The sequence below is a fragment of the Mustela nigripes genome, chromosome 6 (assembly GCF_022355385.1).
Source record: "Mustela nigripes isolate SB6536 chromosome 6, MUSNIG.SB6536, whole genome shotgun sequence".
Lineage (NCBI taxonomy): Eukaryota > Metazoa > Chordata > Mammalia > Carnivora > Mustelidae > Mustela > Mustela nigripes.
In genome coordinates, this window is record NC_081562.1 from 60,622,082 (window position 1) to 60,766,260 (window position 144,179).

At 34.1% G+C, this 144,179-nt stretch overlaps 1 protein-coding gene and 1 long non-coding RNA gene across 2 annotated transcripts in view; one reads left to right on the forward strand and one right to left on the reverse strand.

Moving 5' to 3' along the window:
- Positions 1-22,470: 22,470 nt before the first annotated feature.
- Positions 22,471-87,122, reverse strand: LOC132020625 (uncharacterized). Its single transcript, XR_009405042.1, has 3 exons — positions 86,936-87,122; positions 85,884-86,036; positions 22,471-22,536 (listed from the first exon to the last, which is right to left on the reverse strand). It is a non-coding gene; the product is annotated as an uncharacterized LOC132020625 (long non-coding RNA).
- Positions 87,123-114,332: 27,210 nt separating this feature from the next.
- The window catches only part of PIK3C2G (phosphatidylinositol-4-phosphate 3-kinase catalytic subunit type 2 gamma), a 325,900-nt gene continuing 296,053 nt past the window's right edge, over positions 114,333-144,179 (forward strand). Inside the window, exons 1-4 of the mRNA XM_059404484.1 lie at positions 114,333-115,010; positions 119,775-119,857; positions 123,283-123,440; positions 128,399-128,513. Of these exons, the coding sequence (XP_059260467.1) occupies positions 114,333-115,010; positions 119,775-119,857; positions 123,283-123,440; positions 128,399-128,513 (1,034 nt within the window). The remainder of the gene's footprint in view (positions 115,011-119,774; positions 119,858-123,282; positions 123,441-128,398; positions 128,514-144,179) is intronic.

Consider the following 144,179-nt stretch of genomic DNA (forward strand, 5'->3'; position numbering starts at 1 on the left):
CCACGTAACACCCTCCCCCACTGCCACACTCCCAGGTGGGATGTGTGTGACATTCCTCAGGCACTCCTGGCTGTCCTAAAGCTAATGTGAGGAAAAACATCCATTATTAAACATACTCTGTTAGTTTAAAATATAACATACTCTATTAACTAATAGAGATCATAGCCCAAAGACAAAAGTCTTCAGCTTACAAAATGTCTTAGTGATTTACAAGAAAAAAGCATTCTTTGTTTAATAACCTGACTTCCAATCAGAGAGGGAGACAAAAATGACAGTCTTGACTCCAGGAAATAAACCGAAGATTGAGGAAAGGGAGGTGGGTGGGTATAGGCATTAAAGAGGGCGCGTGATATGATGAGCACTGGATGAAATACTCAACTAATGAATCATTGAACATGATATCAAAAACTAATGATGTACTATACTTTGGCTCACTGATTTTAAATTAAAAAAACCAAACCAGGGCGCCTGGGTGGCTCAGTGGGTTGGGCCGCTGCTTTCGGCTCAGGTCATGATCTCAGGGTCCTGGGATCGAGTCCCGCATCGGGCTCTCAGCAGGGAGCCTGCTTCCCTCTCTCTCTCTCTCTGCCTGCCTCTCTATCTACTTGTGATTTCTCTCTGTCAAATAAATAAATAAAATCTTAAAAAAAAAAAAAAAAAAAAAAGATTTAAAAAAACCAAACCAAACAAAACAAACAACAAGCAAACAAATAAAAAAGTGATACAAAAAACAAACAAAAAAACCCGATAACCTGACTTCCAGAAGGAAACTCCCAACCATCTTAATGTTAATGCCTTACTAGAGGGAAAAACAACCTTAACTTGACAATAGCAAGGCCCAATATCTTGTAGGTCCTCTTTAGCATACAAAATTTTTTTGGAAAACCTCCCTTTTTCTTTATCCCTAACTCTAAAGTATATCATCACTCACCCCTCACAACCCAGATGTAGCAGTTCTTTTTGCTCACAAGTCCTGTCCTGTGTTTAATAAAACCACCATTTTGCATCAAAGATGTCTCAAGAATTCTGTCTTGGCCCACAGCATTGGACCCCACCCAATTAAACTTCACCTACATTCAAAACTACATCAAATGTTTCATCACTGAACGTGAGGGTGGCCAAAACTTATCACATACATTTTACATTAAGGAACTCTCTGTTCCTATGTTACTAAAAAGTTTTTATCACTGATAGATATTGAATTTCCTCAAATGCTTTTTTCTGACTCTATTGAGATAATTAAATGATTTTTTCTTTATTCTATTAATGTAGTGAATTACATTATTTGGTCAAAGAATGTAAAAAAAAAACCTTGAATTTGCAACATAACTTTCTTATGACATGCTTTTTTATACATGGCTTGATTGGCTTTTTAATATTTTTCTAGGATACTGGCATTTATATTCTTAAGTAAAAATTGGCATGTAATGATCCTTTCTTGAAAAGTCCTTGTCGGGTTTTTTACTAGTTAGTTAAAAAAGTTTAAAAAGCTTTCTTCTTTTCCTATTCTCTGGGAGGTTTACCCCTCCCCTTACAAACTTTTAGTGAAATTCACTAGGAAACACTGGATTATTGTATTTGAAGATCTTAAATTACAGTTTCATTTTTTAAAAAAAAAGATTTTATTTATTATTTGACAGAGAGAGATCACAAATAGAGAGGCAGACAGAGAAAGAGAGGGAAGCAGGCTCCCTGCTGAGCAGAGAGCGGGGCTCAATCCCAGGACCCTGAGATCATGACCTGAGCCGAAGGCAGCGGCTTAAGCCAATGAGCCACCCAGGCACCCCAGTTTCATTTTCTTAATAGTTTTTAAACGATTGAGAATTTCTCATCTCTTATTTGTACTTTTTAAGTTATTTAACAAAATTTGACCATTTCATCTGAATTTTCAATTATTTTAAACTAAACTTGTTCATAAAGTTATCTTAATACCTCTTGATATATGAACTATATCTATGGTGATATTTCCTTTTATCTTTTTTATATTAAGTTTTTTCTCCTTTTTTTTGTTCAGTTTAACTAGAGATTTATTCCTTCAAAGTTTTTCTTTGAGCCAAACTTTGTCTTATTTGATACTTACTAGTATATGTTAATAATCTATTCATTAATTTAATACATTAATAATTTAATTTACTCCTTTAATTTTACTAATACATCCTTTCATCTTTATTACTTCCCTCCAGTTTTCTTTGATATGCTAATTTTCTTTTATATGTTGTTTATTGTTCAGTTTCTGGAGTTGGATTCTTAGATTACTGATCTTCATCATTTCTTTTCTTTTTTTTTCCCAAGTGTATCTATTTTAGCTTTATATTTCTGGAAGAAAGAAGTAGGAGAAAATAACAGCTATAAAAGATAAAGAGTGATGAACTATGCAATAATGTGAAGAGGTTTTTATCCCTATAAAAACTCTCTATTGGATTTGATATTTAAAGCCCAAATTGTTGTGGATTCAGATACAATTTTTTTCAAATTTTTATTTAAATTACAGTTAGCTAACATATAGTGCAATATTGATTTCAGGAGTAGAAGTCAGTGGTTCATCATTTACATACAACACCCAGGACTCATCATAAAAAGTGCCCTCCTTAATACCCTCAACCCATCGAGCCCATCCCCTACCAACTAAACTCCATCAACGTTCAGTTTGATCTCTATCATTAAGAGTCTCTTACGATCTGTTCCCCCCTCTCCTTTTTTTCCCTGCCCATATGTCCACCTGTTTTATTTCTTAAATTCCACATATGAATGAAATCATATGATATTTATCTTTCTCTAACTGACTTATTTCACCTAGCATAATATACTCTAGCTCCATCTGTGTCATTACAAATGGCAAGATTTCATTCTTTTCGATGGCTGAGTAAATACACACACACACACACACACACACACACACACACACACACCACATCTTCTTTATTCATTCATCAGTTATTGAACATTTGGGATCTTGTCATAGTTTGGCTATTGTTGATAATGCTGCTATAAACATTAGGGTGCCTATACCCCTTTGATCTATAGTTTTGTATTCTTTGTTTAAATACCTCATAGTACAAATGCTGGATCATAGGGTAGTTTTATTTTTAACTTCTTGAGGAAACTTCATATTGTTTTCCAGAGTGGCTTTACTAGTTTGCATTCCCACCAAAAGTATAAGGGGGTTCCGCTTTCTCTGCATCCTCACCTATACCTGTTGTTTCTTACGTTGTTAATTTTAGCCATTCTGACAGGTATGAGGTGGTATCTCATCATGTCAGATACACTTTAATGAGATAACTCCACGAATGCATCTTTCTTTATTCTTTTTTTAAGTATTTATATATTTATTTGAGAATGAGAAAGCTCGAGTGGATGGAGGGGCAGAGGGAGAGAAAGAAAGAAAATCCCAAGCAGACTCCCTGCTGAGCATGGAGCCTGACATGGGGCTCTATTCCACAACCCATGAATGAGATTGTGACCTGAGCTGAAATCATGAGTTAGACACTTAACCAAATGAGCCACCCAGGAGCCCCTACATCTTTCTTTATACTTAAAATGACTCCTTTGATAGCAACTTGGCTTCAGCTATTAAATGGAAAATTCTCTTAAGTTATCAGTGATAGTCCAGGAAAATCCTTCAGCTCGTTAATGTTTATCATGTTCTACTTTATTTGCACTAACTTGTTTGACATAAAATTTGTAATACAGAAGAGAAAATCAACACAATTTTTTTTAAAGATTTTATTTATTTATTTGACAAAGAGAGAGAGATCGCGAGAGAGGGAATTCAAGCAGGGGGAGTGAGAGAGAGAGAAGCAGGCGTCCCGCTGAGCAGGGAGGCCAATGCAGAACTAGATCCCAGGACCTTAGTATCATGACCTGAGCCAAAGGCAGATGTTTAATTACTGAGCCACCCAGGTGCCCCCAACACAGTTTTCTATGCAAGTTGAAAATATACCCAATAAAATATTTCTAAGTATGTTCAGACTCTTTGAGTCAAACTTTTCAATTCTATGAATAAATAAAATAATCAAATTATCTGTAATATTTTATGTGTAAAAATGTGCATTTGGACTCTATATTAATAAAACTTCCTAAACATGTTAGAGCTGAGAGTGCAATAACATTTATATTAACAGAGTAAATCTAGAAGAATATTTAGTGACATGTAAAAATTTCATGATAATCTATTAAAAGAAATAACAGGCTGAAGAATCAAGGTATTCAAAACCACAAGTGAGAATGATAGCCCAAAATATCAGCAGTTAGAAGCTGGATTTATTCCAGATGAAATATAAATAATTGAAGTTTTTGAAAAGATTTCTTTTAAATGTCTAGAGTCTTTAGAGAGCTAAATAAAGGAACTGCTTCCCCAAAGTTGAAAAGGCATAAATGATACCAAAAAAATTGGCATGAAAAAGTAAATAAATGGAAGGAAAATCTGACAAGTCAAAATGCTATCTCAAAAAGAAAACTGTCCAACAGAAGAGAGCTGAACATAGGCAGAAACTTGGAGAAATGCAGATAATGAGGAATTTCTATAGAATCCAGTACTGAGAGACAAGTAAATGTAAAAAGTACAAAAGAGAATGAGGAGACTTGAATAAACTGATAGGCACCACCTCTAATAGGAATCTAAAAAACATGGATGAATTGTGGAGAATCACTTCAGAAAATAAGAGCTGAGTGAAAGGCCTGAGTCCCGAGAGGATGTTTGCATTCTGAGTTCCAAGCAGCATAAATAAAATAACTTATAACTCTTACCTAGTTATATTATATATTGAAACTGCAAATTATCAGGAATTAAAGATAAATAATTATAAATGTAAATGGAGAGGAAATTCAGATCACCAAAAAAGATCATGTTAGAGCTGATTAATAAATGCCAAATGACATTGGCATAACATGCTGAAGGAAAATAACATTCAACTAAAATTTTTATTTCCAGTTGCATTACTATTAAGAATACCAGTGGGGTGTCTGTCAGTGGAACATGGAACTCTTGATCTCAGGATTGTGAGGTCAAGCTCCATATTGTGTATAGAGCATACTTAAAAAAACAAATTTAAAAAAAATTAAAAATATAAAAATATGAGTAAAATCAAGATAATTTCAGACATAAAAAGAATGAGAGTTCATAGTCAAACAGATACACACTAAAAGACTTATTCAAATATATACTTAAACAGGAAGAAAATTGAGCCCAGATGTGAGGAGCGGTTGTATGAAAAATGGTAGAATGATTTGTTAGACATATGGTATCCAATTGGTGAGCCAAAAAAAAAAAAAAAATGACAAAGATTCTAAAACAACAGCAGCAAGATAGGGATTAGTCGGAGAGTGGTTAAGACAATTAACTTTCTTGTCTTTTGAAGAGATAATGTTGCATAATTTTACACTGTGTTAGAAAAAAATTAGGGATGCATATTACATATTTAAAGCTAACTGTTGTAAGAAGAGTTATATGTTCTATTACTTCTAAGACAACAGAGGTATGAGGAAGAGACAGAGAGTATATTATCTGTCCACCCAGGTGCATAAAGCAAAAGGGAGTAAGGAATTAAAAATAAAAGATAAAAAATAAAACTGGTAAAAATATAAGACACAAAATAAATCCCACAGTATATGTAATCACAATAAATATAAACTAGTTACAGCCACTTATTTAAATAAGGAAACCCAAACATAACTATGTTTAATCTACTAACAAGATGAATGGTAAAGATATATCTCATCTCATAGAAAATTTGAAAAATAAAAAGACAAGAATATATTAAGCAAAAAAACTTTCAGAAAAATACTTTTTAAAATAGAGCCAATGAAATAACGTTAAAAACAGGTGAATTTGGAAAATGGATCTATTAAATATAAAAAGAAATAAACCTGAATTTAAGGTAAAAAGTAGAGAGGCAGATGGACATAGTACATAACGAAAAAAGGCATAATTCAAAAAAATTATGTTAAGCTTACTAGTGCTCACAGATATCTTATTATCCCGTCCTTCTAGAGTATAGAAACTTGGAACTTTCATTTCCTTTGCAGGGAGGTGGTCCTATGTGAGTAATTCTAGGTAATAAAATGAGAGGAGAAAAGATGTGCATCCCTTAGGAGCTGAAGCAATGTACAGTCTATGCATGATTTCTCCACTCTGGTTCTTCTCCTGCCACAAAGACTGATACTGTCTGTTCTTGATCAGAGGTTGCCAATAGAAATATACTGTGATTCACATAGATGATTATAAAATATTTTTTTTAGACTTTTTTTTAAAAAAGTAATATGAAACCAATAAAATTAATTTAAATAACATATCTTATTTGACCCAAATATATCCAAAATAATGCCATTTCAACATGTAATCAATATAAAAATTATTATTATTATTTTTAAAGCTTTTTTTTATTTATTTGACGGAGACCACAAGTAGACAGAGGCCAACAGAGAGAGAAGGAGAAGCAGGCTTTCTGCTGAGCAGGGAGTCTGATGCGGGTCTCGATCCCAGGACCCTGAGATCATGACCTGGACTGAAGGCAGAAGTGCCTCTCAATATAAAAATTATTAAGAAAATATTCGGCATTCTTTCACTGAAATTCAGGGTACTTTATGCCTATAGCATATTTCTGTTCAGACAGTCACATATCAAGTGCTCAGTAACTAATATGAGTCCTACTATATTGGACACCATAGTTTTACAGAGTAGACTTGCTATGTGGAGCTCACATCACTTGGGGTTGCCAAGTTGTCTTACAGATGACAATTTCCCTAAGGAATCGACTAGATTTACAATGGATTTTGTATGAAAAAGAAAGAAATCTTTGCTGTCACTGAAAATTTTATTCTTTAAACCGAATCATATTCCACATATCACAAAGATACAAAGATAACAACAATCATGATTTTCTAAGCACACAAAAATATAGCTTTGAAATATATGAAGCAAAAACTGACATAATTCCAAGAATAACTCATAAAAAATTCGATCATTCAAGGAGGCTTTTATGCATGTCTATGAAAAAGTTATAGACAGTAGTTCAAAATTTAATAAGATTACAGAGGTTTGAATTCACAAAGTTATTCTAATGAACATCTACAAATGGAACCTATATCTAAAAATAGATATTATTTTTTAAGCATACGTGAAGCATTTTCTTTATAATTTTCATGTGCTACTCTTCAAAGAACTATCAATAGGGCTAAAAAATTCACATTATACAGACTATTTACTCTTTCCATAATGTGAATATGTTGTGGCACAAAACTGAAAAGAGATAAAAGTCTTGGGAGTTTAAAAACTTAAATATAGGTATATTCCTCAATGACTCACAAAGAACAATAAGTTCTTTATGATAATAGGTTTCCAAAATCTTAAGAATTGTAGGCAACAGAAATAGTGCATGTCAATGAATATAGAATGCAGCTAAGTAGTTTTTAGTGAAAATTTTACAATCTTAAATTCATCAATTTAATATGTAACTGAAAGAAACTGTTCAGCAGTCAACTTAAGAAGCTTGGAAGAAAACAGAGACTTATCTTAAAAAAGTGGAAGAAAGAATATTAAAAACAAATCACATAAATTAATTTTGAAAAACAGAAGCAAATAGTACTTAAAAATTTAAAAAACCCAATTATTTGAAACCTCTAGTAAAACAGATAAAGAAAAAAAGCGATGGCACAAATAAATTATATTACAAATAGAGAGGGAAAATTAAGTATATAGAGGTTTTTTTCATAATAAGGAAAAAATTTAAGTTTTAATAGGAGAATTTTAAAGGCTCTGTACTACTTGCCTGGTAGAATTGCTTAGCACTAAATAGCAGAACCCAATGAGACATAAAGGAAAATAGTCAGTTATCGTGTATGAAGTATATCTTGGAGTATGCGGGGTAATTATTATTACAACAGACATATCCCTGCTTGTTTAATGTTTATAAGCATATTACCTCATACATAGGTGTGCAAAACTGCTCTGTGTTTCTTCTGTGTGACAATTTATCTATTAATTACAACTCTATATTTGAGGGTTTTAATTTTATAACATAAATCCAAGTGGTATTATACAGAAAATTTTTATTCAAAATATTTTTAAACCACTTCCTATAATATTTACAGCTGATCAGATGCAAAGTAAGTATGTTAAATAAGTGAAACTTTGTTTCTTTTAGTCCTAAAATGAATCATAATTATATGGAAGACTGAGAAGGAATGTAGAAAATCCCTCTTGTAAAAGAATTTTGATTTTCTTACTATTGATTTGTTTGTAAGGGATTGGGAGGAAAAGTCGAGTCTAAAATGGGAAACCCACACTTTTCAAAAGCTCAATTGGCCCTGAACTCAAAACAGTTTAATATATCAGAGATATTTTCCTACTGATGGAAAAATAAGCTAGTCTGTGAAAATGCTGGCACTATATAAAGTTTTTGTTCTATGATGTTCTACACGCAATCTAGTATGGAATAAACATAAGGAATTAGCATTTCTATGGTAAATGAGTATCACATAATCCCCAAGGCATGCCATGAAGTAAATTCACAACACAGAGTTTAAGTTATTTTGATGGATGGACTAGATATGGAAGCACAACGTGATGGAATTACAAGTTTCTTCCTTTAGTTATCAGTTCTTAACAAGACTGATAACAAGTTGATTTATTAATTTCAGCCAGGCAGAAAGATAGAGTGGGAGGATATTGGAAAAAAGAAATGTCAGGATTTCAAGCTATCAGATACAGATACTTATGAATAAACCAAGATATCCTCAAGTACATAATATACAGAAAAAAGGATAGCTATCTAAATGTGGAAAAGGACTTGCTGTTTACCACAAAGACAAAGATGCATAGTGTCTTTTAATCAATATGTAAAGTGTTACAGATATAAATGTCATGATTATTTTCAACTCAATTCAACAAACATTTATTAAGAAACTATTACCTGCCAGGCATTGTGAAAAATCCCGGGGACACAGAGATACAGAGTTAGACTAAGGGCTGCAAAAAGCTCCTGGCCAAGTAAGGAAGAGAGCCAAGTAAACTAATCATATCTGAGGATTTAAAGGGATAGCATAATTGAAATATGTACATAAAATCACTACAGAATTTTTAAAAAAAATCTTACTTAGGAGTCAGGAAGCCTTTCTGGATGAGATGACATCAGATCTGAGTTTCCTCTGACATCAGAGGAAAGAGCCTGTGTCTTTGCAGGGGATAAGGTGTTACTAGGTTAGTGATTTTGCCAAAGTGGTGTCCCACCTGGTGGGTCATGGCTCTTCAGGACTTGGTGCTGACATTTTGACCATAATCTTGGATAACAGAACAACTTATCTCGGTTTTGGTCAACTTATCTGTAAAGAAAGGATTTTGCAATACTAACTTTTAAAATAGTCATGAGGTTTAGAAATATGTATATAAAAGACAATAAAAAACTAATAGCAATAATAACAATAACTTATCATACTTCACTGAGTGCTTAATATAGTAAAAACTAAAATGAACATTTTTCATACATAATCGTGTTTAATTTTGAACACAATCCTGTGATCCATATTATTATCCTCATTATAGTGTATAAATTAAGGCCTAGAAAAATTAGGCAATGTCTAAAACATTGTATAATATTATACTTCAACATCACCAGCTGAAATTCCATTAGGAATGGAACACTAACAGGAGACTATGTCTGCAGAATTTAGCACAGTTCTTTGTTCATAGTAAGGGTTCAACAAATATTTGTTAAATTAATAAGTGTTTTGGAAAGAGCCAGGCATGTCTTATTCCAAAAGTCACACTCTTAAATTACAAAGTAAGTAAACATATAGGAAAAAGAGCTATTCATAAGAACTGTCCATTTTTAACTCAGGTGGTCATTTTTTGTTGTTGCTGTTATTGAGTTGTATCAGTTTTTAAAATATTTGGAATATCAACCCCTGGAGCACCTGGGTGGTTCAGTCGTTAAGCATCTGCCTTTGGCTCAGGTCTAAGCATCTGCCTTTGGCTCAGGTCATGATCCCAGGGTCCTGGGACAGAGTACTGCATCAGGCTCCCTGCTCAGTGGGGAGCCTGTTTCTCCCTCTCCCTTCCCCCTGTGTTCTCTCTCTTGCTGTCTCTCTCTCTGTCAAATAAATAAACGGAATTTTTAAAAAAGAAAAAGAAAAAAAGAATAACCCTTTCCATTTTGAATATCTACTTCTTATCAGATACGCCATTTGCAAGTACCTTCTCTCATTCAAATAGGTAGCCTTTTTGTTTCGTTGATGGTTTTGCTGTATAAAATCTTCGTCATTTGATGTAGTTTCATTTGTTTATTTTAGCTTTTGTTGTCCTTGTCTGAGGAAACATAGCCAAAAAAACATTGCTAAGACCAATTCAAAGAGCTTACTGTCTGTTTTTTTCTAGGAGTTTTATGGTTTCAGGACTTATATTCAAGTCTTTAATTCATTTTGAGTTTATTTTTGTATATCGTATAAGATAATGATTCAGTTTCATTCCTTTGCCGGTAGCCGTCCCGTTTTCTGAATGCATTTATGGAACAGTCTTGACCCCATTGTGTGTTCTTGCCTCCTTTGCTGTAGATTAATTGAGCCAATAAGCATGGGTTTATTTCTGGCTATTCTGCTCCATTGATCTAAGAAGACATACAGATGGCCAACACGCTCATGAAAAAATATTCAACATCACTCTTCATCAGGGAAATGTGAATCAAAACCACAATGAGAAACCACCTCATGAATGACCATTGTAAAAAAAAAACAAGAAATAAGTGTTGATAAGGATGGGTAAAAAAGGGAACCCTCACGTACTACTGTTGATGGGAATGCAAATAATGCTCCCACTATGGAAAACAGTAGGAGTCTTCCTAAAAAAAAAAAAAAAAAAAAAAAAAAATTCAAACTAGAACTACCCAATGGTCCAATAGTTCCACTACTAGGTATTTTTCTAATTTGAGAAGATATCTGTACCTCTATGTTCACTGCAACATTATTTATATTAGCCATGACATGGGAGCAACATTGATGAAAAAATGGATAAGGAGGATGTATACATATACATATAGTGTGATATTATTCAGTTATAAAAAAGAATGAAATTTACCATTTCCAGCAACAGAGGTGTGCTTGGAAGGTACTATGCCAAGTGAAATAAGTCAGAGAAAAAGACAAGTACTGTATGCTTTTACTTAAATGTGGAATCTAAAAAACAGAATAAATGGACAAGTAAAACAGAAATGGACTCATAGATACAGAGAACAAACTGGTACCAGAGGGGAAGAGAGTAGGGAGACAGGCAGAACAGGTAAAGGGGATTAGGAGGTCCATTTTCTAGTTATAAAATAAATAAGTCATAGGGATATAATAATGTGCAACATAGTCAAGAATATTATAATTACTTTGTATAGTTACAGATGGTAACTAGACCTGTGGTTATCATTTCATAGTGTATAAAAATATTGAATCACTATATTGTCACCTGAAACAAACACAATATTGTGAATCAGTTGTAAGTTAATAAAAAAAGGTAGTACCAATACTTGAAAGTCATTACTATAGTAATGAGAAAAGTGAAAAGAAATAAAGAAAAATCAGGAAGAGAAGTGGTGCCTTAAATCGGGTGGCAGCAGAAGGGGTAGCTTAAAACAATGTGGTTCAGCAACAGTCAGAGCTTTCAGAAACAGGGATAAGGGGGAAAAATAATCAATGTTCCATGATAAAGACAAACATGTTCCATGATAATGACAGAAGACTTCTGTAATTTTTGACATATGGCACGAGAAGAAGAAATCCAAAAAGGTGGTAGAAATGAGCTACTTTGCCTTTTGGGGGGGATATGAATGTTACTGGAAAAACAAACAAATATAAGGATCTTTTTCAATAACCTAAGCTACAGGGCCTCTTCTAGGCTATGTTATCTCTGTGTACCTGAAGTTATAAAAATGTTTATAATGATATGTCTGGGTCATCCAGAAAATGTATGTGGATGTGTGTGTTTTTGTATTTTTTGGTTTTGTAGTTGTTTTTTACTTTGAATCTGAATTTTTGAGGCAGATATTATACTACTTTATGTGAATAGGTTGAGAAGTCTGAGGCATATATTATATATCTTTTAAAAATTATATTAAAACTTAAAATTAAAATGCTCATGCTCAGGAATTTTAATTTAGCAGTTGAAAGAGCACTTGTATGTATAAAACTCAGTTTACTTGGCTACTGTTGGAGGACCCATACTGAATAACTGTGAATTTCCTGAATTCCATGGTCATGTAAAGAAGACAGAGCCATTCTGTCTTAAAGAAATCTAGGGAGGGGGTGCCCAGATGGCTCAGTCGATTAGGCATCCGACTTTTGATTTCAGCTCAGGTCAAAATCTCAAGGTCGTGATATGAAGCACTATGCTGGGCTGGAGACTACTTAAGTTACTCTCTCCCCTCTTCCTTGACCTTTCTCTCTCTCTCTCTACCTCCCTTAAAACAAACTAACAAAAAACCTCAAGATAAAAAAAATAATAATAAAATAATAAAATAAAAAGGAAATCTAAGGGTAGGCTACTGAATTTTCAGTGCTTACCAACACCAAGGAAGCACTGGATGACATAGTTAAATCCAGCCCAGTGAATAAACTTAGGTATAGAAAATAGAATAATGCAGGTTACACTCATCTGACTTCTGAAGTCCTCTCCCAGTTCAGTCTCCAGCTCGTTTTTCCGTTACAACCTACATACCATAATAAGTAGGAAAATTTCATTAAAGATTATACAAAAGGACTGTTTTGGCCTTCCCCTCACTGATTAAATAGAGACCCCATCCAGTGATCTTTTAGTAATTTTAAAAATTACTGAATAAATGATTTTTTAAAGGATTTTATTTATTTATTTGACAGAGGGAGAGAGATCACAAATAGGCAGAGAGGCAGGCAGAGAGGGGGAAGCAGGCTCCCACTGAACAGAGAGCCCGACACAAGACTCAATCCCAGGACCCCAGGATCATGACCTGAGCCGAAGGCAGAGCTTTAACCCCCTAAGCCACCCAGCTGCCCCTAAAAATGTCTGAATAAATGATTTTACTAAGCAATAAGCAAATGTCTGAGAACTATGAATGCACTCTCCTGCAAGACATGGGAATAGAGGCCAACCTGGCTACTCATAGACCTTGACTCTTCATTTCAGTAAAAAAATTCACCCAAAATCCAAATTTAAATCTAACAATTTTTAAGATAATTTAAATAATTTTGGATTTGACATACTAATATTTCATTTAAGATTTTTTACCTTTTGTTTGTGAGGAATAGTAACCTATAGTTTTCTTTTCTTGCAATGATTTTATCTGATTTGTACAGCAAGATAATGCTGTCCTCATTACACAAGTTAGAAAGAGTTCTATCCTCTTTTATTTAGATAAGTGTTTTAAAGAACCCATCAGTGAAGCCATCAATGTGATGAGTTTTCTTTGCATGAAGTTTAAACTATAAATTCAAAACATCTAAAGAGAATTTTCATAATAATATTTGAGAAGCATTTTAAGTTTCTTAATAGTTTGATAACTAATATTTTCCCTTGAAAATAATTACCATCACATTCCAAATAAAATCTAACCTACCCATAACAATTTAAACTCATGCTCCTTCAAGGATCCCTCATTAACTTTGTTTAATAAAATGAGGAGAACAATGTAGCAAAAGTGAAAATTATATAATTTTAATAAGATACTCAGTGATATGTTATCCATCTGGAAAGCTTTTATAAGTACCAAATTCATATAAATAAAAATCACCAACAGTCATCATTTAAATATTTTGGAACACAATTTTATAAAGGAGTTTCCAATTTCATGCAACAGATGTTTAAAACCTCCAGTCATGCTCACTGTTCTTCATACAGCCATTTTAGTATTATATCTAAAATAATATTTAACATTTAAACTACATTCCCAACATGTCATATTTACCTGCTTTAGTTTTCTTCTAGTGTATATTCAGTTAGTAATATTTTCTAAAACATTGTTTCTCTGTGATAAACAAACACATCAGTGTCTAAGTTGAAGAAATCATTATCAATATACCCCAAATTTCAAAATATGACTTTCACTATTAAAAAAAATCTCCTTTTGTAAATAATTTTTGTATGTTTGCTTTTAAAGTATCCATCTTCCTACTGTATTTTTTAATTTAAGAAAAAAAAGTTTTATATAATCAGGTTGCAAGAAAGGTAATATATATATCAGACTCCAATTCATAAAGGCAACACGCAGGGCAGTTACTTTTTAGCATCTGTTTGTTGTACAGCTCAGTATACCCTCAAGTCATACCTTTCCTAAACACTGAACACGAGAAACACTGTTCATATTAAATTGAGCTGCATGAATACAGAAGTCATGAATTTAAATCATTATTGGTATTCAGAGAAAATGGTAGTATTCCAGCCTTTAAATGCGAACTCCACTTTATTCCTAAAAACTGAAGTTATTAAGTTATAAATCAGAACCATGCCAGGGTTCCAACCTATTCCTGATTTTTAAACCACTTGAAGGTATTTCAGAAATACTGTTCTACATTCCCTCTCCCCTCAGGTTTACTTTAACAAGACACTGAAAGACTTTCAGATGATTTGTTTTTTATTTTCTTATTTTTATAAACACACAGAATAAAATACGTAGCAGGTGCTAGAATAAGCACCTGACCTAGTATATGTGAATTGATGGATTCACGAACCGCCATCAAACACCGTGGTGCAGCCACAGCTCCAGGGCAAAGGATGCCTTTTTAATGAAGATATCTAATTTAAACATTTTTTCCTCTACCTCCTATTCTTACCATGCTTTTTGCTGCAATGGAACTGGAATAGAACAGGATTCTATGAGCTGTCTTTATTTATTTTAAAAAATCATATGTGTCTGGAAAACATGAACATTAGAACCACCGCTTACATTGTTCACCCCAACTGTAATGTTCTCTTCTTTCCTCTTTCCTATCTGAATTGAGTTAAGTGCTCAATTCGGTGTAGGAATATTGAAAACACTGGGGTTTTTTAAGATCATAGAAACCTGAGTTTGGATTGCTTCTTCTCTCGATGCTTGCAATACGTGTGATGCAACCTTCCCCTTCCTTCCATTTCTGAAATATAGATGTGATTGTGGAACATTGTGCATCAGAGTGGTGAGGGTGAGATTGTAGAACAGTGCAACAAGACAGGTGTCAGTCCCCTTAAAACTTCTCCACGCACAATCAAGAAATGAACTTTTCTTGTGCTTTGTCCATGAATATGTGCGGTCTGTATGTCTGTACAGCAACTGAAATGAGATTCTAACTAGCATGCTTATATGTCACATATACATTATACAGATACATACAATCTAAAGAACTAGTCTTACACTTAATAGGTAAAGATTGCAGTATTCTCATTAAAGTCACAAATAAAACAAGAATGTACCCAATCACCACTTTTGTTTATTGTTGCAATAATAAACACCACTGTAATTGGGTGAAAGCAATATATTCAAGGCATAAAAAATTGAAGAGCGAAAATAAAGTTATATATACTTGCCATTATATGGTTGAAATGGGTAACATTCAAGACAATAAATTAGAAATATATTACAAGATAAAATATATCTTATTTTAAAAAGATAAACATCAACAAAAAAGGTATTTATTATAGGTTAAGTAGTATTTAATATTCTGTATATCTAGTGACAATCTGATATTTTTAATCATGAAATTTAACTTAAAATTACAATTGTTTATGGTGTGTTTCCTTAATAAACTGAATACTTAAACAGAGTTCTTGCAAATTTACATTATTAAAAGTTGACTTTAAGTCTTGAGCTATTTGAGTTTCATAAAGGAGACATCAGTTGTCCTCATTCTTGGTGACAGTTGATAAAGTGAAGCATTACACTCAATCAATGTCACTCTTATTCTTTACAAGTGGGAATTAGGAGAATTTAAAGAAATGTTTGGTTGAATTTTCTGGAAATCTAATAGATTGTTTCTACATAAATATTCTAGCTGGAATATTTTAAGGAAAGAAAAAATTTGGCTCATAGAATCTTTGGCTTAAGTTATAGTTTGTTATAAAGAAATGAAAGACTAAAGTTATTATTATTATTATTATTATTATTATTATTTTTTAAGATTTCATGTATTTATTTGACAGAGAGAAATCACAAGTAGATGGAGAGGCAGGCAGAGAGAGAGAGGGAAGCAGGCTCCCAGCTGAGCAGAGAGACCGATGCGGGACTCGATCCCAGGATCCTGAGATCATGACCTGAGCTGAAGGCAGCGGTTTAACCCACTGAGCCACCCAGGTGCCCTGAAAGTTATTATTTTTATATAAAAATTATACAGAACATAAAATGTAGTAATATATTTCTCATACTGAAATAACACACACCAAATTTTTGCTTACTCATCTCTTACAAAAAGTTTTATTGGGCTTATTTTGATGATAACGAGGTAATTATGAAAATCCAAGCTAGCTTTGAGAATATATGATTTAGCTTTTACAATCTCCTACTTGCTTTGGCTTCTGTCCATCTGTGGTATTTTATTGCAAATAAAATGATAATTGCTATCGATGTCATTGAAATAGCAATAATTAAGAAAAGTACATCCTATTTGGTTTTTGATAGAAAGTTATTTGGTTTTGTTTTATATAGCTAAAACTAATTCAGCTTCACACAGATTTCTGAAGATCAGTTGTTTACATTTTCAATAATGGGATAATTTACACGGGGAACAAGTATGCTTTGATAATAGAAATTCTAAAATTCTATCACAGGTGATTTAAGATTCATGCTCTCCTCTCCTGCTCAGTCCAACCCTTCAGCCAGTTCTCTATTAGTACTATCCATCAGTTAAATGTTCCTTTCTTTGTTACTCCCATATTTACTACACGTGTATACAATGGAGTATTAAAGTATCACTCTAACTTGTCTACTGCACTAACTATAAATCCGAGCTAATATCCATAAAACACTTTGCTCATTATATTACTTGCTCCAAAATTTTCAATGTCTTCTTATCATCCCTGTGATAAAGTCTACATTTTCATCTTGGTATTTAAAGCTCATTTCCTTCTGGCTCTAAAGTACTTTCTAGCATTATCTTTTATTACCTTCCAACATGAGCCCTCAGTTCTACTCAAAACAGCAAAAGGATTTAAGGCTCTATGATAACTTTTGCTAAGAAAGTTCGACACTATATGAGTAAAAGAAGAATCAGATAGTACCAAATGCTTTGTAGAAAATCAAGTAGGGTGACAAAATAAAGAATGAATCAGATAGTGTCAGTGGGAAATATTAGATAGGATGTTGCTGGTGCTTCGCTGATATTTGAGCTAAAAGCTGAATAATAAGTAATTAATCATGTGAAATTCTGAGAAAAAATAGGTTTCAAGTCTTAGGAACAACAAATAAAGACTCCTGGGTAGAAACCAAACCAGGCACATGTCCAAAGTAACATGTTCAAGAAACCAAAAGAAGGGGACGCCTGGGTGGCTCAGTTGGTTAAGCAGCTGCCTTCAGCTCAGGTCATGATCCCAGCGTCCTGGGATCGAGTCCCACATCGGGCTCCTTGCTCGACAGGGAGCCTGCTTCTCCCTCTGCTTCTGCCTGCCATTCTGCCTGCCTGTGCTTGCTCTCTCCCCCTCTCTCTCTCTGATAAATAAATAAAATCTTTAAAAAAAAAAAAAAAAGAAACCAAAAGAAGGACAGTGTGCCTGAAGCAGAATGAGCAAGAAGGAAAGATCCAGAAGGACGTGGATCATGACAACATTATAGGCTATGTTGAGGAATTTAGGTTGTATTCCAAGTCTGTTCACAATCTGCTAAAGATTTTATGCAATAGAGTGGTATGATCTGATTCATATATTTTTTAAAAGTATCTTCGTTATCAAGGATGGAACTGAGAGGAGAAAAAAAAGCAAAAATACTGAGAGTCCGAACACGAGGTTGTATTGGTCTGGCTTTAGAAGTGATTAGTGGAAATGTATAGGAGTGGAGGATTTGGAGTTAATTATTGAAATAGGGCCAAAATACTTGCTAATGTATTTGGTTGGAGAGTTAGAGAAGAATCAAGGATGGCTTTCGGATTTTTTTCTGAAGCAACTGGGTACAATTTACTTAGGTGAGGAGTCTGAGAAAAAATATCATTTATTCATTCAATAGATATTTTGAAAATTCCTATGAATTATTGCTTTATATACTGGAATTCTAATGACTAAACAAAATATATCCTAGAAGGGAGAAAGAAAACGAACAAAATGCAACATTAGTGATAACTCTGATACATAGACTCAAAATAGAGTACAACATGACTCTTTTCAGTTGGGAAGTCAGAAGAGGTTTTGTGTGAGGAAGTGACACCGAAGCTAAGCTGAATAGCAGAGAAGTCACTGGAAAGATCATTCTAGGCACACCAAACCGTGATACAACTTCTAAGGTGAAAATGACCTTGATGTGTTTGAGAAATGGAAAAGCAAGTGTACATAGAGCATGGCCTACAGAATGGTAGTTTTGTGACATGAAAGGTGAAGGCCAGATTCTGTACGGTCTTGCAACCGGGGTAATTTTGAAGGTAATGTATGGGACGACTTTAATCAAGGAGCATGCATAACCTGGTTTACGTTTTAAAGGATCACTCTGGTTGTGGTATGGAAAACAACTTACAGGAAAATAAAAGCAGAAGAAAGGAATTTGTTGAAAAAACTATTAGTTTCAAAGGAGGTAGGAGTTTGAGTAGGAGTGGTCATAGGGGAGGGAAGTTGGGAGAGGAAAACGGATTCTGAACAAGGGATTTTTTTGTTGTGTTTGTTTTTGTTTTTAATATTTTATTTATTTATTTGACAGACAGGGATCACAAGTAGGCAGAGAGGCAGACAGAGAGAAGGGGGGGAAGCAGGCTCCCTGCTGAACAGAGAGCCCAATGCGGGGCTCATTCCCAGGACTTTGATATCATGACCTAAGAAGGCAGAGGCTTAATCCACAGAGCCACCCAGGCGCCCAGTACTCTACTTTTTGAAGCGGGTTTGAGGCGCAGAGATGAATAAACAGTGTTTTGCACATGGTTAGTGCTCAAGAGTTGTTCCTTGAATTGAACTGGTGGTTGTTATAATACCTATTAACCAAATCACCCTGTTCACAGAGAAAGCTTTATTAGCACGGTTGCAGTGGGAAAACCCAGAGAAGTAATGGCGGGTCTCCTGATAGGATGTTACTTGTTTTGCAATTCAAAATTAGTACAAGTTTTGCAATTTTATGACATTTTAAAACTTGATTTATAATTTTCAGTTATAATGTATGTGATTAAATACTAATTACAGATCTATAGTTATAAGGTACGAAAATCCATTTTATACTAGTTTGGGCCAAAATATGAAGGGTAAACGTATTGGTTCAGAAACAAACTATGGGAAAGGCAAAGATGCAATTCACCAAATTGAATGCTTGTATGTATTCTCCTCTATTTCACCATCTCTTGTCTTCATTTCTCTTCTTTTTCTCCTTCTACGCCTGACTTTTCCCATATGGTAGGAAATAGCCATGGGTTAACACCAGAGTTTCACACTTGGGAAATTCTCTAAACCTAAATTCCCTAAACCTCAGTTGACTTTACTATAAACCAGAGTTAATAGGAATGATACTATTTAACGATAAGGGATAGAGGTATATAGAGTGCTTGGAACAGTTCTTGGTGCAAAGCCTGGAGGAGCTTTTGGTCCAGTAAGCCTGTCATGGTAAGATAAACTGGAACTTTACTTTTGACAAACCATGTTAAAATAAATTACAATTTTTTAGTTATTTTCTTCTTCTGTTTTTTTTTTTTTAAGATTTTATTTATTTATTTGATGGAGAGAGAGAGAGATCACAATCAGGGGCAGTGGCAGAGGGAGCTGGAGAAGCAGGCTCCCAGCTGAGCAGGGAGCCCAACATGGGGCTTAATCCCAGGACCCTAAAATTGTGACCTGAGCAGAAGGCAGATGCTTAACCAACTGAACCACCCAGCCAACCCTTTTCATTATTTTCTAAAATAAAATCTAACCATTCATTTGTCATTGAGATTTTTATAATATTATGTTAAAGTAAAAGGTAATATTTTAAGATAAATTACTTCCATAATTTTGTATTAATATTCAATTCAACTCTAAGAATGCTGTGTACTCGCATCTAAATAACTCAAGCCCTCACTACCGGGGAACAGAAAAGATATGGTTTACTGCTACAGAAATCATAGTGAGACACAAAAGGGCTTTAGTATCCTTGTGCATGAAGGCACAGACGACAACATATAGTAACTTAATCCTCAAATTACTTGATGCAATATTAAAGCATTTTCTTTGGTACTGTCCTTTCATAGAGAACCATAATATACTTATAAGGTTCACCTTCTTTAGAGAAAGATTGAATTATTCACTGGAATGCAATTTTAAAATTCCTTGCCCCCTGGGGCATCTGGGTGATACAGTCAGTTCAGTGTCTGACTCTTGATTTTTGGCTCAGGTCATGATCTCAAGGTCGTTAGATCAAGCCCCACATAGGGCTCTGTGCTCAGCGTAGTAACCGCTTAAGACTTTCCCTCTCCCTCTGCCTTTCTCCTCTGCACTTGTATTCTCTCTTTCACTCCAGAATAAATAAATAAATCTTTTTTAAGAAATGAAATAAAATTCTTTCCCACCCCCAAATGCTTAAATCCACTTCTGCTAGTGACAAACATCTATTGAGAAAGTGGAGTTCCAGAGCACAGCACTTGAAGAAATGATTTATTGAGTGTTTGTGAACATTCAAGTGATCCTCTTACATTATTTAGGTTGAGTAATAAAGGAAAATTAGGAGCTCTTTATGAGGAAATGTAAGTGTATCTTGAGGCAACCTTGAATACATTAATTTTTGTGGGTAGAAAATTAGGTTTGCAAGATATAGAGTATCTCTACAAACTGAGGAAGCTCAGACTGCAACCAGTTGATCTTATGCCAGATGATAGAAATTATGGGAAAGAAAGAGAAATGAGAAGCACTGCACTGTGTCATAGCAGAAAACATCTTGAATTTGAGTAAGAAGACTTAAAGATTTAGGTTTGGCACTGCCATCCTATAGCTATGTGACTTTGGTGTAAGGCCCTAATTAATGTCTCTTTATAGGAGTCTCTAAATTCAGTAACTCATCTGTAAAATGTGTGCATATATGTATGTATATGTGTGTGTGCGTGCGTGTGTGTGTGTGTGTACACGCATATACATATGATTGAACTTGGATTCCTGGTGTCAGTCAGCTCCTGCATATAAACAGGATGGAAGTTGTCACTGTCATCCTTACAAATAAAAACTCGACAAAGTGAAAATCAATCACTTCACTTGCATCCATCAGCGAACTACGATTGTAGGGCAAACTGCCACACTGAAATCTGGAGGAACAGATCAGATCAATCTAGAGAGTCAGTCATCACCTACAAATGTCTAACAGAAGCCACTGTAATTATAAACTTGCAGGAATACTTTCATGGTAAGTGTTACAAATTATTGGAGATTAAGTGAAGTCTAATTTAGGAGTGAGAAAATCCTGGGAGCTGGAATTGGAATACAAACCAGTTTATCAGGGCGCCTGGGTGACTCAGTCTGTTAAGTGGCTGCCTTTGGTTCAGGTCATGATTCCAGGGTTCTGGGATTGAGCCCCACATTGGGCTCTCTGCTCAGCAGGGAGTCTGCTTCTCCCCCTCCCTCTGCCTTTGCCTCTCCCTGGCTTACTCTCTTATCTTTCTTTCTCTATCTCTCAAATAAATTAATAAAATCTAAACAAACAAACAAACAACAACAAAACTTCCATTTATCACTATGAAGATCTAAGAAAGATGTCCTGATGGTTCAGGCAGGAAGAGCGGAATAACAACCACTGCAAAATATGTTCAGAACCTTCTATAATAAAAGCCTGCTTTGAAGGGAAAGTATCTGTACCAGAGCCTTTTTTCCAGAATGGGGAAGGGCATTCCTCTTAACTTGTCCCCATCTGACTTTGCCGTCTCACGTATAGGAGGAAAAAAATTCAACAGAATTCAAGCCTTCAAGAATGTAGATTGAAAAGACTACAGCCAGGAAATGAGGTAGGGACAGGAAAGGGGAAAAAAAAAAGTTATACAACTGGATAAATCCTGAGGTCAGAACTCACATACATGGACCCACTGAAACACAGATTAAACTGAAGGTTAAATATTGTAAGAAGGGATAAGAATAAACAAAACAGAACCAAACCTATAAGAAGTGTGGGATATTATCAAATGTTGTAACATACACGTAATTAGATTTACAGAAGAGAAGAAAGAGAACAGGGAGCTGAAGAAGGACTTGAAGTAATGGTGGTTGAGAATTTTCCAAAATGAATAGCCGATATCAAATCACAAATTGAGGAAACTCAGAAACCACAAACAAGATTGAGAAAAAAAATTTAACCACATCCTATTTATCCTGCAGAAATCAGAGAAAAAGTCTTGAAAGTAAGGAACATCTTACCTACAGAGGTACAAGGATAAGAATTTCAGTGGACTTCCATCTGAAGCGATGCCAAGGAAAGTGGAGAATCTTCTTAGCTGAAATACATATTGCCACAAATTTGCATAAGATATGAAAATGTGAAATAATGATATATGTCAAACAAATAAATTTATAACTGAATACAATGACAATTTAGACACAATATGTATTATTCAAGCAGCTGTAAGCTTGATTTTGGAAAATTTTAATGAAGTTTTAAGATGCCAGAAAGACTTAGTCTGAATGATTTTTTTATTTTATTTTATTTATTTATTTGACAGAGAGAGAAATCACAAGTAGGCAGAGAGGCAGGCAGAGAGAGGGGGAAGCAGACTCCGTGCTGAGCAGAAAGCCCAATGCAGGGCTCAATCCCAGGACCCTGAGATCATGACCTGAGCCGAAGGCAGAGGCTTAACCTACTGAGTCACGCAGGTGCCCCAGTCTGAATGATTTTTGATTCTCTGCTTGAAAAGTTGGACATGTAACAGGAACATTAATATATTAATATTAATGGTATATAGTGTATAGTAATACAGTTTATAGTAATATATTAATTCATATTAATATAGTCACATTGGATATTCATTTTGGATTAGAGTTTTTCATAGATGTTTCCCTAAAACTCATAAAATTCATGAAACTGTCAGAATGAATTTCTTATTTTTGTACTGTCTGAATAATGTACTCTCACAACATAGTTTATATGGACAAAATAAGTACATTTTGATAGACTATTACAGTCAAATAATCTATTTTGGCAATTTCCAGAGTATTTGAAGGTAAAATTGAAAAAAAAACATTGGTTTTAAAATACAAAGATCAATAAGTTTTATTTATGGTCCAGCAGTTAGAGAAATATATTAACTTAGATATTCTTTTCTGTCCTAACTGCCTTATTAAACTTTCTTCAGAACAGCAAATTCTGTTCTGTCCCTGTAAAATCTACCATTTCAAATTGTTCATTTGCCTCTCATTTTCTGGCACCACAGTGCATAATTTCTTTCTCCTTTCCCTTACAATTCTGACAGGCACACCAGGATTCTTGTTCAAGATCAAGAATAAAAGGCTAACAAACACCATTATATTGTCAGAGCCCATACAAAAGAATGCAAAAGGGATTGAGTTTGTGAATGATGGAAATGCCAGTGGGATTTTTGTTTATTACCCAGGATTCTCAAGAAGAAGTATCAAATATTGTTTGCCCTTCAAAACTGTTTTCCCTTTTGGGAGAAAAATAAACTATGTAAATAAAGAAGTAGAAGAGTTTGATCTTCATTAGTAATTACAATGGACAATTTTATTTTCAACTATACTGAAGAACTTTAAGAAGGCTATTGAATAGTTAGAATTCTGACTAGACACTAGGTAATTTTAGAAATGTGTATTTGTTGTTGTTTGTTTGTTTGTTTTTACAAGGAACAATGCTTTCTCTGCGTGATAGAGGAGTCTTGACACAGAGTTAAAATATACTTTACAACTGAAAGGATTTTTAGAATAGTAATTAGGCACACAAAACCATACATACTAATAAAAGTATAGCAATGATAAAACAGGTAGTAATTTCCCTAATCTGAGAGTTGAATACTTTGGTAAAAAATGTGCATTGTTCAAATGTATTGGATATTATCAAATTACACACCAAGTTGTGCTGGTTATATTGCTACTATCATGGTTTAGAAATGTTTGTTTCTCCACACCCCACCAAAGGCTGGTGTTAGCAAATATTTTCATTTTGTCATTTTATTATGTGTAAAATAGCATTTTTGTTTTATGTTGCATTTTCCCAAATATTATAAATAATAAGGTTGAGTATTAATTTATATGATTCTTGCTCATTAAGATCTTCTGTTACATATTTTGCTCATTTTTCTATTCTATTGATTCCTCCCTAATAATTTAGAAATATTAGTTACTAGTTCTTTGTCAAGTATTTGTTGTGATTATTTTCTCCCAGTCTGTGTTTTTTTAATTAATTTTTGTCATATCTTTTTGGATTAACATAGACAATTTTTACAAATTTTCACATTTTATGACATTGAGTCTTATTTAAGAACTACTTCACTACTACAAGGAAATATATTTTCTTCTAAAAATTTAAAGCTTAGTTCTTATCATTGACTCTTTTTCACATCAGGAATTTTTTCTATGTTTGCAATGATGTAGGATTTTAACTTTCTTTTTTCCACATAGAAAATCAGTACTCTCTGCACCATTGAAGAATCTATCCTTTTTGTTGATCTGAAACGCTTCCCAGTTCATGAAATTAAAGTTCCATTTGTCTGTGGATCTCTCAGGTTTCCTAGCAAAGCTTTCCCCAATACCAGCCCCCCTGAATCAATATAGCTTTATAGTATACCTTGATGTCTGGAAGTCAAAAGGTTCCCCAAATGCTAGATCTATTTCATTGGCCCATCACTGCCACTCTCCATCCTTCCCTAGCCTCTTCTATGGTTTCATGTAAGGGGGTATTATTTTGTTTTGTTTTGCTTTATTTTTTCACTTAAAGACTTATTGATTAAAACAGTTTTAAGCTTATAAAAGAATTTAGGAGGTTGTACACAAAGAGTTCCCATATATTCTCCTTCCCTGTGCATAATTCACCTATTATTAATGTTTTGCATTGGCTTGGTATCTTTTTTATAATTAATGAATCCAATCTTAATACATTATTATTAACTAAATTCCATAGTTTGCCTTAAGGTTCACTGTTGGTGTTGTAAAGTTCTTTGGGTTTTGACATGCATAATTTCATATGCCCACCATTACAGGATCTACAGAATAGTTTTGTTGTTCTAAAAAGTCCTTGAGATTCACCTGTTCATCCCTCTCCAGACCCTTGAGGCCCTGGCAACCACTGATTTTTACTGTCCCTACAGTTTTCCCTTTTTCAGAGCTGGAATCATGTAATAGCTATTACAGACTGGCTTCCATTCATTTAGTAATATGCAATTAAGTTTCATCTATTTTTTTGTGGCTTTCTAGCTCATTTTTTTGTTGTTGCTGTTGTTACTGAATGATACTGCATTGTACAGATGTAAGACGGTATGTTTATTTTGTCACCTATTGAAGGGTATTTTGGTTTAGGGCAATTCTAAATAAAACTACTCTAAAGATTTTCTTGATGAAGTCCCAAAAGTTCATTTTCATTTTTTTCCCTTGCCTTTGGAGACAAGTCTTGAAAGAAGTTGCTGTGGTGGATGTTGAAGAGGTTATTGCCTATGTTCTGCTCTAGGATTTTGATGGATTTCTGTCTTACATTGAGGTCTTTCATCCATTTAGAGTGTACGGTGTAAGAGAATAGTCCAGTTTCATTCTTCTCTATATAGCTGTCCAATTTAACAATTTATTAATGGTGTCCAGCACCATTTATAGATAAAAAGCTTCCACACAGCAAAGGAAACAATCAACAAAACAAAGAGGCAACCCACAGAATGGGAGAAGATATTTGCAAATGACACTACAGAGAAAGGGCTGATACCCACAATCTATAAAGAACTTCTCAAACTCAACACCCAAAAAACAGATAGTGAAAAAATGAAAAGAAGACATGAGTAGACACTTTTCTACAGAAGACATACAAATGACTAACAGACCCATGAAAAAGTGTTCATCATCATTAACCATCACGGAAATTCAAATCAAAACCAGATTGAGATAACTTACACCAGTTAGAATGGCAAAAATTGACAAGGCAAGAAACAACAAATGTTGGAGTTGTGGAGAAAGAGGAATCCTCTTACACTGTTGGTGGGAATGCAAATTGGTGCAGCCACTTTGGAAAACAGTGTGGAGGTTCCTCAAAAATTAAAGTATAACTACTTTATGACCCAGCCATTGCACTACTCAGTATTTACCCCAAAGATACAGATGTAGTAAAAAGAAGGGCCATCTGTACCCCAATGTTCATAGCAGCAATGGTGACAGTCGCCAAACTGTGGAAAGAGCCAAGATGTCCTTCAACAGATGAATGGATAAAGAATATATGGTCCATATATACAATGGAGTATTATGCCTCCATCAGAAAGGATGAATACCCAACTTTTGTATCAACATGGATGGGACTGGAGGAGATTGTGCTGATGAAATAAGTCAAGCAGAGAGAGTCCATTATCATATGGTTTCATTTACTTGTGGAACATAAGAAATAGCATGGAGGACATTAGGAGAAGGGAAAAATGAAGTGGAAGAATGAACCATGAGAGACTGTGGACTCCAGAAAATGAACCATCAGAGGGGGAAGATTAACCATGAGAGACTATAGACTCCAGGAAACAAATGGAGAGTTTTAGAAGGTAGGGGGTGGGGGAATGGGTGAGTCTGGTGATGGGTATTAGGGAGGTCAGAGAGTGCATGGAGCACTGGGTGATATATGCAAACAATGAATCATGGAACACTAAATCAAAAACTAGTGATGTACTAACATAACACAATAAAAATATTTAAAAATTAACAATTAAAAAATTACAAGACTGATAAAAAAAAGCTTGACAGAGAAGATATTCATGTGAGAAAACTGCTGTTTTTCCTTTATTAAAGAACATTGCTAACCAAATTAAATAAGTATTTTCCTTTAAAAAAAAAAGATTGTCATGCAGGTTTTTGTGTGGACATAGTTGTCGACTCAATTGAGTAAATACCTAGCAGAGTAATTACTGGATCATGCAGAAACATTATGTTTAGCTTTGTAAGAAATTGCCACAAAAGGGGCACCTGGTTGGCTCAGTGGGTTAAGCCTCTCTCTTCGGCTCAGGTCAGGATCTTGGGGTCCTGGGATTGAGCTCCCTGCTGAGCAGAGAGCCTGCTTCTCCCTTTCTCTCTGCCTGCTTCTCTGCCTACGTGTGATCTCTGTCAAATAAATAAATAAAATCTTAAGAAAGAAAGAAAAATTATAATTGTTAATCAAGATAAACTACTCATACCGCAAAGACACCAGAACTAGACCATTTTAAAGGAGAAATTTACTAGAACTTCAAAGAACTAATAATGTCCTCTCTATGCAAATTGTTTAAAAAAAAAAAAGAAAGAAAAGAAAGAAAGAAAGAAAGAAAGAAAGAAAGAAAGAAAGAAAGAAAGAAAGAAAGAAAGAAAGAAATTGCCACAAAAGGACAAGGAGAAAGAGGAGGAGAATGGGTAAGAGGAGGAGGGGAGAGTGAAACTGTTAAAATGTTTTTAAAAGCAAACTACCATTTTACACTCCTAATGTAATGCAATGTCTGTATTCCTTCAAATATTGAGTATTTTCAGGTTTTATGGGGAGTTTGCTGGTTTGCTGAATTTTTGCCATTCTACTGAATATGTAACATTATGGTATCTTGCTGGTTTTAACATACAATTCTTTAATGACATATAATTTTGAGCATTTTTCATATGCTTATAAATGATCTGTATATCTTTGAAGAAGTATCTTTTCAGATTCTTGACCATTTTTAATTGTTTTCTGATTGTAGAGTCTGAGAAGTTCTGTGTATATTTTGGATACCAATTCTCTAATGGCTCTGTGTTTTGCAAATATTTTCTCCCAGTCTGTAGCTTGTTTCTCATTCTCTCATCAATGTCCTTCAAAGAGCAAAACTTTTTCAGTTTTCTTAACTTACCAATTTTTTTGTGTGTGGCTAGTGGTTCTAGTGTTGTATTGAAGAAATCATCACCAAACCCAACGTCACCTAGTTTTTTTTTCTGTTATTTCTTACAAGTTTTATGGTTTTGCATTTTACTTTGGGTCCGTGATCTATTTTGAGTAATTTTTTTGTTAAGGACCTAAGATCGTTGTCTACCTCCTTTTTTTTTTTTTTTTCATTATACATTCCCACCTTTTCAATTCTCTTTTTTTTTTTTTTAAACAATTTGCATAGAGAGGACATTATTAGTTCTTTGAAGTTCTAGTAAATTTCTCCTTTAAAATGGTCTAGTTCTGGTGTCTTTGCGGTATGAGTAGTTTATCTTGATTAACAATTATAATTTTTAGTGCTTAGAGGATTTTAAAGATCTCTATTTTTTCTTAAAGATTTTTGATTAGTGGGCACCTGGGTGGCTCAGTCAGTTAAGCATCTGCTTTCAGCTCAGGTCATGATCCTGGAATCCTGGAATCGAGTCCTGCATCCAGCTCCCTGCTCAGCAGGGGTCTGCTTCTTCCTCTCTTCCCATGTGCTCTCTCTCTCAAGTAAATAAATAAAATCTTTTTTAAAAAAAGAATCTTGATTATTGGTGTTATTTTAGTTAATAATCCATTGCATAAAAATTTTCAAATTTATTAACATAAGCTTTTTCACTATATATAATGATACATATTTAATCTCTATTATATCTCCAGTTATTTCTGATTTTTGTTCCATATTTGAATGAAGTCTTTTGTTATTGTTTTATTTTCCTGATAAATGTCACTAAAGATTTTTTATTTTATTATCCTTTCTAAAAACCAGCTCTGGTTTTGATGATCCTCACATGTATATTATAGGATTCACTATTTTTATTTTTATTTTATTAATTTCTGGTCATCTTATCTTTATTGTGTTCATTCTCCCTTTCTTTTGGCTACATTCCTGTCCTTGTAAGTCTCCTGTGTTAGATTCTGAGCTAATAGAATTCCAATTTTTCTTGATTAAAAGCACAATATTCCAAAATCTTGTCATATCTTTTAAAATCAATGCATTCAGTTCTTTTTTGTAACATCCATTGACTCTTTTCCCTCTCAAAGACATGGATTTTCTTTTCAGGGCATTTGAAACTTTTGCAACCTATAGTAACTTTTTTTACTATATTAGTTATTATTGCATGTCTCACTTAACTGCATTATATCAATGAGGTCTCTATAATATTTATTGTTTTAAATTTCTATAGACATAATTGTGAATGGCTAATTTTTTATAAGTATATTTGCACATATAAATAAATGTATTTTTTCCATATTGGGCTTCAGAGATCACCATTTTTCTATTAGATAAGCCCATCTTAAATCTTCATTTTTATACCTTAATCTCCTTTATGCCTTTATTTTCTTTAAAATTGAGTCACTGTTTAAGAATTTCTCTATTAATTTTTTAGATTTGCTTTATAAATGTTAAAGCCATGTTATTGGATGTATGCAAGTTCAATTATTCTATATCTTTGTGGAGTCTCACTTGATTACTAAATTGTATTCCTATATCTCATCTTTTTTATCTGACATTATTATTGTAACATCAAATTGGGGGACACTAATATTTTTCTTTTCATTCTCCTCCCCACACCTTGGGTTCTTCATGTTCAGTAATGTTCTGTAACAGTTCTTTCTGTAAAAGCCTATCAGTTGAAACTTTGTTTAATGTTTTATGACTCACAAATGTCTTTATTGTTTCCACTCACAGATAATAGCTTGGCTACCATAAAATGCTAGACTGTCTAAGTTTCTCAGAATTTAGACAATATCCTGGGAGAGTATTCTGGTATTTATTGTTGTTAATGAGAAGGAACATTTTAATCTAGTTATTATACTTTTGTAGGTACATTATTTTCCTCTCACATATCTTAACATTTTCATTTCACCTTTAGTATTTTACAATTCTCTGAGTATGGTTTCATATTATGTTAGTTGGCTTAGTACACAGAGTAGACACTTGATTTGGGGATTCATAAGTTCCTTCAGTTCTGGAGGATTCTAAATTGTTGTCCATTCGTGTATTTCTTTTTCTCTTTTTCCTCCATTTTTTTTCTTCTGCAATTCTTTATGTTTAGTGTACTAGTGTACATTACTAGAATATTCACAATATTTTTGTGGAAGGATTATATGTCTCTACTACACTATAATTGGGCTAATCCATATGACTTGACCATTGAAATTCAAGTGGGAGTGGTCTGTGCCACCTATTACGCAGGTGCATTAAGATAGTAATGACATAGTTGCATCATATCCCTCCCATCGCCCATAACATGCTTTCTAAATAAGAACTACACATTTGTTATTTTTATTACTAATACATTCCAGTCCTTTTTACTTAGCGTTGTATTAATAGAATATGACATAAAAACCTATGAAACAAACATTAAAAATTCTCAGTCTATCCTCTTTTAAATCTTCTTCTATTTATATTTTTCTCTTTTTTCTCTGGTAGTGTTTCTCAATAATTACTGATCTAACGTATCAGTGAAAATTTCTATCAGAAAGTGATGGTTTATTCCAAAGGATTTAACTGAAGAGTGTTTAATGGATCAGCTATTTTCAGAAGTGAAGGTGTGCCTAAGAAACTAATAAAGGATGGTGAAGAACGCAGTGAGAAGTAATTGTGGACACTGTTACTATCCAAGCCCTGAAGAAAACTAGCTGGACTAGTACCTGCTGAGAGGCAGTGTCAGAAGGTACGGTCTCCTGGAACTATAAGCAAACTCACAAAGGAATGTAGATATTGTCAGACTGTGTTGGGGCTTAGCCAGAGTACAGAAAGTTTTCCCCACTGTGTCTATCCTAATTACTTCCAATCTACTGCAGGTGGCTCCCTGTGTCTCGTCTCAACTAGATGTCAAAATGGAGGAGCTCCAGATGATGCAGCCTATAGAAGACAGTCTCTAAGAGCCTAAAGTAAGGAGCAAAATGGCATAGAATAGATTTAGGTTTGGAAGAAGAGGAAAACAAAGAATAGTTGGAACACTTCTAAGACTTACTTATTTGAGAGTTAGAGGGAGAGCACACAGGGCAAAGAGGCCGAGGGAAAGAAAACATTAAGCAAACTCTGTGCTGAGTGTGGAGCTAGATCCACCACCCTGAAATCATGACCTTGACATCACGACCTAAGAGGAAACCAATATGACTGGGCCACCCAGGCACGCCAGTTAGGCCACTCAACCCACTGATTTCTCCGTTTGACCAAGTGCAGTAACGAAGTTGTGGATGAAACAGGAATAAACATGTATTCAACCCTCAGGTTATTATGTCATAGGTTAAGAATGGAATCGAAACCAAAACAAAACATTTTCTATTCTTCATTTGTGATTAACTTTTGGTACCAGCATTGAAGAAACAAAGACATTGACAATTCATGGATTTGAATTTTTAATTAGGTTTAGGGCAGGGGTGAAGATTTACTCAATAAAATACAAAAACATTTAAAAATAGTTGTCACATCTATTGACACTTTCATTTTTTTAAATTAGGTAACTTTTAGGTTATAGGAAAAGAAGCACAATTCAACTGCTATTAAGAGAAGAGTGATTAGGGGTGCCTGGATGGCTCCATTTGTTAGGCGACCAGCTCTTGATTTCAGCTCAGGTCATGATCACAGGGTCCTGGGATTGAGCCCCCATCAGGCTTTGCGCTCAGTGGAGATTCTCTCCCTTTCCCTCAGCCCCTCCCCCAGCTCTCTCTTCCTCCCTCTCTCTCTCTAAAATAAATAAATAAATCTTTTTTTAAATAAAAAGAAGAGTGAGTAGACTTCCAATTTGGCTATTAGAGAATAGTTTGTATAAAAATAACCTGTCTGGGACACCTGGGAGGCTCAGTTGGTTAAGAGCCTGCTTTTGGCTCAGGTCCTGATTCCAGGGTCCTTGAGTCAAGTCCCGCATTAGGCTCCTTGCTCAGTGGGGAGCCTGTTTCTCCCTCTTCCTGCTGCTCTCCCTGCTTGTGCACTTGCTCTCTCTCTCACTCTGATAAGTCAATCATCAATCAATCAATCAATCAATCAAATCTTTAAAATAAATAAATAAATATAACCTGTCTGCCAAAACAACTATCAAAGCAATGCAAGGGGCCCCTGGGCTGCTCAGTCAGTTAAGCCCCTACTTTGGACTCAGGTCATGATCCCAGAGTCCTGGAATTGAGTCTCTTATCTTGCTCCCTGCTCAGTGGGAAGTCTGCTTCTCCCTCCACCTCTGCCACTCCCCTGTTCATGCTCTCTCTCTCTCAAATAAATAAATAAAATCGTTTTTTTAAAAGTACTGTGAAATACATGAAACACCTATTTGAATGTTTTGTATATCAGCAATAGTCAGAGAGATCAGCAACAGAGTCAGAACTTGAGGCCTGTGATCCTTGAAAGAAGGGAAATGATGGACATGATTTCCATCGTCACCTTTGCTTCGCAGTGAAGGACAATAGAATATGAACAGAAAACTCCCCTCACACAAGTGGATATGAAATCTAGGATCTCTAAGGGGCTAGAAATGGAGGGGAAGGAAATGCTGAAATAGGAATACAAAATTTGCATGAAAAATTTTTTTGACAGTTTGGATGTCAAAACTGCTCAAAGGAAGAGTATGTCTCAAAACACACACACACACACACACACACCCCAGAAAGCAGAGCTGGGATGCTAAAGACCTGAGCAGAAGTTTTTAACAGATTTATAGTTCTGGGAAGACAGAACTCGGAGTTCAAGGGACCTGATAAAGACAAGTTATCAGGCTTTCAGCTGAGATTCCTGAAGGTTTATGGATGGGAGTAGGGAAAGTTGAAGTGCATCAGCCTTCACATAGCCAAAAACCTGTTCTTGACAATAATGAAGTCATCTTCATCTAATAATTGTATGGTCTTAAAATATTTTCCCAGAACAGCTTATTGTTTGCCAGAAATAAAAGCAGTAATTCTACAGTGGAAAAATCAGACCCGGATGAAATGAGCAAAATAAATATCACCAATGAGGAACAAATGGAAAATATGCGCCCCTGAGATGTAATATTCTGAGAAAAACACAGCCTCATATATGTAATTTTTCACCCAAGAATACATTACCTGAATCAAATCAGAAAAAAAAAATTTTTAAACCTTTCTTTAATAAAAGGTGAGGGAGCTGTATTCTTAAATGTCACAAAAGGCAAAATAGACTGCAAAAATGTTCCATATTTTAAAAGTCTGAAGTGGCAAGATGACTAAATGCAGTTTCTGAACTAGACTAGTACAGTACTGGAGGGGAACAAAGGCTTTAATGACATTATGGGTGAATAGAAAAAATTGGAGTAGGAATGGTAGCTTAAATGAAAGTACTTCAAATTATGTTAAATTTACATTGGTAACTCTACTTTGATTAGGTAATATCTATATTTTTTTAACGAATTTATTTATTTATTAGAGAGAGAGAGTATGGAAGAGCACAAGCAGGGGTAGAGTCAGGAAAAGGCAGAGGGAGAACCAGAATCCCCAATGAGCAGTGACCCAGATGCAGTGCAGGGCTCAATCCCAGGACCCTGGGATCATGACCTGAGCCAGACAGATGCTTAACCAACTGAGTCACCCAGGCACCCCAATAATATCTCTACTCTTAAGAAATAGATATTGGAACATTCGGGGGCAAAGGATTATGATGCACCCAATCTACTTTAAGCAGTTCAATAAAAAACTTTGTATATATATGAAGAGAGATCACATGCATCAAATAATTTAAAATGAAATAAAATAAAATATTAATAAAAAGTTATACTGAACAAAGGGTATATAGATGTTCCTTTAATTAGTTCTTATAACTTTAAGAATTTAAATTTTAATTAATTCTTATAACTTTTATATAAATTTGAAATCACTTCTAAGAAGTTTCTAAAAATCAAATACAGTAATCTCACCAAAACACTGAACAGAAAAATTATTATGTTCTTCTGTTAGAAAAGGCATTAGATAAAAGAGCACCCATTCCCTTAGGTCAGAACCAGGCAAAGATATTCATTATTATTATTTCTATCTAGGTTTGTACCAGAAGTCCTACTCAAGAAAATAAGGAGAGGAAAAGTATGCACAAGGATTGAAAAAATTTTTTTTTACAAATCTAGTACCCAGATCTTGCTTTGAAAAAACTATTCTACATTTAAAAGACTAATGTTCTCTGTAGAAATGACTAATTCTAGATCTCCAGAATGCAAAAGTAAGCTTGGTACATCTTTTTTTTGCCAAGAAGAAAATATTCAAAGACAAATGATGTCAGGATACATGGAAGTCAAAACCTGCCTTACAAAATATGGGGCCTAATTTTAGTATCAAAATGAATAATTAACTTAATGGTTGACAGATAAGACACTGAATTAAAACAAACATACATAAATCCACAGTAATATTAAAATGAAAAGGAGGAAGGCAAAAATGTTAAGAGGAATGTACTAAAAAATAACAGAATCAGAAAATTACGATTTTTTCTATCTGCTAATGTAGTTTTAATGATTCTAACAAGAATAATCAATACAACCTAAAACAATTTGTGACATGTTGGATAAAAGTATATTTATAAGCTCTCAGAGTATCACTCCACAGATGATTTATTAACTACAAAGGAGGAATGTGTTTTTACAATGGAAAGATGTGTGTGTTACTCTTGGCATTGCCAATAGCAGAAAGATCCAACATTATATACCTCCAGCTATAATGTAGTAAGAAGTGCCCCAAATCACCCATACCATGGTCTTGTCAAAAATATTGGACCTAAGTCAAGTCATAAACATACTTATTAATACAAAATGCGGGTTGTCCTGCAAGACAAAAGGGCTGGACTCTTCAAAGAATCAAATATGGGGAATGGCAGAAAATTCTAGGACTTCTACAGATTGCGAGAAGTTGAAGGGACATAACCAATGATAATTCATCAATATTGACTGAATCCTCAATGGGATAAAACAAATTCATAACAGACATTTATGCTATAACTAAAGAAATTTTACTTGTTGCATCATGATAAATTCATACTAATTTCTAAAATGTAATATATTGTGGCTGGATAGGAAAATGTCCTTGTAGTAGATGATTCATGCTGAAGTAGTTAAGAGCAAAATATCTTGATGTTTGCTGCATTCACTTAAAGAGAGAAGGGAAAATGGAGCAGGTAGATAGCATATTAGTAATTGGTCAATGTTAGAGATGGGTGCACAGGTGTTCACTTTACTGTTCACTCAACTTTCCTAAGCATTTGAAATTTTTCAAAATAAAAGACAAATTTTTCAAAAGTTAAAAGCAGACCTCTAAATTGAAGCATGTTTTTGTCTTTGAAAGCTGATTTCTCATTTAAACGAATTTGACACAGGTCCAAACTAATTATCAAAGCATGAGCCTTTTGAAGGATACCATTAATTGAAATTCAGAGCTCTGATACTAACTATTCAGAGTGAAGTGGCTATATTATAAACAATTTGCTTTTTTCACAGGGTCTGATCCATATTATTTCAAGTGTTTTTCTTTTTTTGATTGAAAACATCAAGGTTTTACTTAATTGTATAAATTATGCCCTTGGCTTTAAAAACTCAACAAAATAGATGCAAAAAATTAATTACAATATTGTCAGAATCAACCATTAAGCAGCAGGATACAAGCATCATAAAATTAGCATTTTCATCTAATCATGCTAGTGTCATCTGCTAATTTCAAATAGACCCCATACACAGACATTATTTTTCAAAGCATCCTTACACAAAACCTTAATTCATTTTGAGTCTTGCAACAACATTTGGAATCAGTCAAAGTTCTGAAGGAGATGATCCTTACTTCTCAAATAGAAATTAGGAGAATTATGGTTTATTAATTTTGAATTCAAAGAAGGTGAATGCTATGTAAAATGATGGGGTTTTTTTGCCTTAGTTCTTATGACTGGCAATGCTTCCAAAAACTAAGTTATCTCAATTGCTCAAAATAACACTGATTTAGTGAAATTTTGTCAGAAAATATTTTTCTTTCTTCTTATTTTATTCGCATAGGCATTAAATGTTTTTGTTATACTAAGAAATGTGTGCAGTTATCTAAATGTATTGTGAGGGTAAAGGCTGAATTTTCCTGACAATCTCTCAAATATTCCTTTCCCTAATATGCAGCCTACAAATAAGGTTCACCACTTTTGGGCATTTATAACTTCAATCACTTTATTGGATGTTTAATAAACATCTGTTATTAAAAATAAATTCTATACATGAAATGCTTTTTTTTTTTTTAATTTATCTATCTGACAGAGAGAGAGAGATCACAAGTAGGCAGAGGCAAACAGGGAAAGAGGGGGAAGCAGGCTCCATGCTGAGCAGAGAGCCTGATGAGGGACTGGATCCCATGACCTTGGGATCATGACCAGAGCCAAAGGCAGAGGCTTTAACCCAGAGCCACCCAGGTGCCCCATGAAATACTTTTCTCAATAGACTGCACCTCCTTCTCTTAACCTCCTTATGGACAAAATTGTTCTTGATTAGATTATTATTTCTTCAGTGTCTCCTTCAATAAAGATATATAGAAAGTCTACAAGAGTTCAGATTCTATGTTAGCTTCTGGATTTACAAAAATCATTAAGGCATGTTCTTTGCCCTTTAGGGGATCTTAAATCTAGGGATGACAAACATTTGAAAACTGATCATAAAAACAAAATCTTATGATAGCAATAAAGTAATTATCTGCAAAGAGCCATAAGACCAAAATAATTGCTGATGATATGTTGATCTTATCCCAAACAGTTGATTTCTCCACTTTTAAACAAGAGAAATGATAATTATCAAGGCAAGAGCAGATATGCCTCTTAAAATTTATAGCTCTTAATTATTAGAGATAAATCAATGTTTGTTGTTAAAGATAAATAGTTGGTACTGAGAACAGTTGATGAGAAAATAAGTATCTAGAAAAAAATTATAGCAATCTATTAGTTAATCATTTATACTTATCTCAATTAATCTTAGTTCCTGTTTTTGTCAAACATTTGTTAAAAATTCAATTATTTTTCTATTTCATTTAATCCTACCAGTATTACTATACTAGTAAAGTCAGGTGAAGAAGAGATTTACGATCATAAAACCTGCTTAGGACCTGTGAAAATGTCAAGTATTCTCCCCATCATAAGGACCTACTTCTGATAGAATGAAAACTGTGACTGTAAACTCTGATATGGACTAGATACTTGGAGGAGTATATGTCAAGTCTTAGGTTAAGAGAAAATTTGGGGGGGGCTCACATCCTGGGTTGTAGGAGAGAGTTCTGTTGTCATTACAAAATTTTATGCATTTGAGAAAAGAATATCAATCACGGTTATTAATAATTCTATGGGACTGCAAGTGCTCAATTTCTGCCATTGCTTCCAGTATTTTTTTTTCCTAATATTAGAGAGTGAGTTGTCCATATTCACCTGAGGACAATCTTCACCTTTGGAATTCCATCGCCACCCACCACCTCAGAGACCTTAATTCTAGCAGGTTAAAATTGCCAGCCAAATACTGATCATAGCCAAATCTCTAGCTCAGAACGTTTTCAAGAACCAAGACCCATGAGTTCATCCTTCCTATTTGACATTTCTTTTTTTTTTTTTTAAAGATTTTATTTATTTATTTGACAGAGAGAAATTACAAGTACACTGAGAGGCAGGCAGAGAGAGAGAGAAGGAAGCAGGCTCCCTGCTGAGCAGAGAGCCCGATGCGGGACTCGATCCCAGGACCCTGAGATCATGACCTGAGCTGAAGGCAGCGGCTTAACCCACTGAGCCACCCAGGCGCCCGACATTTCTAATTCTATATCCTAAAGTCACCCAAATTCAAATAATCAGTTTGAGCAAGAATTATTAATTCCAAGCAACAGAAGCTGACTCTAGGTCATTTAAATGTCCAATATAAGTTTTTGAAAGGACCAGAAAACTTGAATTGATACTAAAGAGCTAAGAATAGTTACCAAAACTGTGGTTGCTGAATGCTTCCTCTGCTTCCAACTGAGCACTAGACACCAAACAACATTTCTGCACTGAGCAATTGATCTTGCAGTTTCTACCCTCCTATAATGACTACTATTATTACTATCAATACTACAGCTGCAAACAATGTTGCTATTACCAGCAATAGTAGTACTACTACTGCTCAAGAGAGGGAAGAGAAACAGGGAGAGACATCAACCCCAGCACAGATGCTTGTGTCCAGCTTGTCACCACCAAAATTAAAGCCCACTGCAAGAAATCACTGAAGCAAAGGTCATATGCCGGCCTGTGTCTGCTCCATTTGAAACTGGGAAAGTTTCTGGTTCAATGCCTGCAGTTTAGTTCATTATCTTCCCTCTTTCTTTTCACCCTATTTTTTATTTCTTTAAATGATATCACCAACCAGTCAACTCATTTAAACTACAAACTTGAATTCCATATTTGACTCCTCACTTCCCTATTTTCAATCATTCCTGGTCCTATATATCAATTTTCTTAATATCTATTAGATCTAGCTTCTTTTTTTTTTAAGATTTTATTTATTTATTTATTTATTTGACACAGAGAGAGAGATCACAAGTAGGCATAGAGGCAGGTAGAGAGAGAGGAGGAAGCAGGCTCTCCACCAGGCAGAGAGCCCGATGTGGGGCTCGATCCCAGGACCCTGAGATCATGACCTGAGCCGAAGGCAGAGGCTTAACCCACTGACCCACCCAGGTGCCCCTAGATCTAGCTTCTTTTTACTGTCTTAATTCAGGTCCTCATAATTTCTCATTTGCATCATTGCAACAATTTATTAGCTTCTCTGCCTGCCTCCAGTCATTGCTCTGTGATCCATTTCCCAAATGATCAGAATGCTCTTTCCAAAATGAAAATCTTCCCAAGTATCTCACATGCTCTAATCTTCAGTTTCTCTACTAGCCTTCAAGACAGACTAACTCAAATGTCTATATTCAAAGCCATTGCTATCTGGTTCCTTTTCGTCTTCCATGTTATTAAATTAGTTCATCCAAATCACTACCACCAACATCATTATCATTATCATCATCATTACCATTACAACCATGTATTAGTTCAAAGGCTATGGAAGTGTATATAGCCCTATTATCATTATGGATGTAACTACTGCAAAACAGTGTGAAGCTAGATTCAGATTTGCTTTAATGGCAAAATTAAACATAATAACAAAAATGGATGCATAATTATTTGTTTGTTTTCACTTCCACATTTTAAATTTTATTTATTTTTTACTTATTTTTTTCAAATTGAGATATAATTGACACTTAACATTATATTAGTTTCAGGTGTACAACATAACCATTCAATACTTGTATGCACTGTGAAATGATCACCATATTAACTCCAGTTTCTCAAAGTTAGGTAGTGACTGAAGAAGCCTCAAGCAATGAATTGTAAAATCCAGAAAAAAAGAATTCCAATTTGCTTTAATGGGAGAAGTTGCTATATGCATGCCATTTTATTTGTTTTACTTTTAGTAAGAAATTACGAATAAAAAGCCAAATGATCTAGCATCTGACCTTAAGGAATACAAACTTGAAACAAACCTTTGTTATGAAATATGAGGACTCAGGATTGTGAATGGCTTTGTTGTATCAAGAACAAATTAAAAGCTTGGTGTCAAACATCTAAAATTTGTGGAGTTTCAGATTTACCACTTATCAGGAATCTTAGAACATTACCTCGCTCAGAGCCTCAACTATCAAAAAGTTACATAGCAATGCCTGTCTCAAAGAATAAGGTAAGATTATGAAAGCATGAAGTATAGTGGTAGATTAAGAGTTAGCTTCCCTGTTTTCTCTATATGTAGAGGCACTAAAATTTAATGTGAATATAATAACATAACAATAATAGTAATCAATATTATCGAGTATTTTCTAGGTTTCATTAATCTAAAAGGTTTTTTTAAATTTCCTTTTGTTCTTGTAAAGATTTTATTTATTTATTTGACAGGCAGAGATCAAAAGTAGGCAGAGAGGCAGGCAGAGAGAGAGGAGGAAGCAGGCTCCCTGCTGAGCAGAGAGCCCGATGCAGGACTCTATCCCAGGACTCTGGGATCATGACCTGAGCTGAAGGCAGATGCTTAATCTAAACATTAAATTAATGTTAATTAATTAAGCATTTAGCCACCTAAACTCCCTAATCTACTTTTATTATGCATATAATCTAATTTAATCCCCACAACAACATTTTGAAGGCTGACTCAAGGAAAGAGCTAACTGTAAAGGATATTTAAAAGTATGTCTACATTATTTTCTTATGTGTAACTATAAAATGATACACTAATTTTAGAAAGCTAATTATGTTCAGTAAAATTAATCTGCAGTTCATACATAAATACACTTCCTATTGTAATATGATGGAAATACCCATACACTTCTAAAGTGCTGTTCTCATAAAGTGAGATCATGTTGATGGCAAATGGTTTTCTCCCACCCAGAATCTAGGCCAAAAGGGAAAAATCTCTTTGTAGTCTTATTTTGCAGACAGATTTTGGTTTTCTTTCTTATAGTCCCTTTCACTGGATGAGATTTTCAAGATCTTAGCTTGATGTAGTGGTCCCAGTTCCAAATCCGCTCCTTGTTCAAAATTAGGAATCAAGGGCACCTGGGTGGCTCAGTGGGTTAAGCCGCTGCCTTCGGCTCAGGTCATGATCTCAGGGTCCTGGGATCGAGGCCCGCATCAGGCTCTCTGCTCAGCGGGGAGCCTGCTTCTCTCTCTCTCTCTGCCTGCCTCTCCATCTACTTGTGATTTCTCTCTGTCAAATAAATAAATAAATAAAATCTTTAAAAAAAAAAAAATTAGGAATCAAGACTCTTTGATACGAAAAGGGACCAACAACATAATTGACATAATTAACAGGCTAGGCTTATGATTCTGCTTTCCAAGTTTTTCCTTTCCTTTTCTCTACTGCCATGTTTTTTTTCTTTTTCCTCCTTCCTCCTTTCTTCCCTCCCTCCCTCTCCTTCATCTTTCTTTGTCAGTTGAGTTTACTTTGCTGTGAGAACAGCAATACAATGAAAAGATATGTATTTGGTTTTATCTACTATTTACAGTTAGAATATCACATCTGGGCTATTGTTGAAAACAGAATACAATATTATTTTTAAAAAAATACCTTTTACTGAGACCAGAACAGAAAAATAGGCATTAGCAAGAGATAAAACCAGAATTAGTATCATTTATTTATTTGCAATGTACTTGTTTTTTCTAATTTCTTTACTTGTTTATAGATTGTCAATATTTTTACAACTATTCCACTGAAAGCAAGTAGACACACAGACATACAGAAGAGTATATGTATTAAAAGTTTACAGTTATTAATAATAAAATAAACTCACCCACGAAAATGGCACCCAAGAAGTAAAAATTACCAACATCTTGAACATAAAACATTTAGAAACTCTATTTAATTCCCACTCCATGTATATGCATATATATATATATGCATTTATATATATGTATATATATAATTCCCATTCCGTGTGTGTGTGTAATTAAATTATTACTATTGTTTTATACTATCCCTACACACTAGACATTTAACCCTCTGCTGCTCTTCATTAAGTCCTATGTCTGACTTCCCATCCTCCTTAAAAAGCACCCTTTCATATTACCTTTTGTAAAATTATGATCTGTTGAATTCTCAGTTTTACTTTGTCTGAAAATATGTCTCATGTTTCTTTTTAAAGGATCATTTTCCTGGGTTTGAAATGCTAAGCTTGCAAGTTGTAATCTTTCAATGCTTGTAAAATGTCATTGTGTTGTCTTCCAGCTTCTGGGAGAAGTTAGTTTTTTGTCCTGTGGCTGCTCTTGTGACTGTCATTGGTTCTTTTCTTCTGGCTGTTTTTAAAAAACTTTCATACTTGATTTTTAGTAGGTGTACTATAATGTATATAGGTGAAGTTTTCTTTATGTATGTCCCGCTGGGGGTTCATAAGTTTTAGGACATCTCGGCTTCCTCAGACATTGCTTCTGCCCCCAATATATCCTTCTTTTTTGTGCCTAGATTTCAGTGACAGATATGTTAGATTTTTCATTTATCTTCATTACTTTTATCCTCTCTTCAATATTTTCCATTATTATGTCTGTCTGCGTCCTTTTGAATGTTTCCTGTCCTATATTCTAATCCACTAAATCATCTTACTCAGCTCTGTCTAATCTGGCCAACTAGTCTATTTTTTTGAGGAATTAGACTTTACAGATTTTCTTTTCTTACTGCTTCTAATTCACTGTCCAAATTTTCACTCTTGTCTTTTACTTCCTTGAATTTATTCATCACAATTGTTCTGCTGTCCATGTGTAATAGCTCCATGGTCTGTATCCCCTATCGTACTGCTTCTATTTTGTATTCTTTCTCCCTTTTTAAGAGTCTTGTCTTACCTCCTCACATTACTCTTGGTTTTTGAGTGCTGAACACTTATATAAATTCTGTAAAAATATGATTTTCTGCATGGTGCCATCTTCCTTTTTCATGAGCCCTGAATTCTAATTTTGGTCCTTACAGCCTTGTGAGCTTTTTGAAAGATTTTTAGTTTCTCAGCTGTCTGGGAGTAGTGTCCTCAAATGTCCATGCTATTTTTTTTTATTGTTTTACTCTTCTCCTTAAATGTTTACTTACATTTCTTCACCTTCAAACATTTTATTTTATTTTATTTATTATTTTTCAGTTTTTCTAACCAGCTTCTCTAGGGATGGTTCAATAATTACTTCTTTTGCCATTATCAGAAGTTAATCACTTCTAAGATAAATGATATAAGTGTATTTACTGAGAAGTCAGCATAGAAATGTTCAGGTCGGAGGTCAGATCATCTGTCCTGGTGAATATCATACTATGATCTCAATGTCTGCGCCCCCCCAAAATGCATATGTTGAAATCCTAGCCCCCAACATGATAGTGTTAAGAGGTGAAATCTTGAGGGGTGATTAGGTCTTGAGGGTGGAGATTTCATAAATGAGATTAGTGCCTTTCTAAAACAGACCTCAGTGAGATCCCTTGCCCCTTTGCCATATGGTACTGCTTCTGAGAGGTATTATCTATGGACCACAAAATGGACTTTCATTAGACATTGAATCTACTGGCAACTTGGCTTGGATTTCTCAGCCTCCGGGAGTGAATATTTCTATTGTTTACATGCTTCCCAGGCTATGACATTTTATTATAGCAGCTTCAGTGGACTAAGACAGATAGCAAGGAAGCTTTGAAAAGAAAAAAAAAAATGGCTTTGGACGGTTGTATGACATCCTCTGTAGATAATAAAAAAAAAGAAAGAAAGAAAGAAAAAAGAGAAAGCTAGTTAGAAATTGTCTGAAAAACTGTGTGGACTCAAACTGTGTTGTTTTAGAGAGGACCAGAATTTCATATATCAAATATCTCCCTAATAATTTTCTTGCCTTGAAATACATATGATATGCTAAATTTAATCAACCTTTATTCGTTGCTCTCCTATATAAATTACCATCAAAAACAAAAACAAAAATGAATAGGGTTTAGTCATACCCTTGCAGAAGCTCACAATCTAGTCTGTATTTTTGTGGATGTGCACATCTGCTACACACTTAAGTATGGGGTAGGAAAAACATACAAAGACTGTATTTAATTTTAATACAAGGCATATTGGGATAAATCTTAAAAGGGAACTATAAAGCACAAGTTCATAAAAAAAAAGAGAATTCAACTGGCACTGAAGGGATATTGTGGAGATTCTTGGGAGTACTACTTTAGTGGTCTGAGTAGGATAGACAACTATGACAAATATTGGGAGTAGGAAGCACATTCCAGACACATGAGAAGAACCTTAGCAGAAGTCTTCAAGAAATAATACATGGCAGCTATGTGACACTGGACTAAAGTGCATCACTAATGATACGGTCAGATTAAGAAGGTTTACCAGAGAGTTCTAGCTATTTGAGGATTAAGCCATAATGACAGAAAATTTCATTCATCAGAAATTCCTATAGACAATTTTCACAATATCATCATAAAAATGCAATGACTACATTACACAGAGGGGTCCTAGCTATTTCTCTTCATGGGGAAAAATGGAAGATCAGAAGTTGTCACCAGGTCCTTGGCTGGTTTTAGACTAACCAAGTGCATCTGGCAATTGGGAAGACATATTTTAAAAACAGATAGGATCCTGATGTCAAAAAGCTCACAATAAAAGTATAGACCTATGCCCTAACTTCCCCTGTTTATGAATTACTCTAAATACTTTCAGCAGTTTTTCCATTTATCCCCTCTGTATTTCTAAACTGAATATATAATTAACAATTTTAGATACTATCTTTTGACTCCTTCTCCTGTGGATGAAATTAACTTCATATAGACATACCTTTCTCTCTCATCAATGAATATAGTTTTAGGGACACCGGGGTGGCTCAATCAGTTAACTCTCTGCCTTTGGCTCAGATCATGATTTTGGGGTCCTGGAATTAAGCACCATATCAGGCTCCCTGCTAAGCAAGGAGCCTGCTTCTCCCTCTCCCTCTGCTGTTCCCCTTGCTTGGGCTCTTTCTCTCTGTCAAATAAATAAATAAAATCCTTTAAAAATGAATGTAGTTTTATCTAAATTTTAGTAAGTGCTCTACTACTAAGAGAATTATCAATTTTTTGTTACAGAATAAAGTAGAGTTCTGTGGTTTCCTTTCTTGTACAACTCAATTTTCTGAAGTTAATAGCCCCTCATTTTCCACTTGCCTGATTTTCTATAGGCTATCCCTAAATTTAACTACCTGGTAAGGCTGAGCACACACCAAGCAAACTTGTTTCCTCTGAATATTCATGCTCATCAAATAACTATTATTTTTTTCTTTCTTCCTGTTTCAAACTGGATAGATTACTCTCAAGATATGTTGCATATCTATAATCCTGAACTTTTTTAAATTGTTCTTTTATGTTGAACTGTTTGCTATTTCTTACTATTTTTCTCTTTTTTTACTTCTTCCCTTATATTAGTACCTTCATAACTATTTGCCTAAATAGAGGAAACATACATATCTGAGTCCCTGAATGTCTGCATCTTTATTCTAACTTAGAGTTCAGTAATCATTTGGCTGGGTCTATTATTCTAGGTTGATATTTAGAAGTTTAAAGACTTTATTCCATTCTTTCTTATGTCATGTAAGTTTTATCTTTTTATGTAATCCTTTTTCTTATTTTTATATAAATTGTTTTCCTTTCTTTAAGTTTTTATCATGTCCACATTAATCTCTAGTGTTATATTCAGGTTTTCTGCATTAGCAAAATATTTGTCTAATCCAGTTTGCTGGTCACTTGGAAAGCCTTTTAAAATGAAGGTCTCAGCAGTGCCTGGATGATGCTGTTGGTAAAGCAACCAGCTCTTGGTTCTAGCTCAGATCTTTATCTCATGCATTGTGGGATCAAGCCCCACATCTACATTCAGCATGCAGTGTCCTTAAGACTCACTCTCTGTCTCCCTTTGAGCCTCCCCTGGCACACAGTACACACCCTCTCTCTAAAATAAATCAATCCTTTTAAAAAATGAAATGAAATGAATGTCTCATGTTTCATATTCTTCATGTAAGGATTTTTTTCCTTGTTTTATTTTTCTGGAGAACTTTTTCATGTATTTTTGTTTCTATTATCTTTTTTGGGAAATTTCAAAAATGAGACAATATATTTTTCCTCTCTGTGTGTGTGTGTGTATCTGTGAACATGTGTATTTGCATGTATATCCCTGTTCTTTAATCTTTTATAATTTCCAGAAGTTATCTTTGACTTTATCTTTTCAGTCTTCTACTGGATGTTTTCTTTATGCTATCACAATTTATTTCTGAGGCCCTTTTTGGTCTTTTTCTCTGATTGTTTCTTGCCAATATTACCCTGATAGCAAAAAGTATATAAAAAAAAATGTTCAACACTATATCATCAAGGAAATGCAAGTTAAAACAACAATGAAATACCACTAAACATCTACTAGAATGGCTAGATTCCAGAACACCGATACCACCAAATGCTGGTGAGGATGTAGAACAACAGAACTCTCAATTACTGGCAGAAATGCAAAATGGAGGGTGCCTAGATGGCTCATTAGGTTAAGCATCTCTCTTCAGCTCAGGTCATGACCCCAGGGTCTGGGATCAAGCCCCATAACTGGCTCCTTGCTCAGCTGGGAGCCTTCTTCTCTCTCTTCCTCGGCCCCTCCCCCTGGTTGTGATCTCTCTCTCTCTCTCTCTGTCAAATAAATAAATAAATAAAATCTTTTTTTTTTTTTAAAAAAAAGGCACGCAAAATGGTACAGCAACTTTGGAAGCCAGTTGGGCAGTTTCTTAAAAAACTAAACATACTCTGACCACAAAATATAACAATTGCACTATTTGGTATTTATTGAATGCAGCTGCAAACTTAGGTCCACAAAAAAACCGGCACACAAATGTTTATAGCAGCTTTTTTCATAATTGCCAAAACTTGGAAGAAGCCCAAAAGCCCTTCAGTAGGTGAATGGACAAATAAATGGTGACATATACAGACAATGGAATATAATTCACTAAAAAGAAATGAGCTATCATTTCAAGGAAAGAGATGAAAGAAACTTAAATGTATATTACTAAGTGAAAGAAGCCTGCATGAAATGACTACATATAGTATGATTGCAATATATGGCACTCTGGAAAAGATGAGAAACTATATAGAGACAATAAAAAGATTAGTGTTTGGCATAAGGAAGGTGGGTAGGGGAGGGATGAATAAGTAGAGTACAAAGGATTTTTAGAACAATGAAAATACTTGGTATAATGTTGTAATGATGGATATACGTTATTATGTATTTATCCAAACTCATAGAATGTCCAACACCATGAGTGTTGGACTATAGACTTTGGGTGATTCTGGTGTTTCAATGTAGATTCACCCTTGGTAACAAATATACCACTCTGGTGGAGGATGTTAATGATGGTGAAAGTTATACATGTGTGGGGACAGGGGGTGTATGAGAAATCTGTAGATCATCCTTTCAATTTTGTTGTCAACCTAAAACTACATAAAAAAGTACGGGGTGCCTGGGTGGCTCAATGGGTTAAAGCCTCTGCCTTCAGCTCAGGTCATGATCCCAGGGTCCTGAGATCGAGTGCATCTCATCGGGCTCTCTGATCGATGGGGAGCCTGCTTCCTCCTCTTTCTCTGCCTGCCTCTCTGTCTACTTGTGATCTCTGTCTGTCCAATGAATAAATAAAATCTTAAAAAAAAAAAAGTAAAGTTTATGACAAAAAAGGGAGGAGGGACGAGGGAGGAACTAAAAAGTTGATTGGAGGAATTCATTAAGAAAGACGTGCCCCCTCAGATTTAATTTAGAATTAACAAATGGAAAGATCATTTCATGAGGCCCTTTCTCCAAGGTAGATTGTGTTGAGAGGAGGATTGTTTGATTTGTTGTCTAGGAGAGTGGGAATAGGAAGGCATGGACATGTATCCAGCTATCTTTCCTCTGGAAGCAGAGATGTGAATAAGGGGTAAAGGAATCGATCATTTCTTTGCCAACTTCCATCATATCTAAGTGCTTGATGTATATGAGTCCATGAGTATTTACCATTCAATTTCTCCATAGAAAGAATTTTGTCTTTCTATGAACTGGGGCAATAGGTAGGGTGGGGAAGAGAAAGGAAAAGAGTAAGAGGTAGAATAATTTCTGCATAAGACAAAGATCTCCTGGCTCATATCAGATAATCATTCACCAATTTTACCATATTCTTCCCTTTAGAGTTCTAATTCCTTGAAAACCCTCTACTATCTCTTAATAATATTCTTTGTTTTAATCCAGTTCCTGCTTATACCACATGCTTCTTCTCAAAATAATTTCAGAAAAAAATATTTTTAACTCTTCTCTCAAACATTTTTTTTTTTTTAACTTCACTGATGTCTCTTAGCTTTTCAATTGCCATCACATCTTCTTTCCTAAATCTGGTGACAAACAGATTTCATGACAAATGTCCCCTGCACTGGACTATAATGGCTGTCTGAAAGACTGGAGGGAGAGGGGATTTAAGGCCAACTCCAGCTTCATAGAAATGAGTACTGGGGCTGATTAGTGATGTTGGCAGGAGCTAAAAGAATGAGGAGCTGGTGCAAATGCTGTGTTTGCTGATACTGATCTAAACCTTTCACACAGACCACAAACTCTTTTCAGTTTAACCTCTTACTGTTTCTATTACCCATATGCGATGCTGACTCATTTACATAATTAACAACAACTTTAGCAAAAAGTGTGAAGACATGATACTAACTTTATCTACAAGACAATTTCATCATGCATGAAACATGGGACAAGACCTCACTTACCAAGTACACAGAAGATTTGTGAAAATCAAATGAGAGAATAGGCATAAAAACACCATGAAAATGTCCATTGTGATAAATTATTAAAATTTTTTTTTAAAGATTTTATTTATTTATTTGACAGAGAGAGATCACAAGTAGGCAGAGACACAGGCAGAGAGAGAGAGAGGAGGAAGCAGGCTCCCTGCTGAGCAGAGAGCCCGATGCGGGGCTCGATATCAGAACCCTGGGATCATGACCCGAGCCGAAGGCAGCGGCTTAACCCACTGAGCCACCCAGGCGCCCCCACTGAGCCACCCAGGCGACCAAATTATTAAAATTTTTTAAGGCAAAAGACATGTTATTAATCTTCCTTTTCACTAGGCAGTACCTAAAACAAAGCTTTGCACAAGATAGATGTAAAGTCAATTTTTTTTTTTTAATTGAGTTGTGTCACTCACTTGCTCTATGAAATGTTTCCCTGATTATTTTGACCTGGAGAAAGACAGAGAGAGAGAGTTTATGTGTATGAAGGAACAATGGAGTGCTATAACTATAGCAGGCCAAAATCAATAAATTACCATTTTGAAAAGTCACACATAATTGATAATGGAGTTCAGCATATCTCTTTTGCAATATACCATCCTTAGGGGAAAGGAATTGTTTCTCATCCAATCTAGCAAATTATGTAGTAAAATGTCCAGCACTATAGACATGAGATAAATAATAATTAATGCTGGTCAACCAGCCTGATGAAATGTTCCCTAAATAGCGTCCCATCAGACTATAAAATATGACTTGTTCTAAAGTCCAGAGTAAAGGCTGCTAGTTCGTTAATCCCCCCCACATTTCTTTTTCATCTTGGGATAAATGGTTTTCAGGACCATTAACCTATTTGGCAGAATTCCACTTTGTTATTTGCCAGCTTCCATATTTGGATTTTTGTAAAACCATATTCATTCTATCAAGTTTATAACATTTCTACCAGAACGCTTACCTTTGGACTTCTAATCTTAAGAATGATAAAAACAACTTTCTAACTCACTGTTTCATTGAAGAGCATAAAACTCATGCACACTTAAACGAAATATAACTATACTGCCTAATTCTTCCTTGCTCAAATCTGCTCCACTTTCTGACTCTTCAAATTGCTCAGAATGAATCACGATTTATTTATTCATTCAAACATGGCAGGTTCTAATAATTCTCATATTTTGCTTCTCCTTGACTACCATATTCAGTCAAGTACTGAGAGTACTCGATTTGACCTTCTGAATGCCCTTGACTCTATTCTCAGTGCCACTCTCATTGACTTTGTTCAGGTCATTATGATTTTAGGAGACAGTAACCATAACATCTTAACGGCCGTCTCTCCCTTTCCTCTCTTCAAATTACTGGCAATGCTGCACCAAACTTTGTTTTCAAAAATTAGTATCCCAATCTTATTTAAGAATCTCTGACAAATGATCACTGCTCACCATATAAACAATACGTATCTGCATAAGTCTGGGCCTAAACTTTTTTTACAAACAATACCAAACCTCACTTTTCTCCTTTCACAAAAGCCATTGTCCCTGCCATATGGAACATTTCAGCATCTATCTCTTTTACAATACTATTCCTTGACTCAGAGCTCTCTCCTTTCCTGCACTGTCTTTCCTTTCCCCTGTTCACTGTGGAATATCTTCATTAATCTCTCAGAAGTTTGAAACCAGCAGCTGTTAAGCAGACACAGTCTACAGACGTTATTCATCTGGATGGAACAAGTTCAAAAACAAAACTAAATGATATGCTTTTACCCTCACTCCCCACCATACCTGAATATCTTCCTCTATCCTGATCCAACATTACCTGGCAAGATTCTATAAGCCTCTGTTTCTGTATAATAAATAATAGCCTTTATAACATAGGATGGCTATATTAAATTACCATACAACAATGTTCTACACACAATAATGGGGAAGAGTATTAGACATAACAGAGAAATTAGAAATGATAATATGGTTATTATTATTATTATTATTATTAAACATTTGTCCATAAATATAGCTTATTAAAAATTTTCACAATTTAGGCTGACCAACACTCCTGGTTTTCCTGTACTGTTCTGATTCTAGCAGTGAAAGTCCTGCATCCAGGGAAATCTCTCAGTACTAGGCAAACCAGAACAGTTTTTAACCTACCAATATCCCCAAACAGAATCAATCATTTCCACCTCTGGGGTCCTTTTATACAGTATGCACACTTAATCTTATAGAACTTTATACATTTTTGCATTGCATAACATTTGTCTGTTGGTTTCCCCAATTTCAGATTGCTTATGTGCCCTTAATTCCCAAAGCAGCACCCTAATTTTAGGGAAAATATAACTAAATAAACTCCCCCCAAAAATTCAAATGCCAAATTATAAGCAATTGGCCTGGAAAAATACATATTTGTTGAATCAATATTTACTTTTTATGGGAGGACTTCAGCAAATAATTTGTAGATAGAATGGAGGAAGTGGAAAATTACTTGGGTAAGTGTTCCTGCTGTGATATGGATGAATAATCCTAAATGGACCTAAAACCAGCAGTTGTTGCCCAAAATTCAGATTCCAGGTCCTAATGCATTAAACTGATCCTCCCCACAGGAGCCATATGTAAATTCTTCTTTGTTTCCTCTGTATTATATGTTAATTTAATTTTCGTTTTTACTGTGAAAAAACTATCTTAGCTCTTTATAGGATCTATACAAATCGGCAGATGCTTTTTCATTACTGATGACATAAGTTCATTAGGTCTGTGGTCAGACAGATTACTTGGAGAAAAAAATTATATATTTATAACTCATATATGTCAGGAGTATTTTTTAGAAAATATTGTAAAAGATGAATCTATAAAATTCAGACTGCCAAAATTTGTAATATTAATATAATACAGCTATACTGAAGCTGGGAGGCACAGTCATCTTTTTCTACCAAACTTCGTCTGAGGGTAAAGCAATTTCCATACTTTGTTCTAAGAGCAAGAAAGTACAGGAGTCAGCACAGTAGGTTCTGGACACAACCCTCTCATGAATGTGAATTTGAAGACTAACAAGCTATGTAACCTTTGGAAATGTATCTATCATCTCCATGGTTCAGTTCACTCAGCTGTGAAAAAAGGAAAAACTTTAATTATCTGGATTTCTGTGAACTAAATATCACTGATTAAGCAGTTAGCACCATAAATAACATGATAAATTCCAGTAGTTACTGTTATCACGTTATTTGAATTTGTATTTCTAGTAGTTGAATAGGTGTTTATAACTAAAAAGTCACAAAATGTGTACTGCATTTGTTTTCCTGTATGTTTCAAATATCCATTTTTTAAAAAGATTTTATTTATTTACTTGACAGAAAGAGACAGTGAGAGAGGGGACATAAGCAGATGAAATGGGAGAGGGAGAAACAGTCTTCCTGCCGAGCAAGGAGCCCGATGTGGGGCCCGATCCCAGCACACGGGGATCATGACCTGAACTGAAGGCAGATGCTTAATGACTGAGCCACACAGTTGCTCCTGCTCCAAATACCTAAATCATTAATGGCATTATTTAAATATTGTCAGATCTAAAATAGGCAGTTCAAATTCTAACAGAACTGTTGTTTCAAATTTTATTCATTAGAATGAATTAAATACTTGGGAATGATGAGGACTGAGAATGCTAGAAAATAAAATGATGTCTAAGGGCATTTAAATTTAGTTTTGACCTTGGTTTTGAACTTATTCCATCCAAAAACAAGTTAGGTGTCTCAAATTTTTATTCATTAGAATGGATAAAAACAATAGTGATGACTGTCATAACACGTATCGTGTTACAAACTAAAGGATCCATGGTTGAGATAGAGGAAGATCAAGATATAACTTCCTTGATAAAGATTGAATTGGTGCACACAGCTTCTGTGTAGAGCCCCAACATTCTTCCTTATACTTCATTCTAGAATTCGCTTATTCTACCAAACCGCAGGCCTCATTCTCATAGGGACAAAGCCCATACCAATTTGGTTATCCTATGACAGGGAAAAGAAGATCACCTTGTCTTCTCAGTATCCACAGGGGATGGAGTTAATAACTCACCGTTACTCCCTTGGCAGGAGGGAGTGAGAAAGTGTAGAAAAGATGAAGGTGTCCCATCTGAGCTTTTCCCTCTTGGAAGTGGAATGGAAATTTTCTCCAATTATACAGATATAATTAATTAGTGAGGGAATAAGTGTTTGTCTCTAATAATGTCTATGATATTATTTTTATGATAGTTGACTCAAAAATGTTGTTCTATAATGTTGTTATATAATGACTCAAAAAGGATGTTATATAATTAAAAGCAGTCACTAAACCAACAAAATAGCAATATGATCACTTACTTACAAGTTATATAATCCTAGTTACGCCACAAATAGGAAAAGAGGAAACTGACATACATGATTTGAAGCTCCTATAATACAAAAACATTTGTCCTTACTACCACCTTAAGAAAGTCCATATATCTTTAACTTTGTCCAAAAAATAATAGCTGTTTGGATAGCCTATAGTCCTGTTTTGCCCCCAGCCAAAATACATCCATCCAAAACATGCTGTTTAGGGAATTCGAAAAAACAATCTGAAAAATTCTATCATCTTGTCAAAGAAGAGATAGTAGATGGTGGGGGCGGGGATGGAAGAGAGGAGAGATAGGTTGCTCTTAAGGAGGGATTAAAAAAGAGAAAACACCTGCCTTGTGTGCACTATGGGTTTCTTCTAAGTGCTGACATAGGCAAACACTCCAGGGATCAGGGGAAATTGGCGATCTAGTAAAATACGGTCTTTAGCTAAAGGTCAAATGAAATTGTACTGGAAACCTTGGGGATACTTTAAAGTGGGAGCTGAAGACAGGGGGCTGCTCATTAGAGCTTGTGCTTAAGTACCAGTTTCACTTTATCAGGGAAATTGTTCATTTGTGTGAAAATTTGACCTCTGTCAGTTTGCCAGGCAGGCTGGGCTCAGGGGGTAAGCTCGAGCTCACGTGTGCTTGCAGAAGTTAAAGCTACCTGGGGACTACTTTCAAAGGACACTGCCAAGGTTAGCAGACCCAACATTTGACCTTCCTCTTCTTTCTTTCCATTTATATCTGTTTGCAAAGTTCAAATTCTTCTTTTTTTTCCCCCCGAAAGAAGAAAGCGCTTCAAATGCAATAATGTGATAAAGGATTCCAAAGGGATGTAGCTATAAAAAGAGAAGGTGAAATAAAAATGTTTCGCTTAGGAAGGCTGGTTATTTAGGGAAATATAATGCAGACAGTTAATAACAATCACCCTATTTCTTAACCTAGATTAGATTTAACTTTAAAACTTTATGGTGCTACTACCTTTTAACCAGAGTCAAGTACTATTGCTATCACATAATGAAGGAAAAGAGGACAGAGGCTTTTTTACAGGATGTTTGTTATCCAGAGAAGCAATAATTCAGAATTCTTTAAATACTCCAATATGTGGAACTTCGTCACATATCTAAATAAATTAAGCTACCCAGGAAAGGGAATGATGGGCCATGATTTAATGGTACAGATATATAATGATGAGAGTATCACTGAATTTTAAAAATCGGTGTTAAACAGACAGCTAATAATACATTATATGTTAATAAAAAATTAAAAAACAAAAATTTGGTGTTAAGTACCTAATACATGCTATGATTTTTTTTCTTTTGTATCTCTATATGCAAATATTTTGCTTTTGAATATATCTACTTGCTTATTATCGGTCTCCTTGACCTACTGTCAGTGCTTTCAGAAGGAATGGATTTCGTCTTATTAACTACTGTATCACCAACATCTAGAACAGCACCTTGTTTGTATTGTTTGTATTTGTTTGTATTGTTTCTACATAGTACCTCTTTGAACTACTTTACTCTTTCTTTAATGCATAAATATACATGACAGACATGCCCATGTATATTTTCTCCTATAATCATTTTAACAACCCTATGAAGTTGTTATTTAAAAAATAGTAATGTTGCTGCTTACTTTCACAGCTAATGAGTGGTAATGTGGTAACTATGACTTGTAATTGCATGGACTTCTCCCTTGTCACAATAGATTTTATTTTTATTTGTAATACAGAAAGTATCTTGATTTATATTGTTGGCATAGAGCTCTGTACAATTTTCCTAGCATAATTAAAATTACTATAGCCAAGCACTATACTGGGAGCTTTGCACACATTACTTCATATATGCATGGGAAGGTAAGGCTATTATTAGCTCGAACCGTATGAAATTTTTGATACCCCATTATTTTTAACTTGCATAAATAGTAATTTCATGGGGTTTTTCTGATATTAATTCCACTTGCAGGGGGTACCTGTTTAGAGAAATTAAATAAATTGTATGAAGCCCTAGATCGGTAAACAATAAACTTAAGAGCTGAATCTGTATTTAATTACAAATGCTACCTTCCTTTTCTTGCTTCTAAAAAAGGCTTTAGAGTGGAACCTCAGCAGGATAAACATGACACAGTATTTCAGATATTCTCTTTTAAAACAAACATGGAATTAAGTCGAGTAAAATGCAAAACTACACAGAAGTCTTAAGAAAGCAAGAGGCTCTGGAGACATTTCACACAATGTGGGATCAGTTCACTGTTAGCAGTACTCTACTGGAAAATGGTAGGAAGCAGAACACACTCAATCCCAGAGCCCCCTTTCTTATCACTATCTTAGAGTAAATGCCTATGCTGAGACTAGCCATTGATCAATACAACTGTATAATCTGTTGAGGATGAGAAAAAGGTTATTTTCTTTGAAGGGAAAAAAATCAATCTCTTATAAATGTCATAAATATGCAATGATTTGCCTCAGAGATTCAGTGGTAAAGTAAATCTTAATATATTTGCTAATAATTCAAAATGAATATGGAGGATGTGGGATATACATAGGTAAAATGTACTTTTTTTGGAAAATTAAGAAAAATATTTTGTCCCTTTTAAAATTATGTTCTATATGCCATTACTCTTTTTTTTTTTTTAAGTTTTTATTCAAATTCCAGTTAGTGTAATTTTAGTTTCAGGTGTGTAATATAGTGATTTGACACTTCTACAGAATTCATCACAAGTGCACTCCTTAATGACAACCACCAGTGTAATCCATCCTCCACCCACCTCCCCTCTGGTAACCACTAGTTTGTTCTGTATAGTTCTAAGTCTGTTGTCTCATTCTTGGTTTCTTGGTCCCTTTGCTCCTTTGTTTTGTTTCTTAAATTCCACATACGAGGGAAATCATATAATATTTGTCTTTCTCTGACTTATTTAATTTAGCTAGCTCCATCCATCTTGCTGCAAATGGCAAGATTTCATTCTCTTTTTTAAAGATCTATTTATTTGAGAGAGAGAAAAAGAGAGAGGAGAGAAGGGAGGGGCAAAGGGAGAGGGAGGGAGATCCCATGCCGGACTTGGTCTCATAACTCTGAGATCACAAATGGCCAGAACCAAGAGTAAGATGCTCAACCCACTGCACAACACAGGTGCCCCAAGAATTCATTCTTTTATATGCCACTACATTCTTCTTTCCTTCTCAATACTAAAAATTATAGTTGCTACATTTTTATTATGTTATAAATCATTAAAATGAAAGATAGTATTTCTGAAAACTTTTATTATCTTGAAGGCAATATTTAATTTCTGGTTGTAATTTAGAAACTTATGAAATCTCCAAATACTTTTGAATTTCTATGTAAGCAGAAAATGAAAAAGATTCAAAGACACAAAGTATTCAAAGATTCAAAAAAGAGACTACTACAGGTAAATAGTGCAGTGACCCAGGTGTTATTTAGATAAGTAATTATCTCAATTGACTTTCAATGAAATACTTTCCTTTTCAATTAGAATTCTAAGTGGAATCACATAAATTATTTAAGAAACTGATTATTTCAGTTATAGTCATAACATACAGCTTTCTGAGCCATCTTACTTTCCTAAAATAACATGTATTCTCTACAAATGTAAAAACATAAAACTTTTTTTTTCTGACTTTTTTTTTTCTTTTGCCTTGAATTCTCATTCAGTGAGCAAAAAAGACTGTGTTGAAGAAAATGAAATGGGGATATAATTTTATGTTTAGTTCATTTTTCTTCTACTACTCAAACTCCTAGTTACCTATTAATAAAGCAATTGGAAACAAAATTACCATGTATAACTCTCATTTCACACTAGCACTTAGTTAGCTTTCCAGGGTATTTTATCAAGAAGTAATAAGGAGGGCAGAAATGGTGTTTGTTTTTAAATACTGTATAATGAGATTAGGGGTAACTTCTATAACCTCAAAAGGGAAAGACAGGAGGGTTAATTTTTTCCTTAAGGAGCTTGAGAAGTTAAAGTCGGAACATGGAGACTTGAAAGAGGTAAGCAGCACTAACAAAAGTGCAGGGTCTCTATCACAGCCAGCTGGAGCTAATTGTATTAGTTATGGTAATAGTGCCCTCCAGAGGAATTTTGCAGGAATTTGAAAGGCATAGGGAAAATTAAAGGCTGTGAAAATGATGAATTTAAATACACACTTATAAAGTGAATTACCGTATTAATCTTATGAGAGTCAATACCATATCCATCACTACAAATATCAACAAGCATAACTTATTTTAGGCCATTTGTGAATTCTTACTTATATATAATATATTCTTAGTATATTCTAGAATATGTCATGTTGTTTTAAAGTAAATTTACTTCAAGGAAAGAGTAAAGGACTGAAATTAATGCATTCAAATTTGTGACTTCATTATTATTTTTTCTTCATTGTATTTCTTTCTGTAAGTTTCTAGAAATTAGTGCAAATAGAGCTATAGTCTTGTATTAATATCACTGAAATGAGGTAAAATTATAAACAATCACCTTCAATTATTAGACATAAATAATATGGGAGAGCTCAAAATACCAGTCTATAAATAAAAAGTTCCAATTAACACCACAAAATGTTCAGTTAAAATAGGTTAAGACAACTAAAATAGGTAATATATACATGAAATGAAAGATAAGTATCCTCCTTATATTTGTCATTTAAATATTTGTACCTTCTTAATTTTAGAGAATGCATAGTGATTATTTCACATGATGATTTATTGTCATTATCATCAAAATTGCTTTTGTCATTTTATTATGCTAAGCACCGAGGCAAATGCTGGGAAAAGGGAATTCATATTTAATGACTTCACTGCTTTTTACCTCAGTCACCATTGCCAGCCAAGACCATAACGATTTTCTGCATTTGAAGTCCTGGAGAGTAAAACAAAATACCAGAAAGCAAGTTCCTCTCAGTACTTTACTAACATAATTGTAAAGAGAGTGAAATTTTTCTTTTAAAATTTAATACCAGAAACCAAAAAAGGAACATAACAATAAGACCAAAGAACGAAGACAACAAACACTAAAAACAGCAACAAATAGAGTAGACATTAATCCAACTATACCAATAATCACATTGAATATCAGTGGTCTAAATTCACCAGTTAAAGACAGAAATCATTAAAGCAGGTCAAAAAACAAGATCCAACTACCTATTGTCTAAAGAAACCCACTTTAAAGACTGACTGATTGATTTTAGAGAGAGTGTACTGGAGTATTAGGGCAGGGCAGAGGGTGAGGAAGGAAAGATGCAGACTCTTTGAGGAGCAGGAAGCCTGACACCGGGCTCAATTTGAGATTATGACCTGAGCCGAAACCAAGAGTCCATCGTTCAACTGACTGAGATATACAGTTACCCCAAGAAAGCCACTTTAAATATAAAGACACGGGGAGATGAGATGAGGGGGTGCCTGGGTGGCTCAGTTGGTTAAGTGTCCACCTTTGGCCTTCGGTCATGGTCTGAGGGTCCTGGAATCCAGTCCCACATTGGGCTCCTTGCTCACTGGGGAGCCTGCTTCTCCCTCTCCCTGTGCCTGCCACTCTCCCTGCTTGTGCTCTCTCTCTAAAATCTTTAAAAAAAAGGGGGGGGGGCGGGCACCTGGGTGGCTCAGTGGGTTAAGCCCCTGCCTTCAGTTCGGGTCTTGATTTCAGGGTCCTGGAATCAAGCCCCGCATCGGGCTCTCTGCTCAGCAGGGAGCCTGCTTCCCCCTCCCCCTCTGCCTGCCTCTCTGCCTACTTGTGATATCTCTCTCTCTGTTAGATAAATAAACAATCTTTAAAAAAAAAAGATGTAGAAAGATTAAAAGTAAATGGGTATGTAATGACACTACATTATATATGCATATATGTGTGTGTCATTGGCTTCTTTGTCAAACCCTGCTCAAACACTATATAAGTTACTATAAATTCCAATAATTCTAGAGACCTGGAGGGTTAAATTTTATTTAAATTCTTCTTACTCTCAAATTATCTTAGCCAGTCTTGTTCTTTGCCTTTCCAAATGAATTGTAGAAAAACTTAACAAGTTTCATGAAAAAACATGTTGAGATTTTAAGAATTACACTCACTTAGTAGTTTAATTGAATAACATTTCTATCTTTAAGATATTGAGTGTTTATATCCATGACAGTGATAACTCTCTCTAGTTACTTATGCTTTGTTTTATATTCTTGAAGAGTAATTGTTTTGTCTATAAAGATTCCATCTTTTGTTAATATTTGTTCAGAGGCATACTATTGTTTCCATGTTATCATACACCGTATCTGTCATTAAGTTAAATTTTTAATTGTGAATTACAAATATTGGAACACTGGATTTCTTTTTTTTTTTAACTATTTATTCCAAAGCCAGAAAATTTTCTGAATTCTATTATTATAGATTATTTTATATTAATTATTAAGTTATTATATTTAATTATCATATTATTATATAACCTATTATATATAATCATATTACATAAATATAAAAATATAACTATTTTATTATATAAATTATTTATTATATTATATAAATATAATTATATTATCTATAATATTATCTATTATATAATTATAATTATTATATAATATTATATAATTATTATACTTATAATTGTATGATATTATATTTAGTTATTATTTTATATTATTATATTTTATATATTTATTATTAAATTATTATTTATTATATATAATATGATATGATTATTATATAATATAAATATATTTATATTTTATATTATATTATATTATTATATATTATTCTAATATTCTGGAAACTATTATTCTAATAGTTTGTGAAACCTCTTGGGTTTTCTATACTGACTATCACATCATCAAAATATAGTAACGACTGTTCTTTCTAATCATCATTATTTTTAAATCCCATTATGCTAACTTGGACCTCTAATGCAATGTTGAATACAAGTGGTGTTTGTATTCTTATTTCTTATGAAAACAGAATTATTTTAAAACTTCATATTTAATTGCAAATGATATTTTGTATTTCTGTTAGACACTCTTAATTAAGATGAGGCTATTTCCATCGATTTCATGCTTACTAAGACTTTTTATCTTGAATTAGTATAAAAATTTAATTTAAAAAATATTCTACCTATAGGGTCTTTGTGGCTCAGTCATTAAGTATCTGCCTTCAGCTCAGGTCATGGAACCAGGTTCCTGGGATCGAGCCCCACATCCAGCGTCCTGCTCAGTGGGAGGCCTGCTTCTCCCTCTCCAACTCCCTGCTCATGTTCCTTCTCTTGCTCTGTCTCTGTCAAATAAACAAATAAAATCTTTTTAAAAATATGCTAATATTTATTCTAATTCTATTCTAATATTCTAATATTAATATTTAAAAATATTCTAATTAGATAATCATATGCTTTTCCTCTAATATGTAAAGAAATTTTAATAGATTTCCAGTGATAAGATAGTACTAGATTAAAATCAATTTAGTTATGAGGCATTATTTCATTTTGATAAATATCGGTTTGCTGGGTTTTTGTTTTGTTTTGTTTTGTTTTTTTAAGATCTTAGTTATTTATTTGAGAGAAAGAGAGACAGAAAGGGTAAGCGTGCATGCAAGCAGTGGGAAGAGTCAGAGAGCAATCTCAAGCAGACTGAGCATGGAGCCTGCTGTAGGGCTCGATCTCAAACCCTGAGATCATGACCTGAGCCAAAATCAAGAGTTGGTCACTTAACCCAGTGAGCTACCCAGGTGCCCCTCATAAATGTCTGTTTGCTTTTTAAATTACTGTTTTAGAATTACTGTTCTTATGTTCAAAAATAAACTTGGGTTATTATAATTTTTCCTTTCCTTATCTGTTTTCCTACTTTGATGGGATTTGGGGTTTGGGGGTATCTAGGTGATATTAAACTCATAAAAGAGTAAGTTTTCCATTCTTTCAAAAAGTTTGTGAACAATGAACTATGTTTCTTCAAGGTTTTGTATATCTTGTATTTATGCATTAAGATAAACAAAGTAAAAAATAACGTATACTTTATGTTGGAGGCATGTCCATTTGATCAAACTTCTTTTCATGACTATTGTTATAGCATTGTATATACTTCTACTGTTTGTCTGCTTTAGCAATTTTTCAAAATTTGAATTAAAACCTCAAGATATTATTGTAGCTTTTTAAATATTTCAATGTTTTAATTTTTGCTCTGTAAATCTTGAAGTTATATTGTTAAGTATTTTTAGGTTCAAGATTTTTATGTTTCTATTGAATTTCTGTATCTCATATATAGACTATCTTTATTCACTACTAATAGTTTGGCCTTTATAGTCTATTTTTCTTATACTAATACAGATATCACAGTTTTCTATTGCTAAGTGTTTGCCTGACATATATTTTTATATTATTTATCTTACATCCTCTTCTTTGTTTTCTTAATGTTTCCATATTTCAAATTTTTCACTTTTTATATAATGTACTTATTATTTATTTTCCCTCTTCCATTAGAAATTTAATTTCATGAGGGCAGGAATATTTCTATGTTTGATTCAATGATGTGCTGAAACATCTAGAACAATGCCTGGCACATAATAAGATCTCAAAAGATATTGAAACAAAGATATTAGTTGATATGAAAACAAAGATATTAGTTCAATGAGTATCATGATGTCTTTCATAAATTACACTTAATTGGATACCTTTATATTTTAGTGTAAACCAGAGTCTTGAAAGTTTCTTTCTTTTTATTGTAATTATGAACATATTTGGATTTATTTCTACATTGTACTTCTTGCCTTCCATGCTTCAAAGCTATTTACCATGCTTTTTAATACAGTCTTATTTTTCTCAACCCACTTTCTTTTTTTATTTTACCTGATTTTTCTTTATTCCCATTTACTGGGTTCATGGTATACATATTATTTTTGTATTAAGGATTACAAGAAAAGGTTTTTCCATGTATAGTCCACTTAACAATGAATCTTAGATTTTGCTAATCTCTTGGATGGGGGTTTTCTGCAGTGCACTGTGTGTTGTATCCACCTCCGTATTATCTGAGGTATAGATCTCAGATGTCACAAGGAGACATTTTTCTTTACCTAACAAGGAAAAATTCTGGTTTTCTTTTCTTCCAAAACTGGTGGTCAGAGAATGTGTAATACCTCTCTCATTTATTGGGAAGTTCCTTGCAGATTCAAAATTGTTTAGAAGAGTCTTTTAAAACTCATCCCCCCAAAGTAATCAAAGGGTTAGCTTATGCTCTTAAACCCAGTTTCTGTCCCCTGTCCATATGTGCCTCTGGAGGTTTCTTGTCTTTTGTAAGAAATCAGATAAGCAATTCATATAATTCAGCACTTCAAATTGTAGAGATAAGGGAGGATTTTTGCATTAGTTTAAATGGCAAGTTTATGGAAATAGTTTTGTTGCTGTAAATTACCACATTAATAATACTTGGTGTGAGTTGCTGTTTGTTGCTGTTTGAGAGAGAGAGAGAGAGAACCCACATCCATAAGAAGGTGGTGAGGGGTCAGAGGGAGAGAGAGAATCCCAAGTAGGCTCCATGTTCAGAGTCGGATATGAGGCTCAATCCAAGGACCCTGAGATCATGACCTGAGCCAAAATTAAGAGTTGGACACTCAACCCACGAATCACCCAGGCGCCCCAGCATAGTGAGTTTTAATGGAAAGTGAGGAAGCTGCTCAAACATATATAGCACCATAACAGCAGGAATTCTAAAGTAGAAGTGTATAGAACATCACCAGTATTTACAGAAATGCTCTAGAGTTTTGTATATTCACGAGGTATATATTGGGAATTCAAGCTAATTTCACTTATCAAGACTAATTATAGATCTATAAAGTGATATATAGGCCTCTAACTAATGCTGTTGAATCAGTGAGTGTTTCAGAATAATCTACAGAGGGAAAAATTATTATTATTAACTAGATCTATAAAAGGGAAGGGCCCAGGTGCATTGTTAACAAAGACAGAGTTTTAGAAATTTTTCTTGATAATTATTCGTACTTAGCAACAGAATTCAAATAATTTGAAAATGCAATTACCACTTTTTTAGAGCAAGATTTCAGTGTATTTTCAGAATAGATTTTTCTAATTGAATTTTTAATTAAATAAAAAAGGAAAAATAGCACTCTACCCTAATGTAATCCCATTTCTAATTACTAATATTGAAATAATGTAAAGTTACCATGTAGATATAACAAAGTCAGAGTGTACCAACTTTCAAGTTATTTTTAGGAATTACCAGTAATATCTACTATTATGTTTTAACAAAAATGGATAAGCTTCACTAATTAAGTATATGAGATTTTATCACATTTTGTCCCTGTGTGGAATCTGGGATAAATGATTTAGTTAGTTTTACTGAGGCTCAGATTTTACACACACACACACACACACACACACACACACACACACATACACATTTTTAAATAACATAACAATATATTAGTATTGTGAAGGATGTAAATAACCATTAATCCTTTAATTTTTATAGACTTAATGGAGGAAGAAACTAAGATTAGAAGTTTAAGAAATTTGCCACAAATTACAAAATAATTACAACAAAGCTGAGCTACCCATTAGATCCCCTAATTCTGAATGGAAGCTTTTTTCACTAAGACCATTGGTTCTCAAAATATCATCTATAAGCATGCATGTCTTAGACACCTTTGAGGAGGACTATGAGGTCAAATAATTTCATAAAAATATAAAGCTTATTCTCCTTTTTCACTTTGTTGACATTTGCACTGATGGTGCAAAAGCAATTGTGGATGAAACTGATCACAAACCAGAAAAATGGAACTAAATTGTTCTAGTTGTTATTGTGTTCTTCACTGGCCCAAAGGGACAGGGGGAAAAAAAAGTAAGATTCATTAAGAATGAATAGAGTAAAAAAAATATTTTTTATAAAATCTGATGAAGCCATATAATCATCCTTTGTATGACATCTCAAACTTTAAATACTACTAAAATACTAAAAATACTTTAAATACTATTACTACTAAAAAAAGTTATTTTAACATTTTGTGTAAGAATTCACATAAAGCATGCTTGTTACATGTCAAAATATAAGATTATCATGAGGAAAGGAAAATGTGCAATTGCTTGAATTGAAAAATCAACTATACATTTCTAAAGAGCGCCATTTTTACTTATAAGAATGAGTGACAGAAATTATGGCTATTCAACTTGGTTATTGAATATTTGTTTTTTTTTTTTTTAAGATTTATTCATTTATTTATTTGAGAGACAGAAAGCGAGAGGCAGGGAGAGAAAGAGAGAGCATCCTCAAGCCAACTCTCCATTGAGTGTGGAGCCGTACATGGGGCTCCATTCCAGGACTCTGAGATCATGATCTGAGTTGAAGTCAAATCTAATGCTTAACTGACTGAGCCACCCAGGTGCCCCCTTGACTATCTGGTGTCATTAAAAATGAAGTGTACTTGTCATTTCAAAGAAAATAATTACTTATTGCCAAAAAAATCAAAAACCAAAAAACCCTTAATCTTTGAAGAAAAAAATCTGAATTCTGGAAAAACTGTACCCACCACTTTGAACTCTATGTTGCCAATACTTCAACAGTTTGTGGTGGTATAAACAGATATGACTTGCTTTTGGATATTCTATAATGAAACATGCCAATATCTGGAACAGAAGCATAACTCATTAAATCAGTATTTTCCAAATAAATAATGCTTGGTGTTATAAAACCATGCATGAGTAAAAGATCCATTGCAAGATAAAACCATGTATTTTAATGTAGCAGTGTGTGAAAGGTTTGTTAACAGGATTTCAGATTCCACACTGCACTAACACTTAATGAATATTACTATTTAATGAGTTATGGTGTAGTATCAAAGAAAAATATCCATACTTATTTGAAAAGAGTAGTAAAATACTTCTCCCTTTTTCCAACTTCATATCTGAATGAGGGCAGATTCAAAACAATACCCTAACACACTGAATGCAGAAAAGTTTTTCAGAAACTATCTGCTCTTATTAAACCAGACACTAACAGGTTTTGTAAAAATCTCTTTAAAAATGCCACTTCTCTCTCTCTCTTTTTTGGATACTATAGTTATTTTTTCGTTAAAATGTGCTATTTATTTGTCATACAATAGCTTATTATTTACAAAAGATACCATGCCAATAAAAGGATTATGAGACTACTATGAATATGGTTTGCTAGCAAATTGAACCATCTAAAAGAAATTAATAAATTCCTAGAAATATAAGACTAGTAATTTTCCTAGAAACATTACCAAGACTGATTCAGGAAAAAATAGAAATCTGAATAACCCAATTACCACTAAAGAGATTGGATCGGTAATCAAAAATCCCCCGTCCCAAAATAATCCACTAACCAGATGGCTTCACTGATGAATTCTACCAAACATTTAAAGAAGAATTAACACCAATCCTTCTCAAACTCTTCCAAAAACAGAAGAAAAAGGAACATCCCCAAATTCACTTTATGAGGCCAGTATTATCCTGATACCAAAGCCAGACAAGGCACCACAAGAAAAGTAAATTATAGGCCAATATCCATGATAAACACAGATGCAAAAAAATCAACAGAATATTAGCAAACCAAATTCAACAGTACACTGAAAGGATCATACACTATAATCAGGTGAGAGTTAGTCCAAGGAGGCAAAGTGATTCAACACTCACAAATTAATCAATGTGATATATCACATTAACAAAATGAAAGATGAAATAATATGATCATCTCAATAGTTGTAGGGAAAAAAATTGACAAAATTCAACATTCATTCATAATAAAAAGAGGGGTGCACTCTTATACTGTTGGTGGGAATGCAAGTTGGTGCAGTCACTTTGGAAAACAGTGTGGAGATTCCTTAAGAAATGAAAAATAGAGCTACCCTATTACCCTGCAATTGCACTACTGGGTATTTACCCCAAAGATACAGATGTAGTAAGAAGAAGGGTCATCTGTACCCCAATGTTCATAGCAGCGATGGCTGCTGGGTGTGGGGCATAAACAATGAATTTTGGAACACTAAAAAAAAAATTAAATGTAAAAAAATAACAATAAAATAACAAGCCAAAAAAAAAAAAAAGAAAGAAAGAAAAAGATTCCCACTCTCACCACTTTTATTCAACATAGTCCAAGAAGTCCCACCCAGAGTACTTAAACAAGAAAAAGAAACAAAAGGCATTCAAATTGGAAAGAAAGATATAAAGTTGTCTCTATTTGCAGGTGACATGATATTATATATACAGAAAACCTCAAAGATACTACATAAAAAATTAGAACTAAAAACAAATACGGTAAATTTTCAGGAGGCAAAAATCAAGATGAAAAATCAGTCATGTTTCTATACAATAACAACAAACCATCAGAAGAAAATTGAAGAGAAATCCATTTACAATAACAAAAATATATATAAAATAAATACTTAGGAATAAATATAACTAAAGAGGTGAACAATCTGTACAAGGAAAATTATAAGAATTAATATTGTTAGAGTCCATACTACCCAATGTGATCTACAGATTAAATAGAATTTCTATAAAATTCCAATGGCATTTTTCAGAAATAGAACACACAATCCTAAAATTTGTATGGAATCACTAAAGACCCTGAATATCTAACACAATTTTAAGAAGAACAAAGCCTGAGGCATCACACTTGCTGTATTCAAATGATATTACAAAACTATAGTAATGAAAACAGTATGGTATTAGCATAAAAACAGACACACAGGTCAATGAAACAGGATGGAGAGCCAGAAAGAAATCCACACAGATATGGTCAACTCATTTATAATAAGTGAGTAAAGAATACACAATGGAGAAAGGATAGTCCCTTCAATGAATGATTCTGAGAAAACTCAAAAGCCACATGCAAATAAATGAAACTGGATCACTATCTTACACCATACGCAAAATCAACTCAAAATGAACAAAATACCTGAAACCATAAAACTTCTTGGAGAAAACATAGGAGAAAATCTGCTAGACATTAGTCTTGCCAATGATTGTTTGGATTTGACACCAAAAGCAAAGGCAACAAAAGTGAAAATAAACAAGTGGAATTGCATCAAAGTAAAAACTTTCTCTCCAGTTAGAACCACCATCAACATCAATAGAAGAGGAAAAAGTATTTGCAAATCATATATTTGATAATGGGTATATATCTAAAATGAACAAAGAATTCATACAACACAATAATTAAAAAAATCTGATTTAAAAATGGGCAATGAGGTTGAATAAACATCCTTCCAAAGATACACAAAGAATCAACAAACATGCTAAGATGGACAAGAAAAGGTACTCAACATCACTAATTATTAGGGAAATGCAAATCAAAACTACAACGAGATGTCACCTCATACTTGTTGGAATGGCTATCACCAAAGGGCAAGAAATTAATCTTAACGAGGATGTTGAGACAAGCAATCCCTCATGCACTGTTGGTAGGAATGCATATTGGTGCAGCCACTAAGGAAAACAGTATGGAGTTTCTTCAAAATCCCCAAAACCATATAATTCAGCAATCCCATTTCTGAGTACATATCCAAAGAAAATGAAAATGGGATCTTGAAGAGGTATCTGCACTCACATTTTGGGGCCAAGAAATGAAAACAATCTAAGTGTCCATCAGTAGATGAACGGATAAAGAAAATATGGTATTTATATACAGTGGAATATTAACCAGCCATGAGAAAGGACACCCTGCTGTTTACAACAAGATGGATGGAACTTGAGGGCATTATGCTAAATGAAGTAAGTCAGACAGAGAAAGACAAATACTCTATGGGGGTTGCTGGGGGGAGGGGGTTTGGGAGAAGGGGGTGGGATTATGGACATTGGGGAGGGTATGTGCTTTGGTGAGTGCTGTGAAGTGTGTAAACCTGGTGATTCACAGACCTGTACCCCTGGGGATAAAAATATATGTTTATAAAAACTAAAAAATTATATTAAAAAAATAATAAAAAAAAATTTAAAAAATGAACTATATAGGTTTATTTATACATTGATTTTTTCAATAAATACAATGAAGTACTTTAAAAATATATATATACAGTAATTAGGAGGCATGATGTAGGTGTTAACAAATGCTATGGAGGCGATCATTTCACAATACATAGGTGTATTAAACCAATATGATGTATATCTTAAACAGGCACAATGTTAAATGTTAATTATGTATCAATAAAGCTGGAAAAAATACACAGAAAAAAATTTATATATATATATATTTTAAATGTTTCTCAATTTTAATTTCCAATATGGTAAATCCTAAAAGATATAACTCAAATGAGCAGAAGCTATTCAGCAGTTTTTATCATTTAAAAGAGAAAAGATTTCAGGGAGATCGTATGATAGTTGTCTTTCTCTGATTGACTTATTTTGCCAAGCATGATACCCTCTAGTTCCATCCACATCATCACAAATGGCAAGATTTCATTTCTTTTGATGGCTGCATAGTATTCCATTGTGTATATATACCACATCTTCTTTATCCATTCATCTGTTGATGGACATCTAGGTTCTTTCCATAGTTTGGCTATTGTAGACATTGCTGCTATAAACATTCGGGTGCACGTGCCCCTTCAGATCACTACGTTTGTATCTTTAGGGCAAATACCCAGTAGTACAATTGCTGGGTCATAGGGTAGTTCTATTTTCAACATTTTGAGGAACCTCCATGCTGTTTTCCAGAGTGGTTGCACCAGCTTGCATTCCCACCAACAGTGTAGGAGGGTTCCCCTTTCTCCGCATCCTCGCCAGCATCTGTCATTTCTTGACTTGTTAATTTTAGCCATTCTGACTGGTGTGAGGTGATATCTTATTGATGCAGGGGGGAGGAGGGTTAGAGGTTAGGAGAAGGGGGGTGGGGTTATGGACATTGGGGAGGGTATGTGCTTTGGTGAGTGCTGTGAAGTGTGTAAACCTGGCAATTCACAGACCTGTACCCCTGGGGATGAAAATATATTATATATTTATAAAAAATTAAAAAATAAAAAAAATAGATTGATTTAAAAAAAGAGAGAGAGAAAAGATTCTTGGGGTGCCTGGGTGTCTCAGTCGTTTGGTGTCTGCCTTCAGCTCAGGTCATAATCCCATGGTCCTGGGATTGAGCCTTGCATCAGGCTCCCTGCTCGGGAGGAAGCCTGCTTCTCCCTCTTCCACTCCCCCTGCCTGTGTTCCCTTTCCCTCTGTCTCTTTGTGTCAAATAAATAAGTAAATAATCTTTAAAAATTTTTTTAAAAAAGATTCTTTTTCTTTGCATTATGTTAGTCACCATACAGTACATCATTAGTTTTTGATGTAGTATTCCATGACTAACATAACACATTATAAACAAAACAAATAAATAAATAAATAAATAAATGATTCTTGAGGCCAGAAAGTTTTTAGAATTGCTTCATTAGACTTAACTCTATTTCTAATGAGACCAACCAATCTAGTAATCTTTCTATAGAGAAGTATGTAAGAACTACAACATACACCTTTAATCCCAACTCCGCTAAACTATCAATGAAAACTTTAAGATTTCATATGGGTGACAGAAATTTCAAACCATAATCAAGTTTCTAAGAGAAGTTTCTAAAAGACCTTGTATAGCCTTGTCCTCCCTATCTAGATCTTGGGAGCTACTGAAAGAGGGAGGATTTAACAACTAAATTATTACCAGTAACTGTTTAGTTGTATAAATTAAATGTGTCAATAGAAAGTGTTAATGGAAGAGATTGGAGAAAATGATTTTGATAGTTGTCCTGCCAGTCACTCAAGGTGCTCCAACAAAGCAAGGGAATATGTAATTTTAGTTGAAGCAACCGATAAGATCAAATCAAGGGTGAACAAAAATCCTTTCACAGTGTTGTAGTGATTCATTAAACATGTAATAAGCTTCTAAGCTCACCCCATTTGCATTTCTAATGGAGACAGGAATAAAATTTAAAATAGATTTAAAATAGAGAAGAAAATATATGGTGAGTCATACTAACATACAGTGTGTTGTGAAATACTTAATCACAGAAATGTCTGAACAATTATAAAAATTATTAGTTCATAAATAAGAATGTGAATGTCCATAAGTAAAATTTTCTTCAGTGTGCATTAAAAAAGAAAATCTGGGATAGTTGTTCTGGATAACAGTTGTTGAGAGAGTAGGGTAAAGCAAACATACTTTGTATAATCAGTTAATTGTTGAAGATCTTGGTTTGAAATTCTTCTTTTAGAGATGGGACTGTAAAACCCGGAAAGGTTAAATGATATGGTCAAGGTCAGTATTTGACTTCCACCTGGTCCAAAAAACAAATGCAGAATCAAAATCAAAAGGGGGTAAAAAAGAAACTTTAGAAACACAGAGAGATAATTGCATGTTTTAGCCACAAGAGGAGTGTGCAGCCACAGAATAACAATTAGCGAGAAAGAACCCTAAACCATCAAAAATCAGTCTCAAGATAATAAAGTCTTTATAATGGAGCCATCACGTTGGATTGTTTCATTTTTTACTTTATGAAACTAGCTTTCATTTTTAATGCATACGCCCATTTCATATGGTTCAGCACTTTGAAATAGAATTTCAAATTCAGAAATTCTAAACCTAACAGTGCGGTTGATAGTGAATCTGCCATTTTAACCATATTTAAAGGACACTCAAATTCATAAATGTATTAAACATTCTGAGTATATTAATGTGCTGGATATTCCTATAAATAACAGATATATTTAAAAGATTATGATGGGGGCACCTGGGTGGCTCAGTGGGTTAAGCCACTGCCTTCAGCTCAGGTCATGATCTCAGGGTCCTGGGGTCGAGTCCCGCATCGGGCTCTCTGCTCAGCAGGGAGCCTGCTTCCCCTCTCTCTCTGTGTCTGCCTCTCCATCTACTTGTGATTTCTCTCTATCAAATAAATAAATAAAATCTTTAAAAGATTATGATGAATCCCTGCATTCAACAGTTAATGTTAAAAAAAAAACAGTTACTGCTCAGTGGGAGAGAAAAAGTGACAATTATAGATCAAGGTACTGTGTAATAAAAACTATGAGTCACAGAGGCTCTATTTCAAGAGTTTAGTATAAAAATAACGATAGAAGAATATTAGCTGTCAAAGTGGTCTTCGTAAACTAAAGATATAGAATCAAGCAAAATAAATTTATCTTCCAAAGAAAATGTGTGGGAAAAATACTTTTTCCCCCAAATTTTATAATATATAACAAAGTAGAAAACTTCCAGTCAATAGAGATAACAAGATACTCAAAAGTTAATAACAAAGCCTAAAAAAATAAAATATAGTAAAACCAAAGAGAATTTTGGTATAACTGAGTCTGGTCAAACCCTTAGTAGATAGACATTTTAGATTATAATATGTTAGGCAGTATAACAAAGTGGAATTTTGGAAGATTTTAGTGGATTGATAAAAAGGCATAATAAAAAAGTGAATTTCGTAGGCACAAACTTGCATTGCTTTTAATGGAATTTTGGGCTTTTCTGATACCTGATTTCTGGGTCTCTGAGAATCACCTTTCTCCAAGTGGTATTTCTAAGTCTAGGTACTTATTTTCTCCAATATCTTACATTATCTTTCTACAAGTGAATGTAAAGTAAATTAAAGTATTAACTAAATCAGGAAAGTATTAGGATACCCACTCATTGTTTGATGACATACATCTTTAGTGCTGCTACAATGCTATCATTTGCTTGGAGCTGTAGAGAATAACCAAGGAGAAGACAGAGTCCTGTTCTCAGGGCTATTACAGTACATTTGTAACAATAAACATTAATTTTAAAAACAACTCAGAAATAATGCATGACAATACAGAGTTTTAAAAAAGTATGCATCATAGATAATGCATAATATTAATGGCATCTGGAAAGGAAGAAAAAGCATAATGTCCTTTTCTAATTTAGCAAGCTAGATTATTATAAAAGATTCCTTTGGAAGTCAAAGATTTGGGTGAGTTTCTCTGATTTTTCTGTGTGTAGTAAGGCAAGTCTTGCATTTCTTCTGGCTGTCAACTTTTCAACTATAAATGGGATGTGTTTTCATTTGCTCAGCCTTTTTGTAAAAAGATGTATTTATTTATTTAGTTTAGAGAGAGAGTGAGTGCAAGTGCAAAGGGGAGAGGAGGAGGGAGAGGCTGTCAAGCAGACTTTGTGCTGAACGTGGAGCCCAGTGTGGGACTTGATCTCATGACCCTGGGATCAGGGCCTGAGTGGAAACCAAGAGTCGGACACTTGACACGCTGCACCACCCAGGCATCCCTGCCCAGCCTTTTTAACAGAATTTTTGTGAGGGCCAGATGATAAAGCATGTGAACTGAATAGTACAATTAGAGATTAAATGGGCATCTGTATTTTAAGATATTTAATTTGGAGGCATGTGATCCAAAAAGTTAGGGAAATACCTTGGAAAAAGGAAAAAAGACATATTCTATAATATCCAGTTCAATGGGAGTATTTCTTACTCAACAACCATGCTGCTTTATTCTTTATGTTTTATTACCTCTTATTTTCAATGATTTCCCATTTTAACTCAAAGTTAACACCTGCATTTTACATTTTTTATGTTTGTGTAATATAATTAAGTACTGAAAAGAAGCCTACTTCATAGGGAAGGATTTACTTTACTTTCAAAATTATATGAAAATTGTTAAGGTAGGCCTGAATACTTCTGCAGCATTCTCTTACACCATTGCTATATAAAGCAGAGTCCAATTCAGTCATTAAACAATATGACTGTCATGCAGATTGGAATTCTCTGATGGTCAAAAGTAGAACATCCTCTCCCCACAGGCTGACTTATGTAGAAGCTCAAATTATAATCAATTGTTTGCTTTGCAGAGTCTGAAGCAGAAAAACAGGAATTTCATAACTTGAATGTTTAATGGCAATAGACTAAGATGATGGGACCCATTTATTATTATGTTGGAGGTCATCTATCCCAGAATTTCCCAAACCATATTATAATGGGTTGATGAAGAAAGGTGATATGCTATGTAAAACAATGTGTACTCAACAAATTCTGGAAATTTTGCTTTCTCATTGCAAGGCTTCTTACAGCTTTTCATACTACAGTGTTCGTTCTTGATGTCTTAGAGGGAGATCTAATAAGCCTTCTTTCCAAATAGTGTTTTTTTTTTTAAATTTAGTAGAGGATGGGAGCTGAATATCTGATTTCTCCCAGAACTAGAGATCCAAGAAACCCAGGCTTAGTCTATGTAATTATAATACTCAAAAGGCTCCAGTTTCTCCTCCTAAAATGTGTGGACCACTTTTTTATGGCATGCCAAACATGTATGGGGGAAGAGGAGGGAGCCAAGACCATCACAATCAATGAGATTCAAAATACTGAGAAGTGGTGGGAATCAGAAAGTAATACCTCTAAATATATGTCCCTCCGAATTTAATGAATCAAGGAGATAGAGCTTTTAAATAATACAACCAACATAAATATATATTTATGTTTTCATAGTTATCTGGAGAGAGGACATAGTGTAGATGCAAAACTTTATACAGTATAATGAAATATGCTTTGCTTAAAAAGAAAAGAGAGGCGGGAGGGGAGGTCAAAGGTCAGGAGGGGAGGAGAGATGAGACATACTTCCTGCATTGTAAACTACGGAAGTGGTACCTGAGAGTTACTAAGGGTACCTGAGAATGGTGTAGACACAGAACCAGAAATGACAAAGGAAGGAAAACCAAATCCAGAAGATAGTATTGAATTCTTAGATCAAGCAGTATCTGAGTTCAACTATATCTCTTAATTTTTAAATTATGTAAACTTATAAATTCTCTCTTTCCCTCCTTCCTCTCCTAAACCAGCTAGCAGCAAAAATAGGTTTTACTGATTCACTTGGGTGAAATTTGGATAGGTTTCCTCAACTTTGATTTCATAGCTGCCTTTTGTATGTTTCTATTGCTGACCAATCATTCTTAAAATCATCATATTCTTTATATATGTCAAGGTCACATATTATACATAAAGACAATACTTTGGGGCATGTCTTGTTCCTATCCTCTGTCTCTCTGAGGTGACTTAACTCTGTTCTGACCAATTATGCACTGATTTTAAATTTATTTCTCCAGAGGATTGTTTTATTCATAAGTTCTCATTTGTTTTCCATCTGTACTACTTGCAGGCATAATTGTGAACTCAGTGAAAAACTCCAACCACCTTCTTTCATGTAAATCTCTCTGACCTAATGGGGTGCTTTTTGTTATTAGGACTCTAGCATATATTCTCTGTATCCTAAGCACACAAAACAGTATCCAACACATCGTAGGCTTGAAGGATTTTTGGATTTCGTCCTAGACAGAGTAATTAATCTGCAATTTTCTCTTGCTGGGACTTTCACCGTGCTTGAACTGCACATGTGCTGAAAAATTTGGTCTGCCTCTGTCTCTCTCAATCCTTGCCAAGAAAAGATGTTGTTAAGGTGACTGAGATTTTTAGGAAATAAATATGATACGATTGTTAATGATTACATAGTATTGTGTTTTTTTAACCTATTGATGGTAATTTCCTATTGAATATGAAGACTTACTTTCAAAACATGAATATCTAATGGTGAAATTTAATTGAAGAGAGCTTGAGACTATCAACACTTTTTGCCAACTTAAATTAATCAGTTTCCATCTTTCCCTTAAAATTGCTCTTATTCTTGTTCATCTTTTTCTCCTACTTCCACTATAAGTATTTTCATCTTCTTTATAGGTCTTCTAGGCCGTCAATAATGAATAACTTCATCTCTAAATAAACTCTATTCTGTTGAGACAGTTTGGAGCAAAGTATTATATATACTGTTTCCTGGATTGGAAAGAAATGGAAGCCAAGATCAGTTTAGTGACATCTGCCATGGGAAGGAGAAGTTGTGCATGTACAATAAATTTGCTCCTCCAAATTTAGCCAAACGTTTGTATGAAACCATTACGATTATTTGACCAGACTCTGTATCTATAATCTTCAGGTAACCAGAATTAGAAATTAAAACAGGGATTAAAAATTTATTTAGTCTCCAGGGGTGCCTGGGTGGCTCAGTAGGTTAAGCCTCTGACTCTTGGTTTCAGCTCAGGTCATGATCTCTGGGTCCTGGGATAACCTCTAAGCACCTGCACAGGGCTCCCTGTTCAGGGGGGGGGGGTCTGCTTGTCCCCTCTCTCTCTGCTCCTGCCCCTGTTCATCTGTCTCTCTCTCTCACTGAAATGAACAGATAAGTCTTTAAAAAATATTTTTCAATCTTTAACTGATTTTTTTAATTAAAAAAAGTAAAACCTTAGAAATACCAATAGTTCCTTTAAAAATCTTTTAATTGAAGTGAAAATATTGTTTCTTGGAGATGACAAATGTGGGATGCCCTGAATTTAAATCTGAACTCTAGCTAATGACAAGTTTAACTAACTTAATGTAGTCAGAATTAATCAGGAAACAAAGGCAGATTATCTCATGTTTCATGGCAAACAGAATGTATGTGCATTAATTAGCCTTAGAATATATTATTAACTAGCACTTCTAAGGCTTAGCACATCCTTAACTGTGTTAATGATAGTGTTCCATATTTCTATGTAGTATTACTAGATATAGGGAAGCAGAACAACTTTGTTATTTAGTTTTATCAAGGGAAAAAAGTAAAATTGACAAATTTATTGCTAATACAGCAGTCAAAAAATCTTTCACTTATTCTGCATTTTCCGCATATTGGTGTCTTATTTAACTTAATCCACCATTGGGGGAGGTGGGGAATATCATATTTGCTTGAAAGAAGCATGGATTTCTCATGAGACATGATATTTCTCACTACTAAGTCCGACTTCTGGCACTATCACAATGAACTGCTTCTTGATTTTTAGAGAAGCATCTAATCTTCCAGAAGATGGCGCTCTAGAATAGTTGGGAACCCGGGTTTGCTTCCATCTGAAACACAGCAGAGATGCTTTCATTGACATTCAAGTTAACCAAAATTTTGGAAACAGAGTGTGTACTCAAACCAAATAAATGCCCTGCTGTCTTTTATTTAACAGCTTTTATAGCTCTAAGTATTTTTCTATGTCTCTGACCTGACCTTTTGTCTGGGAAAACTAGCAACACATCAGTATAGATATTGCAGCATTAAAATAAGAGGCAAAAATATAATTGAGTATGTTAGAAAAGTAGGCCAGTTCTATAGAAGAGTATACCAGCCTCTGTTCTGGCTTTCAATAAAGTTCACTTATAAATGTATTTGAATAAGATTTGATGCCACAGAATTATTATATGTAAAACAAATGCAAAATCAGATAATTATGGAAATTTATAATTTCCCAGCCATTATTAAAGATACAGTTGAAATTATAAAAACCTTTGTTTGTAATAAGCATATAGAAAAGCTGAAAAAGAAGTAGACAGTAAGAAGAGATATAAAAAGAATTTCTTTAGAGAAGAAAGAATTCCATTAATTCTTGAATTTTCTAAGCAAAGTTCTTACAAAGTTCTTTGCCTAGTGAAAAGGTATGTGGCATTATGGAAAAAATACAGTTTGGCTACAGTAATCTGATCCATTTGCTATGAGGGACAAATTGGGAACTTTTGTCATCCTGCTGAGATTGAAACTACTTCCAGCACATTTATTTATTTCTATTGGCAGTAAGAATTTACTCAGTGGTCAAAGTCAAACTATATTTAGAATGTCAAAGTCCATTTACACTGTCAACTAATAATTTTCTGAAATAATAGGGAGTTTTAGTCATAATCATTTATGTCCTGAGAGCTATTTGTCTGAGTATGTTTTTTCACCAGTTTTTACATTACACAAACCATAAATGCATCTCTTATATAACTGTTAAGTATGTGACAATAGTACAGGTTGCCTAAAGCATGTTTCAAACACCTCATGTAAAATGTATTTAGTGCAGCACTTCTATCACAAATGTATTAATGAGTTTCACTCTTACTTTTGTGGAACTTTAAGTTGCTTGGTAGTTTAAAATACTTGCTGAGGTCAAGAACAGATACCAGATTTATATATTTGAATACTTATACTGTTATATTAAATCTGTTTTTCTTGAAATTCTCAACAAAAATGTTTTATCCAAAACATTTAATCCAAAATCAATTTAACCCAAAAGTGGATTATTCAAAAGTAATCATCCTTTTGTCTTGGTTAAATTATAACTTTTCTGCAGCCTCAATTCACAATGGATTATAGAAATATATAAACCACACCCATTTATAGGGATTTGTGAGGATGTTTGCAAATTAAACCAGTAATTTATCTTAAGTGAAAAAGACTTGAGTATACCAAGATTACATGTGACACTTTGGCAATATTAGTGTCTCTACTATAATCCATCCCTGAATGTAATAAACTCTTCAATTATTTTAAAAATATGTAAATTAAATTTACTTTTCTTTAAATTTGTCGTAAAATAGAGTTGAGTTGTTCTCAGCTAAAAAGCTATGAAAAAACTCTTTCAAATATTAACATTTGGAATTAAATAGACTCAAATCAATGTTTCCAGTTCTCAGGCAAATATCAACCAAGACAGGATGTTTAAAAAAAAAAAAAAAGTGAGTAAAAGTCAACCTATCTATGGGGCTTTCAGCTCTGGCTGAAATGAATAATGTTTATCAGATTTATAATTCTGCTGCAAATAACTACAAAACTGGACAAAATTGGAAAACAGAGAACTTAGGGTTGTGATCAATGAGAGAAAGGAAACACAGAAAATGAGCTCTAAGGTCATCCTGGCTTTCAGCTAGGGATCACTTTCCAGTATAAGAAGTGAAGCTCAGACACAGAACAGCAATCTCCCAGAGGACCAGAAATAAAGATTGGAGTTCTGCACCACGAAGGCATCTGTTATTTGCAGGCAAGGGTTCCAGAAAGAAGGCAGCTGGTTAGAGAACTCCACAAATCTAGGTAAGAGTTATCTTGCGTCTTTGTGCAAATTGTAAACTGTGTGTGCATAGAGTCTCCACAGGCATGGCACGCTGTTCCGTAGATTTGTAAACCTAACTGAGGATCTGGGCCTGGCAGTACTAGAATATATCATAGACCTCACAAGTCAGAAGGGAAAGACTGTGTAGAACATCCTAGCAATGAAGAACTGCCTGGGTATGGAAATACCAAAAGACACATAAGCAAGATCAAGATCTATTGACAATAAATTCTTAAAATAAATGTATCAGTGCTTATTATGTTCAAAAGACAAGAAAATATGAAGAAAATGAAAGACAGTAAAAATGCATATATATATATATATATATATATATATATATATATATATACATTATAAGGCAGAAAGTAATAAATGCCTCAAAAGTTGTTGAGATAGGGGCACCTGGGTGGCTCAGTGGGTTAAGCCACTGCCTTCGGCTCGGGTCATGATCTCAGGGTCTTGGGATCGAGCTCCGCATCGGGTTCTCTGCTCAGCAGGGAGCCTGCTTCCCCCCCACCTCTGCCTGTCTCTCCATCTACTTGTGATCTCTCTCTGTCAAATAAATAAATAAAATCTTTAAAAAAAAAAAAAAGTTGTTGAGCTAAAGAACAATGCAATACTAGAAGAACAAGAGGTGTTAAGAAGGGACATTGTACTTTGTAGCTGTAGCACAAGGACATCCTCAAAGCCCTAAAAAGTACTCATGTATTTCCCAAATGCCCATATTTTAGGAATGATTATCACTATCCCTTATGTTCAAATTCTAATTATCTAAGTAAGGTAAAATACAACCATTGGTAAAGGACATCAGCCCAAACCAATCTGGCGACTTCAACTAATTTCCTTTCACTTTCAAGAGAACAATTAGCCCATTGTTTTCTTCTGATCTCCACACCTTGGGCTTCATATTTCAGCTTTGCTCTCACCCTGTCAACTCTATTGAGAATTTTCTACTGAGAATTTTCTCAGATTCCAAAGAGACCAACTTCAGCAAGAGAAAAAAAATGGATATGGCCCCTTGGTCTTGGATTTGAGAAACACAAGCTTTGGGATAAAGGAGGAATACATAATCAGTTTTGTTTTTATTTTCTTAAAAATGTAGAAAAATTCACTCATGACATGTTATGCAAAAAAAAGTCTGAATTCCTTTTCAATAATCAATAGCGTTTCTTTTTGTGCACTCTGTACTCAATATTAATTTTACACACACTTAATGATCTAAGAGAGCTCTCAGTTGTTATTAGGCTTTAATTTATTTTTTTCAGAATGGAAATTAGAATTAATTAGATATTACAATTAATTTAATGATTGCTGGCATAATAGTCAATGGAAAATTTTTTGTTGTAAATATTCTCCAAAAATAATTATTGGAGAACAATTAAATTTTTATTCTAAATTTGTGGAATATAAATATTTGTATTATTCTTTTTTTAAAGAGTATATTTCTTTTTTTTAAAGATTTATTTATTTATTTATTTGACAGAAAGCACAAGTAGGCAGACAGGCAGGAAGGGAAGCAAGCTCCCCAGTGAGCAGGGAGCCCAATGCGGGGCTCGATCCCAGGACCCTGGGATCATGACCTGAGCTGAAGGCAGAGGCTTTAACCCACTGAGCCACCCAGGTGCCCAAAATATTTGTATTATTCTTATTTTGAAGATACACCCAGCCAGGAATAGTCAGTTTGAATCTTTGACTTATTTTTTGTGAGTAATGCAAGTAAAATTTTAAGAAAAATATCATTTGAATTTGTGTGTACTATAGTAGTTACTGTAGTTTTAATTTAAACTCTGCAACAAAGATACCCAAAATACAGCAGTGTAAACAGGATAGCATTTTCTCTTTTGTGTTTTTTCCGTCTTCTTTATATCTGAGGTAAGGATAAGAACAAGCAATTCAGGGTCACCTGGGTGGCTCAGTCAGGTAAGCATCCAACTCTTGGTTTTGATCTCAGGGTCAAATGAGGTAATGATCTGAGGGTCATTTGGACCCTTAGATCATTGAGCTCCATGCTTAGTGGGGAGTCTGCCCAAGATTTTCTCCCTACCTCCCTCTTCCTCTGCCCCTTTCCTGCCCCCCCCCATAAAATAAATAAAATCTTCAAAAAATAAAAAATAGCAATTCTGCTTCCCATCCTCAGCACAAGGTATCCCTATCCAAGGTGGCTACTCTATTCACTACCATCCCCCGGTGTGGGTGGGGAGGAGAGGATGGGGAGGAGCAGAGAGGAGGTTGCATACACAATCCTTTTAAGGGCACAACTGGAAGAATCACACATCACTTCTTTTCACACTCCTCTGAGGAGAACTAGTAACTCGCCCACATCTCTTCGAAAGGGGAACTGGGAAATGTGGCCTTTCAGGGGGTGGCTATTACTATGAGGAAAAAGGATGTGACTTGTAGCCTGCTACCAAATTTCCTGCCACCACATTTCCACATATCTGCTCCCTCTACACACATGTACACATCCAATATTATAAAGTCTTATTCCAAAAACAGAAGAGTACAGTGTTGGAGGTACAGTGGTAAGCATAGGTAACTTCCTTCTAAAACCATGAAGAATAGGAAAAGCACAACGTTCATTTTTCAGAGCGATTGTCAAATTCTATTGCATAGGAATTTCAAACCTTCCCTTGTCTGGCAGTAAAATTATGAGAATAAATCCTGATTCTATTTTCTGGGAGGAATCTTTCACCCCTTGTCATGTATGGTTCCTGGTTTTTGTTTTTGTTTTTTAACTATGGGGTATTTTTTTACTGTGGAATATTTATCCACTATTTCTTTTGCCATTGGGACTGGTTTTCTTGTGACCAATGTGATTTACATGCATCGTCCTGGTGTAATATTAAATGAATGAATTCGCTGTCCTACATGTGTCCCTGTCACTCTCAAAAGTATTCGATGACCCTATAATCACCTCCTCACAGGAGAACTAGATGCTATCCCATTAGAGACTGCATCCGTTCTGTGGGCTCTATTCTGCAAAGCCGCCTAGGGAGGCTTCTGAAGTTGCTTTAAAGGTCAAACACACATCGTCTTTTACAAATCAATACAATCCCTAAAAATCTTAGTATGCTTTTGGTCTAGTTACTGACCGTCAGATCCACAGGCAAATAACCATCACCAAAAATCTAATGTAGACAAAGTTTTTTTTGCTTGCAGACTACCTTCCTAGGTTTCTTTGCTCAGCACGTTTCTGCTTCCTTTCAATTTAACGGTGTCTACTTTGAAACTATCTGAAAATATTAGTTTAGATAGGGAAGCATCACCTTAATCCCACCTTTGAAACTAGAATGGACCCCAATTAACAGAGAAGTTTTAATGGGGGCACTGGAGGCCTATTTACTGATAAAGCCACTTCTTTAAAGCCACCTCTTACAACTAGCCCAAGTACAGTCTGTCATAGAACTTTGCACAAGAAACAGCAAACATGTCTAAACAGACTGTTTTTTCAATGTTCTGAGTTCTTCCAAAGAGTTCACGAAGGTTACATGTTCTTTTAGCAACTAGTCTACCTTTTTTAAGGATGAACGAGTGACAGTTTTACCCAATGTTGTATAATGGTGTCACTGGGATCACTTGTATTCCAGCCTGCAGTATCTGTTCTTGCTTCCCACTACTTGTTAGACCCAGGCTTCTTCTTCTTCTTCTTTTTTTTTTTTTTTTAAATATGGGAGAGTTCTACTTTTACTAACCAAGTTATGTTTTACTTAAGATTAAGATGCCACTAAAAAGAGACTAAAATATAGCATTCTAAAGATTTTATTTACTTATTTGAGAGAGAGAGAGAGTGAGAGAGAGAGCAGAACAAGGGGAAAAGGGAGAAGCAAGATCCTTGCTGAGCAGGGAGCCCCACATGGGGCTTGATCCCAGGACCGGGCGATCATGACCTGAGCCCAAGGCAGATGCTTAACTGACTGACCCACCCAAGCACCCCCAGCGTTCTAAATAAGATAGATGCATGTCTCATAAAATAATGTAGAGCAATCTACCATTCTCAACGTGTAACTTCTTTCTTCAGTCAGGGAAGTGGTTCAACTTTCGCCTTCACACCGATATCAGTATACTGCATGCTAGATCATTTTATGGACAAAACTCAGAAGTAGCAAATCTAACATGTTTAAATTCCATTATCTAGAACTTAGACACACAGTCATACCTTTCAGTAAGGGAGAAAGGCAGTCTTTAATGGGATAGATATATGACCGGTCGAAACCACATTATGGAAAGGGATGAAGAACAGATATGGGGCAACAACTTACAGTGTGACATGCCCCTTTGTTAGTCAAAAACAACTTACAGGAAAGAAAAACATAATTCAGATAATACAGTACTTTCAAAAAATAATGAAAGGAAGAGCCAAAGCTGTGGGCTCTACAGTGGAAAAGTATACTCCAGAGCAGACACATCCAGGAACTGAAGCCACCCCTGGAACTACTGAGTACAAACATTCCACTTTAAAGGCAAACCCATAAACAGAAAACTGGGAATTAGCTGTCACCATTACTGTTGCCACAGCTGCCTCCCAACGCCCAGGAAGAGAGGAATAGACGGTGGAGTGTTGCTTTGGAAACCATGATCTTGCTTGGCAGTAGAAAAGAAAATCCAAAGCAACACAAACATTCCTTGCTTCCACCTTTTAAAATGTGTTCCAATACATCTTATTGGTAGAACCCAATTCTCATCCTGACTCCTGGGAAGTATCACTTTAAGGTTTTCAGAATCTTCAGGCAGACATGTACAGAAGGAAAAAGGTTGGAATGGTGTTCAGTGAACCAATCTCCAGCATTCGTCAGTGCTACTAATGAACAATGGGCTCCCCAGGAGAGCAGGTATCCTTAAGATACTGTTTTATTTCAACTGAATACCCTTTAATGAACCTTTCATTTGTGTTTACCCTTTAGTAATTGAATAATCCTTTAGAAAAAATGATTGGATTAATTTTACCAAGAATGTCAAAAATACATTTGTGTAAGGTTTAGAAATATCAATATCAATTTCTTGCTCCTTTATTCTAGACTTTAAACAAATACTTTTTTCTTTTAAAGATTTTATTTACTTATTCGACACATAGAAAGATCACAAGTAGGCAGAGAGGCAGGCAGAAAGAGAGGGGGAAGCAGGCTCCTGCCTATCAGAGAACCCGATGTGGGGCTCAATCCCAGGATTCTTAGATCATGACCTGAGCCAAAGTAGAGGCTTAATCCACTGAGCCACCCAGGCACCCTTAAACAAATACTATTTCTGAAGGTCTGAAAGTTCTATCTTGATAAAGACTTCATACTCTATTGAAATACTTTTTCCTTACCCCCCCAGGTTAAAGTGAATGAAAGAAAACAATTTACTTTTCATATAGCAGAAATGCAACTAACATTTAATTTCAAAATGACTTGATCAAAATGACATTTCTTTGTTGGTTTCCTAGTATTTGAAATAGGGATATACAAATAATTTTATCATATCTGCAGCTGCCTTAACCTGTTTTTCAATGAGGTACTAACTGTGTTCAAATCACCCTGCAAGGTAGGGCTGGGAGAAGGAAATGTAAGCTTCTTGATAGCGAGGACCTTGCCGGTTTATCAGACTACACCCAGAATCAAGCAGTGCTATGCACCTATTAGATACCCTATCAGAATTCTTGACTTAATAAGTAAGGTCCTATTTTCAAAAGAATTTATGCAAATAATATTAAGAGGAATGAGCGGTAGGGAAATTGCTGAGCGTGTATGAAACATGCATGTTGCCAGTCTCAAGGTTATGAATTATAAAGCTCTGTATGAAAATTTCAAGATTACTTTCAAATTCATCTTACTGTTAAAGCCTAGGTTGAAGAATCTTTCCCAGGTTTGAGGCAAGATTACAGGCTGACTAGCAAGAGACACTTATAGAACCTATTTTGGAATGTGTTTTCTAACAATTAAGGCATTTAACAAAAATACTTAAAATTAAAGTATTATTAACAAATGAATTAGATTACTTTAAAGTGGGAGGAAATAAACATATGTAGAAAAAGAAGCTTATATGTACTTGGATGTTAATTTCTTTTTTTTTTTTTTTTAAAGATTTTATTTATTTATTTGACAGAAATCACAAGTAGATGGAGAGGCAGGCAGAGAAGGGAGGGAAGCAGGCTCTCCGCTGAGCAGAGAGCCCGATGCGGGACTCGATCCCAGGACTCTGAGATCATGACCTGAGCCGAAGGCAGCGGCTTAACCCACTGAGCCACCCAGGCGCCCCTGGATGTTAATTTCTTAATGCAATGAGCAGGAAAGTTTTAGGAGTCTATCCACCAAGACACTTAAAACTCTTGTTTTCAACACTTTTAACTCTGCATTTTGTAATAAAAAGCATAGATTAGATAACCTAAAGTAATATTAACACAACACACAGGAAATGGAAGAAACTGATACTGTAAAGATTGCCTTTTTCCCAAAAGACTTGGGATTTCAGCATTACGTCTTGAATGCTTTGTCTTAAATGCTTTGTCATTTTGTCTTAAATGGTTTGCCTGAAAAATGAGTATACTTCTCGGTAAGAGACAAAGTTTTGCCTGTTTAAGTAGTAGGAATAGAAAAAACCATGAGAAATTAACTTACAGAAATAGCACAATTGTCCATCTGGTTTTATTTTTAATTAAAAATTCTACTGAAGGGGCGCCTGGGTGGCTCAGTGGGTTAAGCCGCTGCCTTCGGCTCAGGTCATGATCTCAGGGTCCTGGGATCGAGTCCCGCATCGGGCTCTCTGCTTGACAGGGAGCCTGCTTCCCTCTCTTCCTCTCTGCCTGCTTCTCCGTCTACTTGTGATTTCTCTCTGTCGAATAAATAAATAAAAAATCTTAAAAAAAAATTCTACTGAAATAGGTAAGCGTACATATAAAGTAAGGAAATAAATGGTATCGAAGGGCATATTTTTACAGAAAACAGAGTACAAGGTACATTTCAGTACCTGTTCTTGTTAAATAATAGCTATCAAACTGTGCTAAACTTAATCTTTCTGTTCCTCCAAGATTAGATTGTTCCTTTTCAAACAGTTCAGCTCCTCAGCTTCTCCTCAAATGTACACAAGTGGACTATAACATAGGATAAGAGATTTGTAGGTCCAAAAATGAAAAATCCAATTTTGCAAGAGAGTATTTTCTTAAAAATTAGTGGCCCATTTTAGGAATTAGTGTAAAGAGATAATGAATGTTTAGCATAAATGTATTAAGGAAAGATCATTACATGTAAAGCTATTTTTAAACCCTTCTACCTCTCCAGAGTCTCAAAGTTAAGAATCAAAATCTAGGTTATGATTAAAATATAAAAGAGCAACCATTTTCACTTTCCATTTCCAGGCGAAGCTTCCACTTTTACTTAATCTCTCACACCTGTGTTGCTCTGTAAGGAAAGGAGTAGGAAGGAAGGATGCACATTTTAAAACTTTGATATTATAAATACCTTTTCATAAGCAGCACTGAGAGTGAATTAAATTCACAATTTTCTGTTCTCCATCCTTCCATCCAAGAAATCCAGTCTTTAAAAAACAAAACAAAACAGAGGTGGCTGGGTGGCTGCTCAGTGGGTTAGGCCTCTGCCTTTAGCTCAGGTCAGGATCTCAGGGTCCTGGGATGGAGCCCCACATCCAGCTCTCTGCTCAGCAGGGAGCCTGCTTGCCTCACCCCCTTTCTCTCTGCCTGTCTCTCGGTCTACTTCAGATCTCTGTCTGTCAAATAAATAAATAAAATCTTTAAAAAAATACTAATATAAAATTGAAAGAAAGGAAAAAAAAAACAAGAAAAAGTGAGGCTCCTATGATTATATTTTGGTAACAAAAAAATTGACCCAACATATTTTTGGTTGCTAAAACTTTCTCCAATAAAGGAAGCATGCTTCTGGCTGAACATAGTTCTTGGATCAAATTAGACAATTTTATGGGCTGCCACAAAATTTCCACTCATTGCTCATTTTAACAGCAATATACCCAAATACCCACACCTATTTTCTTGCTAGCCTTCTATTTCTGTTTTCTTGAAATATGATTAGATAATAAGAAATATTTTAAAAATCAAAATTTACTACGGTCCTGAGGTTGAGAAAACAAAATTGACATTTTGCTAAACTTGAAAAAAAAAAGGAACATATTAAATAAAGAAAATAACTTGGTAGTCAAACTCACAGAATGGCTAGAGTAATATTTTCAAGTGTTCACTTCTGCGTCTGCGAATTGAAACCACTTGTTCCTGTCCCCATCCACTTCTGCATTCAAATTCACAGTAATACGAGCAAAAACACAGCGTAGAAACATGCTCACCTTACCTATTTTTTTCAAAGACATATTTTTGTTTGCAATTTGCTGTTTGGCACAAATTCTGTTTAGCACGGAGAAGTTAATTCATTGTTAAGTTCTGTGCTTTTTTCCATATAGCCTTCCAGGGTTTGATGAAAAATAGATTCCTAAACAAGCCAAACCTGCCAAACAGGAAGAAAAGCTTTCAGTGGAATCATAACGTTCCCTTGAAATAGAAGTGTTTTAGCTTGTACGAGCGTATTTCTCTCCTGAAAAGAAATGAGATCATGTTTCATTTCAGGAAGATTTATGCTTCAGGTAAGACACTGAAACAAGTAAACTTCCTGTACTTAACCAATACATAGAAGAGTATTTGAATTCAAATATACGGTTGAGGCAAAGTAGCTGCTTAATGTTCTTGTAAGACTTAAATGGTAGAGGAGTTTAAAAGCTGAGTAAATTGGTAAATATTCTCTGATACACGGATTATGCCTTGATTATCTCTTTTCTCCCTCTCTCCCCTTTCCCTCCCTCTCTCACGGACCCTGTGGCTATCGTATCCTTTATGTCATCTCCTAACTGCTCAATTTTATGTCCGTCAGAGTCTTGAGCCAATTTCAGTCATGTCTGTTGGTAGATTTTTTCTTTGTGTACATTTTCTTCAGTATCTTGAAGCTGGTGCTAGTAGTCTACAGACTGCATGCTGATGGTGACTCCAAAAGGATTTTCTTGTTAAAGAAAGGGTGGATATTCTTAACGTATAGGCTTCAAACAGACTGGAGTCCCTGCTGGAGAAAAGCAGCTGTTTTCTTTCTGTTTTGTCACTCCAGGCTGGGCTCCGAACTGGCAGCTCACTGAAGGCCAACGGGGTGTCCCAATCACCCCCTTAATTGCTGACCTGGCAAACAAATCGATTTCTAGTATTATTTCTGGTCTTTCTGGTATTAAAGACAGAAATTATATGCCTTACTTTAAAAAAAAGCACTTATAATATGTAACGTGTATATAGTGTCAAACTTTTAAAATACTTTATCTAACGTCCTACTGTATATCAGATAACAGCAGAGAACACGTCACTTACGTTATGAATAACGTCACCCAGGTCATTTGAATCAAGGTTTTCTTGTTCCAGCTCAAGGGCTCTTTCCATGACATGCTACTCCATACGTGTCTATTTGCCTTCTGGGACACACAGAAAGAAAGTCTGTGGATTGAGCACAGTAAATAGTACCAGGACTGAGCAGGCAAAGATGGCTACAGCCAGCTTCTACGCAAAAGGATCACGTTAAGCAGATGCGTTTACTGATTCATTCAGTGAACAAGCTCATTTGTTGCTACTATCAGCCTCCGGGCCATGATTTCACTTTTTTTTCCTCTCTGAGCTGGGATCATTTTCGCCGTGAGGAAGCCCTCTTCAAGTAAGCAAACAGCACAGTATAATTCTCTAGGAGTTTAGAAAGAAAAAATGTTATAGTAGTCGTTTCCTGTCTGGAAATATATTGGGTTGGATGTGTAATTAAATTATTAGTTTCTTTTCCAAATTTATGATCCGATAAAATGATATAGAGACAACCATAGCAAAAAAATGAATCCTTGTAATTAGGCATAAATCTATTTCTTATCAGCTCTTAGCAATAGTCCTTTAATGATACGATTTGTACATTTTTAAGTTATTAGTTACTTTTCTGTTGGATGGAGTATTTTCAAGAATTGTTTTCTGCTACAAAGGATGATGTGTATCTTTGAACGTCTAACTTAGCACAAACATGTTTCTTTTCTTGACAACTTTGTTTTATATTTCTAAATATTTTCCTTTTTATTGTGATTTTTTGCTTTTTGAGTTATTTAGAAATGTTTTGAAGTTGAGTATTTGTGAGTTGTTTTGTAAATTATCTTCTTTTTATTGATATTTAATTATATACTGGGGTCAGAAAGAATAGTCTGTATAGTGCTGACTTTGAATTATGTTAGAAGTCACAGATTAGGGGCTCCTGGGTGGCTCAGTGGGTTAAAGTCTCTGCCTTTGGCCCAGGTCACCATCTCAGGGTCCTGGGATAGAGCCCTGCATTAGGCTCTCTGCTCGGTGGGAGCCTGACTTCTTCTCTCTCTGCCTGCCTCTCTGCCTACTTGTGATCTCTCTTTCCGTTAAATAATAAATAAAATCTTAAAAAAAAAAATTGCCCATCACCTTTCAACAAAGTGATAAGGCAATAGTCTCCTTTAAAAAAAAAAGTCACAGATTATATGGCCAATTTCCATAAGCAACACTTGTCCTTGAAAAGAATGTGTAATTTGCACTAATTGAATGCAATATTCTACATATGTCCATTACAATCAAGCTTGTCATTTTTTTCAACTCTTCTGCATGCCTAATGATATTTTATCTAATTGATCTATAAATCTTGTGAGATTTCTATTTAATCCTTTCATTATGAAAGTGGATTTGTCAGTTTCTCTTGTAGCACTATTATGTGTAATGGCAGGAATTCTGAAGGAACTACTTTCAGTACATACATATCTCAGATACCTAGAAGGTAAATTCAGTCTTTTAGTTCTAAAGTGCTTCTTTTCTCCTCTAGACATATTTTTTTTTTTGCAGATAGATCTGTTTGGGCTGTTTATAACATAATGACACCCGTTTTCTATTGTTACTGTTTGCCTGGGATATGTTTCCCTGTCCTTTTCATTTTAAGCAATCCTTATCCTTGCATATCTAGTATGTCTCCATACACTTCTCCATACACCTCAGATGGGCTTTTTTCTTTTTTAATACAATGTCACAATCTAGAGATTTTACAAAATATAGTCAGACTATTTACATTTATGTGCTTCTGATACACACCTTTTCATTTTTACTGCTTTAGAGAAGGCTTGTATTTGTACGATTTTCTCTATTTTCCTGACATCATTGGTCCTTCTTCCAAATTGATCAAGGATTGTTGTTGCTACTGCTTTCATTTCTTTCTCTCTCTCTGCTTTAGAAAGATACACCCTCTGTTATCTTAGTGGTCACATCTAAAAATTAAGCATGCATTCCTGAAACATCTACAATTATCCGTATTTGTACTTCTTCCTGGACAATACAAAGAACTTTTAAAATCTGAATCACCCAACCCTGACTTACATAGTCTTGTGGTCTAGTATTTAATTATACCTAGTTTATTTGATCTCCAAATTAACAATTATTATTGTTTGTACAACCAATGATAGTTTAGAATTATCCACATATTTACTATAATTTTACTCACCATTCTTTATGAAAACATGTTTTCATCTTGTTCTACTTCTTGAAAGACAGTCTTGCTGAATATTGATTGACTTACATTCCTCATCTGATTTTTTCACCGTCATTGTTGGCCGCCTCTTTTGTTGTGATATTTTTGCTTAGGTTCTGATTATTTTCTTATAATTGTGCATCTTTGAATAGGAGTGATTTTTTTCTGAGACAGCTCCTTCTTGAAAGACTGTGTATGAAGGAAGTCAGAAAAATTAGCTATGTGAGCACACAGCCTGGATTCAGATCTATTGTTCAGAACATTTTCTCATCTACTCTACCTTTTGAGTAAACATGCTGCAAGACAGAAAGACATCTACCTGGCTCACATCGAAGGCTGGGATAGAAGGTCAGATGGGCCATGGCAAGGTATTTGTCCAGCTAATTTAAACCAGTGTCACCACTTTTGTTCTCCTCTACCTTTTGAGACTAATAGCCTGTCCTCTAAAACCATGCATGGGATGTCTGCATGCTTGATTACTCAGCAACACGGTTCTTCAATTATTTGGAGAATGCTCTTTCTTAGAGCCTTCATGATGATGTTCCTCACAGTATTAAAATAATTCTATAAGATCGGATTTGTTGTTTATTCATTGTGTGTAGGTGTGCACATGTGCGCATGTCCATACGTTTGCATATACACATGCATGGCTAATTATTCAAACTTTAAGAAAATGTTTATCCAGAGAAATCAGCAATACGTGTATATTCTGTTATCTTTACTCTGATCAACTATGTTCTGATTGAATCCCCTCAGATGTGCCCTATTTTCTGTTCCCAATGAGCTTTTAATGTATCCAAATCTAAGGAACTAAAAATAATTCCACACACCCATACCTAATTTCAAATTATCTGAATACATTATTACACACATACAGGCAGGCACACATGCACACACACACACACTCAAACACATACATCCTCAGAAAAAAACTGCTGTCAGGAGGTTTTTTATCTTTTTTTCAAAACTTACAGTGATTTTATCCAAGAACACTGTATGCTCTTTGATGTAATTCACCATTATTAGCCACCCCCTACTACTGCTACCACTTTATAGCTCATTATTTTCACTTGGTTGGAGTTTCAGAGTTGAAGAAGAGGGAAAATAACACCTTCTTTTTGTAACATGCATATAACATTCAAAATTACTTTCTTAGATCATTCTCGGGATTTTCAGCACCGTAAAAGGAAGACCATGGTCTTATCTCTATTCAAGGTCATATCTCCACTGTCTACCACAGTGATTGGAATAGAATAGGTGTTCAATATACTTTCAATTTATGAATAAGAAGACATAAACACTGATTGCCTCAAAGGGAAGAACTCACACAACACAGGCATAATGTTTTTCTAATCTTTGAAACAGAACAGGATAGAGGCCTTTCCTATGCCTTTCCAACAACTTACTTTAATTTATTTTTTATTAAGGGTTCACATATTTACCACCACATTTGGTGGTAAAGCAATCCACTTTAGTAAACTGTCATTTCATTTTTTGTGTTAATTTTTGTGAACTCATGTCAATTTCCAGTTACTTTGCCAACCACATAGCTTTGCTATTTCAAATTATTTTTAAACCTTTAGAGTTATCAAATAGTTTTCTAGTGCTAAATATAACAGATGAAGTATACATATACTATTTCTTAAAATCACAAAACCATAAGTAGTGTGCAAAATTTTTAAAAAGACTAAAAATCTTCCTGATATATATTTTAAAAGTACAGTATTTGGTTTGCTAATCTTTATAGAGTACCATTTAATTATTTTTGTTACCTCATGCTTTAAGTTTATGTTACTACCAATCAACAATTTCTTATAATACTAGTTGTCCAAAAGATGATATCAAAATCACTGACATCAAGAGTGGGTTGTTGAGTTGATCTCTTAAAATAGAATAATCCTTTTTTCTAATTGTTGAGGGTTGATTCTAACTCTTCCATTTTCTAGCTATATAAGCTCTTAAAAACACTTACATGCTCTGTGCCTCAATTTCTTCTAAAATGAAGATATTGATAATGCCTATTCAATGAACCATCATTAAGCTTAAATTTTGTATAGGATTAAATGAGTTAAAAACAGGAAGCACTTAGAGTAATGCTTTGCACCTCCTTTACTGTTGAGTAATCACTCAACAGATGTTTGCAATGGTTGTAATTATTAAATTTATTTTTTTCCTCCTAAGCAGCAGTTTCCAGAATATATTCTGACAGACAATCTTTCAGAAAATATTAATGAGCGTGGCTAGAAGGGGTATGGCCATGTCTGGGTATTCATTCTCGTGTTAACAGAACACAGAGTTAGACTTAGATCTAGTCTGGGCTAATCCTTGTACTTCCCTCTCTGCCTACCACTGAACCCTGTGATTAACCCAAAAAATGTGCATATAATCTAAGCCTGCTCAATGCGATTCCTGCTCTAAATTTTCAAACTGATGTCATTTACTATACGGGAAAAATACATTTCCCAAAAGTCTCTACCCATATTTCCCATCCTGAAGAAAAGGTCCATTTTGCTGTAGAAAATACAGAAGCCAATGTATCTAGAGAAAAAGAACTTCAAGAGAGAGAAAGAGAGGCTTAGTTGTGACAGTGTTCATGTTCTTACTTCACATCATATTTCCTATTGCATTTTCTGCCACTGGTGACTAAGAGGCCAGACCCAAAACAAAAGTGCTCTCAAAAAAGTATCTTGAGTAGAGTAGTTTTAAAATGCTACAAACTATAGCCCTTTCTTGACATTTTACAAGCACAGTAAAATTTCTATGTATTTTTACATTAAAACAAACAAAAACATGCTTATCTTAGTGTAAGTAAGCATTTCTCAAACATATTTGGGCATTTTTCCTGACAACTTCTCATAGCAAATGACAAACTTGTGTTTCACAGCACAATCTAATGTTTCACAATGGTTTGAGAACCACTGATACGGGATTCTCACGATTCCACATTTTAGTCCTTTATTCCCTATAAAACTTACTTTACAATTGTAATCCATATTTAGTGGTGTCAACATTTTTTATCCAGGTGATTAACTGTGTCTGCCCAGTTACATCTATTAAGTGAACCAGTATTTCTTTCATATCTAACTTAAACTAAAACTGAAACATGCTAAGGTTGATTCATGCATTTTTCTTTTTAGTTTCTTTGATGCATACGTCTATAACTGTTTAGTTAGTACACTGTTTTAATTATTGTGTCTTTAAAATGTGTATTACTCTTCATACACAAGTCCCTACTAGTATTTTTTCCATCCTTTTCTTTACCAAAATTGCCTTATAATCAGCTTATCAGTTTCCCAAATAATGGTATGAATTAAATATATAAATTCTTCCAAAGTTTATATTTTTTTAATTTCACATCATCTCATCTTGAAATATTATGCCTCCACATTTTTAAGTACTTAACACATGCTCCATACATTAGCATATCATTACAAATAATAATAATCTCCTCCTTTCTAATGGTTATACCTTCATTTATCTTATTGCATTGGCTGTATTTCTAAAATAATTGACAGAAAAAATAATTTTCTTATTCTTGATTTGAAGGAGAAATTTTATACTGTTTCTTCATTAAATAAAATTTGGTTGTTAATATGTGCAAATTATTTTTATATGCTTAATTATGTTTTTCATTTGTAGTTCACCATTTAAAAAATCATAAACATGAGAATATCAAATCCAAAAATTATTTTTCTGCTATGATTTATTGGTGAACTGCTTGTTAAGAGATTCAACCTTGGGCAGATTAAAAAAGAAAAATTATAAAATATAAACATAAAATTTTCACTAATAAGTTGTGTTGGTTAGAAATTCCCAGAAGCATCTGTTAATTCACTTTTTAAAAAGTGAACACACACACATACACAGACTCTTATTTGATACACAAATGCCCATATCTATTATAACTTCTTTAGAAATTGCAGTAAAATGCTCTTGATGCTTTTTGTTCTCTATTGTTTTCTAATATTAGACACCAATATTTACTATCTTATTTAATTTTGTGTGTTGGTGTGTGTATGTCTGTGTGCATATGGTATGTGTATGTTTGAGTAATATATTTGTCAACACTTTTAACTTTACTTTGATGCTTTTTACGTTTCTATTGCAAAAATTACACAATTGAGAATATATATATATATGTATTTTTTTTTTTAAGATTTGTTTATTTGGCAGAGAGTTCACAAGTAGCAGAGAGGCAGGCAGAGAGAGAAGGGGAAGCAGGCTCCCTGCTGAGCAGAGAGCCTGATGCGGGGCTCAATCCCAGGACCCTGAGAGCATGACCTGAGCCATAGCAGAGGCTTAACCTACTGAGCCACGCAAGAGCCCCGAGAATATATTTTGAATGGTTTTTAATACAATTAGCTACTTATATTTACTGTCATTAGAGATGTAATTAATCCTGAGTCACTCTGTTTTTTGTTCTTAACTCATATTTTTAATTTCCTATTTCCCCAGTGATTATAATGTAAATGTCATCAAATTTTGATTCTTCTAGCATTCTAGAAACTATACATGCCATTTGTCTTCAACTAATAAGACTCTATAATACATAACAATTTTACATATAGGTTAAAAATATGTATGAACTTATTTTTTCCCCCGATTTTATTTATTTATTTATTTATTTATTTATTTATTTATTTATAGTGTGAGCTGGGGGGCAGGGGCAGTGAGAAAATGAGAGAATCTCAAGCAGACTCCAGAGTGAGCACAAAACCCAACATGGGACTTGATCTCATGACTCTGATACCATGACCTGAGCAGAAACCAAGTCAATTGCTCAACCAACTGAGTCACCTTGGCACCTCTGAACTTATTTTTTCTTAATCATCAATAAGAATAAAACAGCATAATATAATCCCCTTTCTTCTTATAAAACAGAAAATTTAGCATGCCTTTCAGTTTTAGCTGAAAGGCTATGATTTTCATCTAGTTTATTAATACCAAATAACTTTTGAAGTTATCATATTTAAAATTATGTTTACAATAATTATTAAGTCTAAAGTCAATATTAACCAATTTTTAAAACTTACTCATAGTTCCCTATCCTTGAATTCTTATTTTGGTTAAAATTTTGTCAACCGATCCACCTTTTCCATTAGAAGGGTACAAATATTTCTGAGCACATATTTACATGTAAATACGTTTTAGCTGATCTCACAAAATGGAAAACTGAACATTCAAAACTATGTAACTATCTAGCCATTGTTCCCTTGTCTTAAAGGTGAAGTCTATGTATAAGCTAAATTTTTCTTTCTTTTTTCTTCCCTCTTCCCACGTCACCTCCTCCTCCCACTTCTTTTTAAAGGTAAATACTTAATTTTTGAAATTTAATAAGTTTACATATTTTTTCTTTTTTTTTCCTGGTTGGGTGTGTATGTGTCATGTACATATGCAGGTTTGATATGCATATTCAGAGCTTTACTCAGCCTACTTTGATTTACTTTTACAATCTTTAATGTTACCTTTCTATTCTTTCATTTTATTTTTAGAATTTCAGTATGATGTTAGCTGTGCTTTCTCTGTTGCATTTGCTATAACACTTCCCAATCATTTCTACCATTAGCTCCTTTTCCTTTGTATTCAAATTTCATTTTCTGCTGTGCCAATTCTGCTTTTATTTATTTTTAAACATTTAATTAATTTGTTTACTTGACAGAGAGAGAAAAATAGAGAGAGCATGAGCTACGGGGAGAGGCAGAGGGAAAGGGAGACACAGATGCAGGGTGCTATTCTAGGACCCTGAGATCATGACCTGAGCCAAAGGCAGATGCTTAACCCACTGAGCCACCCAGGCACCCCCCCAATTCTGCTTTTAATGACTATTTTTAAATGTGTGACTAAATTTTTAGTTTCTTTACATTTCAACAGCTCATTAAGCTCTGTTTTTATTAACACCTCCCTTTTGCCCAATTTCTTCTATATTTTTATCCTGTATTTTATTGCTATGTTATCTTATACTTTATTTTTATATCATATTTAATCAAACACATGGTTCCTTAATTTTATAAAAAAAAACATATAGTTTGGGGCACCTGGGTGGCTCAGTCAGTTAAGCGTCTGACATTGGCTCAGGTCATGATATCAGGGTTCTGAGATGAGCCCTGCATTGGGCTCCCCATTCAGTGGAAAGTCGGCGTATCCCCCTTCTCTCCCTTTCTGCTCCTTCCCCTGCTTGTGCTCTCTCTCTCACATAAATAAATAAAAGCTTTAAAATACATCTATAGCTTAAGTTTTTATAGAATTTTTTTAGGTTTACTATCGCATATATTTTTCCAAAGTAATTTTTCCTTTGTGTCTTGATTGTTAAAGTCATCTTACTTCTTACAAAATATTTTCACTTCAGGTGCCTGGGTGGCTCAGTGGGTTAAGCCGCTGCCTTCGGCTCAGGTCATGATCTCAGGGAGCCTGCTTCCTCTTCTCTCTGCCTGCCTCTCTGCCTACTTGTGATTTCTCTCTGTCAAATAAATGAATAAAATATTTAAAAAAATTTTTTTTCACTTCTCCTGTGTTGGTTTTTTTTTTTTTTCTTAATTACTCACCTTTCAGGAATGAAGGTTTTCTCCACTGATGACTCATATCATAATGTCTGTACCTTCTCCTGACTCATTTTATTTTTACCTGGTTGCTGTTAGAACACGTTTCTTAGTTTTTCAGCTAGAGGAACAGTAAATGTGAGCTGACTTTGTTTAATTACTGAACGCTAACAATCAATTTATCTAAATTCTGAATTTCATCTCTCTTGTTTTTGTTATCTGGTTGACGACTTTGAGAAGGTAAACATATTTCTAGGTAATTCTAATTGATATATAGTCCTTTTCCCAAAAATAGTCTACTTTTGCAATTTTTCATGACACTTTCTCATCTCCCATTCCCAGATGTAGTAAACCAAATGCTTAGGCACTGTAGACTCCAGATATTTGCAATAATGTAAAATTTAATCTTAGAAAGCATGTAAAATGAGAGTTGATACAGCAGCTCTGGCTATAGATATCTTTTTTGGGGTTAGGAGGAAAGCTGAGCAGACTCTAGATCCAAATTAAGCAGTAGCAGGGAAATGAGTCATCTCCTTACCATTTTTCAGGCTGGCAGATTTATTCTCCTTCAGATAACAAAGCAAGTGTTTGCCATTTCTTCCCCCTTCTATTTCAGTTTGATCTGCTTTGACTCGTGTATAGTGAAAACTGGGGTGATCAAATGAATAGTTGTCAGTTTGTATGGCTGGTAATGTCATAGTCATACTACGAATATATATTGTTTGGTTTTTAAATTTTTTAAAAAGATATTATTTATCCATTTGAGAGAGAGAGTGGGAGAGGGCAGAGAGGGGGAGAATGTCAGAGGGAAGAGCAGACTCCCCGTGGAGCTGGAGCCCGAGGAGGGACTCAAGCCCAGGACTCCGGGATCATGACCTGAGCTGAAGGCAGTCCCTTAACCAACTGAGCCACCCAGGCACCCAGGTTTCTAAATTTTTTTTTTAAATATAGGATTAATTTTTTAAATCACTTACTTCCAACCAGGCAGCATTCTAAAGAAAACAACTGAACTGATCTTGAAAACCCCAACTTTTTAAATTACCATTATTCTAAGATAAGGAAACTGAACTCATTTACTAAACTCATGGTCTATGAACAAATTTTTATTTTGGTAATTTATAAGCTTTCCAGGATGTTTTAAAATTTTCTGATTCTGCCTTACTGTTTATTTTTTCATCTAACCTTTACATACTGTTGAATAACATTCAACCAAGTAAATTTCAAAGATCTAATTGACTTTATTACTAAACAATTCATTAATCAGTCAGCATCCTATCTAGCAAATAGAGGGCACTCTGAGGAGTTGTACACAATGGAAGGTTTTTACAAAAGGAGGATGGGGCAAGAAAACAAAAGAAAAGGATTATTTCAAGCAAGGCTGCTTGCCTTGGGGGAAAGGCTAGGGGTCTTATGCAGATTACCTAATCTTCCTTTTGGGGTTGGGGGAAATGGAGGGGGCTCTAAGCAGACTCATTGGTGTGATTGGAAAAAATCCTGACTGACAGTTAAGACTGAATTTCTGGAGGAGAATGAAACTGTAATTATATTAAGGATTAAGCCCTGGTTTGGAAACTAGATCTAAGTGACATTATTTAGGGCCTACGGTTTTCTTTTAAATAATACTATTTCACTCAATTTGTATCCTATGTTGGTTTTTAAATGCATTCTTATTGTTGTAGATCCTATGTAGTGAATAGTATTATATATGCCTTTTGGAGGTATATTTTAAGTAGAACACACATATTTTAAAGGAAGGCCTTGTGGTGTATGGGTTGGTACCACTGTATTTATATTATTATGTTTTTCTCCTACACTTTTTTTTTTTTTGAAGTAGAGTAAAGCACGTGTGCATGGGGGGAGGAGTGATATGGAGGGGCAGTGGGAGAGGGAGAGAATCTTAAGATCTTAAGCAGAATCCACACCCAGCATGGAGCCCCACCTGTGGTTTGATCTCAGGACCCTGAGATCATGACCTGAGTCGAAATCAAGACTTGGACACTTAACTGACTGAGCCACCCAAGTGTCCGCTACACTTGGCTTTTTAAAAATTTCTAGGATCTCTCTCTAAATCATAGTCAAATCAAACTCATCATAGCAATAGCTCAAAGATTCAGCTGGAAAAAAAAAAAAGATTCAGCTGAAATCTTGATTTCTTTTCTTTTTTTTTTATAAACATATAATATATTTTTATCCCCAGGAGTACAGGTCTGTGAATCGCCAGGTTTACACACTTCACAGGACTCACCAAAGCACATACCCTCTGAAATCTTGATTTCTTAAGAATTCACATTATGTGCTAAAGATTATGTTAATATTAAATCATTAAGTACATACCTCTTTATACCTGTAATATCTTGAGCATTTATTTATTTATTTTTAAAGATTTTTATCTATTTGACAGAGAGAGAGAGAGGGTCAAGCAGGAGGAGTGGCAGGCAGATGGAGAGGGAGAAGCAGGCTTCCTGCTGAGCAGGGAGCCCAAAGTGGAACTTGATCCCAGGACCCTGGGATCATGACCTGAGCTGAAAGCACATGCTTAAGTGACTGAGCCACTGAGGTGCCCCTATTTTGAATATCTAATTCACCTATAAATCTGAATGTATTTGGTGAAAATGTGGACATGTTTCTAGCTACTAGAACAGTATTGAATACCATGTGGCTTGTGTGTCTCTGCTCCCACTTCTGCATCCAGGCAGATGGTGGTAATGGGGCATTATTGCTCCCTCAGCTTTGCTCAGCCACACAGTTCTTCTCAAACTGTGTCCTGGAAAGCTACTGTCATGTAATGAGATTTCATTTGTGTGATAAAACTATTTATTGCTTTAGTTTCAGATGCATATTAGAGTTCCCCCAAAAGAAAAATTTGGTATTGGCTTGCTTCTGCTACTTATTTCAGATATTTACAGAAAAGGTAACCTTTTGCATGTATGGAAAACTTTGCTAAGCTATGTTAGTATATTTAACAATAAAGCTTAAACTAGATGGAAATAAATATGATCAATATTTATTTATATAAAATATCAATTTTTATATTTATTTTAAAATGCCTAGATTCATGTTTTTTAAAAAGGTAAAATAGATAAAAACGTATATTTTGGAGGATATGGTAGAAAAGCAATTTGCTTTAGTTTCATGAAATTATGTTTAGCCCCTGGAATTGTCTTATTATTGTTTCCCAAGAAAATACTTAAGGGTTAAGTTCCTAGGTCAGATAAAACAAATTAGTCCAAATGATTTTGGATCAGGATACAATGAAATTAAGCTTAGTTATATAACTATTTGTGGTTTTACTCTAATTCTAGGCAGTTTGAAATGCCAGAGAACAATCTATTGCTGGTACTTTATAATGTAAATGCATGTTTCATAAATTAATTCCTTTTAAAGAATAGTCTCACATTCTAAAAATGTGACTTGATATGCCTGAAATTGATTACTATAAACATACTAATACATTGTTATTTAAACAATTTCAAGATACTTAAACAGCTAATTTTAAAAACAAGATCAGAATTAACTAGTGCTTTGTATTCTGTGCCCCTTCAATGTAAGAAGAGTGACAGAAACTCCAAGTTGCAAAATATAGAGGGAAGCACTGTTTTCCAGATGATGGTTAATCTATACAAGGTGTGTTGTTGAAGTCTTTCGCCTTCCTTTACTCCCTTTTCCTAAAGGGAAATCTGGCTCTCCCCAGCACCTGCTCCTTTGTAGCCCTCCTGTGGAAGCTATTCATTCTCCCATGACCACTTACCAAGCAATAGGAGGCAAGGCCAAGGTTCATCCATATTGCTTACAGGTCCTTCATTTCTAAAATTCTATTCTTTTTTTTTTTTTTTAAGATTTATTTATGGAGCACCTGGGTGGCTCAGTGGGTTGAGGCCCCTGCCTTTGGCTCAGCTCATGATCTCAGGGTTCTGGGATTGAGCCCCACATCGGGCTCTCTGCTCAGTGGGGAGCCTGCTTCCCTTCCCCTCTCTCTCTGCCTGCCTCTCTGCCTACTTGTGATCTGTCAAATAAATAAAACCTTAAAAAAAAAAGATTTATTTATTTTTGAGAGCGAGAGAGAATGTGGGGATGGGTGGGTAGGGTTAGGGGCAAAGGGAGAGGAGGAGAGGAATGTGTGGCTCCTCCCTGAGTGCAGAGCCTGAGGGCCCTTCATGGGGCTCCATCTCCCGACACTGAGATCATGACCTGAGCCAAAACCAAGAGTCGGCGGCTCAACAGACTGTGCCACCCAGGTGCCCCTCTAACACTTTAAACAATAACAATTCATAAGTAAACTCTACTCTTCAGAATCCCATAACATCTTGTTCTATTGCCTACATCCCTCCTACTTACTAACATCCACTGACCTTGTTTCTCCACATCTATTAGGGATTTCTTCATTAGCTTAAAATTCTGTATCAGAAAGCACAATATGCTTGGCTGCCGTGTGTGTGTGTGTGTGTGTGTGTGTGTGTGTGTGTGTGTGATGCTAGCAGCCACCAATACTTGATGCCAAGTTTTTATAATTCATGACTTGTTGTAAACTATTGATAACCCAATTTATCATTCTTTCTTCATTTATTAGCTGCAATATTTCTACAAAGAGAAATTTCACCTTAGTTATACAGGAATCATTTCATATTAAAAAAGACAAAACAAATGTTTTATGATGTACTTTATTAACCCTGTGTTCTAAAAAGGCAATTAGTTGTATGTGTGTATGTGTGCCATTATGAATGTAAGCATTTAAACACATATGGTGTGTTTTCATCTATTTCAGTTATTACACTTTTTGGCCAATGAGAGCTTTTTCAAGTTGGCTCTCATTTCCTATTGGTGCACACTTATATCCTCTGCTAGCTTCCTTACTAACTACACTAATTGGATCTCTTAAACTCAACTTATACATTATTTTCTCTACATCAGAAATGAACTGGTACCCCAAGTAGCCCTGCTTTTAATGAGTAGTATTTCAATGTCACAGCCTGGATATTAGTGATGTTCACTGCTATTTAGATGGGCATTTTTTTCTAGGCCTTTCCAAGGAAGAATGCTATAGATAGGTAGATAGAGATGAGAAAAAGAATCTTTTTTTTTTTTTTAAACTTCATGAGATCACCCTGATGCTTCCAGTTCTGATCCTATACTAGAGAGAACTCATTCTCAAGGGCACAGGGGATCCTAGAATATTCATTTGTTTTATCCAGCATTACACACTTTTCATTCCCTTATTTTTTCTTAAGATATACTCAAAGGAATTGAGCGAATTACTGCTTCAACTGCTTTATCATGCTTAAATAAAAATTTAGCAATACTTAGAAATCAAAACATGCTTGAAACCAGGTCTCAGTGACTTGCTAGAAATTATCTCTGATGCACTGCACATTCTTTCTTTTTTTTTTTTAACAAGATTTTATTTATTTATTTATTTGAAATGGAAGGAGAGCACAGAGGGTAGAAAGGGAGAAGTGGACTTCCCACTGAGCAGAGAGCCCAATGTGGGTCTCAATCCCAGGACCCTGAGATCACGACCCAAACTGAAGGGAGATGCTTAACCCACTATGCCACCCAGGCACCCATGTATCACACATTCTAAACAAAAAAATACCCAATATGTAAGTCTTAAATATGTTATTCATGAATTTACTTCTGCTTTTTCTAAGGCAAAATAAGCTTAACAGTATTCTACATAAACTGCCCCAAAACAAAACGGAGCCCGTGTCTATTAAAATTATTCTCATATTGAATAGTAGTATAAATTTTTGTCTACAAACTACTTGAAAGAGCTGTGTTTTATCATTTTTGTATTCTAAGTGTTTTGCACAGTGCCTGAGACACAATAACATACTTAAAAAAGAGGTACTGAATAAATACATGTACAAAGAGTAAATGCAGTTGATCTTTGAAAAGCATGGGTTTGAACTGCATGATTATATACAGATCTTTTCAATAAAGAAAATTTTTTCGAGATTTGTGACAATTTGGAAAAATTTACATTTGAACTGTATAGCCTAAACAATGAAAAAATAAGAAAAATTAGGTATATTATGAATGAATAAAATATATGTAGAATGTAGATATAGGTATTTTTATTACTACCATAAAATATACACAAATCTATTATAAAATGTTAAAATTTATCAAAATCTACACACACACTTGCAGACCATACATGGTTCTATTCAGTTGAGAGGAATGTAAACAAATGTAAACATGCAGTATTAAATCATAATTGCTTAAAATAAACTGTAGTACATACTACATTACTGTGATAATTTCATAGCGACTTTTTGTTGTTATTGTGGTAAGCTCAAGTGTTGCAAATATCCACTTACAGTGCCATGTGATGCTAGTCATTTTCATGTGAGCAATTTCTCTCTCTAGTAAACTGCGTATTGCAGCAAAAAGTGGTTTCTTGAGGTTCTCGAATATTTTTCACCGTGGTTAGTATAATATTGTCAGCCTTGAATAACATCATGGGACCCATACAAAGTGTCACTAGCGATGCTGGAAGTTTGCCCAAGAAGCAGAGAAAGGTCCTGACGTTACAAAAAAACGTTGAATTGCTTCATATGTACTGTAGATGGAGGTCTGCAGCTGCAGTTGCCCATCATTTAGAAATAAATGAATCCAGCATAAAAACTATTGTAAATAAAGGAAAAGGAAATTCATGCATCAATGACGGCAGCCACACTAGCAGGCCTAAAAACCTTGCACTTGTGAAATATCTTTTGTATCCCACTGAAAATGCAGCTTTTATGTGGATGCAGGTTTGCTAAAAGAAAGCCATACTTATATGCCTAATATAGGCAACATATACAACTGAGACTGTTATGACTCAAGAAAAAGCAAAGTCATTATATGAGAACTTAAGGCAAAAGAAAGGTGGAGGATCTAAAGCTAGAGAATTTAATGTCAGCAAAGGATGGTTTGATAATTTTAGAAAGAAGTTTGTCTTTAAAAAAATGTCAGGATAACAAGAGAAGCAGCTTCTGTTGATTAAGAGGGAGCAGTCCCCAGATGGCATTAAGAAAATCACTGAGAAGAAAAGATATCTGCCTGGACTGGCTTTTTTGTTTGTTTGTTTTGTTTTTAAATCAAATGAGCAAGCAGTCAAGGTTGTTTTATTTTTATTTCATTATTAGCTAAAAAGACTTTCCAATTGGCAAGTGTTTCTTCCAAGAATTGCCCCACTGTGATTTCAAAAGTCCATGTTAACTCCTTTCTGGAAACTTCCTTTTCTCAGTTGTTGTATTCCTGAAGAGCCTGGGCCATGAACTTTTAATGCAGATTAAGGTTCCCTATTCTGGGGAAAAAAATACCACAAAGGACGTTTATTAGTAGGGAAGAGAAGCAAGCCCCAGGATTTAAGGCAGGAGGGGCTGGGAGGCCAATACTACTATTTTGTGCAAATGTAGAACTTCCCTTATCTATTAAGCTTCTAACCCGAAGCTTTGAAGAGAAAAGACAAACACTAGTTACCTATCTTTTGCTGGTATGACAAGAAGGGCTGGACAAAACCCCTTTTTTCTGGATTTGTACCATTGATGTTTTGACCCTGAAGTCAGGAAGTACCTAAAGTTCTACTGATATTGGACAATGCTTCTGGCCACCCAGAACCCCATGAACTCAACACGAAGGGCATCAAAGTGGTCTACTTGCTCCCAAACAAAAAGTCTCTATAATCAGAGAATAAAAAGGACCTTTAAGGCTCATTACACATAGTACATATGGAAAGGATTGTCAACACTATGGAAGAAAACATTAATAGATAGAACAGCATGAAAATCTGGAAGGATTACACCATTAAAGATTCCATTGCTGTTATAGAAAAAGCCATGAAAACCATGATTCCCAAAGTAGTAAATCCCTGCTGGAGAAAACTGTGTCCAGATGTTGTGCAAGAGTTCAGAGGATTTATGATAGAACCAATCAAGGAAATCATAGCCTTGTGGATATGGTTTAAAAAAAAAAAAAAAAGGTATAGGATGAAGGGTTTTGAGATCTCGATTTTGGAGAAATTCAAAAGCTAAGCAGAGGAATTAAGAGGAGACATCTTGATGGAGATAAGTGCTTCCAAACCAGTGCCGTATGATGTGGAAGAAAATATAGAAGCAAAAAAAAAAAAAAATTAACATTAGATAATCTAGCTAATGAAGGGTTCCAATTATTCAAGTCTACTTTTGACTTCTTTTATGACATGGACGCTTCTATAATACATCTGCTGGAAGTAAAGCAAATAATAAAGAAGGATTGGTACTGTATAGAAACATTTTTAGAGACATGAAAAAGCAAAAAAAGTCAGAAATTACTGTGTATTTTTGTAAAATTACACCAAGTATCCCTGAATCTCCTGCCTCTGCTTCTACCTCCTCTACCTGTTCCCTCTGCCATGCCTGAGGTGGCAAAACCAACTTTTCTCCTTCCCCTCCTCCCCTTCCTCCTCAGCTTCTCAATATGAAGATGATGAGGATGAAGACCTTTATGATGATCTACTTCCACTTAATGGATAATATGTAATCATCATGCCATACAGTGAACAAACTTATCTGTTGTGTGTGTCTTTGTGGCAAGACACACTATATAGTTATATGGTTATGGCCACATGTAACTATATAGCAAGACTGTATGAAACATTTTTGTGTCATTAAGTATTCATTGTGTAGAACATTGTGTATAAGACTTGTATGAAAGTGGTTAGCCTGTCCTTACATAGGCATAGTGTGAGTGATATTTAACATAAAATAATCATGTGTTAGTTTTCTTACCATTTTATAACTTTGCTTAAAAAAAATCATGTTACCATACAATAAGTCTCTCTCGTAATTGGAGAAAGTGGGTATCAGCCTATCATCACAGGTAAATGGTTTTCTAAAAATATAACAATGGAGGCGCCTGGGTGGCTTAGTCAGTTAAGTGTCTCATTCATTTATTTCGGCTCAGGTCATGATCCCATGGGTCATGGAACATTGGGCTCGGGGCTCAGCATGGAGTCTGCTAGAGATTTTCTCCCTGTGCCCCTCCCCCAATTCCCATGCCTGCATGCACTCTCTCTCCCTTGCTCTCTATCAAACAAATGAATGACTTTTTTAAAGAAGTAACAATGAAAAAAATAACAGTGTTTCCTATACTGTATTATGACTATGAATATAATGTTGTAGGCTATAAAAATTTTATAATGACTCATTCATCAGTGTATAAGCTAGGCTACCATGAAGCAATTGTTTGATTACACTAGGCTATCATAAAGCCATCATATTGCTGCATCTTTGTTATCAATCTTTGTACCTGTAATAAATATGATTTTTTTTCACATTATCTTTTATTTTTGGTGTCTAGTCTTAGTAATATATATAACACTTAGAGTGTTTTATATTACATAAGACAATATTGATGCTAAGTTGTGACAGATAATTCATTTTTTAAACAAATGACCTAAACTTTTTGTATCAATAAATACAGTATAGTATGTGAATGTATTTTTCTCTTCCTTATGATTTTCTTGATAACAATATGTGTTAATCGACCACTTAAATTACTGACAAGGCTTCCAGTTAACACTAGGCTATTAGTAGATATTTGGGGAAAATCAAAAGTTACATGGGGATTTCTGATTACAGAAGGGGTCAGTGTCCCTAAACACTGCATTGTTCAAGCATCAGCTGTAGATGAGTTCATTTATTTAAGCCAATATCTTCCCAAAATAAGAATAAAAAAGAAATTCAGATTTTTCACTTATAAGAAGCTTAGGCAGTCTAATGAAAAGAGAGGCTTCTACTGGATTAAACGTGTATAAAAAAATGTCAATTGTTCATGTATATAGGTACTTAGTAGAGAATTTTAAAGATTAGTATTTTCCCCAAGCACCTCTTGCCTTTACTTAGGTGAAAATAATGTCAGGACTCAAGATAATAATAATAATAATACACTTACCTCATTATCACCCAATTCCAAATTAGACATAATGTAAATTTTAAATATATATATATATAATATATATATTATATATATATATATGGTCTTCTCTATGTTCATACAGAAAATTGAGCTGAGAAAGTTCAAATTTATGTCTAGCTAAAATATAAGTGTCTCTGTGCATCTGTATGATATATGTAATTGGTTCGGCAGATGAAGAAAGATGGGAATTTCAGATGATCCTTCCAGCCCAGAGTTTTCTTAGGAACCAGGTTAGCTCCATAGTCTATAGACCTTCCCTCCACCTTACTGACTATACAAATGGTTTAACTTGATTAGACTTTGACATGTCTTATATTGGCATGATCTTTATCTTCTTTGACATTTATATATATTTAAAACTGGTAAGTTTTCAATGCCTAAAATTTGCTATCTGATATAAAATCATTTTTCTTCAGTCTTGTAATATATTTCTCTCACCCTCTTTTCATGTCTCCCCTGCAGATGTACTAATTCAATAGTATAGTCAGGACTTTTTGAACCAAGAACAGACACCTTCAGACATTTTCTTTGTTGCTTTGTAAAACAAACATTTTTTTCCCCCATTTTGAACACTGGAGCTATTTGGATGATATCTACACCTATGTAGATTTAGAAAATGGAAGCAGCTGGCAAGTGCTCTCCTTTCTTTGATAACTGCCTAAATTCTGTCTGTACTTCCTCCTGGGGCCAGATGAGTAATTAACGCACAATAAAAAACTGATCTCTGAAAAGTTGAACTGAATGGAAGGTTACAAGCAACTGCAGTAAAGTAAGTTGTCATTATTAACAAACATCTTTTAAATATCCCATTTGAATTTAGCTGAACATAACAACAAAGAATAAAGGACTGTTTTTGTTCTGTCTGCTGTACTTTTAGTCTCTGATTTTCTGATCAATTTAGGAAGCAGCTTACAGTTTGCATATTGTATTGATTTTATATTGCTACTGTAACAATTGATTACAAACTTAATGCCTCAAAACAAAATACTTTGTCATACAATTCTGCTGGTCAGAAATCAAAGTGTTGGAAAGGCTGTGTTCCTTTCCAGAGGCTTTTAGGGGAAAGTCTGGCTTTTAGGAGAAATTTGTTGTCCGTTCTATCTTCTAAAGGCTGTTTGAATTCCTGGGTTTGGCCCCTTTTCTCCCATGTTCAAAGCCAGCAAAAGCAGGTTGAGTCTCTAAAATCACATCACTCTGACCACCTCTACTGCCACCTCTTGCATTTTTAAAGATCATTGTGATTATGCTGAGCCCACTCAGTTAATCTCCTGATTTTAAGGTCAGCTGATTAGAAAACCTAATCCCTCTGCAACTTTTAATTCCTCTTTGCCACATAACCTAACATATGCACAGGTTTCATATAGTAAGACATGGACATATTTGGGAGGGGAGTATTATTCTGCCTATTACACATTTCTTTCTTTGATTCTGAAGAATCTTAAGTCAGGAATCAACAGCCATGTCTTCTCAATTATGTTGTAATCGCTTTTAATCTGTAGGTACAGTTCTACCTCAAAGTAAAGGCATATGACTTTCAATTATTTTATTCATTACTTCATAATGCAGAGTGTACACACTTGCCAGCTGGTACTAAATAATGTTTCTATTTGTTTATAAACTAAGAAATAATTTAGCTTCTAGATTGTGATGGTAAGGATGGGATTTAAAATTATTAGAAATTCCTTAAAATTGCCAAATTTAATATTGAAAAAGCGAATCTGAAAGAAGTTTTGTTTTTATTACATTTTCAATATAGATAAGAATTTTTCATTCTCCTTTATCTCTTGATAATGAGATTTTTCAGGGAAGCCTCTAACCCATTTCAAGTTTTAGTACTCTGAGAAATGCTTGAAAAAGTATAGTTATTAATAAAAACTTAAAAGTTTTCAACTCTTTTCAGTAGAGATTCTTTGAATTGAGTTAGTACTGTGTTGCAGTGCCTAAATTCAGGCATCCTCTAGATATGATATTAGTATGTCATGATCACCAAATGTCTCTCTGTAATCCTTGCTTAAAACAAATCTATAAACACAAAATTGGAGACCTTGGGTAAGTTAATTCACCTTTCTGTGTTTCAGTTTTCTCATTTGTTAAGTGACAATAATGATATCAAATGTTGAGATGAGAAATAAATGTGCTAATACATGTAAGCACGTACATGTATATAGAGTAGTAGCACAGAGCTGGTCTCAAAAATAATAAGTATCACTATTATTATTAACAACAACAAATGTTACAGCCTAAAGGAATCTTTAACTTCAGGATCAGACTAGTGATACTTTTAAAGACCTTTTTTAATGGCTCTACAAAATTAAAAAATAATTTTAAAAAGCCCAATCAGTTCTTTGAAGCCACAAAATATTATGTCACTTCATCTTTTTTATGTATAATGAAAAAAAATCACATTTTTTCACTTTTTGAAATTTTTAATTTATTTTTTTAATAATTTTATTCTTTCTCATCATGATAAGTATACACTTTAATCCCTATTCTCTATTTCTTCCAACTCCCCACTGGAGTCCCTTCAGTAACTTTCAGTTTGTTCTCTAAGGCTAAGAATCTGTTTCTTGGTTTATCTCTCTCTCTCTCTCTCTCTCTCTATATATATATATATATATACATATATATATATATATATATATATCCTCCACCCCCAGTTATTTGTTTTCTTTCTTCCACATAAGAGTGAAATCATGTGGTATTTGTCTTTCTCTGACTGACTTATTTTGCTTAGCATTATGTTCCCTAGGTTTATCCATATTGTTACAAATAGTATTCCTATGTACGTGTGTGTGTGTGTATGTGTAGATAGATAGATAGATATCACCTTTTCTTTATCTATTCCCCTATTGATTGATACTTGGGCTGCTTCCATATCCTTGGCAATTGTAAATAATGTAATGATGCAATCAACATAGGGGTGCACTTATCCTTTTGAATTAGTGTTATTTGTATTTTGGGGGTAAATATCCAGTAGTTCATTTACTGGATCATAGGGTGGTTCTATTTTTAACCTTTTGAGGAATCTCCATTCTGTTTTCCACAGTGGTGCACCAGTTTGCATTCCCGCCAACACTGCAAGAGGGTTTTTTTTCTCCATGTCTGCCAATACGTGTTTCTTGTGGTCTTGATTTTAGCCATTCTGACAGGTGCAAGGTGATAACCTCATTGGAGTTTTGAATTGCATTTCCCTTATGATGAGTGATCTTGAGCCTCTTTTCATGTGTCTGTTATCCATTTGTATGTCTTCTTTGGAGAAATATCTCTTTGTGTCTTCTATTTTTTAATGGGATTATTTGTTTTTTGACTGTTGAGTTGTATCAGTTTTTTATATATTTTGGTACTAATCCTTTATCAGATAGGTCATTTGCAAAAATCTTCTCCCATTCAGTAGGTTACCTTTTATTTTTATTGGCTATTCCCTTCATTGTGCAGAAACATTTTATTTTGTTATTGTCCTAATAATTTATTTTTGCTTTTATTTCCCATTGCCTCAGAAGACATATCTAGAAAAATGTTGCTATAGCCGATGTCAAGAGATTACTGTCTGTGATCTCTTCAAGAATTTATACGGTTTTAGGTCTCACATTTAGGTCTTTAATCCACTTAGAGTTTATTTTTGTGTATGATAAAGGAAAGTGGTCCAAGTTTATTATTTTTGCATGTGGCTATCTGGTTTTCCCAACACCGTTTGTTGAAGATACGATCTTTTCCCCATTGAATAGTCATTCCTCCTTTGTCAAAGATTAATTGGCCATATAATTGTGGGTTTATTTCTAGGCTTGCTGTTCTATTCCATTGATCTATGTGTCCATTTTTATGTCAGTATTATACTCTTTTAATTACCACTGCTTTGTAATATAACTTAAAATCTGGACTTGTGATACCTCCAGCTTTGTTTTTCTTTTCAAGATTGTTTTGGTTATTCAAGGTCTTTTGTGGTTCCATACAAATTTTAAGATTTTTTTTTCTAGTTCCTTGAAGAATGTTATTGGTATTTTGATAGGAATTAAATTAAATGTGTAGATTGCTTTGCAGACTGTTTTAAAAAATATTTTATTTATTTGAGAGAGCCAAAGACAGTGAGAGAGAGCATGAGTAGGAAGGAGAGGGAGAAGCAAGCTCCCCACTGAGCAGGGAGCCTGACACAGGGCTTGATCCCAGGACCCCAGATCATGACCTGAGCCAAAGGCAGTTGCCTAACTGGCTGAACCACCCAGGTGCCCCATTATAGACCTTTTAACCATATTTGTACTTCCAATCCATGTGCATTTAATGTCTTTCCATTTCTTTGTGTCATCTGGAATTCCTTTCATTAGTGTCTTACAGTTTTCAGGGCACAGATCTTTCACCTCTTTAGTTAACTTTGTTCCTCGATATTTTGTTGGTTTTGTTGCAATTTTAAGTGAGACTATTTTCTTGATTTCACTTTTTGCTGCTTCATTATTAGTGTATAGGAATGCAACAGATTTCTGTACATTAATTTTTGTATCCTGTGATTTTACTGAATCCATTTATCAGTTCCAGCAGTTTTTGGTGGAGTCTTTAGGGTTTTCTATGTATAGTATCATGTAATCTGCAAATAGTGAGAGTTTTACCTTTTCCTTACCAATTTGGATGCCTTTTTTCCCCTTTATGTTATAGTCTAATTTCTGTACCTAGAACTTCCAGTGCTATGGCAAATAAAAATGTTTAGAGTGGACATCCTTAACTTGTTCCTGACCTTAGGGGGAAAGCTCTCAGTTTTTCTCTATTGAGTATGCTGTTGGCTGTGGGTTTTTCATAGAAGGCCTTTATCTTGTTGAGGTCTATTCCTTCCAGACCTACTTTGCAGAGGGTTTTTATCATGAATGGATGTTGTACTTTGTCTAATGTTTTTTCTGCATCTACTAAAACAATCATGTGGTTTTTATTCTTTCTCTTATTAATGTGACATATCGCATTGAATGTTTTGTGAATATTGAACCACACTGTATCCTGGGAATAAATCCCATTTGTTCATGGCATATGGTTTTTTAAATGTATTGTTGAACTTGCTTTGGTAATATTTTGTTAAGGATATTTGCATCTATATTTATAAGAAATATTGGTCTGTTTTTGTCTCTTTTTAAAAAAAAGATTTATTTAAGAAAAAGAGAGAACACAAGCAGGGGGAGGGACACAGAGTGAGGAAGAGAAAATCCTCATGCTTACTCCCCATGAGTATGAAACACATCACAGGGCATGATCCCAGGACCTTGAAATCATGACCTGAACTGAAATCAAGAATCGGACACTTAACAGACTGGGCCACCCAGGTGCCTCTGTAGTTCTCTTTTTTGTTGTTGTCTTTATCTGGGTAATACTCGTCTCAAAGAATGAATATGGAAGTTTTCATTCCTCTTGTATTTTTTGGAATAGTTTGAGAGGAACAGGTATTAATTCTTCTTTAAAGGTTTGGTAGAATTCACCGTGAAACCATCTGGTCCAGGACTTTTGTTTTTTGGGAGTTCTTTGTTTATTGATTCAATTTTATTGTTGGTGATTGGTCTGTTAAATTTTCTGTTTCTTCCTACTTTAGTTTTGGTAGGTTATATGTTTCTAGGAGTTTATCCATTTCTCCTAAGTTGTCTAGTTTGTTGGCCCAAAGGTTTTCATAACATTCTCTTAAAACTGTATTTCTGTAATGTTGGTTGTTCTTTCTTCTCTTTCATTAGTGATTTTGTTTATTTGGGTACTCTCTATTTTTTGCTTTTTGGACAGTCTTGCCAGAGGCTTATCAATTTTGGTGATTTTCCATTTTGCTGGGTTTGGGTTTTTCTTGTCAATTTATTAAAATCATCTTAATGTAGCCAAATTTCCCCTATTTAAGGTAAGACAGAGCAGGCTGGGCTAAGAAAGATAAGATATTGACTCTGGTTGTCAGAATTAAAGTTACACCTACTGACAAATCCTGAGTTTCATGACAGAGTCCAATGAAGAAGTCTCGTTTTTGTTTTAATATTTATTTATTACTATTATTTTTTTATTTTTACTTTTATTATTTTATTATTTTTTATTTTTTATTATCATGTTTAGTATTTATTATTTTAGAGAGAGAGAGTGAGAGCATGATGGGGAGACCCAGAGGGAGAGGGAGAGAGAATCTCAAGCAGACTCCATGCTCATTGTGGGGTCCAACTTAAGGCTTGATCCCACAATCCCAAGATCATGACCTGAGCCAAAACCAAGAATTAGATGTTTAACTGACTGTGCCATCCAGGTATCCTGAGTTTCATTTGTTTTAATGAACCATACATTCATTATTAACATGAAGATTAACAAACGGCAATTCCTGAAAAATAGTGTGGCTAAATAATGTGACCTATGAATTAGAATAGTTTGGAATAACATTTTATAGATTGATTTTTTGGTTAACACTTTATTCTATACACTTCTTAGTTATAGCTCTTGAAAGTCTTTCCCAAATCTATAGTGTAATTCTTGACTGCATTGAACTGAAATTTTTGGCAAAATCTATCACTTCAATTTCTTGAATAAAGCAGTATAATAAATCTAATTCATTTATTTGTTAGGTGATTATGAGTTTTAAATAAATCTTAGTGCCAACAGAATAATAATCAACTGCCATTGCAAAATATTGATTATTATATTTGATAGTGAGCCACTATCATAATTATCCCCCTTTTTTTAGTCTTTAACACACAAACATATATTTGTTAAGGGAATTAATAAGTTCATAAAAATGGCACAAATATTTTTCAATTTCATTTTCTTATAATTCAATTATAATTCTCTAAAAATTTTACAAGATTATTTACTTATTTATTTGACAGAGAGAGATCACAAGTAGGCAGAGAGGCAAGCAGAGAGAAAGAGAGGAGGAAGCAGGCTCCCTGCCGAGCAGAGAGCCCAATGAGGGACTCGATCCCAGAACTCTGAGATCATGACCTGAGCCGAAGGCAGAGGCTTAACCCACTGAACCACCCAGGTGCCCCTATAATTTTTTAACTTACTAAATCATCAGTTCAACAAATACAAATGTACAGTTACTATGAGTAAAGCAAACTACTAGGTACTGAGCTATAAGTGAGAAAGATTAACATGGTCTAATGATATAATGGAAAAGAGAAATCTTACATAGATAGCATCTATAGATGTTATCCTGAGGCAGTAGGAAAACCACTGAAAAGCTATATCCAGAAGAGATACTTGCTTAGTCTCTAAATACATCACTATAATATAAGAAAACAAATGGATTACAGAACACAAGAATGGATGCAGAAGATAAACAAGCAGTTTCAGAGACAACACCACATTCCACATAAGGAATAAACCCTTGAGACTAGCATTGTGACAGCAGTAGACAGAAAATTTTCTATAGGAACTGGTAGTTTTATTTGATATAGAATAAAGATGAGGTAAGATTCAAAGATGAAACTTGGCTTCTGGTCTGAGCATTTGAGTGGATGTCATTTTCTGTCACAGAAAAATGGAATAGGAGCAGGTTCTTGGGTGAACTATGATACAAGTTTTGGACTTTCAAAGTGGAGACACTGAAAAGATAATAAGAAGAACAGTCTAGGTTGGAGTCATTTACATATAATTCAAGCCACCGGAAGTAAGAAATAACTTACAGGGAGAGAACAGTTGAGAAGAAAAGAAGCTCTGACATGGGTCAAGTGGAAAAAGTGATAGGCAAAGGAGTTTTTAATACAGAATAAACAAAGAAGGACTTAAAGAGTACAGTATCACAGAGAGTCAAAGTAAGAAAGCAAAATACTTAAAATGAGAAGTATGATGAATGGAATCAAGTACTGTAGAGAGATAAAGGAAAATAGAAACTGATGAATATTGGGCCACCTGGGTGGTTCAATAGGTTAAGTGTCTGGTTTTTGCTCAGGTCATGATCCCAGGGTCCTGTGATGGAGCCCCAGAAAGGGTTCCCTGCTGAGTGAGGAGCTTGCTTCTCTCTCCCCTCCTGCCTGCATCTTCATTCTCTCTCTCTGTCAAATAAATAAATAAAATCTTTAAATTAAAAAAAAAAGAAAGAAAGAAAGAAAGAAACTGATGGGTGTCAACTGAATTTACTGACATGAAACTCATTGGTGAACCTATTGAAAGTCATTTTGGAGAAGTAGAGAAAGAAGTTTACAATTATTTAAAGAGTTTTGGAAAAAGGATGAAAGGTTCTAGCCAACCTACAAGATAATTGGTTATGGAAAGGAGAAAAAAATAAGACTATGTCTAGGAATGAGTAACTGCTGATAAAGAAAAGACTTCAGCTAATAGAAGACTTTAACCTGCTAGCATACTTACAGATGATTGAATACAGAGGGAGATGATAAGTGGAGGAAAGCAGATCTTCAGTAGGAAAAGGAGCTTCAAAGGGGAATATTGACTTTTGAATGATTCATGAAATTCCTGTCATAATTCAGGTAGACTTATTTTTCTCTTATAGGAGTTTCACATATATAAAGTCAATATTCGCCCAAGAGACTTTAATGTTGTGAGCCCTGATGGAGTTTCAGATTATCCATGAATCTTTTCATTTGCTAAGGAGAAGCTTCAAAACTATTGTTTATATGTATTCATTGTATTTATTTTTTGCAAGTTCTTTTATTTCTAATTAATTGAAGAATCTTTGTTTCTTTTTGTGCTTTCTCTAGGAAAATTCCTCTCCTCTTTTATAATATCATCAGGTAGACATCTGAGCAGAATCAACACTCTCAATTACATAAAAAAAACAATGGCATATTATTGGAAAACAGATCTAAATACCAGTGAATCACATCAAGAGCAGCATGAGCACCAAGAATTTCACTCCGTAGATCAGTTCCTTTTCCCTAGCCAAGTCAGTCTGGGGTTTGATCAGCTAGTAAGTGAGATCAGTAATAAAATTCCACTCTGTCAGACTGAAATGGAAGAAAACACTGTTTTTGTACCGAGTGCACCAAGCGGGAACTCAAGAAAGTATTCATTAGATGAAACACACCAAATACCTTCGAATGAATTCACTTCTAAAAGCTCAGAACACTCTTGTCACCAGGTTAGGAAAATACCGGTAATTGGTTTTAGGAGCTCTGTGCTACCAAAACCTGAAAACATGAACAAAGGAACCTCTTCGGGAAACCCCATAGGAAAATATCATGGCGCTGATGATTACAGGTTCAATATTTTAGCTTCATCATCTACTAGTCTGGATAAAATTAATTCACAGAGAGAATCAGAAAATGAAAATCACAACTACCACATAGGATTTGAAAGCAGCATCCCTTCTATGTATCCATCCTTCTCATCTGACTTCATGCCAAAAGAAGATAATAAAAGATGTAGAAATATGGACATTGTAGAACGTTCTCTGATGCCTTTTGAAGGGTCTTCTTTACCCAGGACCTGGGAAAATACATGGCCAAAGAATAGAAAGGTATGTATCATTTATGTTGACCTAAAAAAAAAAAAAAAAAAAAAAAAGAATCTGAAAGAATCATTCAGTAATGCATTGGATTAATTTGGTGATGAGGGTCACTCATCTTGAACAGGAAAATGTATTAATATTATTTGTGTAAAAAATAATTTATTATTCACAAATTCTGCATTCCTAAAGTAAGGATTTTTTTCTGAAGAAAGAAAAATATAAATTTTATATCATTTTTAAAGTTCCAGTTTGGTCACAACTAAATAAAATGTTATAGCCCTTACATTTTATTGGATAAAAATATAATTGGAGGTATTGATGAAAGTACTTTTGATTCTTATTGTGTTATTATGCACACACAGAAACATACATACATCTCATTAGATTTATATTTTGAGTCATATTGTCATAAATTAAAACTTTATGTCAGTATGGTAGGAAAAATGTCCTTTTGCCCAGAGTCTCCTAAATTACACTGTTGGCAGGCATCTTCTACTGGGATTATTCCAAGAGTAGGAAATTATGCAATCATTGTGCAATTCATCCTTATGGTTTCATCAGTAGTTCTCCAATCATTTAAGTCACCATAGAGTTTTTTGTATAATATTTGAGTATTTCTCTGCTTACACTGAGTCTAGACACAAGTGAAACTGGAAGTAAACAGTGGGGGAAAAAAAAAGAAAAGAAAAGAAAAAGAAACATTATTGCAGCTACAATTTCCAGGGTGAAGCAAAAGGATTCCTCATTTATTCAATAACTATCATATTCTTAAAATGAACATGATATACTAAGCATAATGAATGCAAAGAAAAGACATGATATTTGATTCCAAAAATAGCATATTGCTCAAATTAACTTGTCAACAAATAATGTCAACAGAGTAAAATAACAGATAGAATGAGTCCATAGGAGAAGAAATACCTAATTCTGTCTGAAGCATATGCAAAGGAGGTAGCAACTCAACTCATCTGAATTAAAAGTGATTTTAGAGACACCTCTTTCTAATCAGGGCAGAATAACAAGCACTAAACTCCTGATTTCAGGCACTGAACACAAGGCAGTACAGGACCTCACCCTAGAAGGGAAACACCAATGTGTTGCATGATCATCCTCATTTCTGCTTTGGGGCAGGATAGTAGAGCCCCATTTGAGCAGCAGTATCACTACTCTTGAGAGTTGTGTTCCAGAGCAGAATACATTTCCAGCTATGCAATGGGTGGGAATCAGAAATTTGCATGGCAGTTGCTGTAGATTTTTGGCCAAGGGATTGTGTTCACTACACACAAGTGTAAGTTACACTGTGCAGAAGTTCTAACCTAGCAACCTAGTACTTTAGGCATTCAATTGAGATTACCCAAAGCTATCCCTTAAAAGTATAAAACAACTTTAGAGTGAAGGCTGCACCTACCAAAATAGAAGTACCCTAGCAAAAAATAAAATAAAGGCTGAAGAGATCAAAGGATCTAACTGCCTACCAGAGAAAAATTATATATTTTCAGAACAGGACAACACAATTTACAATGTGTCATCTATGTTGGACATGTAATAATAATAAGTGCACAGATATGTAATGAAGCAATAAATTTTCTCTCCAAATCAAGAAAATAACCCAGTGATTTTACAAAGAGATTCTGACACAGTCCAGATGTTGAAATTAACAGAATGAGACTTTAAGGTGGTTATAAAAGAATGTTGAACCAGATGAAGTAAAAGGTGGACATAATGAGTAGACCAATGAAGAATCTCAAAAGAAAGTTAGAAACTACAAAAAATAAAACAAAATAAAGACTATGAAAATCTAGTACTGAAAATATAATACCTGAAATGAAAAATCACCCAGTGATTACAGATCTAAAAAGTTCAACAATTCCCAAACAGAATAAATACAAAGACAGTCAGATGTAAGACAAATCATATTCAAACATCTGTGAACAAAATGTAAAGAGAAAATCATAAAAGAGAGCAGCAAGGGAAAACAGATTTCACACAGTGGAACAACAATCTGAATTAAAGCAAGTTTCTATCAGAAACGATAGAAATCAGACAACAATGGAGTGACATTTTAAAAGATATATATCTATACCTATATTTTATATGTGTGTGTGTGTGCATCTACATACAGATACATACAGATACACACACACATATCTATATACTTTTGTATCCATTGAGTATACATTTCAAAACTTGAAATAGATACTAAACAAATGTTGAGAGAAATTAGCTAACATGCACACAGAAATACTAAAGTGTTTTGGATGCAAGCAAAATGATACCAGATGGAATCTAGAAATGAACAAAGTGGGATGCCTGGATGGCTCAGTCAGTTAAGTGTCTGCCTTTGGCTCAGGTCATGGTCCCAGAGTCTTGGGATCAAGTCCTGCATTGGGCTCCTTGCTCAGTGGGGAGCCTGCTTCTCCCTCAGCCCTGTCTGCCTGCCATTCCCCCTGCTTGTGTACTCTCTCTCTAACAAATAAAATCTTAAAAAAAAGAAAAAAGAAATGAACAAAGAGCATTACAAATGGTAAATATATGAGTAACTATGAAAACAAACTTTTAAATTAATTTTGATAGTCGTTTAAACCAAAACAATAGCATTTTATTGAGTTATTTTACATATGTGTCAATAGATGAAAAATATATGACAAGAACAGCATAAAGGATGGAAGAAGTAAATGTTATTTGCTCTTGTGAATTCTTACATTATAAATGCAGTGGTACAGTATTAACTCTAAGTACACTGTGATATGTTAAGGATGCCTATTGTCATTTCTAAGCTAAGACAGCCACTGGAAAAATAAAACTGAGAAGGAAAACCAAAAATCCAACAAAGGAATACATGAAATGAGAAAAAAAAAAAAAAAAACAAACGAAAAACAGGGAAGGAAAAATAGAAAGATAAAATAGAATAGAAACAAATAGAAACAATAATGAGTACGGCAGTCTCAAATCCAACAATATTCATAAGTATACTAAATATAAATAGAATAAACATTTCAAATAAAAAGGGGAAATTGACAAACTAGATTAAAAAAAGAAAGATTTAACTACTATCTATAAGAGACAAACTCAAGAAAAGCAAAAATAAGTTGAAAGTAAAAGAAATAAAAAGATATGATATTCAATCAGCAAACAAGATGATTATTAACAGCAGAAGAAGTACAGTTCAAAGCAGAGTATTATTAGTATTAGTATTATTATCATTTCATAATGATGACATGGTCAATCAGGAAGACAATATAAATTTAAACATGTTATGTACCTAATAAAAGCTTCAATGCACACAAAGCAAAAATTACTTCTTTTAAAGTTAATCATACACCTACTTCTGACTGAGCCATTTATGGATTTGTTATGCCCAAGTTTTCACATCTGAGAGACCACCAAGGAGCCAAGCACCGATGCAATCACATGAGAGTTTATTTGAAGCTTAAGCTTGGGCCCAAGTATAACCGGCAGAGTGGAGTAGGGACTTGGACCCCGATCTTAGTTAAGGCAGAGGTATTTATGGGTTCCTGTTAAAAAGCAGGGTGAAGATTCCTGGAACCAAAGCAGGGTGGGGGCATCTGGAACTAAAACAGGGTGGGGCTTACTAAAGCAAAGTAGGGGAAAGTTCAGCCCTTGGGCACAGGGGTCTGAGATGGCTGCCAGAGCTAAGATGGTTGTACTTATGCTAAAGCTAAACCTGAGATGGGATGGCCTTAATTTTCTTGGCCTCCACAGATTTATTCATAAATAAAACACAGGTCCATACAAATATTCGTATATGAAAATTAATAGTTTTCTTTATTAAAAACTACAAACTACCCAAATACCCATCCACAGGAAGATGGATAAACAAATTATGAAATCGTCATCAATAGAATAGTACTCACGGCAATAAAAAATGAATTATTGATGTGCAGTAACACAGATGAATTTAAAAACATCTATCATTTAAGTGAAAGAAACCAGAAAGAAAGGGCACATATACTTCATCTGTGATGTTAGCCATCTGAATAACCGTAGTTACCAAATGGATGTACAGTTTGACAGAAGGACATTTGAGGGCACTTTCTAATGTGATGGAGATACTCTATATTTTTATTGTGATATTGATAGTACGGTTATATACATTCCTCAAACTTAAATTACATATTTAAGATTTATACATTTTCTATATATATTACTTCACTTAAAAAATCCAAAAAAATAAAAATAAAAAAACAGAATGAATTGAAGGGATGCAATGAGATGCCCCAAACTGTGCCTCTTTGGCATAAAGATTATTTCAAGTTAAAAGTAATAAATCCCCAGCAGATACTGGAAAAACTCCCCACTTCCTCGGTAACTGCTTGAATTTAGGTAGAAAAGGAGACCCTGTACAGGAAGGGAGCTAATAACAGAGACTCTCCTTTACCTAAGGAATTTACCCACATAATAGGGCAACCTTTCTTTTCAAACATCTTTCCCCTTCTTGCTAATGGCTTTCCTCCCCTTTGTGTTCTCGGGCCCTTCCCCCTCTCCCTAGCTCTAATAAGCCTCCAGTTGCCTCATTGTTTTTGTAATCTCTGTCTGTGTGGAGTCCCCATACACAGGCCTGTGAAATTTGATTTTGTCCTGTTAGTCTGTCTCCTGTCAATCTGATTCTAAGTCCAGCTAGGAGGACCGTAGGGAAGACGAAGGCCTTCCTTCCTTGACAGAATCTTTAAAACAAAACAAAATTAAAATTGTAGATTGTATTAATGTTTTCTCCACACCAAACTATATTAATTTAACAGTTTTTGTTTTAAGCTGACAGGTTATTCTCTTCAGCTAGTTGAAGTACCTCAAGGCAGTAATAAGACTCTGGCCTCCTTCTGTGACAAAGTAAAAAAGTGAGTGTTGCTATTTCATTAAACTTTGAAATTTGTCTATTTTAATAAATTTGTCTATTTTAATAAATTTGTCTATTTTAATTTAACATCACCAAACTGATTAATTTTGAATCTAAAATATTAAAGGTTTTTTTTTTTTAGAATTTTTAACATAATGAAAAATATAAATTTTTGACAAATTAGTTCATTAACTTCTGGTATTGTTTTTGTTGTTTTTAGTCAAATAATTTTATTCTCTTAAAAATTCAATTAAAGATAAATGTTTCATAATTTCAGACCTGCCCTTGCTATTTGTTGATTATTTAGTTTGCAGTGAATTATTTTCTCATTTAATGACACAACTGATTGACTTCTCTGGTTATGTCACAAAATAGCATAGATTTATGCTTCTTACCTGGGATATACTATTTTAAATGGTGAGAGTGCCCTCCTCTTAATAATTTAATCTCACCTTGAATGAACTGCCAAAATAAATGAGCAAGTGCATGGGTGTTTGTCCATTGAAAAACAATCTGTTCACTAGGGGATATTATAAAAACATCACTGATCCTCTTTTTGCTCATTTAAAATGAACTTATAATTATAGATGCCTTCTTTAAGACTAACTTCTCATTTTCAGTTAAAATTTATATAGTGCCATCTCTTCTTTTGCTAAGGTTCCCAAATTTTTTGAAAAATTAATGCATTTACATTTTGTTCTCTTGATTTCTAACTATTTACAGTTGTTTAAAAAACAATAAATATACATATAAATGAACTATAACTTATTTATCAGCTATAGCAGTTTACTACTAAATCATTTGGGATTAATCATTAATTTAAAAGGCTATTTGAAAGACCAATAAATAGCCCGTGTATGAGAGATATTTAAATGTAGAACAGAAAAGCAAGGTCTCTGCCTTAAAAAACTTGTAACCCTATTGGAAGAATTGAAAGGCACACAGATAAAAAACAAAAAATGAAAAACAAAACCAAGGAACTCAAATCCATGAAAATATTTAATTTTTAATTAATGTCTCACTCTTGTTCACAGATAAAAACTAAAATGACTCTTTGGACTCCTATATTAGGATCTTTAAAGTTATCAATATTGATTCTTTAAAGAATAAACTATTCACTGTCCCAAACTGACAAGCATTGCCAGGAATTTGACACTTTAAATATGTGATGTGATCATTTCTACCCTCTAAGCATGAGGAATAGCTCTCTTAATATCACAAGATATCATACAGTATAAATCCATTGACAAAACACTTGTGATTTTTCCCATTAATTTTTTAACACAATGTAATATTCTTAGACGAATCTTCTTGTGGATGCAGTAGTGATAGAAAATGCTTTATGTAATGGTTTGTCAGTAGCTCATAGTATATTTCCTGAATTCTTAAATGTAATTTTTCTCAATGGCTCCTTTCAAAGTAGCTATGAAAATTAAAACAGACAACCAAACAATAATAAACTTTATAGAGTAGTGAAAGGAAAATATAGGTTAATATTCACACACACTTATCTTGGTTTTCAATAGTCTTCTTTGATGTATACTCACATATAAAATAATTAAATTTATAGATACAATAAATATTTTGTAAAAAAACACACTATTCATTCAACAGCAACTATTTTTGGAGGATCTGTGTACTAGGTAATGTCTAAGGCTCTTTATTCAAAAGATCAAACTGAGTTTGAAAGCCAAATTTCCTAAAAGGGTCACAACAGAATGGATTTATGTATCTGGTTTCATCTGTTTTTTGTGTTGTTGTTGTTGTTTAATATTTAAATAACCATACCTAAAAGTGTTATTGATATTCCTGTTATACACCCTTTAAAGAAGCCGTATAATTTGTTGGATTTGGTTTCTTGCTGTGATACATTTTTAAGCCACATCTTTCAAGGAATGTGTCATATTTTTGCAAAAATAACCACCACCAACAACAATAAAATGGCATAGCATATTAAAAGTTTTGAACACAGTAGACACTCAACAAAGTTTTAGGAGAGAATAGGTCATTAATGTGCATTTTAGATTTAATTTCCCAAAACAGTAGAATTCTTAAATCACATATGCATAGAGTAGGATCCTATCACATGGTGAATGCTTACTCATAAAGCCCCTCAAACAGAACTGGAGTCTAGACCTTCACCTTAGGTGTAACAAAGAAGAGTGGCCCATATCTTTATCCTAAACAATGGGTTCTCAACCTGAAGCTTCAGAGTAGCAGCAGTAACGGCTGATGTAAAGATTCCTCCATAAATCTACAGAATCGGCAAAGATGGGACTCAGAAAATAAGGATCCTGATGCATGCCATGAATGTTTTCATTTGTCAGGCCCCTCAAGGAGGGCATGTTTCTGTGTAATTGAAAGGCAGAGATTAAGCTATTTTAGTGAGCATGACACTACTTTAATGCTGCACAAATAGAATGAATGCCAAGGATGTAATTCATATTGATACATCACATAGAATGCATAGTATACCTTCTATACACAGAATGTATAACTTTCTCTGTGGGAACAGCACTACAAAATTTAGATGTCTGCATAATTAATAACAATAACAACCCCCTATGATTTCATATTCATCATCAAAGGTATTTTAAACATCTAAATTGCTAATAAGTTTATGTTATATTCTATGTGTGGGCAATAACATGGATCAACAAGGATTCAGCTATAATACTATATAATGATAATTATACATCCTATGGGTGGGTATATGCTTCTACCAAAATCTTTTGCATGCTTTTTCACTTTTAATCCTTGCAATAAACCTTTGAAGTAGATATAGATATCCTCATTTGTACAAATAAAGAAACTGGTCAAATAACTTCCCTCCTACCGTTAAAACTACTAAATGGAAGAGTCAGGATTCAAGCTCAAGGCTTCTGGCTCCAAGGATAAACTATTTTGCAATTCTCTGACTCATCTGAGCAGTAGAGAATTGTTCAGTGTGTACAAATGACTTCTGGGTTAAACTGCTTATGTAAAATCCAGAGATTTGTGTAAAATCCAAAAATTTACAGCCAAGAATGGTATTTACCCATTGGGCACAAGATAATTATTTTTAAAAATCCTTAAATCAAAATGAGTGACTTCTAGCTTGAGAAGTTATCGAAAACCTAGGGGAGGCATTCAGGCTTCTGAAGTAATGTCAATGAAGGAAGTAATCATTGTTCAGAGTGAATTTTCATGCCTAATGAATGACAATGTATTCTTAATTGCTTCAAATGAGATGCTCCTGGGGAAATCTAAAGAATGGTCCTTTACAGTTGTTTTGGTATAATTGCAATCTTTACCAATCTGGCCTTGCTAACAGCACTACAGCACAAATCATCTGCTAATTTTCATATTTTAAATCTTCTATAGCAATACTGTGCATAAAGTTTCTTATAATCATCTCCTAAGTATTATTTTCCATATATTTTTCAGAATAAGAGGAACATATCATGCAGCTGACATTAATTCCAACTCAGGGAAGATCTGGAGCACGACTACAGCATTTCCCTATCAGCTTTTTTCTAATACTAAGTTTAATATAAGTATTTGTATTGATAACTCAACGCAAGTACTTCATTTTATGCCATATGGTAAGCAACCTTGCAAATAAGTATAAAAATGCCCATAAAGCTGGTATAGGCTGCATAGCCTTGAGTCCACAGACTGAAAGCATTAAAAGAAGCATTATCAAATGCTAATATTTTGCCCTGAAGTAGAGTTAAGAGGAAAACAGCTGGAAACCTTTTGTTAACATTTGTTTAGCTATTGTTTTTAAGACTCTCTGCACATAGCTCACACCCCAGGACACTTTACCTTCCTGCTATAAAATAGTTGATGGCAAGTAGAACAAATTTTTAACATATTAAAAACAAAACCTAAATTTCAAAAAGATTATAGATAAAGCATATGAATGAATATGAATGATATATATATGAAAATGGAAATATTGCCCATTAGAAACAACTACGTCATTCAAATGTGAATAAATTATGACATAAAACAGACATAAAAACATAGTGTTTATTCCCATAGCCTTCTGCATGATGAGCAGATAGATCCTTTGAATCAGTCTCTGGGGATTGATCCTGGAATCTGGAAAATGCATGTTATCAAACTGATCAGATGCTTCTTATTTTTACTACATTTTTAGAATCTCTTTAAAGTTGTTTATTATTTTATTTCACTGTTATTGTCAACTATTTTGTAAAACAATAATAGTTCTTCAAACATTAGTTGCTACTAAATGAGTTTCTGCCTATGAATTTTTTCTTGACAAATAATGATCCAACAAATATTTCCTTTCATCGATTGTTATTAATATAATTACTATTTTGCTTTTTTTCTTTCTTACTCTAGTCATGATTCTGAGTTAGTACAGATGGCTACAACCATAACAAAGTTATGCTGGAATATTTAGTTAGGACCATCTGGTTTGAAACTAACAAAAACCAACTCCTGCTGCCTTAAGAAGAAAAAACATTCTTAAGGAATATAGAAATTTCTTACAGAATTTAAGAGTAAGAATTCAGCAGATTCAGGAAAGTACTAAAGGCACAGATGAATAAGCAGTTCAAAATTCCTATATGTATCTCACCTCATCTCTTCAATATTACTGCTTCTCAGATTTCCCTTGTTTTCTGCTGACTCATTTCCCTTGCTTTTCCAGAACACATGAAAAGCCTAGCTCTCAAGCTTAAATGCTATTTGGCCAGCTACCTAAAGAAAATTCTATCTCTCTATTAGATCTAATTCCAAATTTCTAAAAGCCGGATTCTGATTGCCCAGACAGAATCAGTGGGGTTAAACCCTGAGCTAATCACAGTCTGTGTCATCTTGGCCTCAGTTGCTGGAGAAGAGCGAATAACTGTGAACTAGGGAGACCACTTCTCTTCTTCCAGTTTACAATATTTAATTTCCAGCATCTCTCTCGCGCGTGTGTGCGCTCTCTCTCTCTCTCTCTCTCTCTGGATATTCTTTTGTTGAATGCGGCAAGTTGGAGGTCATATTTTTACAAGAAGTTTCAGGAAAGTGATTAGGTCATTGTGTCAGTGTTAGAGATGTGTAGTCTTAAAGAGGATGTCTGTACTGTCAGTGATGTTAAAAATGTTTGTAAGAAGGAGAAAGGGGAGGTGGAGTAAGGGGTGAAGTATAGAGGAAGAAGGACAAAGCAGAGGAGAAAGGACATATTCATGAAAACTCAAAGCAGCATATGCCACTGTTGGGAGGAAAACCTTTCCTCTATCCACTTGTATTTGAAAGGGAGTGGACGTGGTGGCTGTGACTTAGCTGACAATAGACAGATTAGTAGGAGAAAATGCAAAGTTATCTACACATGCATGCAGGGATTACTTGCTGAATACCCAGAAGGAAAGGTTTATATACCAATTTAATGTCAAAGTGTGTATGTTTGTGTACAGCGTGTGTCATTTGGAGCTTCAGTAGGAAAACAGGAACTATATATATATAGTTATATAATATAACTATATATACCATGTTAAATTATTATTATAGTTATATTATATAACTATATAACTATAGTTATAGTTATTATAGTTATAGTTATATATGTTATATATATATAACTATATAGAAATATATATATATATATATATTTTTTTTTTTTTTTGCTAGTGGATAGGCAGTCTGTCTCCTTCCTGGAATTTGCAGGAAGTTCCCTCAGAAGAAAGTTAATGGAAACTGTATTTTAGGGAGTCTCTGCTTTAGTCAGACAAAGTTCAGATAAGATTTCAAATGTTTTCACTTTGAAATACTCTTTATGCCAAAACTGTCTTCCTTTCACACTTATTGTTTTACTAGTAAATACAGATGTGCTATAAAGAACAAAATAGTGTATCTTAAGAGTATATCAAGAATGACTTCAATAAAAGGTAGAAGCTGTTCCTAGAAACTTAGGGAATAATGAAAGCTAAATAAATAAAGAGGGGGAGATTTATATAAGGCATTTTCATCCCAAGAGAATACTGTTTCCTGAAGAGTGAAGAAATGGAATCCTTTAGAGAAGTAGGTGTTTTGAGCAAAGAATTCTGTGTTCCATAATCTTCAATTAACACTTCAATGAAGATGATTCCCTTGTCTTTATTAGTACAGAATTACTCTAGAGTGTCTTTCTTTTCAGATTTAGATGATTCATGGTTAGAACTGTATTAGGAGGCCATTTGTGACCTGCATAGTGTTGGGTGTAGAAGTTTGCAAAGATTAGAGTGATTGAGAACAGTCTGCAGAAGTTATCTACTTTTTAAAGAAGTCTGACAGTAATGGGAAGGCTAAAAAGATACTATCTTAATGGAATGAAATGGATGAGGAGAGATTTTATGAGAAGATTAAACAAACATATTTTAAGAAAAAACAAAACCATGTAGTAGTGGAGGATACTGAATGTATAAAAGGGGATTTAATTGATGGAAATAGAAGTTAGTACAGGAAAAATAAGAGATTAAAAAGTAAGAGATAGTAAAAAGCAATGATACTTATATTTTAAAAGGAGGGTAAGGAGGCAGAGGGTGATGTGCAAAAAATCAAATTTAATACACAGGGCACTTAATGAAAGAATCTCAAATGGGCATTCTCCTCTTCAATATGGTAGGCAATAATAGGGTTAACAGATTGAGAAGGACTGCAAAAAGTGGAAGAGTAAAAGAAACTGGGAAAAGTATTCTATTAGCTGCCAAAGTGAAGGTACAAGTATAAAATCTACTTAAAAGAAGCCAGAGTACTTGTTGGCTTACACTCAAGAGAAGTTTAATTTACAGATACTTCATGGTTGATTTCAAGGACAAAGATGATAATTTGAGGTTTAGGTAGGTCTAATTTAAATAATGAAACATTCGAAGTGTAACATGAAACAAATAGTAGGAGATAAGTAATAGTAGAAATGGATTATGGAGTCTACCACACAGAGTGGAGAGAAGATAGTAGTGAAATAATGAATTCATGCATGCCCCGTATAGCACGGGGGATGCAGTCTGGAAACAGGAGAGCCAAATTAATTAAAATGAACTGATGTCTCTGAAGATATTTTCCTGCATCATTACAGCAATATTCTCCCCTCCTTGTCAGGGTCCTTACAGTCATGATTTTCGTATTTTTTCATATTTTCTTCTAGATTCCATCATAGCATTTCAATCATTATTTCCAAGCAACAGAGTGTTTAAGATACTCTCTACCATGTTAAAGCATTTCCACAATCTCTAATTCCATGATGATCTTTACTATTTGTTTCTCTGATCATTTCTTAGAAAATACCTTGATCTACCATGAAACCCACATTTAAAATCCAGCTTTATCCACCCCCTTCCCTGGACTTTTCTGTGGCTGATCCAGCTATGTCAGTTGCACTACATTTTGTTAGCCAGTTTGTGTTAAAAACCTTTTCCTCCAAACAAAAAGCTATGGAAGAAAAAGAAGTTACAGCAAAGTAAACACATAATTGCAAACTAAACACAACTCAGATGAATATAATTGAGTGTTTGCAGTATGCTGTTCAGATTCCCACTGGGTAGGGGTCATTAGTACAGTCTGTTTGCGCGTGCTTCATTGATTGAGACCATGAGATCACCCTCAAAGCATGGATATGTGTGTGTGTGTGTGTGTGTGTGTGTGTGTGTGTATAAATAATTTTTACCTGTTATCATTTATGGTAATAAATGAGCCCTGTACTATTTGTCATTTATAATTAAGAAAATATTGCATAGGCAAATATAACTTGTAACAAGTCAGTATGGTCTGGCCACTATTAAATGGCATGTATATGTAAGAGTTTAGTGGGGAGATTATGGAACATAAAGGCACAGGACTTTACATCTTGAGCTCCAGAGAAGGTAGAGAAAAAAAAACACATGTTCATCAAAGTTATTATAAGGCTGTCCACGATGGAAACTTGAGTAATTCCCACATGGGAAGGGAAGAACAGTAAGTTGTGGAGATGCAGAATCATTAAGAATACAGGCTTTGGAATCTGACAGGTTAGACACTCCCCGCATCTCCTAAGTCTCTATGAGTAACCATAGTAGAATACTTATTTTTTTAAAGATTTTATTTATTTATTTGAGAGAGAGATAGGTAGAGAGAGAGAATAGACGTGAGTGGGGGAGGGGCAATGGGACAAGCAGACTCCCTGCTGAGCAAGGAGCCCAATACAGGGCTTGATCTCAGGACCCAAGAGATCACCATCTGAGCTGAAGTCAGACCTTTAACGGATTGAGCCACCCAACTGCCCTCACAGTAGAATACTTTCTATGCAGAGTCACAGTGTATTAAGGTTTTAACATAAGGAATATAATACCTAGGTCTGTCAGTAATATGAAGACAGACTGATTAAAGAAAATGCAAACAACTGTTTTTCAAAAGTATCTCCAAATATAACCAGACTAATAAAAGAGATGCATCTCATTTTCATACCGCTTGATGGAGCTAGACAGTTACAATAGTTCAAAATATATGTATCTTTTTTTTGGTGCTCAGAACCTTTTTCTCAGCCAATATATGATAAGCTCTTATTAACTTTTTTATTATTCATCTTTGTTTTTAGCTAATTATCTTGTCAAAGACCTAATTGCAGAGATTCTACATTTTTGTACAAATGACCAGTTATTCCCCAAAGATCATCTTCTAAGTATATGTGGCTATGAAGAATTTTTGCAGAAGTAAGTATCTTATTAAGGTAAAATCTGATTATTGTTATAACCTATGCTAAGGCACACTTCATTTTTTTCTTTTAAACATACTTTGTACAAACACTATACTCTCATAACCAACATAATCACATCAACTCTGCCCTTTTTAAGGTGAATTCAAAATTTTATAACTCATAGCAATAGTCTCATTCTTGGTTTTATTTTGTATTTTGTATTTATGGCAACATGTTTTTAAGTGACCTGTGACCAGGAGGGTGATATTCTTAGGAAATGGAAATTTCAGTTTTGCAACCAAGAAAGTCCTAAGCCAAACAAGTCACTGTAGTAAAGCTTATTAGAACTGATGACAATTTTTTAAAAGTAACACGTTATTTTGCAGTGAGTAATTTTTGATTTGAAATAATAGTATACTGATTAAATACTGATTTTTAAAAATCACAGAGGGCTTGAGTATGAGCACAATAACATTTTCATAAAACAGTAACCTTCATTTCTTTAGTCAGGCAGCTCTTGTAACAATTGAAGTCTGTTCTTATGTAGGTCAATTGCAAATACTTATTTGATAGAAAACTCACCTTCTTTTATTATATCACAATTATGGCTATTCTGAAATTCATTAAAGATCAACCTTGAAAATATAATACAATTTTAAGAAAGGAGATATTTCTCTGCTTGTACTGCAGTTATTCTAGAGAGTAAAGTAATCAATAAAGTGGATTGTCATTTACATTTTTCCTTTGTGTTTCCACAAGTGTCTAAAGAATGACAGTAGTCTCATGGAAGTAAAAGTGTATTTCTTTTCAGATACTCATTGTCACTGTCATTATTATTCCATCATAAATGTACATGAAAATTTGATGAATTTAACAATATTATCAGGGACGCCTGGGTGGCTCAGTTGGTTAAGCAGCTGCCTTCGGCTCAGGTCATGATCCCAGCGTCCTGGGATTGAGTCCCACATCGGGCTCCTTGCTCAGCGGGGAGCCTGCTTCTCCCTCTGCCTCTGCCTGCCATTCTGTCTGCCTGTGCTCACTCTCTCCCCCTCTCTCTCTCTGATAAATAAATAAAAATCTTTAAAAAAAATATATTTAACAATATTATCAGCAAATCCAGACCTTCACTGTGCAATGTTAACTGTAAGTGGCTTTTAAGGCTGATTATTTCCTTTTTTGTAATTCCAGTTATAACAAAATAATAATAAAGATTTATATGAAATCACAGATGTTTTGTTGTACTGAACTCACAGATACTTCCCTTCTCTCTTACCTGTTTGAACCTATGAACACACTCAATGACTAGGCTGCTACCTTCTTCCAACATACGGTTTTTGAGAGTATATCCAAAGAGCAAGGAGAAATACTTGAGAAATGTAACCTTATACTGAATGCTCATTAAAATTCATCCTCTGAAATTATATCTCCAAATATACAACTGGATTTTGGCTAATGTCAAACATTAAATACAAAGAATAAGAAACATTATCACATTTATGTATCTAGTGTTGTCAGTAGGAAGCATCATCCCATAAGCAAAAGTGTTAAAGAAACAGAAATTTATAAGACTATAATGTGAACAAATTTATAATGGACCTTGTCTTACTTGCTGTTTCAAATGTGTAAGTCATCCATAATTAGCTCAATTGTTGAAATGTATATCTCATTTTGCTCTTTTTTTTGTTAATATGAACATAATAGATTTCTAAAATATTTCAAAGTAATTCGTTTCTAACAAAATATCATTTACCTCGGTTTTTGTTAAGATAGTAAAGTTACAAGTATAAATTAATTATACTCATTTTTCCCTACTGGAATTGGAAAGATATGTATATGTCAGGGATTTACTTACTATTTAAGATTAACATCCTACCTGTTTGGTATGATTCTTTAAAATAAGCAAAAAATTCACTATCATTCTTTCTAACATCTAAATCATTTAGATTTTTTTTTTTGTTTGTTTATTCCCTTGCAACTGTCTACAAATATATGTCCTAGGGGCCCCTGGGTGACTCAGCTGGTTAAGCATCTGACTCTTGATTTTGCCTCAGGTCATGATCTCAGGGTTGTTAGATAGAGCCCTACATTGGGCTCCACACTGGGTGTGAAGCCTGCTTAAAATTCTCTCCTCTCTACTCTCTCCATCCAACCCCACTCTCTCTCTCAAAAAAAAAAAAAAAAAGATAGTAATAATAATATTAATAAAAAGCAAAAATGTTCTTAAATACTTGGAAATCTTTATAACGTTCTCTGGAGGGAACACAGGTACCACATAATAAAGTTAATAAGGTAATGGGTAATAATTTAGACTCTAATAGTTGTAGTACTACTCTTCATCTGGAGTATTTGACTAGCTTTGATTGTAATAATAATAACCATTTAGCAAATGCTCATTATTTGGTTACCTCATATTGGGTAGACTCCTAAGTCTTATGATATTATCAATATGATAGATACTGTAATTAACCCTGTTTTACAGACAGGAAGTCTGAGGCTTTGCTTAAGATCACACAGCTAGGAAGGTGGGAGAATGAAGCTGAACTCAAACCTGGGTTTGGCTGCTTGCCCTGGGTATGAACTACAAAACAACAGTACAAAACCTCTTGAAGGATATACAAGAAATAGCAAATAGGTTCTTCATGCTGGAGTACTGGTGAAAAATATATGTAGTTTCTTTAGTCTGTAGGAATGGGGTACAAAGATTGTATTAGTCAACACCTATTGAAAACCACACACATATAAGACATTTGGCTGATCATTTGAGAACACAAAGATAAGTTAGACATAACCTTTGCTCTTTCCCTTGCCTAAAAATTCATAAAGCCCTAAAGTCACTTCTTATAAAGCCCTATCATGTGGGCAGTATTAGCATTATTACATAGCTAATGCTTATAGATCACAGAGGGACTGACAGCAAGAGTATGGAAAAAGTGCAAAGAAAAGTCAATAATAAACTTGTGTTTAAAGTATAAATACTGAGGAAAAAACCAGTACTATGTGATCAAATGTTAATGGCCTTAAAATATATAAAATACACTTTTTGTTTTTAAAAAAATATTATCAAGGAAAAACAGGCTAGGAATGTGAATAGCATGGGGAAGCCTGGGGTGGTTCAGTCAGTTAAGTGTTTGCCTTCAGCTCAGGTCATGATCCCAGGGTCCCAGGATCTAGCTCCACATCATGCTCCCTGCTCAGCTGAGATCTGCTTCTCCCTCCCCCTCTGCTACTGCCCCTACTTGTGCTCTCTCTCTCTCCGTCGAATAAGTGAATAAAATCTTAAAAAAAAAAAAAAGAATTTGAATAGCATGAATAGAAATTCAGTTGACAAGAAATTATTTAATTTAATCTAATAACATCCATTTAAAACAATGAAATAACACTTTTTCCCATCAGATTATTAAATTACTTATGATGAAATTCAGTTGAAAATGGACAATATGTAAACATCTGCTAGAAATATAAACTGATATAGCACAAATGAGCTGTAGGATTATATTTTAGTAATCTTTAATTCCAAATGTAGAAATATTACTAAGCCTTTACTAATCTTTTAGTAGTAGACTAATAGTAATAGTAATAGACTCCTTGAGCTCCTGTAAAGTGTAGGTCTAAGAAAACTAAAAATATTATGTGGTTGTTCAGATACAGTGAACTGAAAAGTAGAGAAACATTCTCTCTCCCCCGTCCCAGCAAAAAACCATTATTATTTTTGTGGGATGATGTAGAAATTTTTTTTTCATTTTAAGTTCTCCTTATGTTATCAGAACTATGCTTTTCAATTTGTTCTGCATTATGAAGATAGAGATAAATTATATTTAGTTGCTACTTTTGCAATTTCTCATCTATTTTAGACTAAAGGAAAATCCTTAAAATGTAAACTCCTTGGTTTCTTCCAGTCGCTATATTTGTCTGTCAAAATAGTCACAATAAGTAACTAACTACCTCATGAACCAAGTATTGAGGAAGTAGCTATGACATTTCGTTGTCGCAATTAAAATGTCAATGATATGCTTTCTCATAACTTTGTTAATAGTATATTTATGACGCTCTAGTACTCCTTCATTTTGCTATTTCACTGAACTCACCTGTCTTTAGAGGCCCAGGGTTATTATTAACCTAATAATTTTGAAAATATGAAGAAAAAATTTACACACTTTTCCAAAACATTACATTGAACAAAACTGAAATTAATCAACAAAGCAATTAAGATGCTATGTATATTTTGTAACCTATCATAAAATTAAGAAAGATGACTTTCTTAGGAAGTCCAAATCCCTTTTTTATAAGTCAACTGTATTATTATGGCAACTCATTTATAACATTCATCCTAATTTAGCATTTCAGACTTTTTCTGTAAATTAAAATACTCCATTTTCTCTCTCTCCCCGTCTTTCCCCCTTTTTCCCTCTGTCTCTCTCTCTACTACTCTTGTTTTGGCCCTTCCTCTCCCTGTTCAGTGTTTCCATAAATATAGGAACTCACTTTAATAACATGTCTCCATAACTTTTCTCAAAAATGAGTAGGTTTCTGACCTCTTACACTCAGATATCATGTATTTACCAGATATGTCAATTATATCAAATAGTTTTATTAGCTACAGTATTCTCCTCCAAAACTGCTTTCTTTATGCATGGTTTTAAATAATATGAACAAAGAAAAAATTAAAGAATTAGGACAGAAACTATCAATTTTCTCATTGGCTCAAGATAGCTTAATACAAAATGGTCCACACTATAAAGTATGGAATACAAAAACTGCAAATTAGACTCTGAATAAACTAGAGAAGTAATAGAAAAATAAAAGGTATCTTGTACATTCAATAAATATTAACATCTTCCATCATGTTCCTGGTCTGTAGGCCCTAAATTAAGTACCACAGCAGGAAATATCCTTGGTAATTTAGTTTCCTCTTTTCCCATGAGCTTATCCAGTAGACAGACCCCATTAGGCTAATACAGTGGTAGGCTTAAGGACAGGACTTACTACTACCTCTTTTCTTCCCTGTTAGATGTAGTACAGATATAGACCCCAAACTGTGAGGGATGCCTGGGTGGCTCTGTCGGTTAAGTGCCTGCCTTTGGCTCAGGTCATGATCCCAGGTCTTGGGATCGAGTTCAGCATCAGGCTACTTGCTTGGTGGGGAAGTCTGCTTCTCCTTCTGCCTGACGCTACCCCTACTAGTGCTCTCTTTCTCTCTCTGACAAATAAATAAAATCTTAAAAACAACAACAACAAAAACAAACCCCGAAGTGTGCCTGGGTATGCTGTCGTTCCAGGGAATAACAAGACTTGTACCTTCACCTTCTCTTGTAACTATCTCACACGAGATTTTTCTTTGTCAATATATTTATAATATATGAAATATAATGTTACTTCACAACTGTACCCCTTAGTATCTAGCCCAGCATTTACTGGGGGTGCAGGTTTTTCTGATTCTTATTCTTAACCTATGTAATTTAAGTAATTTCTTCCCTCAAAAGTCTTGTGTTTTACGTTCTAATTCAGCTTCAAAACAATGTTTCTTAGGTGCTGTGTGAAATGATACAATTTACTACACTTAAAAGCTTTTTGTTGAATAAATCATGACTGCACTGTCAGCAGCAAACCACAAGTGATGCATAAGAAACCAAAAAGTCTTTCTTGATAAATTTTGCTTGGGTCAATTGTTTACAGTTATGACCAGGTGTTATATCTTTGATTTAAAGGAAATAATGAAACTAAACTGTTTTTTATGATTTAATTGACTTTTGTCAAGGAATGCTAGAACCCAGAGTGCTAAAAAATATAAAAAGAAAAAAGAAAAACAAAACCTACTGTAATTAAAAATCTTACTTTGAAATTGTCATATATATTTTTAAATCTAAATTTAAAAGGAAGTATCTTTCTCTTTATTCATCAGCAGCATTGACTAATTTGATCTTGCTATCTATTTGGGAGTCCCTTTTCTCTCTTCTGACCTTCCCTAATAGAGAAAATGTTGAATAACCTTTGATTAGAGTGAGAAAGTCCTCTTTGAAAATTAAATCTAATTAGAATTTTTAAATAATCTTCTTTATAAAAACCTACTATTTAAAAAAAACTAGCTAATCTCATGACAATTTGTATTAATTTATTCTTTAAACATTTGATTATAAATTGTAATTGTTTTATTCAAAGTAGTCAGACTATTAAATACCAGTAAGGAAACTTATATAGAATTGAAGCTATATAAAGTAAACTTAATATATAAGGATTATACTCATTAGCAGTAAAAACTGGGTTGTATATATTCCTGGGGCGGGGGGGAATGAGTGTCTTTCTTCTTAATAAAATTAAGGATTCCATTTAGCAAGCTTGAACAAACTGATTATTTTCAGCACACATGGAATAAATAGCCCAAGATTATCAATATTATAATCAACTCTTTTTGGCTTTTTTGACTTAATTTTGTCAAATAAATAGCTGAAGGTATTTTTCTCTTTTACGTAACTTCACTCTTCCCCCTTAGAAATCACAAAATCATGTCAGAGAATTAGAAAAAAAAAGTCATAACTTTGAGAACTCTCACATATAATAATAGAAGTTGCATTCTAGTAATAAATCATTCATTAAAATATCTCGAGTTTCTTCAAATCAGTTATTAGATCTCCTTCAGAGTACTTTACCTAACATTTAAAAATTAATTTTGGCTTCTATCTTTAATAGTTATCTAAAATAACAATAATACATATTTGGTTTCAACCAATAATTCTATACTAGAACAAATGTCCTAATATAAGAATACTCTTTATACAACTTCATTTGAAAGCAATTCCCCAAAGAAAGTGCTTGTAAAGGTTGTTTGCTATTAAAAGCTATAGTTAAGAATTACAGCGTATTTCAGACCGAAGTTTTCTAAAAAGCTTTGTCATGTTTATATACGCATTATTAACCAACAGACTTGAGTCTTTTCATCAAGTTTTTATAAAAGTTTTATCAAGTTTTTATAAAAATAAAAACCTGTTGCATTATTTTTCCAAGAAGACAAAGCAAATCAGAACTAAACAGAGGTATATAATTTAATTTCATTATACCTAAAACTATAATAATCAATAGGCAGCTATCAAGTTATTTTTATAACTCAAAAACATTTACTTCTAAAAGCTAAGAAATAAAAATCACACTCTTACCCCCCACCAATTCTGAATCAAATTAAGTTACATTTTTCTTAAAGTAAAGGAATTAGCTAGACAATATGTGAATTGTGTAGTATTTCAAATAAGCCAGTATTATCTTATGAGGCCTACATGCATTATTTTAAATTTAGTTCTTAAATGTTTTGTACTAATAAAGTCTAAAGAATGTTTATCCTCTGGAGGTTTGTGAGAAAATAATGAAACCTTGAAATGGGTTAAGAACTGTATTTTTTTTCTTCAGTTGGTGACTGTATTACAAACTTTGCACAACATACCTCCGAAATAACTCCCTGGAGTTTAGTGCACATTTTTGTAAAGGACACAAAGTTCCAAATTCACTGATAGGTTTCCTCCTTACTTACTTTCTATCTTCTTTAACTTTTTTTATTTACATTGTTGTGCAGTTATTTGTCTTTTGTAAATGCACAGCTTTAAAGAAGGCATTACAAACTTGAAAGGTGTTATAAAACATTTCCTCTAGATTTAAAAAAATGGAATTTTAAAAAGTATGTGTACTATATATGTAAAGAAATACAACCACATTCAAGTGAAGAGGCATGAGGGATAGTTGCCCTTTTACAAGCTGGAGGGAATTCTTAAGAAAAAAAATGGGGCATCGGAAAAGAAAAGTTTCGATCTCTTAGGTGCAATTCTCTCTCAAATTGTAGATACTGGTATCAATTTATGTCCCATAGAGAGTCCCTATTCAAAACCATGACCCCTGTCTGCTAACCACCCTCGCTGTGAGCCCTAGTGTTAGAATTTAACCTACGCTTGTCTTTAAATCATGAAGTTTAACCTGTCCTGTTTATGGTTTCCCTGAAAGCAAAATAACAATAAAATTGAGGAGCACTGATTGAGGAAAACAGTGTACCACCGATCTTTATCTATGCTGAGGAGCAACAAGTAACACTTAAAGCATAAATCCAGGGTGTTTTTGTTAGTTATGAAACTTACTAAAATTAAGGATCATGATAGAATTAACATCATCAACATTTTTAAGTGTCAAATATAAAAGGAATAGTGTGTTTACAGAATACACATACATAAGTATTTAAAAATATTCTCTAGAGGGCTACAGTATTATTAATATTTTAGCATTTTCTTATATTCACTTTACATCTCTTAGTCAACCTAAGTATTAACAGGCAGCTTAATTGCTGAATTTCCTTAAAGAAAGATAAAGATCTTTAATAGCTCTCAGCAATCCTGGCTTTCAATAAAATCAAATGGACATACTTTTTTTTCTATATAGGACTATAATATCTCAAAATGCATCTCTGTGAGTACTTCTTACATTTAAGAATGGAGAATATTTAAACCTAACTAGATTAGCTTATTAAAAAAAAGGATATGTATTTATTCCAATAATAGAATAATGTTTAAACGTGAGTTTACAAGGAGAGCCTAGCCTGATGGGAATCAATATTTGTGGGTCCAACATTATTTAGGATGTCTTTTTTTGCCCATAAGATAAATTTTAAGTACGTACATATCATTTTTTGGTGTTAAGGTCATTAATCTCTTTATACAAACATACTGCTATAGAAATACTTAAAAATAATGTGAGCTACTTATGAATAGGAAATAGGGGTAATTACGTGCAAGGATTCAGCTCTTTGGTGTTTATCTTAAATGGCAGGTATACTCATAACAGTTCCCAAGATAGTAGCTAACAACACGTAGCTGGAATCAAAGATTTGCTGAGGGAATAAATAAAAGGATGTGCAGAATTTTGATTTATGAGAAAAAACCTAAACTTTTCATTGTATCATAAAGATTCAGTTCATTTAACAGTCTAAGATTTTTTCACATATGGTTAAATAAAACTACTAAGAACCCATATTTGAAATGTTACCAGATTCAGAAAAACATCTTCTGTATATAATCTGAAGTAGATAATTCCAATATTCACACACACACAAAAAACATAGTAATACCTAATGTGGCCTTTTCTCTTAGTTCTCATATAGTATTTTCTTATATTATCCATCTTAGCAGTGATGTTTGTTTTTCTTTCTTTTGGTATGGTAGGCTTTCTTCCTATCTTTTCTGATACCTAGAGTCAACAAACACTTATTGATTTTTCCTTAGTCCATTTACTCATTAAATTCTATATATCAACCTTCTTTCTATTCTTTAATGCTTTGTTTTCTTTTTCTCTCTTCTCTTTCATCTGGCTCTGTCCAATGGAAATGTAATGTGGGCCACATAATTATTTTAAGTTTTCTACTAGCCACTTTAAAAAACATATAAAAAGAAACTGATAGAAATAAATTTTAATATAATATTTTATTTATTTAACTCAAATATTTTCTTTAACCAAAATAATATCATTTCAACATGTAATCAAAATTTTTAAAATATTGATATGTTTTATATTCCCTTTCTGTGCTAAATCTTCAAAATTCAGTATGTATGTATTTTTATGCTTCGAGCACATCTTAATTCAGACTAGTGACATTTTGAGTGTTCAATAGCCACATGAGTCTAATGTTACTATATTAGGTAGTATAGCCCTAGATCATCATAAGCAAATTGACCAAAATGGTGGTCTTGCCAAGCAGAGTGATGGCAGAGTGGTGAATAGTAGTTTATAGCTCTTAAAAAGCATTATGGTTATTAGAGACAATGTAACATCAGACATTTCATTTAAGTGACAATTCTAGCACAGTAATAGTTTTTGTTACTGCTAACATACATAAACATGACTTAGTACTTTAAATATGATATCTGAAAAAATGAGGTACTGAGTACAATCTCAAAATAACGTGTTCTGTAACATAAATTAACGTACCCATAGAAGTCTCCTTAATACATGTAAAACATTCTGGTATACTAATGTTTTGTTCCACTAAAAAGAGTAGCTAAAAGCAAAGTACACAGGAAGCTGCTGAGGGTGACAGTATTGTACACACTGACCAGAGACCATTCACCAACATGCATTTTTTTTCAACTCAGACTCCAGCTCTGTCTTGAAAATGCTTACTGCAGAATTCCACAATTTTGTGCATTTTGCTCTTGCCTCTGTATTTAGAAGCAACAAAGGTTTCTTCCATCCTCTTCCATCCCAAATAAGGCTTTTCTGAAAGCCAACTCTTTATCTACTATGATATTTCTTTATATTTCTTAAAGATTCTTTAAAGATTTTTTTAAATTCTTAAAATTTTTATTGTATTTAAATTCAACTAATTAAATTATGGTGCATTATTAGTATCAGAGGTAGAGTTCAGTGATTAATCAGTTGTATATAACACCCAGTGCTCATTACATCAAATGTCCCCTTTAATGTCCATCACCCAGTTACCCTATCCCCTCACCCATCTCCCCTCCAGCAACCCTCAGTTTGCTTCCTATAGTGAAGAGTCTCTTATGGTTTGTCTGCCTCTCTGATTTTGTCTTATTTTATTTTTACCTCCCTTCCCTCATGATCCTCTGTTTAGTTACTTAAATTCTGCATAATTGGAATCATATGATAATTGTCTTTCTCTGATTGACTTATTTCTCTTAGCATAATACTCTCTAGTTCCATCCATGTCTTTGCAAATGGTAAGATTTCATTTTTTGATGGGGGAGTAATATTCATATATATATACATACATACATACCACATCTTCCTTTTCCATTCATCTGTTGATGGACATCTGGGTTCTTTCCATTGTTTGGCTATTGTGGACATTGCTGCTGTAAACATTGGGGTGCAGGTGCCTCTTCAGATAACTACCTTTGTATCTTTGGGGTAAGTACTTAGTGGTGAAATTGCTGGATAAAATAGAGGATAGCTCTATTTTCAACTTTTTGAGAACCTCCATACTGTTTTCCAGAGTAGTTGCACCAGCTTGCATCTCCACCAACAGTGTAAGAGGGTTCCCCTTTCTCCATTCCTTGCCAACATTTGTTTGTCCCTGATTTGTTAATTTTAGCCATTCTGACCAGTGTGAAGTAGTATCTCATTGTGGTTTTGACTTATATTTCCCTGATGTGAGTGATGTTGAGCATTTTTTCATGTGTCTGTTGGCCATTTGGATGTCTTCTTTGGAGAAGTATCTGTTCATATCCTCTGCCTATTTCTTGACTAGATTATTTATTTTTTAGATTTGAATTTGATAAGTTCTTTATAGATCTCAGATACTGCCCTTTATCTGAGAAGACATTTGCAAATATCTCTCCCATTCTGTTGGTTATCTTTTGGTTTTGTCAATTGCTTCCTTGGCTGTGCAAAAGCATTTTATCTTGATGAAGTCAGAACAGCTCATTTTTGCTTTTGTTTCTTTGCCTTTGGAGATACATCTAGCAAGAAGTTGTTTTAAAACTGTGCTGATGTTTTTATTCAGATTTGTATATCTTTGTCTGTGTGTGTTCTGGTTACAGACCTGTATTGGTTTGAGTGGTGTCTTCCAACAGTTTTTCCCAGGAGACCTGTTATTTTTAGCCCACAATTTGCAAAACACCCCACTGCCCCCTTATATAAAAAGAAACTTGTGGAAAAAAAAGAAAGAAAAAAAGAAACACATGTATCACATTATACCAGGAATGCCTGAATCTATAAATAAATTTTAAGTGTGCTATTTTTACTCCAAATATTTATGTTCTAGTGTCTGGTCTTATTTTGTCAAACCCAGTATCCTTATTTGCAAAATGGGAGATTTGAGCCAGAACTGTTCTTCCTTTCCAGTTTTTGAGATCTTTCTTCATGCAAAATCATACATGATATTATTAGAATGATAATTAGATATCCTCAGGACAGGATTAATATAGTAAAATGCAATTCTACCCATAGCCCACCAAAATTCTCATGAAACGGCAGGAAAAAATATTTCTAAAAAACTCCTGGTAAAATAAAGAGTGACAGCATGGGAAGGACAAAACAATTGCAAAGGGACTGTGGAGGTCCTAGATAAAATATCAAAAGATATTTAAAATAGGAAGGTTTTGGAAAAAAAATAAATAAAATAAAATAGGAAGGTTTTAGGACATTCATTTGACAGCTTTATAAAAAACAAGACAATATCCTAAGGAATGATGAGCTTTCAAAATTTAGCTCAGGGAGAGAAGTATAAAGTAGTATAAAAGTAGTATAAAAGAATAAAAGTATAAAATATAAATAAAATAAAATAAAAGTACATAGTATAAAAGCAAACAATGAGCAGTGTGGGGTGAAAAGTTAGCTTTTGCAAATTGCACCAAACCTTCAGAGAACAGAGATTTTCCAATTATATAAACTGTTCCAGGACAGAGAAAAGGTATATGAAGTTTACAAGGCTGGCCTAATTGTGATGCCTAAAGCAAATAAAGGTAATAAAATTTTACAATTACAGGTCTATCTAAATTTTGAAAAATGCAAAAAAAAAAACCAAAACCTTAAAAAAATGTAAATAAAATCTGCTAGTGGGACAATCTATACAAAAATGTAAATATAATTAAACATTAGGAAGATCAGTATAATTAATATAGTAACACATTCAAGAAATAAATGGTCTTCTCAATTTGATGCACCAGATACAGAAAGCCTATCTGATAAAATTTGAAACTTATTTATAATTTTTAAAAATCATTACCAAAATAAAACATGAAAAATACACCGCAGGAATACACAGCAAATATTATATCCATCTGTTAATCCTTTAAGGGATTTCCTATAAAAATAAGAAAATGAAAGGGATGTCTATTATCATTATTACTATTCAGGAGGGTTCTAGACAACAGTCAGCAAAAATATTGGGAAGCAATAGATAAAACAGTAATTATTTTAATAGAATATAATTTTCTATTTAGAAAATCCAAAATAGTCAACTGAAAAACATTAGGTATTACAGCAGGATTCGACAAACTAAGTCAACACATAAAACCAATGAATAAATACCATGAAAAAAAGCTTTGACTTAAAATAGAACAGAATCTATAAAATATCTTGCAAAAAACATAGTATGTGTAAGGACATACTAACTAACACTTTACTCAAGGGCATAGAAGAGAATTAGAGTGCGTGTAAAAATATACTTACCCTTGAAAGAAGATTCAATATTATAAAAATACCAATTCTTCTTACTTAATCCCATAAATTAAATATAAGTCAACACTGTATTAGCATTTTCTCCTTAACAGTGGCACACTGATTCTAAAATTGTTCTGGAAGAGAAACTGTGCAAAAATAGATAATATAATTTACTTTAAATAGTGACTTTCATTTCCACACTTCAAAATATGCTAGAAAATTAAATAATTGAAGCAATTTGGTATTGGCACAGGAAGAGATGTATAGATTAATGGAATATTTAGAGTCCAGAAACAGATCAGATATTTATGAAAACTAGTCATGTGATAACTGCAATAGGTCAAAGATTAGAAGATGTCCTCATTAAAGATATTCCAGAAAATTTTCACTGTGTTGGAAAAATGTCTAAAATTGGAGCTATACATCACTCTTTACTCAACAAATGCATTCCAGACAGATTGTATATAAGGACGTAAGTATAAAGAACAAAAAAGAAAATGTTGCTACGAAAAAAATTAAGTTGAATTCTTTATAGATAATTGATAAAGAGGAATCATTAAAAACTATTACTGCTGAATTAAATTTGGAAGAAACAACTTTAAAAGATTAGAGCAGTAATTATAAAAATCTAAACCAATTCTTTATTCAGGTTGTTCTTCAAGTCCAGGTACATGCTCTTTATAAAGAAGGTGGAATAAGAAGTTAGAGATAATTACTTATAGGTTTGGTTTATGTCAGAAAGAAGTCACAAAATTATAATCAACAGACTCTGCATCTTATATCAAAGGCTTTCTTTACTCGGATATCAACACTTAGGTGACTGAGAGTCTATTTAGACATTTTTAGTTAAAAACAAAATGTTCTAAGATGTCTTTTTTATAATTCCCATCTCTAACTTTGTTTTATTTACACTTATCTTGATCTCATCAGTTAAGTGATAAGAGAATATGGAACTAAAATTCAAAATGATCTTTAATTGGGCAGGTGGAGGGCAATGGAAGAGAAATGAACTGAAGTCATATTCAGGCTCTAAGGCTTATTTGAGAGTGCGATATACACAGTGATTAAATTGAGGTTACAATGGAAAAGACTTAAGATACATGTTATTTAAAAATTGGGTAACCACTGGAAGATTAACAAATATACTTATGTCTTCCAAGACTCTAAAGATAAAGAAGAGACTCAAAGAAGATTCAATCTCAACAAATGAAAGAAAATAGTAAAAAAAAAATTATAGTTATTATAAACCAATGATTACATAGCAGAAGGCATTGCTATGAGAGAGATGGTTTAAATTTTCTGATTATAAAACAGTCTCAAAAATGAGTTAAAATATATTTAGCTATAGGCTAGAGATATAGGTAAAATAAAATGATTTCATTTTTAACATATATGTACTTGGCCACTTATTTTGGCTTACAAAAGAAGTGCCATAAACTCTGAATAATTGTTATTCTAGAAAAGGGAAAGAGGAGAATTTTTCTTCTCTGTTTTGTTTTTTACAGTTTACTGTATTCAAATGTTTTCCATGAGAGTACATTCCCATAAAGTAACTTTTAAAAAAATGGGGAGATGAGTTATAGGGGAAAAAAGAGACATGCAAAATCTGATAATTACCAAAAATCTGATAATTACTCAGATCTTGCCATATACACACACATACACAGAGTGAGGCAAAGAAAAGGGAAGACTTAGATCCTACTTTTAGAAAGGGGTAGAACAGGCAGCTTTAGTAAATGAAAATACAGCCTGTCCAGTTAAATGTGAATTTCATAAAAACCCCCACTTTTAAAAATATATATCAAATATTATATGACACATACACCTATACTAAAAAAATAATCCACTACTATCTGAAATTCATATTTGCAGGCCATCGAATTTATCTCAAAGCCCTAGTAAGGAGTATACATACAGGTGGGTGAAATAAAATAGTTCCAGAAAGCTGAAACCATATCTAAGGCTGAAGACACCAGACTGGGGTCCATTGTCTAGACTTCAACACACTGGCGAAAGGAAACTTTGATAGCAAGGTGGACCACTACTCTTAAGCTGGTTCCCAGTATAGGAATAGGAAAACAGAACTCTAAGCATGGAAAGAGGAGTTGGGGGTGGGGGATGAATGGAGAGGAATTTGAATTCATGTGAGAGTATGGAGAATGCCTTTGGAGCAAAACTTGAGTGAGGAGGAAGGCAGGAGCTTAAGAATACATATGCCATGCCTTATGTTTAGACTAGCAGTAGAAATAACTCAAGAAGCAATTAAAGCTCATGGAGAGCACGGGGACAGGAATCTAACAGGAGGAAGGGACATAGGGTATAGAACACATGTTGTGAATACTATCACCATTTTGACAAGCGTTTTCTTAAAAAAATAGCAATTGTCAAAATAAGAACATTTATAGAAAATTTAGTAGCTATCAACAGAGTAATGCTTTATTTTTCAGCCATTTTTGAGAATAAGTGTTCTCAAATACTTAGTGACTTCTCCAGATAAATGAATATATCCCCCTAATGGCCTCAAATGTTAACA